At 40.2% G+C, this 136,235-nt stretch overlaps 2 protein-coding genes across 7 annotated transcripts in view; both read right to left on the bottom strand.

Annotated features, from left to right (window-relative positions):
• Positions 1-43,143: 43,143 nt before the first annotated feature.
• UBE2U (ubiquitin conjugating enzyme E2 U) lies at positions 43,144-100,320 on the bottom strand. Of its 6 annotated transcripts, XM_059376771.1 has the most exons (10): positions 99,831-100,320; positions 98,039-98,120; positions 95,746-95,838; positions 91,768-91,865; positions 86,814-86,934; positions 71,882-71,930; positions 65,430-65,518; positions 58,175-58,256; positions 49,858-49,955; positions 43,144-43,483 (listed from the first exon to the last, which is right to left on the bottom strand). In XM_059376771.1, exons 1-10 carry the CDS (start codon positions 99,894-99,896, stop codon positions 43,296-43,298), a joined length of 966 nt encoding a protein of 321 aa, XP_059232754.1. In that variant the 5' UTR covers positions 99,897-100,320; the 3' UTR covers positions 43,144-43,295. The 6 variants fall into 6 exon arrangements, with proteins under 6 accessions (XP_059232754.1, XP_059232755.1, XP_059232757.1 ...); XM_059376773.1 differs by lacking the exon at positions 49,858-49,955 and having other exon boundaries at positions 43,390-43,483; XM_059376772.1 differs by lacking the exons at positions 65,430-65,518; positions 71,882-71,930.
• Positions 100,321-113,130: 12,810 nt separating this feature from the next.
• Positions 113,131-136,235, bottom strand: part of ROR1 (receptor tyrosine kinase like orphan receptor 1) — a 411,991-nt gene continuing 388,886 nt past the window's right edge. The window contains exons 8-9 of the mRNA XM_059374983.1: positions 132,603-132,814; positions 113,131-117,230 (exon numbers count right to left, since the gene is read on the bottom strand). Coding sequence (XP_059230966.1) covers positions 115,803-117,230; positions 132,603-132,814 — 1,640 coding nt within the window. The 3' untranslated portion in view covers positions 113,131-115,802. The remainder of the gene's footprint in view (positions 117,231-132,602; positions 132,815-136,235) is intronic.

The raw sequence follows: 136,235 nt of genomic DNA, 5'->3' as shown, positions 1-136,235 counted from the left end.
TTTTTTTTTTTTTTTTTTTTTTTTTTTTTTTTTTGCCATTTCTATTAATATGTAACACATTTGGGGCACCTGTGTTTCTCAGTCAGTTAAGCATCTGACCTCTGCTCAGGTCATGATCTCAGGGTCCTGGGATTGAGTCCTGCATCGGGCTCTCTGCTCAGTGGAGTGACTGTTTCCCTCTTTCCCTCTGTCCTTCCACCAACTCATGCTCACACGCTCTCTCTCTCACACAAAATCTTTTTAAAAATATGTAACGCATTCTAACTTAAAGTATTGTTCTGCAAAGTTTGATTTAGATCAAGTTTGCAAGCACCCCTGCACAGCCACGCTGTAACCCTTCTCCTGACTGGTGACTGCGGCACTGGTGCTGTTGACGACAGGTCTGCCTCTTGTTAACTCTCCACTGGAATTAGCTTTGCCACTTCTGCCAACCCCGGTGTCTTCTGCAAAAGCAGAATAACCACCCCTATTCCTGGCATTGTTGTCAATATTATGTAAGTACCATGAAACACAGAGAGCAGTATTGAGCACATAGGGAATGCTCAGTAAATAATGATCATGGTTATTAACTAGCATTAGTCCCAAGGTCATGCTATTAAGAAAAGAAAGGCAAGAGTCTAGATTTGACCCCAGATAAGACTCAACAATCCTCTGTACTTTTCACTCTAGAATTCTGCTTCCCAGTCAAGTAGATGCTCTGGACTTGGTGGTTTCCTAATGGGCAGGTCAGGGAAAGGAGTGAAACAAAAAAGAGCAATGAAAGGAAGTATGTACTAAGTGGCCAGATCAGAAGAAAAAGGATGTACTGGGATAGCACGAAGATGAGTAGAGACTTCCATTAGGTTTGAATTGAGACTTGCTAAGCTGATAGGAGAAGGGGAGGGGGTGGCTTCTTGTTTGCATTTATCCGTTGGCTTGACCATCAGGTCTTTCTCTGGAATGAGGAGTTCAGACTCAAGGTGAAGTCCTGGTTTTATACTTCTCAGCTGTGTCAGCTTGGGGAGCTCCCTTTACCTCAATCCGGATTTTGGTCTCCAGTTCAATGAAACAAGGGAATTAGAATCCTCTCACCATCCACTTGTTCTGAAGAAGGCAGTGCTCTGTTCTTATTTTGTAGAGTTATCTTGTTTTACTTTGGATTGTAGATTTGGAGAGAAACCCCATCAACATCCACTGAGAGGAACAGAAGACTCTAGGAATGCCTCACTTTGACCCAAGAGGATGAAGGCATTCAGGCCTCATGACAGGAAAGACCAAAGGGGAATTCTCTCTCTCTCTCTGACATGCTCATTTGTCTTTTTTTCTTGCTGCATATCTGTTCCCTTCTCTTATTTCGCTTTGCAAACAAGCCTTCTGCTTGCATTTCTGCATACAAAGTCCCCAAATGGGCAGCCCCCACCCAAATGCCTCCTTTGGCTCCTGAGTTTCCAGGACCTCACAGGCATAGTCCCTACAGCCCAGGGACGCAACTGGCCTAATTCAGGAAATCTGACTGGTCCAGCTGTGGTCCGGGGATATTCCTTGGTCTTACCAGCTATGAGTAATGATCCTACAGTGGAGGCCAGTTCCTCTCCTTAGGCTGGAGCATGGACAGGGCAGATGGGAAAGCCATTCTGCTACTCATCCTTTCCTGGCATTGGGTCAAATGAGTTTCATCTCTCCCATACCAGACTGCGAGTTCCTCAGCATTCTTTGCATCCCCTTGACCACAGGAGGGTCTCCAGGATTGACAGGATTTGTGGAACTGCGATGGCACATAATAAAGCCTACATTTAGTGTCCACATAGATCTTTACAGCTTGCATCACAGTTTTCCCATTTGTGATCTCATCTGACTCTCACAACAACTTCGAAAAGTATTATTATTTCCTCCATTTTATAATTGAGGAAAATGAGGCAAGCCCAAGGTCACACGGCTATTAAGTGGTGCAGTCAGAATTTATATTTAATTACTCTGGCTTGGAATACAAGCACCCAACCAGATCGTTGCTAAGGATCCTTCTGGTCCTAATATTAACCAGTCCAAGAATATTAATATCATGGTGTTTTCAGAAACTCCCCCATCCCAGCTCTTCTCGCTAATTATTTCCATCTCCTTCCCAATTTTAGCTTTGAATTGTGATATGGCCAGTAAGATGCTGCACTTTTTAAAACCACAACCTATAGGGTCTCATCTTAGCTGTCAAAAATGCATTTCATTTGGAAGCAGGGAGAGTAGAGAGGAAGGAGGAAGTTCACAATGAAAAGAGGAAGGCTTGCGAAACACCTCCTGGCTGTGTCTTTAATGAGAAGCACCAGACTCTGTCTGGAAGCCACCTGGGAGGGGGTCTGTGGATCTGAGGATCTGGCTGCAGTTTGGGGGAGAACTTCGCTCCCTGGCTGCCTGCGGCACCTGCCGGAGTGGCCCTCTGTAGTTGAAATGGCAGGAATGCCTTTTATTCCTTTTACTGGCACAGGCCATGCTCTTGGTTCACTTGCTAATGTTCATGTTTGTACAAAACCTGAAGGGGGCTTTCATACCTAGGAGGGGGCATTCTCTGGGGAAGAGCAATGATAAACACTCTATCATTGATTGATTATCCAACAATGAGTAATGACAGGAAGTAAATACACATACTACTATTCATTTAATTCTCCCAAATCCTGTGAGATAGGTAATATAATCTTTTCTTTTTATAGACAGTACTACTGAGGCTCAGAAAAGTAATGTTCCATAGTAAATAAATGACAGAACTGGCATATAACCCAGGTTTGCTTGACCGCAACGAGCAAGCTCTTAATCCTGGGGCTTGGGGTCTCCTAAGCCTGGGTTGGATACCAAGTGGCTGAAGCTGGGTATGAACCCGATTTGGCCTTGTTCCAAAGCCTGCACTTCCAAGAGAGCATTCTGCTGTATATATTAGTTCTAGGGACCATAACATTTTATTAGAAGATTTTTATTTATTTATTTATTTGAGAGAGAGAGAGAGAGTGTGTGTGTGCACGCACAAGCTGGGAGAGCAGCAGAGGGAGAGGGAGAAGCAGGCTCTCTGCTGAGCAGGGAGCCTGATGTGGGGCTTGATCCCAGGAACCCAGGATCATGTCCTGAGCCTAAGGCAGATGCTTAATGACTGAGCCACCCAGGTGCCCTGGGAGCGTATTATTTTGAGACCAAAAAAAAAAAAAAAAAAAAACCCTCCAATACTAAAGATACCATAAGAATCACAATAACACTGAAATATGTTAACTCCATTGTCATTCAGAGCTCGCCCCAATTCTTTTTCCACCACCCCTCCCCCCGCATTTTCCCTTCCTCCTAGGCATTCAGATCACCTTTCCTAGTCCTCCTGGCCCTTCCATGCGACCAGGTGCCTGAGTTCTGACCTACACAAGGCAGCAGAAGTGAAAGGGACCCCTCTGAGCCCAGTCCTTCACTTTCTCGCCCAGCAGACTCCTGTGTGACGCAGGCCTTGCTTCCCACAGGAGACTCACACGCTGATATTCCGACGCCTGGTCCCTGACTTCAGATACCTGTACGGCAAGACTCGGGACATTTTGCTTGATGTGATCTCAGCTCTGTTGTCAGAGAAATGGTTTGTTTCCGGTGTACAGCCAGCATCTCTCCACTCCAGCTTAGAAAGGACTGTTTCACCTCGTCCTCCTGCTTCGGGTCCAGAGGCTCTACTCTCCTTTGTGTATGTCTATGTTTCCACCATCACAGAGCTGTTGAGTCAGACTGTAGCAAAGAGGACCCCATTATTGAAAACACTCCTCAGAGAACTTTCAGATTCTCTAGCCCAAGTTCCTCATTTTACCACGGATGAGGCAGAGACCCAGGTACTTAGTCACTTGCCTAGGGACACACTGTTCCTGATGAGGGAGCAGGAGGCTGGCTCAGGACAAAGCAAAAGCATCCCTCAGGCAGCCCTGACTGCCATGAACAATAAGCAAATAGTTAACTTGCAGAGCTCACAATCCTGCTAGACAGGAGTCTCCCTTGGCTTACAAATGTCCTAAATCTCACTAACAAAGACGATTGATAGCAGGATTGTGACACCCCACCAAAAAGTCTCCCAACGATCTTAATGTTAATGGCCGGTCTAAAGACAACATTGATCCAGCAGCAAGGGCAAGGCCTCCGGCAGGCCTGGAACATCCTGGCACCTTGTAGGCCCTCTTTAGCATATGAAAACTCCACTGACACCTCCCTTCCCCTCACCTTCCCCCAACAGCAGGGTACATAACCTGCCATCCCTCACAACCCGGGGCAGCAGCTCTTCCTGCCCACGGGTCCTGTCCCCGTGCTTTAATAAACCACCATTTTGCACCCAAGATGTCTCAAGAATTCTTTCTTGGTCGTCGGCTCCGGACCTCAGCCCACCGAACCTCACCTAGGTTCTAGAACTTCATCATTCCTAGTGGCAAGCAATGATTTGAGAACCCAGGGCCGGGCCTAGGGGGAGGAACAACTTAAGAAGGGCCTCACTCTCAGAGGTTGACCGTGTGTTTCCAACAGAACCCTCTGAAATGTTCTTTTCTTCAAGAAATAGCCATGTGTTCGGCTGGGTAGTTTTCTCAGCCTCCTTCCTGCTCCTAAACACTCTAGAGCAAAGAGACCCCTTTCCATTTTGATTGTCTCAGTCTCATGCTCATTCAACTCCCTTGAAGTCTTTGCACTGGATTAAAGTCCACTCCATTAGACAGAAGCTACACACCCAGCCTTCTTTTCCAAACAGGCCTTTCTTTCCTGATGTACTAGCAGCTAGTTCTTTTGTCTAGCAGGGCGGGTTTACAGGTTTTAGGAAAACCTCAGTCTTCCTCCTGCATTTCTCCTTTCCTTTCACACGACTACCACACTCTGGCACCTCTGACGCCAGACTTGGGGTGGGGGGGTTCCCACATCAAGCAATTCTGTGACACCATCTGGGTGTCCTATAATTTAAGTCAGTTTGGACATTATCAACCCAGAGACAGCATCCGATCTCACAGGTTAAGGGCTCAGTCCCACAAGACTAGCCCCCCACCCCCCAACACACATGACAAGCACAAGTCGGAGGTCCCCCAGTTTCCCACAAGTTCTCTGGTTCGCCTACAAATCAGAGGTTCACATGACCTTCTCCCCTCAGATTCAAGTATTTGCTTCACCAGCTCACAGGACTCAGGGAAACACCTCCTTATGGTTACCAGTTTATTAAAGGATGTGATAAAGGGCACAGAGGAACAGCCAGATGATACATAGGGCAAGGTCCGGAAGAGTCCCGAGCATAAGAGCTTTTATCTCTGTGTAACTGTGGTACATTGACCTCTCAGTATTTGGATGTGCTTACCCACCCAGAAGCTCTCTGAACCACATTCTTTGGGTATTTTTATGGAGACTTCATTACATAGGCCTGATGGAACATTAAGCTTGTCTCCAGCCCCTCTCCCCTTTCTGGCGAATGAGAGGTAGGACTGATACTCTTAAGCTTCTAACCCTGGCTTGGTCCTCTGGTGACCAGCCCACATTTAGGAGCCCACCCAAAGTCACCTCATTAGAACAAAAGGTCCTACTATCACCCAGGAAATTCCAAGGGATTTAGGAGCTCTGTATCAGGAATGGGGGTCAAAGACCAAATGTTAGACTAAAAGATGCTTCTAGTGCTCTTACCACTTAGGAAATCTCATGAGGGTTTTAGGAACTCTGGGCCAGGAATGCAGGGCAGACACCAATATATGTACATTTTCTATTATTTCGCATCAGTATCACCTTAAATATTTCAAAAATCTTAACAAAGGGTCTTAAGTCAGATCTTTGATTTGAGCTATTTCTTAATTTAAGACAAGAGACCAAAATGTGAAACAGTGTTATTTTCCAATCTAGAAGTCCTCGGTCCTCAACCTTTCCTCTAAACTCTGCTTGCAAACACGTGAGTTCTTTCTTCGCTCATCTCTCTGCAGCAGCTGAGAGCACCCGATGTACTTTTCCGACATGTGTTGGGAGATTTTAGCCAGGTCCAGACATTTGCTGTTTTCCATCTTTCCCTTTACTCTAGACAATGCTTGGTCAGTTGTTTTGCTACTGATAACGTGGGTCATCATTCTTCCAAGTCGCCATCGGAGTCTCCTAAGGTTGTCTTGATCACTTCCCCAGTCTTTGCTAACGTTTTCCTCTCTGCTTTTCCAGAATCTTCTTAACCAGTCCTATCACCAATGCTTAACTTCATTCTTTCTAAGTGTTGGTTACAACAACTCCACTTCTGGTACCTATTAGGCATCAGTTAACTAATGTTGCACAACAAACCACCCAGAAAACTTACTGGCTTAAAAAAAAAAAAATAAGCCTTTTTCTTGTTTTCTTTTTATTCCTAAGTTTCTGCGGTTTGGCTGAAGGGGTCTTCTGATCAGCGCTGGCTGGACTAGAGCTGGAGGAGCAGTGAGGGCCCAGGCACATATCTGAGGGTGAGCGGGAGCAGGACGGCCGGGCCGCCTATCTCCAGCAGCAAGCCTGCAAGCCCAGGCTTCCTCCCACCGAGGCTGGGTTCCACAAGCAGTTGATGGAGAGCAAGCCCTTTTCTGGTACCTGTTGGCGTTTCATTTGTTACTTGCCCCGTGTTCAAACCGAGTCCTGTGACCAAACCCAGATTCAACCGGTGGGCAAATGAAATTGATGATGGTGAGGTGGGAAACAAAGGCAAAGGGAAATGTAGATAAAAGTAAACGCCCTTGCACTCTGCCCCCCCACTGACAAATACTTGAGGCAGGCAGGGTACAATGTTCCTCCAGGGAGCTCCGGTCTTAATGTTCATGCCTTGCTAGAGGGAAGAGCAACCTTAGTTTGACAACAGCAGGGCATCCTGTACCCCGTGTGTCTTCTTTAGCGTACGAAAATCCTTCTGGAACCTCCCTTATCTTTACTTCCCCCGACCCCAAAGTTTATAATCACTTGTTCCTCAGAACCTTGGGGCAGCAGACAGCAACAGCCGCTCTTTTTGCGCTTCCTGTCCCCATGCTTTCATAAAACCACCATTTTGCACGAAAAACATCTCCAATTCTTTCATGGCCATCACCTCTGGACCCCAGAGAAACTCACATATATTCAAAAACTACCTCAGTGGGAACTGCAAAATATGTGGCCATTCTAAAAATATAGAATTTAAAGTAAGCATTGTTTTGGGGAATTCTTTCATGCATGCTTAGGGGATCGTTTGTTGTCCAGCGTGGTGGATAACGTTATGCATCAACTTGACTGGGTCACAGAACGCCCAGATATTCTGTCAAACGTGACACTGGGTGTGTCTGTGACAGCGTATCTGATGGGAGTCCCGGGTAATCTGGTAGGATCGGTATACTGAGTAAAGCTGGTTGCTTTCCATATGTGCGTGGGCTTCATCCAATCTACTGAAGACTTACAGAGAAAAAAAAAAATGGATAAGAGGGATTCTGTCTGATTGCTTGAGCTCAGACTGGTCTTCTCCTGCCCTCAGCTCTCTAGTTCTCGGTCTTACTTCAGAGCGGGACTAGAACTTCACTACCTGTTCTCCTGGCTCTCAAGCATGCCAACTCTAGACTTTGGACTTCTCAGCCTTCATTAATTGTGTGAGCCAATTCCTGACAATAAATCTCTTTATAAGCATAAATTTAAAAAGTAATTGTATCTGTATGTTCTGTTTCTCTGGAGAATCCTGACTAGATACAGCCAGTGTCCCCGGGCTTGTGGGGTGGGTATGGGGACACATCAACATACAATACACATAACACGGATCAAGTGACTGTTAGACTCCAGGTACTGTTCTAAGTGCTTTACTTTTATTAACTTATTTAATTAGCAATCTATGAGATAGCCATTTTTAATGTCTATCATTTAAATGTACTCATTTACACACACACACACATTTTAAATATCTCATTTATTTATTTGACAGAGAGAGACATAGTGAGAAAGGAAGCACAGCAGAGGAAGAGGGAGAGGGGGAAGCAGGCTCCCCCCTGAGCAGAGAGCCCGGTGCGGGGCTCAATTCCAAAACCCGGGGGTCATGACCTGAGCCGAAGGCAGACGCTTAAGGACTGAGCCACCCAGACTCCCCAATACTTCATGTTATTAATTTTGTTTTCCCTTTTATCAGACCCACCCAGGCACCTGTATAGATAATCATCTATAAAAGATAAATAAGAGATACAGAGAAGGGAAGTAATGTGCCCAAGGACACACAGCCACCAATGACAAGACTGGGTTTGGGAGCAGCACATGTGGTTGTAGAACTTGTGATCTAACCACTGCACTTTACTAACTTTCTAAGAAGAAAGGGAAGCAGTAGAGGAAGGAGTAAGAGTTGGAGAAGAGGCCACAAGAGGAAAGGAGCTAAGGGATGATGTAAGAGAGGTCAGCAGGGCCCAGATGCTAACAAATCCCGTGTGACAAAGTAGGCACTTTGAGGGGTATGCGTACAGGTCACATAACCTTTTCAAGTGCTTCTTCCCACCAGACACTGTCAGGAGCTACATCTGAATGTATTTTACCCCTTTCCTTTGACTCCAGTTGGTTGAACTGGATCCAAGCTGGGCCAATAATAGTCTTGCAGGAGTTTGGAAATGGGACTGAGAGATGCCAGATGGGTCTAGATTTGACTGTTGTAACTTGAAGAAGCAAACTCAGGAGCTTGGGGTGGGGGTAGGGGCAACTTCTGCCTACCATGTGTCCTTGAGAGACCGAGGAAAAGAAATTCTAGATGCAAGCAAGAGCAGAAGAGATGGCTGGCAGGTCCCTGAGCTGCCCTCTGTTCTCAGTCCCAGGAGCTCCCTGTGCTCCTGCTCTTTTGGATTTTGCACAACCAGGAAAAAAAAAAAAGTTTAAACTTAGTGGAAGGTGATGGAAACCCTCAGAACTACTTAAAAACAGAGAAAAGGAGGGGGGCGTAGAATTGTTTTGTCTGTACCAAAGCGTGGAGGCTCAAGGGAGACCAACTGGAGCTCAGAAGAATGGAGAACTTCCCCACATTGGCACAGTCCGAAAACAAAGCAGTGTGAGCCCCACCATGGGGCTGGCACTTGGGGGGGGGGGCACAAGCCCAGAATAATTCACCACATGACAGAGGGAATTCAAACGTCAGGAGGGGCAGGAGTTGGACAGGGCGATGAGTTCCCCGGTTCCTTCTACCCTGCAATTTGTGATTCTGTGAGTCTGGACTGGGGCCTAGATGGCTTTCTGTCAGGACTTTGTTTCTTTGTTTCCGGCTTAGAACGCACAGTTGTGCCAGCCACTTCAGGGAACAGTTGCTTCCAGGGGAGAGCCGCTGTGACGAGACAGCTGGTGTCCTAAGGCCCTGCTCTCTAAAGGCTGAGGCAGGAGCCAGCGCCTTTCTTGTCTCGATAAACAGTGTTTTGTCCCCTCACCTGCCCCAGTGGGCCAGCCAGTTCCTGGGTCACATTAATGGGCCTCTCCCTGGCCAAGGCCCCAGGCACAGGGCCCCGTGAGCAGCAATTAAAACTCAGGCAGTGCCGGAAAGCCTGACCATGGCCTTCTGCTCCTCCGCACACCCTGCCCGTGCCTCCTCCCTCCCGCCCCCACCCCGCCACAGACGTAACTGGTGTTTCAGGTTCTGAACACCACCGATAATTCCTTATTAGTGAGGGAATCCAGAAAGCCTCAAGAAAATAGGAATTAGTCAAAATCCCATCACTCAGAAGTAATCACCAGTCACTTTTTTGGTGAGCATCTAGGCAATCTGTGCCATATACACTCACTCTAATATAAAGCTCTCCTCCCCTGAGCCACTCTATGAACTGCTTCTCAGGGAATCACCCCTCCCAGACAGGTTTTCCTGTGGACAAACATGGACCAACCTTCTGAGGTCCCCTCTTCTCCCTTCCGGGAGCATTCCCTGCTCCTTTTGGATTTTGGCAGCCCTCTCAGCCCTGCCATCCTGGCTGACTTCCCTCCCCAGACATCAATAGTTGACTCAGGGCGGGGCAGCCCAGCTGCCACCCCCCACCCCAATACCAATCCCCATTCTGCTCTGCCACAACCTTCCCACTGAGGCTTTGGAAAGAGCAGCTGCTGGGACAATCACCCAAGAAAGCTACAATGGATATCTTTTGGCTCCTTGACTGGCTTGTCTCATTTCTCCTTAATGGAATTCTTGGTTTGTCTTTTTCTAGCACCCAGAGCCTCTGAGCAAGGCTGTGGCTGAGAGGACGCCATACTTCAAATAATTTGTCAACGGAGCTTAAGATCTTTGGCACAAAGGCCACTATAGAAAAGTCTAAGGTGGCTGTGGATCCATTAGACTCTTGCCAAAGGAGACTTGTGGCTTCGCAGGCAACAGGGACGGTGCCTGATTCAGAGGAATGATGTCCTATGGGTGTGCTTGCCACTGGCGTCCCCCTGGAATGTTCATCCTGATGGGAACCTGCCCCACTCCTCAGTGGCTTATCCTAAAACGACAGTCAAGGCTTACGAACCTATGCTTCACCTTTAGATTTTGTTTTTCCTCTAATTGGAGGCATTAAACAGAGGACATGGTTTCTTAACTTCTCAACTGGGCACTATTGGCATTTGGGCTGGATAATACTTGCTCTTAAAGGGTTATCATGTGCCCTATAGAGTATGTATGTATATATGTATGTTTTTGTTTTTTTTTTAAGATTTTATTTATTTGTCAGAGAGAGAGCACAAGCATAGGCAGACAGAGTGGCAGGCAAAGGCAGAGGGAGAAGCAGGCTCCCTGCCGAGCAAGGAGCCCGATGTGGGACTCCATCCCAGGACGCTGAGATCATGACCTGAGCCGAAGGCAGCTGCTTAACCAACTGAGCCACCCAGGCGTCCCTATATGTATGTATTTTGAGAGCACACACGCATGAGTGGGGGGAGAGGCAGAGGAGAGAACCTTCAAGCAGACTCCCTGCTGAGTAGGGAGGCCCACAGGATCTTTAGCATATCAAAATTCTTTTAGAACCTCCCTTATCTTTACCTCCCCCTACCCGGAAGTATATAATCACTTGCCTCTCACAGTGTCAAGGCAGCAGCTCTTTCTGCCCACAGGTCCTGTCCCTGGGCTTTAATAAAACCACCATTTTGCCCAAAGACGTCTCAAGAATTCTTTCTTGGTTGTTGGCTCCAGACCCCAACCCCAGCACCACTCCAAACCACATCACTGGCACTGACCCTACTTTACTGTGTCACCTAGGAAAGTTATTTTTAATAGTTTTGCTCCTCAGTTTTCTCATCTTTACAATGGGAAAGTAACAGTACTTACCATAAGCAGGTTAGTGAGAGGATTAAATAATCCGAGGGAAATAAACAGCAAAGGGCTCAGTGAATTATCTAATTTTGTTTTTCACAATAATTATTGGGGAACCTGGGTGACTCAGTCGGTTGTGTCTGATTCTTGATTTCAGTTCAGGTCATGATCTCAGGGTCAGGGATCAAGCCTGGCATCTGGTTCCCACTCAGTTGGGAGTCTTCCCTCTGCCTCTGCCCCACCCCCAACTCTCCTGCATGTGCACTCTCTAAAAAAAAATATGGATATATCCATTTAAAAAATGAAGTAGATAATATCAATAAACTCATTTTTCTGGACTGAAAATTTGTCCTGAGCGATGTTAGGCAACTGCCTTGATTAGGAAGTGGTTTGTGTCATTAATTCCTAGGGAAGGGAACCTTCCAACCATGCCTGGAACAGGTTATGGTAGGCTGAGGTACCAGCTCCCTCAAACCAGGCGCAGCAAGCAGGGTTTGAGGTGCCCAAACTCATGGACTTCTTGTCTTGGCTTATCCCAGTGTGGTTCATAGATGTCAATACTTTTCTCTGTGACCACATTACATGAGAGGCCTTTTTGTTACTCCAAGCTATCATGCCAATGAAAGCCATTATTACACAGAACTTATCCACTGGAGGATGTAAACGCCCCAGAGAGAGGTTTACTTTGTAAGAGCTTTTAAAAGCTCTTTAAAATCCCTTTCCTTACTTAAGATTTCTTCTTACGCACGAAGATGGTGAGAACTAGTGCTGATGGTGAGAGAAGGAAGACAGACAGAGAGGAGCTCCAGCTGGACAACTGGGTAGGGGATAGGACACCAAGATAAGCAAGTAATCAGGAAGATTACACTACAGGATGGTACCCCCAGGGGCTGCTTCTTCCCTGAGGATGCCCCTCTCTGCTCCATCCTGAACTTCCAGAGTCAAGGTTGAATCAGGGGTGAGTAGAAGGATGAACAGATAGGTAATACGTGAGTATACCAATGTGTAGAGGACAGACTCTAGGTGGCGGGTATGTGGGTGTTCACTGAAACATTGTCTCACTTTGGTGTATGTTTTGATGTCTTTCATCATATTAAATATTTAATCCCTGGAAGAATGAAAGAAAAAGTATCCTAAGGCCAGAGACCCCAGCTGCGGGTGCGCACAGACCTCAAGTCCTCTTCTCACTCTTCCCCATTGGAAGCCTCAGTGGGGCTGATGCTGCGGGGCTGTGGCCACCCCTGTGTCAGTAGTGGTTGTGCCCTGGGGAATGCAGGTGGCCTGGAGAAAAGCAGGACTCACTGGTCACACTCCTGAAGGCTGCAATTTGATTTCTGGGCTACCTCATTTCTCCTTTCCCACCCGCCTCTCATGCGTGCAGAAGTCCTCCAGAAGAAGAAGCCAGCCCTGGGCATGGTCCCCTGATTTGGGTCCCTTTACTCACCTCCTGATTCAGTGATGACCTCACGGGGCTCCAGACCCTTCGAGGCCCCACCCTGGCTTCTGATGTCGACAGTTACTGAAATACCAGAATAGTATATTACAGTTCCCGCATTTATAGTTTTACCGGGAGCCTTGGAGAATACATTTCTTTTCTCCTGAATTTCAAACTTGAAAAGATATTTTAAACATTTTTAGGGACGCTTGGGTGGCTCATTCATTAAGTGTTTGCCTTTGGCTCAGGTCATGATCGCAGGGTCCCGGGATCTAGCCTTGCATTGGGCTCCCTGCTCAGCGGGGAGCCTGCTTCTCCCTCTCCCACTCCCCCTGCTTGTGTTTCCCTCTCTCGCTGTGTCTCTCTCTCTCTCTCTCTCTCTCTCTCTTTTATTTATTTATCAAATAAATAAAATCTTAAAAAAAAAAAATTAGGGGCACCTGGGTGGCTCAGTCAAATGAATAAACATCCAACTCTTTATTTCTGCTCAGGTCATAATTTCAGGGTCATTGAGATCAAGCCTTGCATTGGGCTCAATGCTGGGTGTAGAGCCTGCTTACGTTTCTCTCTCTCTCCCTTGGCCCTTCCCCACCTAAAAACTTCAAAGTCTTTCTAAAGAGCAAAAAATGACCTATAGAACCATTATTTTAACCTGTTCTTTCCTGTCAGAAGTAGTTCTTGGTTGAGATGATAGTTTTTAGACAGGCACAGGTTTGAATCCCAGCCCTAGCACTTGCTGGCTCTATGACCACAGGCCAATTCCACAACATTTCCAAGCCTCATTTCCCTACCTAGAAAGTGACAATTCCTGCGTCATGTTGTTTGGAACTGAGAAAATATGTTTAAAGGTCTTTGTATGATGCTTGGCACAGAGTATGTTCTCAATTAGTGGTAGCTACTAATATCATTATCATTATTATATTTCTCTCTCAGCCCTTGTTTATAGATATCTAAATTTTTATATAGGTAAAGGAATAGTTGACTTACTTACAAAATTTTGGACTAAATTTTGGCCACAAGAAGACCGAGACTATCTAGCTGCCAAGTACTAGGGGGTAATTTTCAGTCTCTTAAGAATTTATTTATATTAATCAAACTCATGGAAGGCTGAAGTACAAATCCAAATCAATTTTTTGACTGAGAGATACATAACTGCCTCAATTGTTAAAAAAAAAAAAAAAAAAAAAAAAAAAGAAGAGGAGAAAATGTATCCCAAGAGTCTAAGGTCTCTTCTGATGAATGGGAGGGCTTACCTGATTTATTTAGGGATGGATTAGTTTAACACAAGACTGGATGGTTGATTTGCAATTTAAAAGAAATGTTCTCTTTCTACAATGAACTTGCTAGAGGCTAAATGAACAGTAAGATATCTATAAGCTTTTGTGGCCATCCCTTGTTTTACAGTTGGAGGTTACATTCTGAGGAGATTAAACAGGAAGTCTGAATTGAATAGTTCCAGAAGAATTTTTTAAAACTTTTAACATCAACCTGAGAGCACAGACATGTAAATGTTTTCCAGCTTCCTTTTCTTATCTCATGAGGAAAAAAAATGACTAGCCTAGTGCTCTGAATTGTCAAAGTACTTATGTCAACGAGATTATTTCCTCTCAGGCCTTCTGATTAAACACCCTTGTGCCTTATGGCCTATATTTCCATTAATTTTAATGAAAGCTGAAACAAAGATTGTAAGTTTGTGATTTGTTTCCACACACTGAAGAACAGCAATGGCATTATCAGTATGGGGTTAACCACTGGAAAGAAAACACTGGGGACAAACTGAAGGCTTTATGGGGGTGGGTGGGGGTTAGTGAACCTGGTGGTGGGTATTAAGGAGGGCACGTATTTCATGCAGCCCTGGGTGTGTTACATAAACAATGAATTCTGGAACACTGAAAAGAAATAAAATAAAATAAAATCTCAAAAAAAGGTATCAGAGGGGCGCCTGGGTGGCTCAGTGGGTTAAGCCGCTGCCTTCGGCTCGGGTCATGATCTCAGAGTCCTGGGATCGAGTCCCGCGTCGGGCTCTCTGCTCGGCGGGGGGCCTGCTTCCCTCTCTCTCTCTCCGCCTGCCTCTCTGTCTACTTGTGATTTCTCTCTGTCAAATAAATAAATAAAATCTTTAAAAAAAAAAAAGGTATCAGAAAAGGGAGGGAAAAAATTAGTTAAAGAAATTTAAGTGAAATTTATTTAATGAAAAACAAAATTAATAAAATTAGCAAAATGCAAAAGAAGAAGAAGAAGAAGATAACAACACTGGGGAGTATGGGTCAGAATGCTCCCATGGGCATGATGAGGTGTTTCTCTCTATAGAGAGACCATTTAGGAATTCAAACATAATCTAGATTTCCCCAGTAATAAACCACAAAGAAATAGTAAATAAATAGGACTGGAGAAAGACAGAAATTTCTTTAGGTAAAAAAAAACCCAAACCAACAAATGAATGCAATAAAGTGGGAAAAGGCAAACTAGGAAAAGCATTTTCAAAATATGTGACAGAAAAATGATTCAGATCCTAGCTCTAAGCAATGAATATCTGTGCTTATAATTTTGGTTGTCCATCAGTTTAGACAACTTTTTTTTACAATTGGAGAAATTCCTGTATTATGAGTTCAGCCTCCACAATATTAAGTCAAAAACCAAAATTCCCAGGTTCCCAGCTAGATATCAGGTACAACAGAAGACTGATTTTGAAAACAGCAAAGGAAAGGAATTAGGTTTTCACAGACTTCCACTTCATTGGCGCTACCAAATTCCTAGTACAGATGGGGCAGTCATGAAGATGTGCTGATTTCATGGTCTAATTCTTAGAGGGAAAGCTTATCTGCTTTTTAAGGGTATAGCTTAATTAGTTAATTCCCAGTACATCCTATATTATTTTTATTATTAACACACATTACTAATATTTTATTTAAATATATTTTAATGATGGAATGTCATAAACCTTGGTCAGTTGTTAGGGAAACCACTTGAGACAAGATGGGGGTAGCAGACTTCTGAAGATGGCCCCATCAGTATCTCCCATCCCACATCCTATTTTACTAAGTGACCTTGTCATGCCCCCCATCAAGAGGTAGAGTCTAATCTCTCTCACTTTGAATCTGAAGCTGTCCTTGGAGTGACTGATAACCAAAGAATGACGCAAAAGTGCTGCTGTGTGATTTCTGAGGCTAAGTTAGGAAAAGAGCTGTGTCTCCCACCTGGCTTTCTTGGGTCTTTCTAGGGGATGCCAGCCCCCGAGAAGAGAGCCCAATCACCTCAGGATCTCTATGTAGGGTCACCACGTGTGGATAACCAGGTGACAGTCACAGACAAACCAAATCTTTCAGCCATCTCCACTAAGATACAGATATGTTAATGAAGTAGTTCCAAACTCTCCACACTAGCCCATCTGCCCGCTGAGTACCACAGTTAAAGAACGAAACAGTCACCTGACTAAACCCTACTGAAATTCTTTGCCCACAAAATTCACAACATAGGGGATGCCTGGGTGGCTCAGTGGGTTAAAGCCTCTGCCTTTGGCTCAGGTCATGGTCCCAGGGTTCTGGGATGGAGCCCTGCATCGGTCTCTCTGCTCAGCAGGGAGCCTGCTTCCCTTCCTCTCCCTCTTCCTGTCTCTCTGCCTGCTTGTGATCTCTGTCTTTCAAATAAATAAATAAAATCTAAAAAAAAAAAAAAAAAGAGAATTCACAACATACAACAAAACCGTTAATGTTTCCGTCCTCTAGGTTTTGAAATAGGTTTTTCCACACCTATAGTAACTTGGGCAAGGAGCTTTGGGGAAACATTACAATTTACCAAAAAATTCAACTTCTATGCCTGATCCACTGTACAAGGTTCTAGGGATTAGAGCAAAGAGTCAAAGAGGTCCCTATTCTCAAAGAATTTGTTGATCACTTAATAGAAGCTGACTTGCAAATAAATATTAGTATAACCATATGTTTCTGGTGCTGTGATAAATGCATGAAATAATGTTGGGTGACATAAGGTAGGGATAGAAAATGATTAGGTCACTCATGATTCTAGAGATTTTGCTACCCATTTTTCTCTTCTAGCCTTTGCTTCTGACATGGAAATGTTGACTAGGAGTAGGAATAGCAGACACCCTTGTTTTACGCTAATCTCAGGGTAAAATGTAAATATTATAGGAGGTGGTCTTGGAGGGTTTTATTTCTTGTTGGGGGGGGTTCTTTGGTAAAAACTATGAGAGGTTAAGGAAATTTCTTTATATTTATCAATATAGATTTAATCTCGAATGCATGTAGAATTGTTAAATGCTTCTTTCTTTATGAACATATGATTTTTCTCCTTTATTCTGTTACTATAGTTAATTTTATTGATTGATATTCAATATTAAATCACCTTTACCATCCTGGAATAAATACAAATGATTTGCTAATCCAGTAGGATATTTATTTCACATTAAGTTCATGAGAGTGATTGGCTTGAACTTATTTATATAGAGATAGATAGATAGATAGATAGATAGATATGAGTTTATGCAAGACTGGGATAATTCCCTCCTTAAAATATTGGAGAAGTTCACCAGCGAAATCACCTGGGCTTGAAGATTTCCTTATGGGAAGATTATTAACTAGAAAATTAATTCCTTTAAATAATTGTTTTTCTATTATGTTGAAACACAATAGTTGTTTCCTGTTAGAAAATTTGTTGTTGTTGTTGGTAATAGGACAATGCAGATTTTTTATTTTCTCTTGTGTCAGTTTGCTAAGTTAGGTTTTTCAAAGACTGGCCATTTTATTTAAAATTTCAAAAATATGTTGGCACCAATTTACTTGTAATATGTTATTATCTTTTTAATGTCTTTTGGATCTCTAATGATCCCCTTTCCATTTCAGATTTTGGTGATTTTTCTGTTTCTTTTCTTGATTATATTGCTAAAGGTTTTCAAAGAGCCAACTCTTGATTTTCTCTATTTTGCATTTGTTTTCTAATTCATTTGTTTATTCTCTTAGGACATTATTGTCTTCTATTTTCCTTAGGATTGTGTTGTTGTCTTTTTATAATCTTGAAACTGACACTTATGATCATTGATTTCTTTTCAGCCCTTATTTCTAAATATGCATTTAAAGCTCTAATAATATCTCAACTACAGCTGCATCCAACAAGTTTTGATAGGTCACATTTTCATTATTACTCAGTTGAAAATTTATTCTGATTTTGAGTTTATTCTTTGACTCATGTCTTACTTAGAAATATATTGCCTAATTTCCCAACATTTGGATAATTCAAATGTTTTCTAGTTTAATTCTAATGTGGTTAGAATATTTTCTATGCTTAATTCTGTTGTGGTCCAAAGACATTATAATGAATAAATCACATTCTTTGGAATTCACTGAAATTTGCTTTATGGCATTGCACATGGTCAATCTTGGTAATGTTTCATGTGCATTTGAAAATAACATATATATTGTCCTTGCTGCAGTGTTTCATATACGTCAATTAGGTCAAGTTGTTTTACTGTGTTATACAGAGTTTCTATGTCTTCATTGATTTTTGTTTTCATATGCTGTTTTCTCAGTTCCTGAGAGTGGTATTTTAAAGCAATACCCCCACACATAGACATACCCACCCATCCTACAATTATAGGTTTGCCTATTTCTTGTGGACCTGCCAATTTTTGCTTCTTAATTTTTGAAAGTATGCTAATAATGCATGCAAATTTAGAATTGCTATATCATCCTGGAAGATTTTTATCCTTATGAAATATCTTCCTTTTCTGTGGTAAGTCTTCTTGACTAGAAGTCTATATGTCTCCTCATATTAGTATGATGAAAACAGCTTTCCTTCAGTTTATATCTGCATGCATTTGATTTTTTTTAATGGAACACATCTTAAAAATGAAATTATCCATATTGTCATCAGTTTCTTGGACCATAATAATCAGCGATTTAAGACTCTGTGCCTAATAACACGAATGTTTATATTGCCTGTAAGTCTGTTTTTATCCTCTGCTTTTTCTCTTTGTTTGTTGGTAAGCCTGTTAATTTTGAATGCTAGAAACTATCTAAGAAAAAAATGTGAGGCCCTGAATGATGTTATGTTTCTCCAGAGAAAATTTGTCCTATCTTCTTTCATGTGGCTAGGAGGAAGGCAAACTATCTTAACCTAATCAGGGACTGAGCTCACTTGAAATTGGGGTACATTCTTTGCAAAGCTTAGTTGCAGAATTTGCATGATTTACTCTCCCTTTGACTTGCCCCAAGCTCTAAGGTAGAGTCTCAACCAAGAGAACGGAGTACTTACCAGAGTGCCTGCCCTTGGCAGATCCTTAACTCTAATTTTAACTCCTCAGCATCACAAAACTTTCCAAATTTGTTCTTGGATTCCCAGCCATACTCTTCTCATTTTTTTAGTCTCTCATTTCATCTGTTCTATGAAACAACAAACTCCTTGAAGTAAAATGGGAGTAGAGCATTGATCTCCATTTCTTGCATCTCTCCTCTTTTTGGAGTTTGGTCCCTCGATTCACAGCAGCCATAATGTATCCAAACGCAACTTTTGCCTCCCCAGTCTCATGAGGTTGTTGAAAGCTCTTGTCTTCTAACGTCAGCTGTCTTCCATCCCTCTTCTCAGCCTCTCATCTCACTCTTTAATATTTGATAAATAGTTAGAGGAGAAAGTCATGATCCATTTGTCAGGCTCAAATCAGTAACATTTTCCTCTAAAATCTTGATCCCTCACATCCTGATTTCCTCTGTATCTTTGTGGCTTCCTGCAGATTTTTGTTGCCTGTTTTGTTGTTGTGTTTTATCTAGCTTTTCTACTCACCTCAATGTTCTGCTGCAAGTTACTCCAGCATAGGTGCTGTTAACTATTTATTTTCAAATATAAAATGATCTCATGTACAGAACTTGTACATTTTCTCATAAGGTCATATATTAGTTATGTTTTATAGTAAAATCTGTTGTACATGTAAAACTCATAGACTCTAAGCTTACTACAATGAAATTGGATGTAACCATAGAGACTCAAAGAACTTAGGCTTATAAATGGAAACCACAATGGGAAATCTATCAGTGCTATAGCTCCAAAAAAGGTTGTATGGCTTCAATATAAATCTTTTAAAAATTCCTTAAGAAATAAATTTTTACCCATGTAAACTTTCCACTTTACAGAGCAATAAGTAAAGAAAAGTAGCTCTGTGCCTGAGACATACATTACCAATGTGAGAATATTTGTAAAATAAATAAAAGAAAATGGGTTGAAGCTGACAAAGTTGAAAAGGGGATTCTTTTACTGAAAAAACATAATGCTTGAGTTCTACCAAAATAAAATAAGAAATTGATAAAGACTGTGAAGATGATGGTTCTTTTGAGTGAAGAGACAGCTACTTTGATCTTTCATGCAGTGAATAATTTTATAGAAAGATGGTCGTATTACTCTACCAAAGAGGTCATGCAACTGAAATATTTTCTCTCTACTTTCATAAGAAAAAAGAAAACCAGGAAGATAGCAACCAGATGGTAAGGAAATCGAGTTTAACAAGTTTCAGGTTAGTACTTAAATAACTTAGGATAGAGGTTCAGCTGTTCTGACAGACTTAAAATAACATGTTTTTAATTATATACATCAGGAGTCCTCAAGCTATGGCCTTTGGTCAAACCTGGCCCATTGCCCATTTTTGTAAATAAAGTTTTATTAGAACATCAACATACCCTTCATTTATGAATTGTCTGTAGCTGTTTTTGAGCTACAATGGCAGAGTTAGTAGTTGTAGCATGAATCATATGGTCTGTGAAGTCTAAAATATTTACTATCTGATCCTTTTTTTTTTAATTAAAAGAATTTTTAAAAATTTAAGTACTCTCTACACCCAACACGGAACTCAAACTCATGATTCAGAGAGGAAGAGTCACACACTCTTCCAACTGAGCCACCCAGGCATCTCTACCATTTGATCCTTTACGGAAAAAAATTCTTGCCAACCCCTGCTATCGCAATTTCTCTTTTGTGTAAATATATGAGCAGTTATGATGGCTCTGTTCTGTGAAGTCTTCAAGAGCTCAGGAGCTTTCAGTCTTATCATTTGACCTTCCCTAGATGTTCATCCGGTCTGCATACTAGAAGTTGGCTCACCATTAGAGCTGTATTACAGCCTCTGGGAAGGAATCATGTAAATTCCAGTCAATCTACATTTATAGCACAAAAAGTGAATTATTATATGATGGTCCTCTATTTCCAAGAAAGAGTTAAGCTAGATTCTGAATATCCTGTGTAGCAGGTAGCAAAACAACATATTTTAGAAATATATTTCCATTTTAAGTTCTCTACACCTGAAGTGAAAACTTAGTTATCTTGTGTATCTCTGCTCCCAAACATGACATTTCAGTGATGGATATAAAAGTTGTATGATGAAGTGGAGAAAGGATGTGCTTTAGAATCAGATCAGATTTAATCTCTACTTTCCCTCAATGACTTGGGCAGATTCTTAAACTCTACTGAGCCTCAGTTTCTTCATCTGTAAAAATGGGTTGCTGAGCAAATAGTTGTGAAGAGTAAATCAAATGTGTATGCTGTGTCGACTGCTAGTAGGTACCCATTTTTGTATCAATCATTAGTGAAGAGCCTAACTGGGAAGCCTGTCTTTGCATAGGAAGCCAATGACCATCTTTGTCTATTCTGCTTCTGAAGCCAGTAATTGATGCCTTAAACTACAGTATGTAATTTAGTGTGACAGATGTCTTTTGTGTTAATAAGAAGTTCCTCAATAATTCATTCCCTAGACCTCTCTATGTAAATCATGATAAACTAATGTGCTTTTAATGAGGCTGTAATACGCTTTTCCGAGGGAATTCTGCTGTAACAATTAGCGTACCATGATTTTAAGGCATAATTATCTCAAGAATGGACACAGTTCAACACCAAAGAAGAGGACACTTTCAGGGCCAGTAATGGGCAGGTCCCCAAAATACTTTCCACACAGTTGTTGTGGAAGATGGAAATTAAGGGATGAGCCCTTAGCACAAAACTCTGAGAGTCTGGCCTGTGAAATGAAACAGTGTTCTTCCATTCCCTGAAAACTACTGTCCACTAAGGAAGAAATAAAACAAAGAAAAGAGACATACTGAGGCTTTCAGCAGTCATTGCCTCAAACAGGGTAACTAACCCTTTCCAGGTGCTTGATAATACTCCTCTGCTCTTTGAATTCCTTTGTTCATTTTAATGGGATTAATTTTGTTTTGGTTTTCTTTGTCCTTTAAGTTTTGCTTAATCGTGGGAGATGCCTCAGGTGTTTTTTTGAAAGGAAGGAGGGAGAGAATTACTTCTAAACAGAAGGGCAAACAAACAAATGCATAAGACTTGTTTCCCCTGAAAACCTCTGAGAACTGTTGCATATACCGCTACTTAGATTTCTCCTTCCATATGCTAGGGGTTTTTCTGATGCACACATTATAACACATATACACAAGGAAGATAAATGACCACCATCAATTCAATTCAATAAACATTATTTACGTACCTACACAGGTGCTTAATATAAACAAAATGCAACACATTATGAGGACATAAAGATGAATAAATGTTCTTAGGATCTCGAAGCATAAGAGAGAACGCAAAAGCATACATGGGACATATACGGGACTGTATGAAAGCTGCTATTAGAGAGTACCATGTATTGAGGAAATATAGTAAGTTTCATTTGAATTGTAATTTTCTGGCTTACAAAAGGCTTCCATGTACATTATTATTCATTTGGATCCCACAAAAATTCCATAAACTACATGAAGATTATTATCCCAGTTTTAAAGATAAAAAAATTGTGGTTCAGAGTTGTTGACTAACCCAAGTTCATATGGCAAACAGGAAAACGAGTCAGGCTCTAAGTTCTTTGCTTCATTGGCAGTATTATTCTGCTTTTCTTACATAATATGAACAGGCAAGGCATTAGCGTGCTCTCCATAAATAACGTTAAGTCTAGTAAGTGTCAGGAAAGGCTGACCTGCCCATGCCATATCCAAATCCCTCACTGGCTTCCCAAGCCCTGGGTGAAGTCCAAGCTCCTGGACCTAGTATAGAAGGTCCCTCATCACGGGTGCTTTTGTTGGAGTCTTCAGCCTCATTGCTTGTCATTTTGGCCCTGAACTCCTGTAGTTAATTCCCCATGCACTCACCTGGTTTCTCATCTCTACCCAAGCGGTGCCCTCTACCTGTAATAGACTTTCTCCCCATTGAAACTGACAACTTCCTATCATCTTGAAGGCTTGGCTATTCTACTTCCCATTGGAAGTTTTCCAAACTCTGTCAAGGTCGGTTTGGTTTTCATTCTCTGTGTTCCTCCAATATCCTTAATAACATTTTCCTCACCTTATTATCATTATGTCCGTGAGCCTCTCTCCTCATTTGAAGTGTGAGCCCAGTGAGAGTGGGACCTAGGTCGTCGTCTTCTCTGGTGCCTGACACATAGTGAGTGCTCAATAAATGAGGGCTGTTTGAATGAGTGACTTTGTTGAATACCTAAGTGCCCCTGCAGTGAGGCTCAGCACAAACCACCAAGCATTACAGTGAAAACTACTGGAGGTGCCTTCTCTCACATTCTTTAGGATGCCACCGGTGGATGAATGGAATAGCTGGTCCCTGGTCAGCACTGGGCTGTCCACAGTGCTGCTGCTGCTTCTTTTTCTTTTTTTAAAGGTTTATTTATTTGAGGGGGAGAGAGAGATCACAAGTAGGCAGAGGGGCAGGCAGAGAAGAGAGCCTGATGCGGGGCTCGATGCCAGGACCCTGAGATCATGACCTGAGCCAAAGTCAGAGGCTTAACCCACTGAGCCACCCAGGGGCCCCCACAGTACTTCTTAGCTTAGACTAGAGGCTATACCAAAGGCAAAATACAGTAAAATTTTAGCACAGAGGAGACAACTAAGTAAAGACAGCTTAAAATGTTAAAATAAGTAAATTATACTTTTACCAAAAGAGAACAGTAATATCACGAAGTTTCACTCAAAGATCCTAGAAGCAGATCATTACAAGGAGATGAAACCCAGAGGATTGTCTGAGCCAGCCCTAATGTGTAATCATCACACACACACAAAAGGCTGAACTTCACTAGGAATGCAAGTAAGGGTAACATCTCTCACTCTAGTCACTCTACTAGATAGCCAATTAGCACTTTCTTTTCCTGTTATTGTATCCTGCTTCACAGAGAAAAGGGGTGTTGTACACACCTGGAACCCTGACCCTCCTGATGGTGGGAATGGGGAGCCACCCATCCCAACTAGCTCCTCTCCAGGCAACCCAAAGAGAACCTCTGGGGTATGCTGGCACACTGTCTTGTCTCTTCACAAACTTACCATGACCAAAATTCAATTCATGAATAATCCCCCAACCCCAAGCCTGCTCCTCCCACAATCACCCCTGTTTCAGTAAGTGACAGTTCTATTTTTTTGAGGTGTTCAGGCTGAAAAATTTGTGGGCAATCTTGACTTCCGTTGTTTTCTCACACCCTGTATCCAAACCATCAGCAAATCCTGTAAATTCTATATTCAGCATTACTGATCAGTTGGCCCCTCCTTCCCTGTCCCCTCCTGCTCTCTGCCACCCCATGCTTCCCTCGGAGCTCTATATTAGTCCCCCAAGCTCAGCTCACAATTCCCCCCTTGCCTCTTCAGTCTAGTCACCACCCAACAGCTGGGGGATCCTTTAAAACACCTCCAAGGGTTTTCATTTCATCCGGAGTTAAAACCAAAGACTTCACGAGGCTCTTACATGCCTGGCCCCACACTAACCCTGCCACCTCTGACCTCACAGGCTCTGCTCCAGCCACATGGGCCTCTCTGTTTTCAAACACCAAGCAGGCTCCCATCCTATGGTCACTAGTAGCATTTGCTCTGCTCTGAGCCAGGGAGGCTCTTGCTTTAGACAAATGTTTGGTTGGTTCCCATGTTTTTTTCAGGTTTCTGCTCAAGAGCCTCTGATGGGAGAGGCTTACCCTGTGCACAGTCTACCAAATTCTAACCCTCCCTGGATGGCAAGAGTTGGTTAAGGGTTTGCCTTTGGCTCAGGTTATGATCCCAGGGTCCTGGGATAGAGTTCTGCACCGAGCTCCTTGCTCAATGGGGGAACTGCTTCTCTCTCTCCCTGCCACTCCCCCTGCTTGTGCTCTCTTTCTCTGACAAATAAAATCTTAAAAAAAAAAAAAAATAGGAATTTAGGGGTACCTGGGTGGTTCAGTGGGTTAAGCCTCTGCCTTCGGCTCAGGTCATGACCTTGGGGTCCTGGGATCGAGCCCCACATCAGGCTCTCTGCTCAGCAGGGAGACTGCTTCTTTCTTTCTGCCTGCTTGTCATTTCTGTCAAACAAATAAAATCTTAAAAAAAAAATTAAATTCTAACTCTCTCTCCTATACTCTCTGGCAACTTTCCCAGCTGTGTTTTCCTCCACTTATTGCTACCTGGCTGTTGTATACATAGTACATGTTTGTTAGTCCATTTAATACCTCTTTCATCTCTAAAACAAAGTTGACTGTTGTGTGGAAAGAGATGACATGTCTTGCACTGAAGTATCTTCAGGAACTAGAATGATCCCTGGCACAGGGCAGGCTCTCAGAACATTATATGTTGACTGACTGACTGAATAAATGAATCACACCCATTAAAGTTGAAAAGATCGTAATATTTAGTGGTGGTGAGGATATGGGACAATAGCATCATATTCTGTTTGAGGGGCAGGGGAGAGAAATTGGGACAAACATTTTCAAATACCTATTTGAATCAAAATTAGATATTCCTTTTGCTCCAGCAATCCAATTTCTAGGAATCGCTCTCCTAACAGTACTAGTTCACAAAGATACGTGGCCAAAAAATAGCTTAAGAAGTATTTTTTTTAATTAAATGAGTCAAAACAACCCTCATGGCCATCCATAAGGAATTTGTTAAATAGGTTTTGATGCCTTGGAAAACAGCTTTGAAAGCAAGCGAGGAAGACTCAAATGGAAGGTACTGTTGAGGGGGCGGTGGGGTCGGGTGGGAGAAGGGTAGGTTACAGAATTGTGTGAATAGAATGAGCCAGCTTACATTCTGGAAGAAGGCGTGATAGAGATTTACATGTACACATGCTTCTGCACTAGCGGGTCCCTGGTAGGGGGTCATCAAACAGGAGCTATGCTTATCTCTGAGAGGGGGTGGGAAGGGGACTTTGCTTATTTACCTACTTCTGTGCTATTTTATTTAAAAAAATATTTTTAAATGCCACATTTCTCAAAAAGCCTAAAAGAGCCATGAAGATAGATAGGACGCTTTGTTTGAATATTGGCTCTGCAATTTACTAGCTAGGTGACCTTCAGCAATCAATTTAATCTTTGCAGAAATCAAATCCCTCACTTGACAGAGAAGCAGGCAGCATAGGACTCCCACCTGGCTGTATGATAGGGGACCCTCCCAGCACCGAACCACACTAAGGAGGGAGCAGCAGATAACGGAATGGATGGGATTTGGGGAAGAGGTTAGCATAACACTGTTTCATGTCATTTGATATTGACATTAATGGGCTCCATAAAGCTTTTCCCCCTTTTTACCCAGGATGTGAACCAGACGTCTTTAAGATTGCGGCAGTTAATTTTATTCATCCAGGCTTCCCAATCAATGCTTTTACTTGGAAGATATTTATGCTTAGAATGCTGAAAGGCTTTCCCCACAGTCAGGTCCGCAGGGCATTCTAATACACTTTCTGGAGTTAAGTGCTGAGACCTTGGACCCTTGATGTGAGAAACAATAAATAATCGTGACTGCAGCTCTTGGCAAATCTAACACTGTGCAAAGTCGTAGAAAGAAGGCTCAAGCATGCGGAAGGAACGCATGAAACAGAACGTAATGCTCCCAGGTTTTGATTCCAGCAATTAGAAGTGAGAACAGCAGCTATGATGTTGAATGTTGGACTGTCCCCTTCCAAGCATTTTCTCTGTCAGTTGTCACTGCTTGTTAGGGTGCATTTCTTCTCAGTTGCTGGGCCCCTGCTCCTCCTTCCCATACCCGCCTCACTGAGCTCAGGCTCTGGTTACCCACACCACACCTTAGTTACTGTTTTCTCTCTTCCTGTCCTCCCTGGCATCCCTTTTCCATCTCAATCAGAAGTCAGCTTTCCACAGCACTGTTTTTGACATGTCCCTCCTCTGCTGAAACGCTTCCTAATACGCGCAGAAACAAGCCCTTCTTAAATTGGTACTCAGGGACTCCTCAGTAATCTGATATTCTCCTTTTGCCGTAAGAGAAAGAGTAGATCACGGGGCGTTAAGAGACTTAGGTTCAAGTTCAAGCTGATTTGCTTATTTGGATTTCTTGACCTCTGTTAGCTTCAATTCTCACATTTGTAAAACAGGATAAATAATAACACATGCCTCTCAAAATGAACTCGTGCTGGTGAAAACACTCCGTAGACACCGTACCATGGAATAACAGCCCAAGCATGGAGTGAACGAGCGTGTGAAATGCCAGGTAGTAGACTTACCCGGATCCCACAGCACCTAGAAAGCCTATTACAGTTTCCACCTTGGCAAGAACATTTCGGAGGTACACGTGGGCTAAACAATGCATCTGAGCCACACACCAGCCTGTGGCAGAGTCGCATTCTCGGTATGGCCCTCGAGCTTGTGCTTTCCCCCCGACAGGATGACGGTCTGATCCTGACAAAGGGGCATCCATCTGGGCTCCCATGCCTGCTCCCCCTTCTCAGTGTTTCAGAACACGCCACGCTCATCCCTGCCTCCTGCCCACACCATCTCCCCTTTCTTCCCTTCCACAGAGCCAAATCCTTCACTGCCCAGGGCAACTCCCGCCCCTTTCAGCAAATCTCCCTTGCCTGCAGAACTCATTAAAACCTCTGTCCATTTCTCATCAGCAAATCTCACCCAGCCCTTGGTTGTGCCTACCATGTATTTGCGTCCTCCGTGGGCTTCTGCGGGGCCAGAAGGATCTAATTCCTGTGTTTTTCAGCATTCAGCATGACAGAAGTTGCTCAGTGACTACTTGGATAAATTAGTATTATCTAATTTACTATTGTTCAAACTATTCTTCAGATGCTTTTATGTGAATCACTTAGAGCGACTGTTAAAAATACATTTTTGTGCCCTAGGCTGGACCCACTAAGTCGGCAACTCTAGTGGTGGGTGGAGCCCAGAAACATATAGTTAACAAGCTCCACAGGTGATTGTTGTGGTCAGGTAAGGCTGAGGTACTGGTCTAATTCAATGGTTGATAAACAGGGTATACACCTGAGTGTCCTAGGAAGCTTCCAAAGCAAGGAAGGCCATTTTCACCTCCACCTGTTTCAGATTCATGAAATCTAGGATATTTTTAGAAAGACTTCTTAGATGATTCTTAGGTTTCCTTGCCTTTCCATCCCTGCCCGGTTAAGAACCCTATTTACTGCTTCATGTATAAGCACTATAATCTGTAATCCCCCACAACCAGCTCCGACCCAACCATGGAAGAGACTAGAATATTGGTGATGAGCATGGCGTCCTAAAACTTTGAATCCAACACGATGCCAAGGCATAATGGTCTTCAATGGGAAATTATCCAGTTGAATTAAAAATTCCCTATCCGTACCCCATCTCCCACCCAACTAGATTTTGACTCTACCATTATCCAAACCCACTTTTGGTTGAATTTAGTGAATTTCTTTTCATTTGCCCACTTAGGCATCTTCTTACACAGGAATCCATGTTAAGCTACTTCAAAATTTATCCTCATTGGAATCAGTACATTCTGACTTATTCAGACTATTGACATAAGCCCTATATCACATTTGAAGCACACGCTGGCAGCCAATGTACCTCTGCCTTTGCCCTTGGTAATGATATATGTGCATAAGACCAATTCTACCGCAGATGAATCATGGGTCTCACGGCGATGTGACTGATTGGACCAATGAGGACTGCTCTCCCAATAAAACATCTCCCCAACAGACCTGCCCAGGTACTTTGAATTTCTGATATGATAACTATACAGTTTCTGACCATCAGAACAATGCAAACATAACAAGAAGGCATACTAACACCCATAAACTCTCACTAGTTTGTCCAGTTAGCTCAGAAGAAGATGATGAGAGTAGAACGTGGGTGGAGTCGGCTTTGATAGATTGGAAAGGAGAGGGCGAAGGGACTCTACTAAGGTTCTGTGAGATCCGTGTATTTGTGACCCAAGACAGGTGTTGTCAAGGGCAAAGATGCTTGACGAAGCTGGAAACTCATCATGTAATGCTTTGTCTGAGAACACAGGAATGAAATAGGATGCTGATCACTCGATTCAGTTTCTAACCTCATATTCTCCCTCAACACAGTATCAATAGGCTGATACTTGTTACTCGTTTGGTGTTCATACCTTCTCATTTGCCCTCTCTGTCACTCTGGGTTCTCTTCCTGTCTCTAAGACCCTTTAAACATGCCACTTTCCCTCAGGCCTTAATTTTCATTCTTCCAGTTCTCCTGGAATGTGAGATGTGCTGGTGAAGAAGAGGAAAACAGGGAGCAGCGGGGTGGCTCAGTCAGCGAAGCAACCAACTCTTCGACTCAGGTCATGACCTCAGGGTCATGGGATTGGGCTCTGCCCCGGGCATGCAGTCTGCTTGAGATTTTCTCTTGCCTTCTCCGTGTGCCCCTCCCCTGCTCTCTCATGGGCATAAGCTCTCTCTCTTAAAAAACAATTGGAAAGACATAAAAAAAAAAGGGGGGGGGTGGGGAGAGACTTCAACAAAGAATGCGTTTGTCTGTTGTGTGTGTGTGTGTGTGTGTGTGTGTGTGTGTGTAAGAGAGAGAAACTGACTCATTAATTCTCTATGTTCCTTAAACAGAATTGGGACTTCCCTGCATTATGTAATTGTAGATGAGGTTTGGATTTCTTTCTTTTGTTTTCTTGTCTTTCCCTCCCTTTTCCTTAAGTTGCTTTGGGTTGCAATGAAGATCAAACAATCTGCCATTGTGTATAATTTGCACACAAGCTGCCAAGCTGGCTTCCAGATTTAGTCCTGATGTGATCGAGAATGGTTGGGTTACAAAGCCACTGAGAAAACAGGTTTTCTACAGGAAGTAGAAATTGATTAAATTCAGACCTCTGCAAATGCCCCGGCTGTTAGACTGGCAGCTTGCCAAATTGACTGGGCAGGGAGGGGAGGAGACCTGTGATGGGATCTCCCAGGCCTGACTCAGGGCAGGCTGGGGGCACTGCAGGGGCCTGAAGACGCATCTGCCGGCCACACAAAAGAGCCCCGATGATTCCACCTAGGACACTAGAATTGGGGTCTTCTCCTTGTTTTAATTCCCAGGTTGTCTAAGAGGCGCCGTCTGGGGATTCTGGAGCTCATTCTGGAGCTCTGGAGCACATTCACAGGCTCCCAAGCTACGTTTCAACTGAAATCTGATCTGCTTGCAGGTTTTCCCCAGCAGAATAAAATTTTAAGACCTTGATGGAATCTTGGATTCTAATCTCAACAGAGTTCCTTAACTTCTGAGCCCCAGTGACCTCATCCCTGCAATGAGCAAAATATCCATCCAGTGAATTGTGACCATCAGTGAAATAATGCCCAGTAACTAATAAGGACTGCCACTGTTACCTCCTCCCACCCCGGCACGGGCTGCGCGGGATGACTGGCCCTCTCTAATCACCCGCTGTATTTGGACACTGCTTCAACACAGGGCCCATGGGCCTGCGGTGGCACTGGCCTTGCTCCCCAGCTCCTCCTCTAACCCTGTAGCAATGGCTAAATTTATTGAAAGGACTACTGGGACCAGCAATTGGTCCAACCTCTCTTATTATAATTTTTTTTAAAGATTTTATTTTTTTTTGAGAGAGAGAGAAAAAACAGAAGGGGGTGAGGGAGAAGGAGAAGCAGACTCCTCGCTGAGCTGGAAGCCCGACACAGAGCTCGATCCTAGGACCCTGGGATCATGACCTGAGCCAAAGGCAGAGGCTTTAATCCACTGAGCCACCCAGGCGCCCCAAGACTCATATTTTTCTGAAAAATATGAATATTTTTCTTATTTTTAAATTGGAAGGCCAAGTGAATTTGAAAGATTGTATCTATTCAGATCTGAACTTCCCAAGCTCCTTAATGAAATTCAGATTTCCCCCCCCATTTCCAAGTCTTTTACTTTAGTACTAATTGTGTGTTTATTATTTTTGGCAAAGCGAGATAGGGTATCTTTTAGCTGCTCTGACTAAAACAAGGTAGCATGTTCTGGAGGTTTACTTCTTTGTAGGGTAAGTAAATGTTCACTTTCATGTACCTATCTTGTGAGTCTAAACATTCTTTGAAAAGGTTCTTTTAACTTTTTTGGCAAAATTAAGATAAAGGTAAAAAAGAATTCTTGAGATTTTTTGGTTCTCTCTTGGTACAAATCAGATTTCTTAATATGGGACCATGGCTCTGGACTTACTTTATCACTTAGGCAATCAACTGAGGGCCCGAGTCTGGGAGACTTAGATATGTCTCAAAATGTTCTTATTAATAGAGTGAAAGCAGTTCTACATCTCATAGCTTTTCTGACATGTTAGTCTTGAATGCTGAGTTCCCCCCATCCCTCCAACTCCAGGATACTATGCTTTACCCCACTCTTAGATAATGATCTAAGTTGCTCTTTTTTTTTTTTTTAAGATTTTATTTATTTATTTATTTACTTACTTAATAGAGATCACAAGTAGGCAGAGAGGCAGGCAGAGAGAGAGGAGAGAGAGAGGGAGAAACAGACTCCCCGCTGAGCAGAGAGCCCGATTCGGGGCTTGATCCCAGGACCCTGGGACCATGACCTGAGCCAAAGGCAGAGGCTTTAACCCACTGAGCCACCCATGGCTTTAACCCACTGAGCCACCCATGTGCCCCTAAGTTGCTCTTAATCGTGGAGTACCTTGTTCTCCCATCAAGGTCTCTTGGATCTAGACCTGCAGTTTGTGCTGGATGCTAACATTAAGCTGTCTCTTTCCGGGGCCACCCTGGGCCTGACCAGCCCTGACTGCTGCTGTGGTCTAAGCCTCCCTTTGTTTATGGTATGTCAATAGATGGCTTACATTACTGAAGTCTACAAATTCTGAAATACAGAATGGGCCTAATCATCCTGTTATTAATTATAAGCTATTTTATGATTGAAAAGAAATTCCTTTAAGGAGGGCTCTGTATCATGTCTTTTTATATCTACTCATTTCATGGGAAATGTTAAAAGCCTGTGTCCTAGGCCAGCCAGGATATTTGCTAACGCAAACAAGATGAAAATGCCTAGACTTCTTATAGTCTCAATTCCCTGTCTCCCATCCATGTCAAAATAACCTGGACATTTTGCAAGTAAAAAAATTTAAAATACAAATTGATATATATATGTATGATATATATGTAATATATGACTGATATATCTATCAATTAATTTATATATATTTATCCATTTTATCCCTTATCAATTATTAAATGCATTTTAAAATATGGCAAAAGATATTGAAAACTTCCTATTGAATCAGCAATGAATTAAAACAGTGAATGTATGGATAAATTGTTAATAGGACTGACTTTGAATTTGCTAGCAGTTTTGGTTTCTGAAGACACTGAATCTCTTTGAGGTAGGCATTTGCTCTGGAACAGAGGAATAGCATTCAGCATCACTCCCCTTTCCTGTTTTCTCCTTCTTCCACACAGAGGTAAAACACAGGGGTGAAGCCTGGAGCTTCAGCAGCTATGTTGTAATCATGAAGCAAAACATCTGAAGACAAAAGCCAATGCTCTAAAACCGTCAGAGGGGAAATACAGAAAAAGCTTGTTCTTTGATAGCATCATTGCATAAGTAGCTGGACCAGTGCCAGTAACTTCCCACCTCAGGGCTCCTTGTTTTATGAGAAAAATAAGTCTCTATTTCTTTAATCCTCTATTAGGTCTTTTGTGAGTCACAGCTGAATGTGAAAAAAAGTTTACTTCTGTGATCACATGATATGAGAACTCAAGAGTTATAACCTGAACGTTTTTAAACATTAAAGTAATATCTTATTAGTAGCCTTTATTGGTGACATGGACTGAAGTTTATTTTGGACTTATTATACATTAATTATTATATATACACTTAGCCAGAACAGCACCTTAATTATGTAGCTTGACTTCAAAATGGATAGCAGCTTGTGGACACATTTGCTATACATGACTTTTGCTCTAGAGGAAACATTTGTTTCTATCAGTAGAGCATCATTAACATGAGCTAGCTGTTGAGACACATAAAAAGCCTCAGGGGGTCAGATTGGATATCGCAACTGTATTGTTGAAACAGAATCCGACTTGCAAATATAATTATCCTTGGTTGTTAGAGTGATCACTTTTCATTTCAATTCTAGTCTAGTCTCCAGAACTTAAAAGTGAGACGAAGAGTCGGAAAGGAGGTTTGGACATTCAGGCCATGACGAAAAGCAAAAAAGGCTGGGGTTAGTTAGTAAGGATAGTGGGAGAGTATGGAACACTTAAAATTAACCTTCAGATGTATTAAGGGATACTGCTCAGAAAATGAAAGCCAGCTGTTCTCCATCTTTTATGATGAAAACCTCAAATCAAGTGGGTTTATGGTTTTGCATCTGGGAATCAGATTAGCAAAAAGAACTCCCTCTTGGAAGGTGAATATTGATTATTCCTCCTGGGATTGAATATTTGGGTAAGATTTAGATCTCACTCTCTGGAGACAGTGGCTTAAATTTAATTGTGGAACTCCAAAAACAAAACAAAACAAAAAGATAATTAAATTCTGGGCCTCTGTGTATACTTTGTTAATAAATAAACAGAGATGCCTAGGACAGGGTCACCTGTGACCCCCCCGCCACCCACCCAGCGATGCTCGGCATTTAATCTCTAGGGATAACTGTGGCCTGTAGGTGAGAAGCGGGAAGGCAAAGGGGTCTCTAGGTGTACAGGCCCTGGAGCCTTCTGGCTTTCTGCCAGCCCCTGGAGAACTTTCTCCCTCCCTCAGGTAGGAGGCCAAGCCGCTCTCAGTGGATGCACAATATCTGGAAGTCATTAAACAAAAACCTGAGCTTTACTGTTCTCTCTTTGTACTCATTCTCATCTACAAGAGGGTGGTGTCTGTGTGGTCCTGCCTGAAGGCAGTGGTGAGGACTGACAGATTTCTTCAGGAGGTTGGTTCAGTGATTTTATCAATGTGCATAATGTGTAAGCTCTGGGTTATTTTCCTCTTAGTAAACCTTTCCCAGCACTGAGTAAACATCTTCCTGGGAAGGGAAAGCAAAAATACTTCTGCCCTTATAAAATGTCAATGTGCCATGCAAGCCTTTAAAAGCATAGTAAGCTGGTGCCTGGCTTCTAGGGAAAGTCAGTGCACCTTGACTACAGTACAGAAAATAGCAGCTAACTGGTGCCATCTGGAGGGAAAGAGGAGTCAAAAACAAAAAGGCAAAATTTAAAAACCTAACTCTAAGGTTCTAAAGACAAATCCAAACATTATAGGAAATTTTCAAAAAATGGAATTTCCTGCTCCTTTTCTCCTGTCTTCTCTGAAAGCACCTGGGCTTATCACAAGGGGGCTGGGACTCATGTTCACACAGGACCTCAAATTTGGACTTTGACATCTCTCTCCAAATCAGGCTATGCTCTCAGTCATGGGGCTTTGTTATAAAGTGACACTCCCAACCCTGAATGGTACCACCTGCGCCATGTTAATCAGATTGGAAATGAATCTTGGAACGATATTATGTCACAGTGTCGACCACTGATAATTTCCACCAAAATCACCTGCGTATTTCATAAAACTGCAATTTATTAGGCTTTCTGAATATGAATTTCTTTCACACTTCATTAGAACAATTACTGGGAGGAAGTAAAATGTGTTTTTTATTTTATCAAACATATATGGCACTTATTAGGGGTTAGGCACTGTTTCTAGCACTTTACAAATATTAATGAATTGATGCATTAGATTTCCTCAACAACTATAGGAACTTAGGTGTCATTGTTATCCATCTTTGACTGATTAGGAAACCAAGATGTAGGAAGGTTAAGTAATTTGCCCAAGGTTATATGGCTAGTAAGCATATGACAGATTGAAGCTCTTTTTTTTCTTTGATTAAAGAAAAAATTTCTATTTTGGCCTTCATGTATTTTTAGTATTTTTTTTTTCTGTTTACATCCTAAAGTAGAAAATATAACTATAGCCGGGTAATGAATGCAGTCTGACATGTTAGGAAAGGTTCTCATTGCTTTGAATAAAAAGAAATAGCAAATAGTCACAGTAATTAACAGATACTAGATATTCACTATGTCCTATGCTCTGTTATAAGTAATACATCTTTTTAAATTCTTTTGAAAACTCCAGAGATAGGTAAAACTGTAACAAATAGGTTAAAAGCAAAAGAATAGGGACACCTGGGTGGTTCAGTTGGTTAAGCATCTGCCTTCAGCTCAGGTCATGATCCTGCCATCCTGGGATTGAGTCCCAGGTGAGGCTCCCTGCTCACTGGGGAGCCTACTTCTTCCTCTCCCTCTGCAGTTCCCGCTGGTTGTGCTCTCTCACTCTCTCTCTCTCTGTCAAATAAAAAATTTTTTAAAACAAAAGAATAGAAAAAGATATATCATGTTAATATTAATCAGAAGAAAACTAGATTGACTATATGATTATCAGACAAAATAGATTTCAAAGCAAAGAAAATCATTTCATAATAATAAATGGGCCCATTCATTAAGAAGACACAATAACCTTAAATGTTTTCAAACCCAACAACAAAGATTCAAAATACACAAAGCAAAAACTGATAGAACTGATGGGAGAAATAGGTTAACCTACAGGTTCAGAGAGTCGAACACATCTCTCTCAATAACTGATAGAGCAAGCAGACAGAAAATCCATGAAGATGCAGAAAACTTGAACAATACAATCAATCAGCTTGACCTAATTGACATTTTAAGAAAAGATTTCATTTATGTATTTGAAAATGAGAGAGACTGAGAGAGCAGGGGTGGGGAGGAGAAGGAGAAGCAGGTTCCCTGCTTCTGAGCAGGGAGCCCAATGTGGGGCTCTATGTGGGGCTGCATCCCAAGACCCTGGGATCATGACCTGAGCCAAAGGCAGATGCTTAACCAACTGAGCCACCCAGGTGCCTTGGCCTAATTGACATTCATAGAACTATCCATTCAACAATAGCAAAATATACATGTTTTTCAAATGTATATGGAATATTTGCTTAGCTAGATTATACTATGAACCATTAAACATTTACCAATATGTTTAAAAGAATTAAAATCATACACAGCATATTCTCTTCCCATATGGAATTATAGTAGAAATCAACAATAGAAAGATAACTACTTTTAAAGTTACATAAAACAATTTAAAAAATAAATAACATATGGGTTAAAGACGACCCAAAAAGGAAATTAGAAATATTTTGAGTAAAAATGAAAATATAACTCATTAAAAATTAGTGGCAATCTGCCAGCATGGGACTTTGAAGGAAACTCACAGTACTAAATTCTTTTATTAGAAAAGATGAAAAGAGGGCACCTGGGTGGCTCAGTTGATTAAGCATCTGCCTTCGGTTCAGGTCATTATCCCAGGATCCTGCGATCAAACCCCTCCCCGGGCTCCCTCTCCCGCTGCCCCTCCCCTGTGCTTGAGCACATGCGTGCATATCAATGTGTTCTCTCTCTGTCACTCTTGTTCACACTTCTCTCAAATAAATAAAACAAACAAACAAACAAATAAATAAATAAGAAAAGAAGAAAATTCTCAAATCCATGACCTCAGTTTTCATTTTAACAAATTAAGGGAGAATGAAGGTAAATTAAAACAAAAGTAGGCAAAAGACAGGAAATGATAAGTACTATAGTAGAAAGCAGTAAAATAGGATACAGGAAACAACAAAGAACAGAAATTAACCCGAAAGCTCATTCTTTATAATCAATAAAATTGATAAACCTCTAGCCAGACTAATCCAGAAAAGCAAGAGAAAATATAAGTGGTATAACTACAGAATTTATAGACATTAAAAGGATAACAAAGAAATATTATGAATCCCTTTATCCCAAAAATTTAGACCACTTAGACAAAATGAACAAATTCCTTGAAAGATGTAAACCACCAAATATCACTGAAGAAGAAATGCATAAGCTAAATAACTATGAGGCCATTTAAAATAATGTGTAATTTAATGCCATCCCACAAAGGAAAATCCAGGCCCAAATGGCTATACTGGTGAATTCTACCAAACATATAAGGAAGCACTAATACCAATTCGACAAAAGCTCTTCCAGAAAATTATAAAGAGGAGGATTCTGGGGCACCTGGGTGGCTCAGTGGTTTAGGCCTCTGCCTTCAGCTCGGGTCATGATCTCAGGGTCCTGGGATCCAGCCCCACATCGGGCTCTCTACTCAGCGGGGAGCCTGCTTCCCCCTCTCTCTCTGCCTGCCTCTCTGCCTACTTGTGATCTCTGTCTATCAAATAAATAAATAAAAATATTTAAAAAAAAAAAAAGAAGAGGATTCTTCCCAATTCGTTCTATAAACCTGGCACTACTCTAACACCAAATCTAGATAAAGACACTAGAAGAAAACTGTAACTTATTTCCCTCAAGAAATAATGTCAAAATTCTAAACAAAATATTAATGAATCAAATTAACAACATATGAAAGGATGATATGCCATAAGCAAACTGGGTTTGTCCCAGGAATGCAAAGTTGTTTTAATATTAAAAGTTAGTAAATCAATGTAGGTTACCATGCTAAAAAGAAGAAAAATCATGCTCATCTCAATAGACACAAAAAAGCATCTGACAAAATCTAACCTCTATTTCTGATGAAAAACTCATCGCAAATTGGGAAGGGCAGGAATGTAGTTGGATAAAGGGCATCTTTGAATAATATATGGCTAACATTATACTTACTGACAAAAGACTGATTGTTTTCCTCCTATGTTCAGGAACAAGACGAAATGGTATCCACTTATTACCACTACTTTTCAATATTGTACTGGGAGTTTGACCAGTACAGTCAGGCAAGAAAAAGAACTAAATGAATCTAGATTTAAAAGGAAGAAGCAAAACTGTTTTTATCTGACAACAGTATGATTAGACAATCAAAGAAAATCTGAGAGAATCTATAAAATAGCTCCTAGAAGTAATAAACGAGATTACCTATGTATCAAAACATAAGATCTATGTACAGAAATCAGTTGTATTTCAATATTCTAGCAAAGAACAATTGAAAATTAAGAAACAACACTATTTAAAATAGCACCCAAAATTATGAAATCCTTAAAGAAAAACCTGGCAAACAATAGCCAAACTATGGAAAGAACCTAGACGTCCATCAACAGATGAATGGATAAAGAAGATGTGGTATGTATGTATATATATATATGTACATACATATATATATATGTATGTACATATATATATATGTACATACATATATATATATATAATGAATACTATGCTGCCATCAAAAGAAATAGAATCTTGCCATCTGCGATGACGTGGATGGAACTAGAGGGTATTATGCTTAGCGAAATAAGTCAGTTGGGGAAAGACAACTATCATATGATTGCCCTGATATGGGGAAGTGGAGATGCAACGTGGTGGGTATGGGGGTTAGGAAAAGAATAAATGAAACGAGATGGGATGGGGAGGGAGACAAAGCATAAGAGACTCTTAACGTCACAAAACAAACTGAGGGTTGCTGGGGAGAGGGGGATCAGGAGAGGGTGGTGGGGTTATGGACATTGGGGAGGGTATGTGCTATGGTGAGTGCAGTGAAGTGTGTAAACCTGGAGATTCACAGACCTGTACCCCTGGGGCTAAAAATGCATTATGTGTTTATAAAAAAATAAAAAATTTAAAAGAGGAAAGAAAAACCTGGCAAAAGATATTCAACACATGGACAATGAAAATTATAAAATATTGCTGAGATATTAAATAAGACCCAAATAAATAAGGAATTCATGCCTGGGAAGACTCAGTATAGTCAACACACACATTTTGATCTATTCCTTTTACCATATACAAACATTAAGTCAAAATGACCTAAAAGATAATCCAAAATTATAAAATTTCAATAAGAAATAATAAAAGAAAATCTTTGTAATCTTGAATTAGGAAAGAATTTCTTGGATACAACTCCAAAAATACAATCTATATAAGGAAAAAAAAATCAGTAAGTTGGAGTTGATGAAAATTACCATTCTTTGAAAAAACTATTAAGACAGTGAAAAGACAAGTGGCAAACTTGCCACTGGTTTGCCAATTTTCTATTTGGAAATCATTTATCTGATAAAGGATTTGTATCCAGAGTACAGAAAGAACTCTCAAAACTTAATAGTACAAAACCAACCAACCCAATAACAAATGGACAAAAGATTTCAACAGATATCTCATCAGAAAACAGAGGATGATGACAAGTAAGTACATAATAAGGTGCTCATCATCACAGGCTTTAGGGAAATGCAAATTAAAATAAGAGGCCACTTCACATCCTTTAGCATGACCAACACTTAAAAGACTGATCATACCAGGTGTTGGCCAAAATATGAAGGAACTGAATTCTTATACATTATTGGTGGGAATGTAAAATTGTAAAATCCCTTTGAAAGACAGTTTGCCAATCTCTTAAAAAGTTATGCACCATGTGATCCAGCCATTTACACAAATGTTTGTATCATCTAGATCAATCTTCTATCATTGCGTAATAAAGCCCCACAAATTTAACAGCTTAAAAAACAACACACATTTGCAATTTTGTAGTCCAGGCTTGGCCTGGCTGGGTGCTCAGGATCTCACAAAGCTCAAGTCAAGGCATTGGCCAAGCTGCATTCCTCTTGGGAAGTCAGGTCTTTTCCAAACATCACATAGTTACAGCAAGATTCAATTTCTTCTCATTGTAGGGCCAGAGCCCCTATTTTATTTTGCTGGCTGCCATATAGAGGCTGCTCTCAGCCCCTAGAGGTTGCAGGCAGTCCCTGGCCATGCAGACTTTTTTACATCATGACAGCTTATGTCCTCAAACCTAGCAGAAGAATCTCTGTCTGCTAGGATGGAGTCTTAGCTAATGTAACATAATGACAGCGGTGACTATCCAATCACCTTTGTCATATTCCATTGGCTAGAAGTAAATCCTGGGTATTCTTCACACTCATGGGGAGGGGATCATACAAGGGCACGACTCACTGTTGGGTCATCGGCAGGTGGATCTGCCTCACCAGCTTTTATATTTGTAGTAGTCTCAAGTTGGAAACAACTCAAATTGCCCATCAACAGGCAAAAGAATAAATAAATTGTGGTATACCTATAGAGTGGAATACTACTTGCCAATAAGGATAAATGAATGACATACACGAAACATGAATCAATCTCAAAATAATGCTGAGTGGAAGAAGCTAGGCAAAAACAAGTATTTACAGTATGATTCCATTTACATAAAAATGTAGAAAATTCACAGTGATCTATAATGACAGAAAGCATATTGGTGATTGCCTGGGAATGAGAAGTGAAGGCAGGAAGTGCCTGGGCAGGGGAGTGATATTACAAAGAGGTATGAGGAAACGTTGGTGGGGAGTGACAGATGGCTTCGCAATGTTAATAGTAGTGATGGTTACGTGAGTGTCAGTTATCAAATTGTACACTTAAAGTAGTTCAATTTCTTGTACGTCAATCATATCTCACTAAAGCTGTTTTTTTAAAAAAATCTAGCATCTTTTTCCAGAATCAACTTTCAAGGTACTCCTGCTTATTAATAAAAGCTTCCCTCTTTGTCACTTTGAAATTCACCAATTTGCTAAATTTTCCAAGTTCATTTTTTAACAGCAGATTCTATGACTGTGAAACAGGAGCTTTTGTATGAGGTGAAGAAATTGTGGCAACTGTTGGTATGTGGGTCGTACACTATGAAATATCTCTGAGATGGAGTCCGATTGGATTATACTTTCCAGGTTTTGTGTAAGAGTCATATGGGCAAACAGAAAATTTCAATATAATATAGCTGCACACGCACATACACATATGCAGAGAGAGGGAAAGAGAGAGAGACTGAGACTGAGCCCAGCCTGGGTTAGGTCTGAGGCATGCCAAGAAAATTTTGTGGAAATGATGAATTGAGCTTTAGGAGATGAATAGGAGTTAGTCAAGTGAAGAAGGGAAAAGCCATTCCAGATAAAGAAAATGGCATAAGCAAAGGCAGAAAAAAGCATGTTACATTTGGAGAAGCATTCAGAGTTCGGTAACATGGGGCACGATGTGGGAAGTTGTGGATGAAGTTGGAGAGGGTGGGTGAGAGCTGACACGAAGGCCATTGTGATTTGGACATTCATAAGCAGAGATGGCCGGAAGAATTTTAGGAAAGTGAATGATGTCATTACAGAAAAGTATAATCCCACCTACTGATTAAAAGGGCTTCATAATGTAAAGTAACGGTAAGAACAGGAATGAGAAGATGGATTTGAGATATCTAAAAGATAATATTGCAAGTCTTGGTGATCATTTGGCCATAACTGAAAGAGAGAAGTCTATAGTGATCTCAGAGTTTTTATCCTGTGATTGTTCCATTAACTGAAAAAGAAACACAAGAGGCAGAAGGTGGAGGAGGAGGAGAAATGAGTTTAAACCAGGCATGTTGAGTTTCAGATGCATGGGGGACATTGAACTGAAGATGCTTTTTAAGGCAGGTAGGGAAAAGGTCAGAGAATGACAATATGTGTGGGAGGTAAAACTCTGACAGTGGCAACATTTTTTAAAAAATGTGTAAAGAAGAGCACTGGGCTGGAACCCAAAAGAACCTCTCACCAAGGGTCAGAGGTAGACGGGAAATTCCTATTGAAGACCCAGAATGAATAGCCAGAGTTATAGTGAAGGTAATTAAATAAACTGTCCTATTGTACTGATTAAAGTCTCTGTTCCCAAAATGTGTCTCTGTTCCCTATACCTCCTTCCCCCATCACCAACTCTTACCCCCAGGTCTTCTGGTTGCAGGAAAAGAAAGCAACAGATGTAACTTCTTTGTCCTGAAAGAAAGAGATTAAATGGAAAGAATAAAACATAAGACAGCAGATATCAAGGAAATGTTTTTGGTGGACTGACATTGTCCTTTTGGTTTTAATTTCTTGGTGACTGCTTTATTTCTGTTGACAATCTAAGTTTGTCCTCCTAGAAAACTAGAAAGGAGTCAGAGGCCCATCCTCCGTCAGTGTGACCATCAGCAAATGCATTTTTCGACTACATTCTATAATTTCACTGAGGTATGGGATAGGCCATTCACAATGGCACTTTTCACCGGGTATAAAAATAACTCTGATTGTTATCAAGTTGGGCAGGATCATGAAGTTGGCTTTTCATTGTACTTTGGCATTGACAAAAGGAGGGGAAGATCTGGGATAGCTGCTAGAATTTTCTGGTTCTGGTTGGGGAGGAAAATAAAAGTGTTAGGCACTACAGTCACTTGGGGCCTTATTGTCTGAACTACCACAGGCCGACTTGAAAGCAGCTAGCTAGCCCAGACATTAGAGTACATATAACAACTTTTTTCTTTTTTCACAGGAAGTAAAATCCATTTCCTCAGAAGTGAGGGAGAGACCTATTTAACAACTAGATCCAAGGTCAGGCATCTACCTAGGTCTCTATGCTGATATACATATTTATATGTATACATATTTATGGTGTTTGTGGGCCTCAAAACAAGCCTCTTCAAAGGTGAGGCAATAGAGATTAAAAAAGATAGAAGTGATCGATAATATCAAATACAGACTAGAGGTCCAATAAGATAAGGAAGCTATTGAATTCAGGCAGTATGGAAGCCTTTGGTGATCCTGGTGAATTTTAATCGAGTAATATAAGCAGAAGACTGATTTTATTGGGCAGTGGAATGCAAATGGGAAGGGAATCTAAGAAATAAAGATGGCAAATGATAGACTTATCAATCAGCGTAGCTGAGAAAATACGAATAATATAGTGTTTGTTTTATTTTTTAAAGATTTTATTTTTAATCTCTACACCCAGTGTGTGGCTTAAACTTACAACCCCGAGATCAAGAGTCCCACACTCCACTAACTGAGCTAGCCAGGTATCCCTGAATAATACAGTGCTGAGGGAAGTAGAAATATAGGGTCAAAGGTAGAGACATATTTTAAAATAGGAGAGACCCGCATGCATTTGCAGGTTGAGGCAATGCAGCAAAAAAAGAGGGAGAAAATAAATATGAGAATATGAGGGGTAAGGTCAAAGAGGAAACAGAACATGTTTTCTGGAAGAAAAGAGAAGAGCATGACATCTCATCCTTTGAATATGGAGAAAAGATGACACTAAAACAGGCAGATGCAGACATCCATAAAGATCCCTCTCTTTGGTTAATGTCCAGGCTCTGAAGGTCCTAAGAACTCCCCTCCTATACCAGCCTCTTCCTGACTCATATCTTGTCCCTTTCTGCAAAAACTTGCAACCCATAGCCTAACAACTGTGGGTGTAATACCACTGATTGAAATGCCACAATGAATACCCCTAATTCAGTTAACTTAGCTTCAAGCAATGAGGTAGAGCTCAAAAAATTCAGAGAAACATATTCACTGATTTATATTTATATTTCTAATTTGTACTTGATGTGAGAGCATGAGACCAACTTGAAAAAAAAAAAAAAAATGGAATCCAAGTTCCAAAGTTGTCTCATGAAGCCGAGCTGTGGTTGAGGCTGTTCATTTTCTAAATCCTGGAGCATCATGCTGAATCTTCTAAAATGTCTGTATCAAGAGTGTAGGTCCAAGTGACAAGGTCTTCCACTTCTTCTTCCCATGGCTCATTTGCACTAAAATCATCTGGTAAAGCTACACTCCTCCACCTTTCCTTTGTTCTACCAGTCTTCATGACAATGGCCATTTCGGTCTGTGAGTCAGCAAAATTTTGAACTGTAAGAGGAAATATAAAAAAAAAAATTACTAGACATGGTAGAGAACATGATAAAAAAAAGATGTGTTCTTGCATTTATGGGATAGTGCCTAAGATTGTGTAGTGAAGGCAAGCAACCTTTTAAAACTCTCTGAATTTTATATTTTGCGATCAGTTTTTCATAAATCATTCCTTCCATTCTGGTCAATCTTCTTTATGCTTTGTTAGTTCATTCATTTAACATGTGTTTACTGAGTCCCACCAACCACTGGTAGGCATAGAAGGGAAACAGCATCTGTGAAGGCTTCAGAACACAATGGTGGAATCATTGTGTCTAAGTGAAAATAGGCTTGGATTTGACAGAGGAAGGTCAGTTTGCTGAACAGAGAAGGACAAAGAAGGAAAGTATGAGCACACTAGACTGAGAACACAGCACATGCCAAGGCACAGAGGTGTAAAAGAGTACTTGACCGGTTTGGAGGTAACCAGAGTTGACACATTAACATTTATGCTAAGCCAACTTCTCTGCTAAGCAGTCTATATAGATAATATTATTTAACTTAGATATGACCCTTATGACAGGTAGGTATTATTATCCTTATTTTACAGATGAGGAAATTGAGACTGAGTGACCTACGGTAACTTGTCCAAGGACACTCAGCTAGTAAGAATCGATTCCAGGTCATTCAGATCCCAAATCCCTGGGTTACAGTGGAGAGTTGGGTGGGGCTGGTTAGTTAAAACTGAGGCCAGATTAGGAAAGCCTGCTATATCATGCAAAGATGATTCATCTTTTTCTACAGGTCTTGTAAACAGGGAAATAAACTAATTACATTTAAAGGAAGAATATAGATACAGTGTTTATATTGCTCAATATTTCTACCCAGCATGGGGAACCTGTTTTCTAGGAATGTTTAACCGTAGTAGTGTTATTTATGTTTTGCTGCAGTAGCTACCTAATTCGTTGCCTAATAAGGGATCCAGGACAAATTTTCTGTTGTCTCATATATTTATTTCCCTAACACTATATCAAATAAACCGTGTAATATTCATCGCCTTCTAGTTGTGCTATGGATAAAGGTTATGAGTGAATTGTTCTCTTGGTCTCTTTGTTTTATAGAAATATCTGTAGAGAGCTATCAGTTTAGAAAACTGCCACTATCCCGAGAGCATCTTGAAGTCTCCAATCATTGAGTTTTTTGTTTTGTATCTTAGTATTAATCTCTAGCTTTCATTAGTTTAAATGTAAATTTTGTCTTTCCTTTGAGAAAACCTACTTTATTTTCTGTGAACTCATCATTGATGGACTAACTCCAGTTCTTTCTAACTATGTTTGGGCTGTTCTGAATTTACATGTTTTGGGGTATGAGAGATTCAGAGCCCAACTGAAACCAGTTTAAACAAAAGGCAAATGTCTCATCTCACAGAAGAGGAGAAGTCAGAGGTAGGACAGGATTGGATAAGCCAGTGATTCAACAATATCATGAAGGACCAGTTCTTTCTGCTGCTCTGCTTTCCCATCTTTGGTGTTGTTTTCAATCTTCAGACTCACAGCAAGAGAGCTGTAGCCATTCTAGTACTCACTCAGATATGGCAATATCCAGAGAAAAAAAAAGGGGGTCTTTCTCTCTAGAGTTTCATTTTTTAAGAGTAAGAAAACCATCCCCTGAAACCCTCAGCATACTTCTTCTCAGGCAGAATTGAGTCACACACTGCTCCTAAGTGAGTTCCTGGTAAGGGAAATGAGATTACCACGGTGGGCTGACACCAGTTGTTGGCCAGGAATGAATGCTGAGAGTCAATCACTCTGACCATTTGTCCTCCAGACCTAGCTCTGTTAAAAACAAGAACAAACTAAAACCAAAAGTAAACCAAACCAAACCAAACCAAAACAAAACAAAAGCCCAAAACAAAACAAAACCAAAAAATCCAAAGCAAGACACTCTGGCTAGAATAGCTGAGCATAATGTAAAACAAATATAAAAATGTTTTTCATTTTGACACAGAAAAAATATTATTTTCAACTTCCTTCCTCCAGAAAATCTTAAGTATTACAAATCCCTCCAAGAAAACTTCGATTTACTAGTTGGAATCAATACTAAAGGTCAGAACTCTGTTACTATGTTAACAAAATAATTTATGAAAGCACAAACGCTGATTGCCATATAGTTTGTACGCCTCTCTAGGGATCGATCCTGGAAACTCATATATATTTTTAAATATGAAAATAATTTGATAAAGATATTAAAATTTGTTCTGACTGGTGAGCTCTGATTATTGCCAAATAATCAGATCCATTCACTTCTGTGTCAGCTAGAAAAACAGAAACACTATAGCTAATACACGAATGAGGAGTTTAATATAGAAAATAGGGCTTACACAGGTATGGGGAGTAATGGGGGTGGGAAGGTCTGAAAGATTGTAGTTGGAGAACTGGAAAAGCAGTCACTCCCTACTTTAGCCGGATGTGGGAAAACCAGGAGTTCATGGGGCATTACAAGGAGCTGTACACATCCAGCCCAAAGTGGGACAAAAATTGAGAGTTCGTGAAGATATTTCTGAATCCATCATATCTGTAAAGTGAGAGTTTGTGAAGCGGGCGTGAAACTGCCGTCTGAGGAAACTGCCAATTTCTTGGAAATTAATGGCCTCTTCCTCCCACCCACCTCCTAAAGCTCTGATGAATTTTTCTCAATAACAAACCATGCTAACCACCTCTACAAAAGAGGAGCACACAGTTCATTTCTTTTTCAACTGAGTCATGCTTCCTTTTCATATGCACTGTAAGTTCACTACTGCTACCTAATATGCAACCACAAAATCTCAGTGGCATACAACAACGAGCATTTGTTCAGTTCACCCATCTGTAGGTCCACTAGAGATTGGCTTATCTGGGCAGGGGATGGCTGGGAAAGCTGTCAGGGAAGCTTGGCTCTATGGCTTTCATCTTTCTCCGTGACCAGAAGGCTACTCCAGGCATGTTCTTGTGATGGTGGCAGAAGCGAAAAAGAGCAAGCCAGATAGCACAAGCTGTTTCCAAACTCTGGGCATATCATACCCACCGATATTCCATTGATCAAAACAAGTCACATGGCAAAATTCAAAGTCGATGGTCAAGGGAGTACATTTTGCCTATAGAGGTGGAACAGGATAGTGAATATTTTGCTCTTTCTTTTTCTTTTTAAAAATTTATTTCTTTATTTTGGTGGAGTGGGGGAGAGAGAGAGAGAGAGAGCGAGCATGGGGTTCGGGGCAGAATGGGAGGGAGACAGAGAAACTCAAGCAGACTCCATGTTGACTGTGAAGCCTGGTGCAGGGCTCAATATCACAACCCTGAGATCATGACCTGAGCTGAAATCAAGAGTCAGATGCTTCACTGACTGAGCCACCCGGATGCCCTATGGATAGTGACTATTTCTGAATGATAATCTAACTTACTATAAGCTCTTATGGATGGTCTCTCCTCTTAGCTATAAGATTAGACACAAAATATATTTTACCCCATTTTCAAAGATGACAGGCTCAGCATTGGAGATCTAATCAGTTTCTAGACATTCCTTAGAGTGTTCTCTCTTCCAGCTCACCTTTCTTACTATTCTCGTTCATCAAGGGCTTATTTACCTTCTAGGATCAGAGCTGATAAAAGCATAACAACTCTACTTCATTCTAGTATTCATTCACTCATTCATTCATGAGCACTCAATGGCTACTGGATGAAGTGCTATGCTGTGGCAGATTGAGAGGTAAGAGTCTCTTTCCTCGGGAGGTCATTTTCTAAGGAGACTGGCCGTAAAGAGACTTATATGACATCGTATATGTGGAGGACAAAATCTAAGGTGATCATCATGATCCCACATTCCAGTGTTCACATCTTTATGTAAATCCCTACATTTTAAATGTGGTTGGGACCTATTACTTATTTCTAATCAATAAAATATGACAGTGGTGAAGGAATCTCACTCCCATGATTATGTTGCATTTTATGACTCCATTTTGCCATCAGACACACTCTAAAGACTTTCCTTGCTGGCTAGATGAGGTAGGGGGCTATGTTGGAAAAGCCACATGGCAATAAATTGCCTGCAGCCTCTAAGAGCTAAAGGAGGTCTTTAGCACACAGCCAGAAAGAATCTAGGCTCACAGTCTTAAGGACAGAAGGAAGTGAATTCCACCAATAATAGTAGTGAGCTTGGAAGCAGCCCTTCCCTGTGCAAGCCTCCAGATGAGACTGCAACCCAGCTCATACCTTGATCACAGCTTATGGGATCCCAAGGTGGGGATCTAGCCACACCATGCCTGGACTCCGGGCACAGAGAAATGGTGGAACAATAAATATGTGTTGTTTTAAGCCATTATGTGTGGTGATTTGTTACATGGAAATAGAAAACTAATATAGAATGACATTATGACAGAAGTGCTTAATCGCCCACAGGGAAAGCTTCCTATAGAAGGTAATACCCGAGCTGAATCTCAAAGGATGGGTAGGTAATAGAAAGGAAAGGAAGAAAGGGTTTTTGGCATGAGGCTATGAAGAAACACAGCAGCATACTTGTCAAATTTTTTTGCAATGAGGGAGGAAATAGTCATAAGCCACTAGGTCAGTGTGGTGTTTAGGGTATGAGTGGGAGAGTGGGAAGAGATGTCACTGAAAAAGCAGACAGATACAAGAGCATTAAGGACTTTTCCATGTCAAAGAGTATAAATTTTATCCTGAATGAAATGGAGAACAAAGGATTTTAGACTCAGAAAAACATAAGCAGATGTGAGCTATAGAAAGAAGTCTGACAAAGCATGAACAGGAATTATTGTAATCATCAAATGAACCACAAGATCCCTTCCACTGGTGCAGATGTGGGGGTGTGGGGAGGACAAAGGTTGCAGAGAGCAGAGAGTTCATGGAGGAAGCAGAGTCTGGCTGGGAAAGGCAACATTGCTTACCAAGGCTTGCAGGTACCCTGAAATGCAGAAGAAGGCAGAGTGGAATTGAGAAAGATTGAGGCTGGCAAGTCAGATGAAGGAATCTGAGTGGTACGCCAAAACAGGAAGGAGAACGAGAAGTAGAAGCTGAGCCAAAGAAATGGAAGTCAGATGTATGGAAACTGGGCTCTTAGAAAACCACTGGATGAAGTTTGCTGCCTGTGCCTGGCATGCCTATGCTGTTGTGTTTGAAGGACAGGGGTCAGTGAAATGTGATAACTAAGACTTTTGTACTTTCCTATTCACAAAGAATGTTTGCATACATGGAGTCACTTAGTCACAAGAATACTTTGTGTTAGGCCAGAATATGAGGAACAAGTATTTACTGAACATCTTCTATGTATTCAGTACTGGCTAAAGATGTAGAAACTGAAACTCAGAGGTTAAATGCCTTTCACATAACTGCACAGACCTGTTATCTAAACACGAGTTCTCTGACCCCAAATGTTTTGCTTTCTCCTCTATACTAGTTGATTTTTATTATAAGTTACCAACTCTTTTCCTGATCAAGACCCTCCCTCAACTTATCCCAAGTATTTCTTTCTTTTTTTCTTTTAAGGTTTTATTTACTTATTTGAGAGAGAGAGAGCGAGAGCAAGGGAACACAAGAGGGGGAGTGGCAGAGGGAGAGGGAGAAACAGGCTCCCCCTGATGTGGGGCTCAATTCCAGGACCCCACAGGATCATGACCTGAGCCTAAGGCAGACATTTATGTGACTGAGCCACCCAGATGCCCCCCTCAAAAATATTTCTTTAAAAAACATTAATTTTAAAAAAATATCACCAAAAACAATTCAATCACCATTATTCCTTTCTTTTCAACCATATTGCATATATCTCTGAATCTACAGTGACCTTTAGGGATTGGTTTATTTGGCATTTCTTGTTTTGAATGCTTTTACACACCTTGAAACTTAGCCTTAGATTTCTAAATTATACATTAACCTATTAAAGGATGGTGAGCTTCAAAGTGTAAGTAATTCCATTTTTTTTCCAAGTGCCAATTCCTATGTAAGTGATTTACTGAACTTATTTTGTTAGTCAGAAAGACTTAAAGCAACCTTAAAAGGAGAACACAAGATTAGGCCTCACAGATTTACATTTACCTGAACTGAAAAAAATTTTCATTTATTATTATAACTAATATTTTATTTATTTTATTTTTTTTAAGATTTTATTTATTTATTTGACAGAAAGAGATCACAAGTAGGCAGAGAGGCAGGCAGAGAGAGAGAGAGAGAAGGAAGCAGGCTCCCTGCCGAGCAGAGAGCCCGACGCGGGACTCGATCCCAGGACCCTGAGATCATGACCTGAGCCGAAGGCAGCGGCTTAACCCACTGAGCCACCCAGGCGCCCCATTATAACTAATATTTTAGTTCTAAAAACAAAGCAAAACAAATAGGCTGAACTGCATGTACTTGGAGTTGGGCAGAGTTGAACTCTTTCAGTTAGATATTTGGCTCTGGAAGGCTTTCTTCTACTTTCTCTAGCCAGCCGAGCCACAGTAGCTGCATACCTAGAATGAGAAAAAGAAGTCATCTAAATTTCCAAATGAATTCTGGGAAGTGTACATCACTTTTGAGAAAGATAAAGCAAACATATTAAATCAGACAGACAAGCAGAACAGCGGGGTTTGACTGTTGTGCCATTCTGAGTGTTCACTAATGCAATGGTCAACAGAAATTATTCCATTATGCTTCCTAGCATAGTAGTCATTAGGAAAGGCTCCCCACTGAGCAGAGCGCCCGACGCGGGACTCAATCCCAGGACCCTGAGATCATGACCTGGGCCAAAGGCAGAGGCTTAACCCACTGAGCCACCCAGGTGCCACCAGAGGCTTATTTTTTGTTTGTTTGTTTAATTTTGTCAATTTGATAATGGGAACTGGTGTTGAAATTTTTTTCACCTATTGAGATGATCATATGATTCTTCTTTCTTAATTTTATATTGTTTGAATTTTTCAAATATTAAACTAAGGTTACATTCCTGACGTGAACCCCACATGGTCATGTATAATTATCAATTATTTATTATCTTATTATTAAATTTGTTACTTATTATAATTATATATATGGGATCCAATTAGCTAAAATCTTTACATCAATGTATATGAGGTGTATTTATCTGTAATGGGGTTTTTATTTTCTTTCTGATACTCTTTGGCTTTGTTATTGAGGTGATAACAAAATAGTCATTTTGTTTCTTTTTATTTTATCAGGTATTTATGCAGGTATAATTAATATATAGTGTTATATTAGTATCAGGTATACAACATAAGTGATTCAACAATTCTATGCATTACTCAGTGCCCCTCCTGATTAGTGTACTCTTAATCCCTTTCACCTGTTTTACCCATTCCCCCACACACCTGCCCTCTGGGAACCAAATTTATTCTCTACAGGTAGGACTCTGTTTTTTGGTTTGTCTCTTTATTTTTCCTTGTTCATTTGTTTTGTTTCTTAAATTCCACATATGACTGAAATCCTATGGTATTTGTCTTTCTTGCTCTCACACTTTTGCTTACCCCTGTACTCTCTAGAGCCATCCACATTGTTTCAAATGGCAAGGCTTTTTTCTTTTTCATGGCTGAGTAATATACTACTGTGTATGTGTGTGTGTGTGTGTGTGTATCTCACTTTTTCTTTATCCATTTGAGTCAATGGCCACTTGGGCTTCTTCCATTGTTTGGTTATTATAAATTATGCTGCAGTAAACATACTGATGCAGATATCTTTTTGAATTACTCTTTTCCTATTTTTGGGGTAAATACCCAGTAGTGGAACTACTGGATCATAGTGTAATCCTATTTTTAATTTTTTGAAGAACTTCCATACTGTTTTCCACTGTAGCCATACCACCCTACTGGTCCACCAATAGTGGACGAAGAGTTCCTTTTCTTCCTCACCCTTGTCAACACTTGCTGTTTCTTGTATTTTATTATTATATCTATTAAGTTAAAAAGTATAACTAGCAACTCAAATGCGTGTTCATCTTAAATTCTTAATAATTTTGTTGACACTTTAACTTGTTACCTATTCTTGAAAAGTAGCTTTACGTATGTAATGAGGGTCATAAAGCTTAACTGTATCCCTTCCATCTAGTGATCTGATTTTTTGTAACATGTTCTAAGGATACTTCGTGGCTTCCTGCCTGTTTCTCTCTTCAGGTGGCACACAATCTAATATGCCTCTAGGAAACCACAGCCCTTCTTAAATTCACCCCTGCTCAGAGGAAGGCCCAAGCTAAACTACCTATCATATTTCTCTGGACAGTTGGGGGTGGGGTGGGATAGGGTGCTGATAGGGAGAGGAAGGTGGGGAGAGAAAGAGAAACAGAGAGACTTTTCACAAGAGTGTTCTATGTAGGTGCAGAACCAAAGGAACAATTCTCTTAAAAAACCGAACAAACCAACCTGGTATGTGTTCTTGATTCCTATCAAAATCCCCACCCCCCCCCCCTTTTATTTGGAGAGGTAAAGAAGGAAGTAGCTTTAATTCATTGTGTTTATAATATAGAATATCCCACCAGATTCTGTGCTACAACCAGAAATCCATGATAAAGTTTTAGGGTACATTCTGAGAGAAAAGTTGATTAAATGAATTGAACTCATCAAAGGGGAACGATAAAAAAATGTGGAATTCATAAAAAAAAAAACAGTTGAAAGAACTGGATGTGTTTATTCTGAAAAAAGAGAAAACTTAAGGGGATTTAGGAACAAGACAAACTAGCTATTTTCTGAGGCTTAAAGGATAATTTCACAAAAAAGAAGAGCCTTATTTGTGTTGCTTCCTAGGACAAGTGGAGACACTTTCTTCTCTGCCACAGCATCACTGCTCGAGCCATGCCTACTACCCATATCCAAAGCCATCCTCAGTGTCTGAGCTGGCGCTGGATCTAGTAGACAAAAGCATGGGTTGTAGCATCTGCAGGCCTAGATTTGAATTTCAGCTTGGTCACCTTCAGAATGTGCAAACTTAGGGAATTAAAAAAAAAAAAAAACAACTTTTCCCTGCACATTCTCTTTATAAAATGGAGATATTTTCTCATTTTCTGGATGGTTTTGCAGACAAATGTATAAAACACATAGTAAGGACTCAATAAAAATCTTAAGTGAATGAAAGAAATCTAGAATTATCGAATTATCATAAGGTATTAGATTTGAGCTAGAAATACAGGAGATTCCAGCTATTTAAGTAATCCTTGAAGTACTGAGCTCCCTGTCTCTAAGACCACCCAAGCAGAGATGAAGTAGTTGCTTGACAGAAATTATTTTTTTAATGGGATTTTTTCCCCTCTGTCTATATATTTTCTCTGTGTCTCTATTTTAAAGGGATGTTTCCAGTGCCAACTCTAATGCTTCTCTCTTTAACCACAAGATGGCATTCAAGGCTCAATCTTTGGGGAATAAAATAAAGCCAGCATTCCTCCTTAAAAATATGCATTAAATATATAATTATGTAAATCTATAAAAATAACATTTAACTTCAAAAACCCTGAAAGGACAGCACAAACATACATTAAATTAATGTATTCAGTATAAATGCTTTCTATATAACTGGAGAAAAGGGAATCAAACATAGTAATCATATATTTTTGCGAGTTAAAACACTTTATAAAATCAGATACAGGAACTTAGAAATAATATATACTAACCCCTTAATTTAAAATATAGTACAACTATATCCATAGTATATTTTATAAATATAGGAGTGTTTTATGAAGGAGAAAAGAGCTAACATTGTTTAATAATAGAATTTGAGATTGACCAAAAAAACCTTTTCCACAAAAGGTAGATTTGGTTTGTGCTTGCAGTTGGGTAAATCATATTTTCACATAACCTAAAAATTTTAAGCTTTTAATAAGCATATATTAATAGGAAACTAGGAAATAGTTATGTTTTAGTTTTCAAATACAAAATGCATTTATCAGTAACTTTGGACAAGCTGGCTAATCTCACGTTTCTCTCATTAATACACTGTTGATACATCAATGTTTCCAGACTCTCTGTGGAGAAACGTAGGGGTGACAACCCAGATGAAGAGGGAGGCTGAGGATTTTGTCTCAAAGCTGTGTCTGTGTATAACAATGACGTGGTTTGACTTGGCCTGTGGGTTGGCTGGCTACGGCTTTGCGGGAGGCTGAGGGGTGTGACTGCGGGCTTAAACTTAGAGGTATAATCGTCAACTCCGCAGCATGGCCAGTATGCCATCAGGAAATGAAAGAATGTCTGGCACATAGGAGGTGCTTCACCATTTAGTTTCTGTCCCTTCTGTACCTCCGATGCGTAGACAAGAGCAATACTCTTCTCCAAAACAGCAAACAATGTAAAACTCCAAAACAAATAACTTCTATTTAGACAACTTGCTGTCTGACAAAGCTTAGGTTCCTGGCACAGTATTTCCATTACCACATAAGCACTCATTAGCCACAGAGTATGACATAAACAGTTTTACATGTGCATAAGGAAGAATATTTAAGGAACAGCTTGCACTACCTTCTGGTTTTTAATCTTTCACTCTTTCTCCAGAGAAAATAAATACAAACTACTGAGTCATCTCTAGATTCATATTCTTTCCCATGTCTTAGTAGAAATAAAGCATTTGCATGAATAGTCAAGAGACAGGCAAAGTAACAGGGGAGGAAAAAAGGCCTTAGAAGTGATCAAATGACCAAACCAAATGATCGATTCATGAATATTTATGAGCTGCTTATAATGACAATGGGTTCCTATTAATATCAACTAAAAACATGTGTACAACTTAAGAATTTGCATAAAATATTCATAGCAGTCATTTATATCTCCAGTTTTCAATCATTGTTCTATAACTATACCCTTAGAATTCCCCAAATAGAACCATTATCTTTCTATTAGAATTGGCCTTATTTCAAGTCAGCATCTACATTTAATTTTTCTAAAAGTTAACTGCCTTCACATCTAATTCACCTATTAAGTGAGAAAACGGGAGTAAGTATGCACCATTCAGGGGCGCCTGGGTGGCTCAGTGGGTTAAGCCGCTGCCTTCGGCTCGGGTCATGATCTCAGGGTCCTGGGATCGAGTTCTGCGTCAGGCTCTTTGCTCAGCGGGGAGCCTGCTTCCCCCTCTCTCTCTCTGCCTGCCTCTCTGTCTACTTGTGATCTCTCTCTCTGTCAAATAAATAAATAAAATCTTTAAAAAAAAAAAGTATGCACCATTCAACAAAACGACTGAGTGCCTGCTAGGTGCCAGGTGCCGTGCTAAGTGCTGAGACTAGAAAGCACACTAATGTCTTGCCCTGGTCCTTCTCCATGAACTGATCAATTTCCACACCACAGGTACTGAAAGAGACAGGGACTGAGTGTTCTGGAAGGAGAGCATGGGGGGATGTGGAAGCCTGACTCAGGGACCCTGTCACAAAGAGATGCTGGGCTGGATTGTCACGCCATCCTTGTGATGCACTTTGCCAGGCAGCAGAGAGCACAGTGGCAGAAAAGGGATAAGAACCACGTGTATGCTGGAATTAAAAGAAATGTGGTTGTGATAAGCAGCCATGCTTGTGTTCTAAGTGGAGAAACTGTGACAGTTCTAACCTGTTTCTGACAGAGACTGTATTTATTCTCTGAAAAGTTGGGGAGTGTAGGTTTTTGTCTCCTCCTCTCCTCGGAACTAATATTTATTGACTGTCTCTAAGTCAACACTCTATGACTATATATCTGTGATCTCAAGAGATCAAATGTGAAACAACTTTGTAAGGTAAGTCATGTTTATCTCTAATTAGCAGATAAGGAAACAAGCTGAGAGTGTGTATGAATTTCTCTAAGATCCATCTGACCCTAGAGCCCACCCCACCCCCCATACTATCTACAAAGAAAGTGTTCTGTCTGAAAATGGAACTAAGGGCACAGTAGAAAAAGCATGAACCTTCTGAGTACTTACTGAGATACTGTTTGAAGAATTTTACATGTATTAATGTATTAATCCTCACAATCTCCTTGAGCAGTAGGTACATTTTTCACTGCCATTTAACAGATAAGGAAACTGAGGCACAAAGTAATCTAATAACTTGACTTGCTCTGTCAAGGCGTTGGTAACTGGCAGAGCCAGGACTGAGATTCAGATAGTCTGGCTCCCGTGTCCCTGTGCTCAAGGACTCCACATTCCACCTTTTCATTCAGACCAAAGCCTAACTCTAGACCACCAGCAAAGACCCTGCTGGGAAAGATATCCCTGGCAGAAGGCACAAAGTGGTGAAGAGATCTTATGTCCCAAAATAACAGTGAGAAAAAAGAACTTGGTGTGGCTTAAGAATCAAGTCTTGATTGATGAGGAGATGGGAGAACAGTAGGAGGAGGGATAAGAAGCAGGAAAGATTGGTCTCTTTCCTTAATGCTATGCAGATGAAAGGCTGTTGATTTGAATTTTCTCGCTTTTTTTTTTTTAAATAGGAAATTTCTGTGCAAAAAAAAAAAGCATTTTCAGTACTAAAACAGAGAAATGCATAATGGAATTACATTGAATGTATACACAAATCAGACACTTGCAAAGATGCCTAAACGTTTTCTACTTGAGTCTCTAGGAGTTGATCACTTTAGTATATTGTATTTTGACATAACACAAGACATCTAATAATTATTTGAAAAAGAAGTGGATTCCCCACACTTTATATTTTTACAACATATTGTTGCATATTTATGCCACAATAAAATTCAGCTAAATGCAATATCTTTTAAAAACTTTAGTGTTTTTATATTAATCAATTCCCAAAATTTAAAAGAGTTATCATTTGATCCAAATATATTCTCATCAACCACCAGATGGCATAAGGTGTGAGAGTTTTATTCTGACAGGGTCAACCATGCACATGATAATTTGACCTGTAACTTCAAAATAATGTGTTTGGGAAAATGTTCTAGCACTCAAACAGCTCACAATTATTTCAGCCATATGTAGAAGTGGATGGATAAGTTGAAAATGACATGGCCCTACTATTTCTAAATGTGGGGTTCTGTGGGACGCTGGCATTACATAATGAATCAGTGATCAAACGAATAAAACAAAGCTGTTCTGTTAAAGGAAATAAAAAAGGAAGTCATGTCAAAGCAAAATTAACCTTATATTCTAAGTAGCTTTCTATAACTCTAAACGAAATTTGAAACACGGCTTCAAGAAAAAAAATGCTTGTACTCCTTCAAATTCTGCTTTAAAAAACTTCTCTACTGCCTATAATTTATTCTGAAAGCAGAAAAGTATCAAATGCAAAAGCTTTTTCTCCACTTAGGCTTGAAGGGAAGTTGTCACAGAAGTCAAATGAAAAAAGAATATCCAACTGAAAAACCCAATTTGAGTTATGATGTTAAAGGGTAGGAAAGTGTATTTTCTTAAGAACTTCAATTTCTACACAAATTCAAAATACAGCACATTATTTTTATTAATCCTGTATGTCTATTTGTTAGCAAAAACTAAGGTAAATGAGGCAAATGCCATAAAAAAAAAATAGGAGGGATCTTTAATTCTCCTTGCATTGTGTAGAATATTTACTGAGTACTTTGAAATAAGCATACTAGAATAAATAAGTACTATAGCCAAGCCAACATCAGAGAGCTGAGAGGCAATGTTTCCTCTACCATGACAAAAAAGAAAAACTGCCTTTAGAACTCAAGTGACCAAAGATGAGATTAAGATCCCTTCAGCGTGGTCTAATAGTCATTGATTTCTGGAGATACCCTAATAGTTTATTTTCATATTTTACTATATACTTCCTTGTTAGACGAAATAATTTGGTTCCTGAATGAAAAATCTGTGGAAGAGGGAATCACCAAGGCACCCTTTTCCTAGTTCTAAGTCATGTATTGATAAGGATAATGGGAACAGGAGTAAGAGAATTAATGCAGAGAGTAATGAGAGTGCTTCACTCATGCCCATCTCTATTTTGGGCAGTCAATAGTGAAAACTTGGGGCGCCTGGGTGGCTCAGGGGATTAAGGCCTCTGCCTTCGACTCAGGTCATGATCCCAGGGTCCTGGGATCAAGCCCCGCATCCGGCTTTCTGCTTGGCCAGGAGACTGCTTCCTCCTCTCTCTGCCTGCCTCTCTGCCTACTTGTGATCTCTGTCTGTCAAATAAATAAATCAAATCTTAAAAAAAAATAGGTGAAAACTGATGAAGGGAACCCTTACTAAAATGGAGTTGGGGGGCCAGAAGGTGGAGCTCTACTACCCACATCAATGATAAGAACTGTCCATTACAGACTCCAGCAGAAGAATCATCAACAGAAAAAAAATCCTCAAAATCCTCAATCACAGATTGAGGGAAGGATATACATTCCATCTACTGTAAGAAATTGACTACTCCAGCAACTCAGCCAATGACCAACAGGCATCATTCTGAACACTCGCTTTTCTCCAAAGGTCTTCCTTTCAAACTCCTCCCAACTTCCTCCTTCTCTACAAAGCGACATTCCTCTTCCTATATTTCTTGGACTTGCCCTGTGGTTTAGACCTAGCTTGCAAATCCCCAATTGCTATTCTCTGCTATTCCTAAATAAACCCCCTTTTGCTGGTCAAATAACTTACATTTCTAAGGTTAATAGTAGCAAAGATGTTTCCCACCTGGGTTCATAGGAAAGGAAAAAATGGCATGTCTAATTCTTGTTCTCATGTTTAGAAAAGGGCATCCATTGTTACTTCCAAAGATTTCTTCTGATGATTCTGTTAGACAGTAGAAAGTAGAATGATATATATTGCAATACAAAGTACTTACTTTAAATTCCATTCTTTAGGATGTTTTAATTCAGCTTTCTTCCATTTATAATACTCTACAATAAAATTTGGATCTTCAAGCACTGAAATTAGAGTTTTGAAAAAGGAGCATTCTTTAATAATAGCTCAAAGTTTAAAATAATTTACTTTTCATTAAGTTGATATATGGCAATGATATACCCTATATAGTCCAAGTCATACTACAATGCTCAGACACTTTACAAATTTCTTCCTTTGCCTTGAACTTTGAAACAAGTAGATTTTTCTTCCAAAGTTTTCATTATTAACAACTCTTGTTTATATACCATTTATAGTAATGAAGAAGGCATTAAAATAACTCATACAGAAACCACAGACACCATAGTTTAACAAAGTTCTAATTCAGCACTATGAGTAAAAAAATAAAATCTTGGAGTTGGAAGTGACATTACATAGGTCTTGATCTTCTACAAAGCAAGATTTGTCAACGGATAATCACTCAGTCCAGCCTCTGAATGAATCAATCCCTTGCCAATGACAGAAAACTCCCCTCCCTGTGGTTGGGAAACTGCCTATTCCATTGCCAGATAGTAGGCCATAATGTCTTTTTTAATCGGAGTGCTGAGTTTCCACTGGTCCTAGTTCTGACCTCTGGAGCAATACTAACCAGGCTTACCCTTTTCCCATGGGAGAGGGCTCTTCTAATATTGAAGATAGCTCTCAGAGAAGCCTTAGTTCCCTCAACTTTATCTTAAGATATGGCTTCTAGAGACCTAACCATCCAGGTAGTGAACTTTGTTAATGTTCCTATTAAAGTTCACATCCAGAACTGGCTCAGGATCTTGATTTCTTTTGAATAGCAAAGGTATAAGCAGGTTACTACCTCCCTTGACCTGTGTGCTACACTTCTATCAATTCATCTCAAATCTGCAGTAGTATTTTCTGGAAATAACATTACACCACTGGCACATACATTCGTTGTTAATTATAAGCCTTATGCCTTCAATCAAATTAACTTAAAATTTGTTGAAAGCCAGATCATATGGGGTGCCTGGGTGGCTCAGTCATTAGGCATCTGCCTTCAACTCGGGACATGATCCCAGGGTCCTAGGCTCCCTGCTCGGTGGGAAGCCTGCTTCTCCTTCTCCCACTCCCCCTGCTTATATTCCCTCTCTTGCTGTGTCTATCAAATAAATAATCAAATCTTAAAAAAAAAAAAGGCTAGATCACACACACACACACACACACACACACACACACACAACTTATCTAACATCTCCTTATTTCTTGTAATTGTCCTGGTTTAGTCTTGAACAATTTAACTGACCAGATGCTTTCTACTAGTCTTACCTTTATCTGGAGCTTCCTTCAAACAATGATTCATTAACCTCTGCTAGCCTGATGAAATATGTCATTGATAGAAACAATTAAACTGAATAGTTTTCCTTTTCTTCTATTAATATTACTTAATTTTCACTAGCTAGTTTCTGGCTTTGATTTTTTTTTCTTCTTTCACACACACACACAAATACACATACATTCTTTTTTTTTTTTTAATATTTTATTTGAGAGAGCACAAGTAGGGGAAGGGGCAGAGGGAAGGAGAAAAGCAGACTCCCGCTGAGCAGGGAGCACTGGGTGGGGCTCAATCCTAAGGCCCCAGAATCACGACCTGAACCGAAGGCATATGCTTAACCAACTGGATCACCCAGGTGCCCCTATTAAGAACATACATGTTCTTAATATCCTTTATTAATATTCTTTTTGTTGCTATTTAGACTTATGTTCCTCCCCTCATTAAGGAAGGCAATCTGAGCTCTGCAGGGTTCTTAGTGAGGTCTCATTATTTCCTTTAGATGATTATAATAACTCATAGTAAGAGAGTTCTTCCTACACACTGGGCACCTGTAAAGTAGGTGGTTACCATTACAATATACATTTTACAGAGGAACAAATAGAAAATTGAGTAATGTCTTCTCATTGGGGCTATTCTTACCAGTTAGACAAAATTTAAATTTTAGGTTTCTATTCAAGGATGATTAATCTATTTCCTTACTTTTTTTTTTGAAATCACCTTTCCCACATTTTCTATTTGAATATATACATTAGTATTTTCCTTATATGTTATGAAACCCCAAATGGCATGGTCATCCTTCCTGAATATTTCCATTAATCTTATATCACTGACTCATTTTCTTCCTTACTTTCTCTACTATCTGAGAGACAAAAAATGCCACAGTATTTATGCAAACTTTTATTTTAATGCTTCCTATTTTATTCCTATAATTTTTTCATTCGGCATTCTGCCATGCAACCATAAACTTTTTAAAAATCTTCTCATAGTATGTATGTTGTCTCTAACAAACAGCCCACTGTCTAGACCTGGAAGATGCTCGATGAGTGACAGTGACAGGAGGGAAATAACGCCGGCGGAAGGGGCACATGAAAGCCAGTAGGAGGAAAGGACCAGTGAAATTTAGTCAGAAGTTTTTGAAGCTGAAATTCCCCATCATGACCATATCTTGTCCTTGTGACAGTTTTGTAGTCTGTGGTAGAAAAACATCTTCTATTGGCTCCATAATATACTTATTTCTTCCCTTCCTTCTAAAGATCACGGTACATCACCTTTACTTTGTTTTTTCCAGGACACATCTCTTGTCCAACATCTGTATAGATTGATCTAAAATTTTTTTCCATGGCTGGGACTGTCACATCCAAAGAAACGTAATAGGATCAGCTTGCCTTAGCACGTTTTATCCTCCACACATACTATCTCATACTAACCACAGAACAGCTTAAAATACAGTGGAATGCTTCAGTCAGTGGAAAGAAATGAAAAACGAGGCACAAAGAGTTTAATGACTAACCTAAATTCATTTAACTGTAGGTGGCAGAACCAGGACAGAACTGTGGAATCTCTAACTTCCAACATCCCGCTCTTCCCACGGCAGACTTTCCAACCTTGGTTGCACATTGTAATCACCTGGGGAGCTTTAAAAATGGCTACTGCCAGGTCTTGCTTCCAGAGATCCTGATGTAATTAGTCTGGGGGGTGTGCCTTTTACATGGGAGTTTTTACAAGCTCCTCTGGTGGTTCTAAGGAGCAGTCAAGACTGAGAGCCCCTGCATCACAATGAGATGCTGCTGCCTCTTGCATTCTGGAGATACTTGTCCTTATTTCTGGCCCAAAGACTCAAAGAATGGAAGTCTTTTAGGGTGAAAGCAAGCATCCCCATGATGTTTCAGGGTGCCTGGTCTGTCTGATGATAGCACACAAGCACCAGGAGGCCTCCACTCAGTATTACAGAGTACACTGGTCTGAAGGATTTCTTTCCTTTAACCTAAACATTTCCTTATGGGGATCATATTCTGTCATTAGGGTGCTGTTGCCCACAGCCATATGTGTTGGTTCATTCTCTGCCAGACTTTTATTTGTCATTCTATACTGATGGACAGGAAACAGTGGATCATCAGTACATTTCCCCATATGATTGTCTATGATTATAAACTAATAATTTTTGAAAAATGTACTGCATGCATTTCAGAGTTTAGATTTAAATCTCAGGCCATATAGAGACAGCATTTTTGTACCACATTACAGAGGCAGTATAGCATGATAAAAAAAAAAAAAAAGCAATAGATGTGGAATCAGAGAATCTGGTTCAAGTCCTTAGAGCCACAGCCTACTGGTACTAATTAATTACAGCCACCTTCACTGAGCACTCACTATGTGCTAGGCACTATTTTAAGTCCTTCAATGCTATGAGGTATGTGCTCTAATTATTCTCATTTTACAGACAGGAAGGGAACTTGCACAGAGAGTTTAAGAAACCCACCTAAGGTCACACAGCTAATAAGTAGCAGAGCCAGGATTAAATCTTAGCAATCTGGCTCTAGAATTTACACTCTTTACCACTATGTAATATTTCCTCCTACCTGTATGACCTTAGGTAAATTACTTAGCTTCTTTTTTTTTTTTTTTAAAGATTTTATTTATTTATTTGACAGACAGAGATCACAAGCAGGCAGAAAGGCAGAGAGGAAGGGAAGCAGGCTCCCTGCTGAGCAAAGAGCCTAACGCAGAGCTCAATCCCAGGACCCTGGGATCATGACCTGAGCCGAAGGCAGTGGCTTTAATCCACTGAGCCACCCAGGCGCCCCACTTAGCTTCTCTTGATCTTGGTTTTCTCATCTGTAAGACAGAGTAATAATCATAATGCCTGGTTCATCGGCTTGATATATTACTATGTATGACATATATTAGGCATTCAATAAATACTGGTTGACAAATGAATAAAAGAATAAGATGGGAATGATTAAAAAAACAAACAACATTGTAAACTGCATTGTACATGAATAAACTTACCATTACTATGGTACATATGACTGTGGGTAGGTTTGTAGCATAAAGATATGGAAAAGAGTTAATACCCCAAATCGAAATATAACCACTCATCAATATGAATAAAAAAGCTTTTACAAGTATGCATAAGAGTTTCATAATCTTTGCAGTGATAAGAATGTAACTGTAGGGGTGCCAGGGTGGCTCCGTGGGTTAAAGCCTCTGCCCTCGGCTCAGGTCATGATCCCAAGGTCCTGGGATCAAGCCCACATTGGGCTCTCTGCTCAGCGGGGAGCCTGCTTCCTCCTCTCTCTCTGTCTGCTTCTCTGCCTACTTGTGATCTCCGTCTCTCAAATAAATAAATAAAATCCCCCCCCCCCCAAAAAAAAGAATGTAACTGTAGAGGGGCACCTGGGTGGCTCGGTTGGTTAAGCGTCCAACTCTTGAGCCCCATGCTGGACTGTGCTGGGAGTGGAGTCTGCTTAACATTCTCTCTCCCCTCTGCTCCTACTCCTCTCTAAGAAATTAAATTAAATTAAATTTTAAAAAAATAATGTAACTGTAGAAACAAGTTATTAGAAATTTCCCTTTTATTTCTCGTAGCTGAAGAAGCATTCTATAATTTTAAAGTTTCATCTTTATTATTGCCAGGCAATTAGGCTGCTTAAAAAATAGTATTGGATCTTATCCAGCTGAATTATCCAAAGATAAAATGGCCAGCAGCACATGTAAGGTTTAAATTCAATTTTTAAAAAGTGAGTGTTCGTTGTTATTAAAGGAAAAGTCCTGAAACATTCTTATAACAAGTCCTAGGGGAAGAACAGGCAGGGTGATTGTGAAATCTTGCACCAAGGGCTAGAATCCGTTGCAGAAATTCTTCTGGGCTGGAGATAGCCACTAGAGTTATTGCCTTCACAAAAAGGGATGAATTACATCCTAAGTAGTGATAGCCATGGAAATGAGAACCAAATTAAACATTTTTGTGTTAACTCTTTTGAGGAAGAAACTGCAGTCAGTGGTACTGCATTATTTCCATTTTTAATTATTCTTTGTTGCAAGAGAATCATTTCCAAATTCCCTGAACTTCTGGCATGTGCTTCTATTTTTTTTTTCTTAACAGTTTGAAGTTCCCAAATGCTTCTATATATTTACATGTTATTCCATAGGACACCTTTTTTTTTTTTTTAAAGATTTTATTTATCTATTTGACAGAGATCACAAGTAGGCAGAGAGGCAGGCAGAGAGAGAGAGGGGAAAGCAGGCTTCCCACTGAGCAGAGAGACCAATGCAGGGCTTGATCCTAGGACCGTGGAATCATGACCTGAGCCGAAGGCAGCGGCTTTAACCCACTGAGCCACCCAGGCGCCCCAAGATACCATTTTCTACCAGTTGTTTTGTTTTACAGTTGAAGGAGCTGGATGCTGAGTCTTTTCCTGGATTGTGCCAACTGTTTCCGGATGCCTTGTCTGTTAAGGGTTCCTGCCTCCTGGATCCCATCTGAGTTCCTCAGTGTTTCCACCTAGGAGGTACTCAAGATGTGTTTGCGAGTTGACTAGGCAGTACTCAACCACAAATCTTTGAAAAGAAGTAACTATTCATGTACTCTGGCATCAAAAATAATAAAATTCTTTATACTGATAGTGTCCCCAAAGATTGTGTTTCTTTAAGCACCTTAATTATTGTTCTTAATCCTAATCTATGATTAGTGAGGAAGGTAATGGTGATCACAAGATAAAAACCAACATCCTGAAAGAACATGTAATTTCTTAGAAGTTACTCATCTAATTTATTTTAAATATTTGTTAAGCTTGGTATTACTTTCTGCTCTAACTTGTGCCTTAAAACTACAAACTGTTTTGGTGATCTTTTGTTCTATTGAAACCAAATATCACAATAACGAGATGAAATTCAGTGAGACCACAGATTAAGGCTGTGGTCATCAGGGTGGAGTGGAGACACAAACATTCTTAATGTTGTAGGAGATCAAGTAAACAAGGCTTAATTTGGGCAGTAAAGAGCTCCAAGAAACGCCTATGATTTTGGTTTAGGCAAGGAAACTCTATAATGGTGATCCACAGCTAACCAGGGGAGGTGATAGCGATGGGAAGATAGGTTTGAGGCAAGATGATGAATTCACTTTGGCATATCTTAAGTAGGAGATGCCTGTTACCCACATGGGTAAATGTCCAAGGCACAGTTGTAAATATGCACGCAGAATTCACAAGAGGGCCTGATTAGAGATGAGGCTTTGGGAATTACTGGCAGATAGGCATAGTGAACAAGAGCACAAGTAAGAGAAAAGCTAAAAAGTAATCACTGAACCTGGAAGTTAGGAAGTCATGGGTCACTTCTGAATGCTCCATTTCAGCAGGCTAGCAAGGTAGCAGACTGGATAACCTACTTGGATCATGAACCAGCACACTAAAGATTTGATTATATGGGACCAGAAAGTTGTCCAGCTCTCCCCTTCCGTCTTTTTAGCTCCTAATATGTGATGGCAACAAGGTGATTTTTCCTTACACTGATAGAATTGAAAGCCTTAGGGTCATATGTTTTCTCACTATTTTTCTACTTAGTACTTTCTCTGGCTTTGAGGATAATTGCGTTTAAAATCAAAAAGTCTCCTCTTGCTATGAAGGCTCCACATTTTGGGGTGGAGTAAAGTTAAGTCTCATAAGATTGATAGCTTCATCTTTTATTCCTCCAATTGTCTATCTTTCTCCTGACTTTTAATAAGACTTCAGTCCAGGACTCTATACCAAAGAGGAACTAAATTAATAGTTGTTGAATGATTCTTATATAGAGGTAACAGAGAAGTTTATCACCTTCAGATTATAAATATATGTCAATTAGTCTTTGAAAGCAAGATAAGTTGAGAATAATTAAGAGATTAATATATACCAAAAGGACATAAGATAAGGCTAGATCACCTTACATGAACTTCTATAGTGTTCTGTGGCTTTTGATGTGGCTATTGTAGACCATGTCTTGTAGTAATCATTAAATGAGATTTCTTTAATTGATCTGAAAATATACATTAAAATCAGACAATGAGTATTTGCAAGTTTCCTTTTTAAAATTATTTTATCAGAGTAGACTGTTTCAGATTTGTAATTTCTAACAAATGATCTAATATATCAATTTTTCCACTAATACATACAAATCACAGAAAAGAAAAACTCTCTAAAACATATTTCAAAATAAATGTAAAAATTGTACACCCATGTTCGTATTCTAAAAAGAAAAAAAAGTTTAAGATATCTGCCTTTCAGATTAACTTTAAAAAAGGATTTTAAGAAAAGCATCATACTTGCAAATTTTTTCTTTCTACAATAAACTGTTTTCTTAAATATCTATGCTAGGGACACCTGGGTGGCTCAGTGGGTTACTCCTCTGCCTTTGGCTCCTATCATGATCTCAGGGTTCTGGGATCAAGTCCCGCATGGGGCTCTCTGCTCAGTGAGGAGCCTGCTTCCCATCACTTTCTGCCTGTCTCTCTGTCTACTTGTGATCTCTCTCTCTCTCTCTCTGTCAAATGAATAAATAAAATCTTTAAAAAAAATCTATGCTAAATTTCAGTAAGATCCCCTTTATTTCCTTTTCATTGTGAGGAGAAGTAAAACACCAGAACTGAGATCAGTTTCATTTTCACACAGAATCTGGCCATTTTCATACAGGGAAAAAAAACAAGTCTTCTAACAGTCCTCGCTGCACTTATCCTTCCCTGTGCTAATATTACTCTATCCTAATGGGAGAGCAAATATTGTTATAAAATATGGAATGGATCTGCTTAACAGGCACTTAAATAACTGCATTTCTAATTTTTTCCCTACAAACAACTTAATTGCAGAGATTCTCAACACTCTAGAAACAAAATTTTCCTTTGGGATGTTTTTCAGACATGTGAAATCACCAATCAGCTGGCTTAAATAGATGCTGAAACATCAGACATAAAAGACCTTATGTCTGTTTTCCATTTGAAGTTCTTAGCTCTTCGGAGGAATCAGCAACTTTTCAATTAGAAAAAGTACACCAGCATTAATTTTTATAGGTGAACTGTAGGTACCTTAAATATTGGACTCACTTTGGAAATGAATGGGACAACATCTAAATTCTTGAACGCATCATTTATTTAAATGATAATTACACATGTCTAATTTTAAAAGTAACATTTTTCAAATGTATTATTGCTTTTGCAGTCACACTAGTAGAAATCTGAAACAGGGTGACAATAAATTAATCAGTACTATTATTGCTTCCAGAGCTATGCACGGTGCTTTCCACCACTAAATGACATATTAAACTAACATTAATTTTGCCAATGAAATGTTTCGGCATTTGGCAGCAGAGGTAACAAAATGAAAGGCTGCATTATATCTCCTGCATGAAAAAGCTTGTGATCAATTTGCTGTCACAGATCATTTAGCAGACAACAATGACCCAAGAGGAAGGAAACTGTCAACACACTGTCTCGTGAAAAAAAATACACCATCTTTAGGCACAATCGTCTCCATTGTTTTTCTGTCTGTTTGATGATGACCCATGACCCTCTCCCTTCCCAGCGGTGTCCTGTTCAATTTCAAACTGTTAGCCTTCAGGGGTTTTCTTTTCTTCCCCAGAATAATTAAAAATATTACCCTAAAAGGTATAACTTTAGTAGAGTTTGAATATACAAAGCAGAATGTCTTAAACATTTGAGAATACTGCATTTTCAATTCTGTAAAAGAAACAGTGCCTTAAAATAAGAATAATACAAGATACAACAACAAAACAGTAACAATTTTTACGATTATTCAGATAAGCTACTAAGTTTACAGGGAAGTATAAAAAATACATGTGTTTATAATCAAAAACATTAACAGGAATTTACTGCATACTGTCATTGCCATTATGAATAAGAAAAAGTAGAAGATAATCCAAAACTGAACTTTAGAGTTTATTATCCTATTGGGAAAATAAGATATATACCCAAATTAGCAAATAGAATGGTTTTACATATTAACATGTAAAGTGTTACATCATTTAAACAGACATTTGGAGATGACGACAGATACTTCTTTGGCAGGGGCAGTAAACTAAAAAAGTTGGAAGAGAGAGATGTAACTTTGTCTTGGAGGCTTTAGGGAAGGACTAACTTGGAATATGGATCTGGAACAGATGGAGGAGGCAATCTGGGTGAGAACAGTATTAGCAATAGCTCAGATGGGAAAGAGCATGGTGCATGTGCAACAGAGCATGCTGGGGGGAGAGACGATACTAATGAGATAATTGACTAAGGTGGAGAGTTCCAATTTCAGAGGATTTGGAATTTGACAAAATAAGTGAAACTGGGCAATGCAGGTCTTCAGATTTAGGCAGAGAATGGGTTATAGTTGACTTAGAAATGATTTATTAGGTGATAGAGAGCAATCAGAAGTTCTTGAATAAGGCAAGTAAATTATGAACCGAGTATATGCGTAAGAGTTTTTTCTGGCCTCAGAATGCAGGGTGGATTATATATGAGATTAAATGCGGGGAGACAAGTTAAGAAACAGATGCAGTAATTCAGGCAAGAAAAGCAGAGCTAACAGAAGGTAGGAGCAGAGACTATGAAGGGAGGAGATGAATCTCTGACAAGCTAATGAAATACCAGGACTGGTTTTCTGATAGGGTGTGAAAGGTGAAGGAATCTGGGGTTAAATATTCTTCTAAAGCCCAGAAGACCATTTAGTTTTTCTAGTAACAGAAAGCATCTAGAGACTCTGAAGTAAAATATGAGTTTAAATTTAAACATGGGTTTTAGGTGATGAACTTTAGAAGTGTGATTGAGAAATTGAGACTGGAAATAGGAGATTTGGGTCAAATCAACATAAAGGTTGATAGATGATGCCATTAGGGGAAACAAACACAGAAAGAGTAAGTAAGTGTTTAGAAAAGAAAGATCAGAAACCAATTCATAGTGAAGAGGAGCCAGTGAAGGAAACAAAAAGGATCATTAAGGGAAGAAGAGAGTCGGGGTAGTGCTAGGTCATGGAAGCAACCTCCCAGCCATTACCCAAGCCTCCTAATTAAGCCCTTACCAATCTCTGGATCTATAGTTACATAATATCATGTTTAAGAGTAAGGAAGGCTTATGAAAAGCAGAGATAGGCCGAAAACAAGGTTTTATAAACCAGTCAAGTCGTGAAAGCAAAGGAATACCACTCAAAGGAAATTAAAAGTGCAACTCCAGTGAACACATGAATGATAGAAAGCAAAACATCCTTATTGCTGAGATGAGATAGTTTGAGTGGCCTGGATAGAAGATCAGACCAGCTACAACATTCCCTTAAGACAAAGCCCAATCCAGAGCAGGGCCCAAACTCTCTCACTCTGTGAAGGCTGAGAGAGGTAAGGAAGCTGCGGGAGGAAAGACTGAAGCTAGAAGAGGCTGGCTCATGAGGTTTAAGGAAAGAAGCTGTCTCTGTAACATGAACGTGCAAAGGGAAGGAGCAAGTGCTGATGGAGAAGCTGCACGAGTTATCCAGGAGATCTAGCTCAGATAACACATGTAATATTTCATAACCCATCCTTCACCTCCGTTTATCCTGAGTAAGTAAAAGTCTGTAGAATCATGTCCAAAAGATGCTTCTATTCTCTTGCTATCTGGCAACCAATCCACTTCTCCCCTCCTCCCTTTGGTTTTGTATCTCAGCTCCTGATACACTTTGGTTGCCACTGGCATCTGGATTCATATTTATTCTATTTTACTTTCCCTTGGGTCAGGCTGTGGAAAATGCACTCTCTCCTATCTCCATGCTTTTGAGTGTGCTATTGCCGCTGCCTAAATGTCCTTCTTCCATTGCCTGCAGGTGAATTCCTATTCTACCTTTAGAAATCACTTCAGGCAACACCTTCTCCTGGAAGCTGACCTTTATATGTCCCTTCCCTCACTCTGGGACTCCAAGCTTTAGGAAGATATTTCTCCCTCCAAGTTCCTCCAGCATCTAGATCTTGTCTGTGTAACACCACTTACTAGAAGTAATAATGTAATAAAATAATTACTAGGTATGGCTCAATGAAATGTTGGATTGCATTTGACAGCAACGGAACCAGTCACTGATGACTTAGTGAAAAAGTAAAAACCTCTACGGAGGGGAGAAAAAGCCATAGGGGAAGAAGTTTCTACCCAATATGACTCATTTTGAATATGATTTCATCTGACCTTGGCATCCCCCTCAGTCGTGATCCTAGTATTTGCTCTGTGGCCTTCCATCTACATCCTCTGGTAGAAGCTGCTCCCTATGTGGTCCTATAGGACTGACAGATGATATTTCTGCATAATTCTGCACTATCTCCCTTTCAGAGAGCAGCTTCCAATCTTAGATTATAAATCATGTGTGATCAAAGATCACATATTATTCAGATGTGTGTCCCCAGGATGGGAGCACGGTGCCTGGCAGACAGGAAATGCTCAGCAAATACATTTTAAACAAATGAGTAAGTAGGTGTTCTCTCAGAAGCTGAGAGAACTCACTATCTTGTTAAGTGGTATCCTGCAGCCCTGGTGCAAACATTCCAGAGGACAAGCACAAGCTTAAATCACTTTTAATTACTGAATATCAACTGGATTCCCCTGACTATATTCTACTCAGTTGACTAGACTTTGCCTATGTTTTGTTATAGCTTTTGGAAACAGGGTTTAACTGTCGACTAGGCCTCTGGAATCCATTCCTATAATCAGGTTAATTCTTTTAGCTCATGAAGTAGCCTAAAGTTCTAGCATATGGTGCTAGATTGACAAGGCTAATAGAATCTCTCTTGGAATAATTTCTGCAGGGCCTCATTTTACAATGAGGCCTAAAAACTAAAAGCTAGACATAACTGAGCTTTATCTCATAACAAGTGTACTAGGAGTAAACATCTGGATTCACAGATACATAATAAATTGCAACCTTCTCTACACTAGGAGGATAGAGTAGCACTGAAATCTAGATTGTATTGCTTTGACTGAATCCCAAGATTTCTAGAGATTTCAGGCTAGCACTAGGTGAACACTACAAATAAGACCTGATTCTGGCTTCATTTATCCTTGGTTTCATTCAGAGGAACTGCCAAAGCCAGAACCACAGAAGTTCTTCTGGCCTCCTCTTACTGCGTTATCAGTAAATGCTAACACTGTAACTTCATGCATTGCAAATGATTATATGACAAAGAGAAAGAACTTTGTAATATTCTAGAAAACCTTCATGCGTTATAGGGGATAAAACAGTGTTTATACATTCAACAACTATTTACCAAAGGTCTATTCTGTGTCAAGAAGAGGTCAGTTGCTTCTCTCCACATTGATGAGTTTAAGGGGCAGCAATGTCCTTTACTCAATGCCAACCAGGTGCACTACCCACTAGACTATGCTTGTCTTTCTGAAATTTTCCAATACCTTCACAAACCAAAGCCACTTGAGTTACATAATTTGTTCATCTTTTATACAGGGCCAGTCAAGGAGACTGAAGCTGAAGCAAGTTATTTCAATACTAGTTAACTGGCTGTTGTCTACATCTGACTGATTATCAAATTAAGGCTGATAGAAATGTTCAAGAAACTAAATGCTGCAGAACTATTATGAGAATACTGATCTATACCTTGTTCAGGTGTCCATAGCTAAATTGATGCCACATTTTCATGTTGTCTCCTAAAAGATACAATGGCTTCACCCTTATCTCATTGTTTTCCTCTAGAACCTTATCTTTTCCTAAACTACTTAGCTTTTTGTGATCTATAGTTGTTTGTACTGATTATGTTGCCAACCTTTTTTTCCTTTTCATTAAAAAAAAATTAAAAGAATAGGCAAGTTCATATAATTATATTACATAATAATTATGTTCAATTTTAATTCAACCATCTAAAAAGAATTCAAAAACCTCTCACATTCTTCCTGAAAACATTAAAAAAAAAGCATTTTAGGGGCACCTGGGTGGCTCAGTGGGTTAAAGCCTCTGCCTTCAGCTCAGGTAATGGTCTCAGGGTCCTGGGATTGAGCCCCACATTGGGCTCTCTGCTCAGCAGGGAGCCTGCTTCCTCCTCTCTGTCCGCCTACTTGTGGTCTCTCTCTCTTAAATAAATAAATAAAATATATTTTTTTAAAAAAGCATTTTAAAAGAGATTTACTTCCTTTTCTAAATTAAAAAATTGAGAATTCAATTATGATAAAAAATATATATAAATGGTTAAAATCAATATCAAGATTTAAATCAGCCCTATTGATTTAAGGGCTCTTGGCTGGCTCAGTTGGTAGGACCTGCGACTGTTGAGCTGCCTTGTGAGTTTGAGCCCCATTTTGGGTGTAGAGATAAAAAGCAAAGAAAGAGAGAGAGCAAGAGGGAGAAAGAAAGAAAGAATCGGACATGGAATTAATAAAGAAAAATTTACCTGATAATTTTATCTGGATCTTTAGGAAACTCAGGGCCATTATCTCTCACTGTCAAGAAAAACATAAAAGGATTCTGGTTGACTTGGAAGAATGAATATACGGTTTTATGTAAACTCTTCCCAAAACCTAAATAAAATGGTCATAAAAGAATAAAAATAAAGTATAAAACCTCAAGGAGAGGTAAAGGAAAATGGTAAGAAAAATGTTCAAGATGAGGGATGTGTGGATGGCTCAGTCAGTTAAGCATCTGGCTTGTGATTTCAGCTTAGGTCATGATCTCAGGTCGTGAGAGTGAGCCCAGTGATGAGCCCTGCATCTAGCCCTGTGTGGAGTCCTGCACTGGGCTCCATGCTCAGCAGGAAGTCTGCTTTTCTCCCTCCCGCTCTGTCCCTCCCTCTACTTGTATCTTCTCTCCCTCTCTCAAATAAATAAATAAATCTTTCTTTCTTTTTTTTTTTTTTTTTTTCCCAAGAGGAAAGATGTTAAATGGTAACTGTCTTAGCCAGGAATTTGAAACCTGATGACATGAGGAGGGGACATTAATCAAAAGCATGTGTATTTACACTTCAGAACTTAAGAAACAATTCAAGAATTGGAAATGTTAGATGCTTTTGAAAGGTAGGAGGTATAGCGCAGATATCAAATACTTATATCCTCACCCTGTCAAGCAAATGATCACCACTACTAAGGCAGGAGGAAAGATACTGAATCAGAGAGACTCAGAACTGAAAGTTATTAGGTACAAAGCAGGATAAGAGTATGGTGAGGAACTGGAAGCAGCTATTAAATCACATAAATCTTATTGGATAGAACAGACTCCTTATTCTTTCCCACTGTCCAATTCTCAGAGTTTAAGCAACTAGTGTCTCTCTCTCTAGGCACAAGACTGGAGGATTGTTTTCAGGAGAAATAGTCAGGCCTGACTATTGACATGGATAGGTCTTCACTAAATAAACTAATAAAGAAAGATATAAAACCATCAACAAGTCTAGTCTGTATTCAAATATTTCTAATATTTTTAATGATTGATTTCCATTCTTCATATGTCCATCAATGGACAAGGATCGCTATAAATTTGTGTAAAGTCAGTATCATGAAAAATAACAACCAAAACAAATAAGCAGGGAGGAAAGCAGGAAATAGAAACATATTTTGCTGGAAATTTTCCAGAGTATAGAACAAAAAACAAGAGATGGACAGCAGGGAAAAATACAAGTTTCAAAATTAGAGAGTTGGATCAGTAGATCCTACATCCAAATATGCAGATATTTAAAACGCAATAGTGAAGACAGAGGAGGGAAGTGATAAAAGAAATTACATAAGAAAAAATTTCAGAACTAAAGGATTCAAATTTGATATTTAAACATCCTAGCAAATGCCCTATATGATGAGCAAGGAAAGAAAAAAAAACAGACACACACAAAACTACAGTGGTGGGGTGGGAAGTTGGGGTACCAGGTGGTAGGTATTATAGAGGGCACAGATTGCATGGAGCACTGGGTGTGGTGAAAATATAATGAATACTGTTATGCTGAAAATAAATAAAAAATAAATTTTAAAAAAGTCCAAGAATTTCAGGGGCACCTGGGTGGCTCAGTCGCTTAAGTGTCAGCTCAGGTCATGATCCCAGGGTCCTGGGATCAAGCTCCTGCCTCAGGCTCCCTGATCAGCAAGGAGCCTGCTTCTTTTTCTCCCTCTGCCTGCTGCTTCCCCTGCTTGCTTTATCTTCATCAAATTAAAAAAAAAAAAAATTCATTTATTTATTTTTTTAAAAGATTTTTATTTTTTTAAAGATTTTATTTATTTATTTGACACACAGAGAGAGAGAGAGAGAGAGAGAGAGAGAGAGAGAAACAGAGAATAGCAGAGTGAAAGGGAGAAGCAGACTCCCTGCTGAGGAGGGAGGCTGTCATGGCGCTCAACCCCAGGACCCCAGGATCATGACCTAAGATGAAGGCAAACAGTCAACCCACTGAGTCACCCAAACACCTAAAATAAAATCTTTAAAAAATTTCAGATCCGTAGGGATAAAGAGGAAATTTTAAAAGTTTTAGAAGGGAAAAAATCACATGTGAAGAATTGGACATATGAGTGAAATCAAACTTCTTAAGAGCAAGAAACTACCAGGTAATAGGATCTCTACAATTCTGAAATAAATTTCCAAACTAAATTGTGAACATAAGACAGTGAAATAAATACATTAGTAGGCATATAAAGTAATAAAAGATTTAGCTCTCATGTACTAGCAAGCTCCTAGAAGAAGTGCTCCAATAAAATGAGGGAGTAAACCAAGCAAGACAAAAGCAAAGGATCAAGCAGAAGCTCTAATTTAAGAAACAGGCAAAGCTTCATTCCAGGATACCTACCAGAGAACTGCAACTTGGAACTGGAGGAGAATGCAGTGCCAGAGAAAAGAGGTCTCCAAGGGAGTGAAATACAACTGATGGACTACATGGGAGTTGTTTTACATATTTGTCACAAATTTTAGGGGAAGAATAGATAGTAGATATATTAAAAAACAAAAAGCAAGGTAATGAAAAATTGGGCCATTTGTACAAGGAAAGAAAAAGAATCATTTATGGTTCTTTGTGACAAATAATTATTAAGCCATAGTAAGTATTAATGTAACCAAACTATATTAGGAAGACAGGGAGAGAAATATGGATGGAAGGAGTATAAATCCAAATCTCTGAATTTCAGATGAAGCCTATAAATAATATCTAAAACTGAATACCCCAGAAATATTAGTATTTTAAAAAATGGAAATATAGTCATAAGTTCCAGGAGAAATACGTTTTGAAAGCTGTTGGTAGTTAGTGGTGGTGGGGCAGCATTCAACAATGGAAGGTGTGGAGTACCAAGGTCTGCTATGTTTCATTAAAAACCAATTTGTATGCTTCCAGAGAAGATGGTAGAGTAGGATCCTAAGCTTACCTTATTCCATGGATACAACTAGATAATACCCACATCAGTGTAAATAACCCAGAAAACAACCCAAAGATTGGCAGAACAGATTCTTCACAGCTAAAGGCAGTGAAGGGGCCATATCAAAGAGGGTAGGAGGGGCAGAGACTTGGTCAGGAGCCAAACAGACCTGTAGACTGTCTATAGGATGGAGGGAAACCACGGTTGCAGAGAGAGGAAAGAAATAGACCCTCACAACCGGCACTGCAGGGACAAGGAACCTGGATGAGAAAGATGAATCCCCATGATATTTGGCTTTGAAAACCAGAGAGGCCTAACAATCAGTGCTACTTAACACTAAAAATCAGCAAGCTCTGCTTTAGGAGAGCCAGGAAAGTGACAGGAAACTGAGTCCCTGCCCTTAAAGAGACAACACAACAAACAGCCCTGCTGAGATACTGCACAGAAGCAGCAGTTTGAAAAGTACCTGGAGTATATGGGAAGAAAGTTTATTTACCAATCTCAGAGCACGTGCTGGATGGGCAAGGAACTTTGAGAGGCTTCTCCAAGAACAAAAGAGCTATTGCATGCCATTTGCCTCCTCTGCCACCAAACCTAAACACATGGACATCTGCAGGAACCAGTACAGCACCAACAGTCCACCTAGCTGGCTAATAGCTTTCTCTGTCTCCCTGTTCTTCTGTGGAAATGCCACCCAAGCCTGGATAGTTTTCCTAGGCAGTTGCAGATTCCCTCCCACAACAGACCCACACAAACCTTGCTAAAACCCTAATCCCTGACCTTGCTTTCTCCTGCTGACCTGCCATCTCAAATACACCCTTGGTGGGAGCCCATCCAAAGTGGTACTACAAGCCTGGCCACGTGCAAGCAGCCCCAACAGGGGCCAGGACCACCCCAAAGTGACTCCTGAACTGGGGAGAGGGGAAGAGAACCACACACGCCAGTCTAACTATGGCCCTAGCAGTGAGTCACAAAAGTTTCTAAGGGAACAACACATGGAATGTGCCCAGTAATTTGATTCTACTGCATCTCTGGTAAATACCAGGTCTGACTCAAGTCCAAAGTGGCCCCAGACTGACCCACTAATATCATAATGACAAAAGCCTGCTCACAACAGGAAAAGAGAGCCACTGCAAATGACTGGATGGAAGAAAAAAGTGGCTCATCCACAACAGCAGAGCATGAAAAACACATAAAAGATATCCCTGAATCATCAAGTTCTGCTGAACAGGGGATACTGGACTGCAGGGTACTACTACTATGTGCAAAACACATAGAAGATACCCCTGAGTCATCAAGTTCTGGTGAACAGGGGATACTGGACTGCAGGGCACTATAGGACCTCTTCATGAGGTCACTACTTTGCCTTCCTAACATAAAGACACAGACACAGAGAGTTAGACAAACTGAGGAGACAGGAGAATAGGCCCCAAATAAAAGAACAGGACAAAATCACAGCAAGAGAGCTAAACAAAATGAAGATTAGGTAATATGCTTGATATATAATTTAAAGTAATTTAATTTAATTTTAATGATTTAAAGTCAAAAAGATATTCACTGGACTTCAGAAAAGACTGGAGGACCTCAAGGAGACCCTCAACAAAAAGATGAAAAACAAAAAGAACCAATCAGAAATGAAGATCTCAAAAACTAAAATTAACTAAAATTAGAAATATACTAAATGGAATAAATAGCAGACTAGAGGAAGCAGAAAAATGGATCAGTGCCCTGGAGGACAGAGTAATAGAAAGAAATCAAGCTGAATAAGAGAGAGAGAAAATAATAAACAATGAAAACAGACTAAGGGAACTCAGTAACACCACTAAGCATAACAGCATTTGCATCATAGGAATCCCAGAAGAAGAGAGAGAGGAGGGAAGAGAAAATTTATTTGAAGAAATAATAACTGAAAACTTCCTGAGTATGGGGGAGGAAGCTAAAATCCAGATCCAAGAGGCACAGAGAGCCCCCAAGAAAATAAATCCCAGGAGTCCCACAGAAGGATATACAGTAGTTAAAATGGCAAAAAATAGTGAAAAAGGGGCGCCTGGGTGGCTCAGTTGGTTAAGCGACTGCTTTCAGCTCAGGTCATGATCCTAGAGTCCTGGGATCGAGTCCCGCATCGGGCTCCCAGATCCCACGGGGAGTCTGCTTCTCTCTCTGACCTTCTCCTTGCTCATACTCTCTCTTACTCTCTCTCTCTCAAATAAATAAATAAAATATTTTTTAAAAAATAGTGAAAATGAATTTTTAAAGCAATAAGAGAAAGAAAACAGTTATATACAAGGGGAACCTCATAAGGCTATCAGCTGATTTTTCAGCAGAAACTTTGCAGGCCAGAGGGAGTAGCATGATACATTCAAAATGCTGACGGAAAGAAAGCTGCACCCAAGAATAACTCTATCCAGCAAGACTATCATTCAGAAAAGAAGAAGAGATAAAGAATTTCCTAGACATACAAAAGTTAAAGGAATTCATCACCACTAAATTAGCCCAACAAGAAGTGTTCAAGATGTATCTTTGAGTGGAATGGAAAGACCCCAAGTGGGAGTAAGGAAAGTAGGAAGCACAAGAGCAGTACAATTAAACATATCTATAGAAACCAGTCACGGGATTCACAAATTAAAAGAATATAAAGTATGACACCATAACAGACGAGAAAGGGGAAAGAATGGGTTCAAACCTAAATGACCATCAACTTAATATAAACTGTTATATGCATAAGATGTTATATATAAAGCTAATGGTAACCACAAATCAAAAACTGGTAATAGATATGCAAATAAAACAGGGAGAAAGGAACCCAAGTATATTACTAAAGAAAACCAGTGAATCATAAGAAAGGACAGCCATGAGAAGAAAGCACCAGAGAACTACACAAACAATCACAAAATAACAAAATGGCAATAAGTACATACCTATCAATAATTAATTTGAATGTAAATGGACTAAACATTCCAGTCAAAGGACATAGGATGATGGAGTGGATAAAAGAGCAAGACCCACCTATATGCTGCCTAAAAGAGACTCATTTCAGATCTAAAGACACATGCATATTGAAAGTAAAGGAATGGGAAAGCATTTATCATGCAAATGGAAGTAAGAAGAAAGTTGGAGTAGCAATACTGATATTGAACAAAATAGATTTTAAACAAAGATGGTAATAAGAGACAAAGAAGGACACTATGTAATTATAAAGGGAATAATCCAACAAGAAGATATAACAATTGTATATATTTATGCACCCAACATAGGAGAACCCAAAAATATAAAGCAGCTAATAACAAGCATAAAGGAAGAAATTGATAGAAATACAATAATAGCAGGGAACTTTATTTTTATTTTTTTTTTAAAGATTTTATTTATTTACTTGAGAGAGAAACAGTGAGAGAGAGCATGAACGAGGAGAAGGTCAGAGAGAGAAGCAGACTCCCCATGGAGCTGGGAGTCTGATGCGGGACTCAATCCCGGGACTCCAGGATCATGACCTGAGCCGAAGGCAGTCGTCCAACCAACTGAGCCACCCAGGCGTCCCAATAGCAGGGAACTTTAACACCCCACTCACATCAATGGATAGATCATCCAAACAGAAATTCAATAAGGAAACAGTGGCTTTTAAGGACACATTGGATCAGATGGATTGAACAGATATATTTACAACATTCCTTTCTAAAACAGCAGAATATACATTTTTTTCAGGTGCACATGGAACATTCTTCAGAACAGATCACATGTTCAGCCACAAAACAAGTCAACCAATTCAGAAAGACTAAATTCACACTACACATCTTTTCTAACCACAACACTATGAATCTACAAACCAACTGCAAGAAAAACTCTGGAAAGAACACAAATACATGGAGGTTAAGTACTATGTTACTAAACAATGAAAGGGTCAACCAGGAAATCAAAGAGGATATCAAAAAATATATGGAGATAAATGAAAGTGAAAACACAAGGGTCCAAAATTTGGGGGGTGCATCAAAACCTGTTCTATGAAGGAAGTTTGTAGCAATACAGGCCTACCTTAAGCGAAAAGAATCTCAAACAACCTAACCTTACACCTAAAGGAGCTAGAAAAAAGAACCACAAAACGTGAAACCAGTTGGAGGAAGGAAATCATAAAGATTAGAGCAGAAATAAACAAAATAGAAAACTTTCAAAAATAGAACAGCTCAATGAAATCAGGAGCTGTTTCTCTAAAAATATCAACAAAATCGATAAAACTTTAACCAGAGAAAGAAAGAAAGAAGAGAGAAGGAAGGAAGAAAAGAAAGGAAAGAACAGAAAGAAAGGAAGGAAAGGAAAGGATGCACTAGGAATGGAAAATAAGGAAAGAAGGAAGGGAGGAAGGGGGAATTTCAAAATCAAAAATGAAAGAGGAGAATAACAACTGATACCACAGAAATACAGAGGATTTTAATAGAATATTATGAAAAATTGCATGCCAACCAACTGGACAACCTAGAAGAAATGGATAAGCTCCTTGAAACATACAACCTCTCAAAACTGAATCAGAAAGAAATAGAAAATTTGAGCAGACTGACTGATTACCAGCAATGAAACTGAATCAATAATTTAAAAACTCCCAACAAACAAAAGTCCAGGACCAGATGGTACACAGGTGAATTCTACCAAATATTTAAAGAAGAGTTAACACCTATTCTCAAACTATTACAAAAAGTAGAAGAGGAAGGAAAGCTTTCAAATTCATTCTATTAGGCTACTGTTACCCTGATACTAAAAGCACACAGAAAGCCACTACCAAAGAGAGAGAGAGAGAATTAGAGGCCACTATCTCTGGTAAACATACAAGCAAAAATCCTCAACAAAATATTAGCAAACTGAATCTAACAATACATTAAAAAAATCATTCACCACAATCAAGGGAGATTTGTTCCTGGGATGCATAAGTGGTTCAAAATTTGAAAATCAATTAACATAACATATCACATTAACAAGAGAAAGGATACATTCAGGAAAAGCATTTGATAAAGTATAAGATCTGTTCATGATCAAAGCTCTCAACAAAGTAGGTTTAGAGGGGACAAGCCTAAACATAATATAGGCCATATATGAAAACCCAAAGCTAACATTATAGTCAATGGTGAAAAATTGAGAACTTTTCCTTCTTCTCCAAAGAAGATATCCAGATGACCAACAGACATATGAAAAGATACTTAACATGACTCATCATCAGGGAAATGCAAATCAAAATCACAATGAGGTATCGCCTTATGCCTATCAGAATGGCTAAAATAAAAAACAAAAGAAACAACAAGTGCTGGCAAGGATATGAAGAAAAATCAATTCTCACTTGACTATTAGTGGAATACAAAGTGGTACAACCTCTGTGGAAAACAGCATGCAGATTCCTCAAAAAATTAAAAACTAGAATTACCGTAAGATCCAGTAACCCCATTACTGGGTGTTTACCCAAAGAATTAGAAAACAGCAATTCAAAAAGATACATGCACACCTATGTTTATAGCAGCATTATCTACAAAAGCCAAAATATGGAAGCAATCTAAGTGTCCACTGATAGATGAATGAATAAAGAAGAGGTGAAATACACACACACACAAATATTACTCAGCCATAAAAAAAGTGAAATCTTGCCATTTATAACAACAGGGGTGGATCTAGAAGGTATTAGGCTAAATGAAATAAGTTAGTCAGAGAAAGGCAAATACAACATGATTTCACTCATATGTAGAATTTAAGAAACAAACAAAATTTAAAAAGGGATAAACCTGAAAACAGACTCCTAACTACAGAGAACAAATTTGTTCATACCAGTGGCGAGGTCGGTGGGGGTAAGTGAAATAGGTGAAGGGGATTAGAATATGCTTATCATCATGAGCACTGAATAATGTACAGAATTATTGAATCACTATGCTGTATGCCCCAAATGAATATAACACTGTATTTTAACTACCCTGGAATTTAAAAAAATATATGAATGTGGCTCAGTGGGTTAAGCTGCTGCCTTCAGCTCGGGTCATGATCTCAGGGTCCTGGGATTGAGTCCCGCGTTGGGCTCTCTGCTCAGCAGGGAGCCTGCTTCCCTCTCTCTCTCTGCCTGCCTCTCCATCTACTTGTGATTTCTCTGTCAAATAACTAAATAAAATCTTAAAAAAAAAAGAAAGAATTCATATCTTTTGTTCTTTGAAGCTATGAACATATATTTCTTTGACAGAAAATATACAATATTTTTAGTTAAAGCTACCAACTAGATACTTTGCTGAAAGTTACTGGACTATCTGGTACAACAAAATACAAACAGGAAAAAAAAAGGTTTGTAACTCCACCAAGTAGATCCACATTCCCCATCCAGTTCAACTTGGTCTCCACATCTCCTCACATCTGTGCGTAACAAGATGTCTACAAACAATACTGCAGTCATCAACAACCAAACTGAGTCTGAATGAAGGTGCTAAAGCACATGTTCTTTCACAAGCTGTGCTATTGGACTAAATTTGTTTTCCTTTGACATCCAGAATGTATATTTTCCAGGGGAAGAGGTATTTCTATACCTAACAACAAAAAGCAATCTCTCTAAAGAGAAAAGCAAAATAAAACAAAACCAGAAATCTTCTGAGTCATTACCTACTTTAAGCATAGAAAAAATTTTCTTTAAAATTGTTCTACTGTTAGGAGGATGAAACAAACAAAAAACCCAATGAACTAATTGGAAGCTTGGACTGAAAAAGGAACAAAATGCCTATCACAACATCTTCCTAACCACAAGAAGAATGGGATTTATTTGCACAATGACCAGGTTTTAAAAGCTATGTAATGTAAATTAGTATTATAATCTCCCTGATATTTCTATAATTCCTCTCCATTATTATTATCATTCTGTCATAATATCTGTCAGTTATTATATTACAGTTTATTCAGGTAAGTATCTGAAACTCATTAGCATGACTCTTTTATTTAACAAAAGCTACAGGAATATGCCTAGCTCAAAGAAAAAATACTATGTTAGGTGTAGCCACTGTTACTGAGTTTTACCATTTTTACACTCTTATTTTCTTTCAACCAAAGATTTTTTAAGATTATATAAACCTTGTGCCTTAAAAAAATGATAAACAAAATGAATTTTATTTGACTATATAACCACATAGAAACAAAAATTCACTCAGACTGGGGTAAAAAAGGACAATATAGGCTTGTATAAAATCCCTGTGACACATTAGAAAATAAGTACCAATAAGCAGAAGCTGAGATGCAAGACAGTAGTTATGCGTTATCTCCTTCCAGATCTTTTCGCCTCCTTCTTCCAAGCTTTATAAACAAGCTGAAGCCCACTTTGGGAGGTATTTGAAAAATTCCCTAGACTAGCTCCTGACACTGAACAAGAAGCTCTCTTACAACATGTGAAAAAGAGCTCTTAAACTTGACTGACTGAACACCACTTCTCAAATCAGGCTGTTAGTGATACTACCTCCCAAGGTAGCCTTCTCTTCTCTTTATTTTTTTAATTTTAAATTAGTCATTTATTTCACAGAGAGAGAGAGAGAGAGAGAGAGAGAGAGAGAGAGCGCGCGCAAGCAGGGGGAGCAGCAGGCAGAAGGAAAGGGAGAAGCAGGTTCCCTGAGTAGCAGGGAGACTGACCCGGGGCTCCATTCTAGGACCCCAAGATCATGATTTGAGCCAATGGCAGAGGCTTAACCCACTGAGCCACCGGGTGCCCCAAGCCTTCTCAATGCCTTTTTTTTTTTAATTAAAAGATTTTATTTATTTATTTGACTGACGGAGACACAGAGAGAGAGGGAACACAAGCAGGGGGAGTGGGAGAGGGAGGAAACTGGCTTCCCACCCAGCAGGGAGCCCTATGTGACGCAGGGCATGAGCCCAGGACCCTGGGATCAGGACCCGAGCCCAAGGCAGACACATAATGATAGAGTCACCCAAGCGCCCCAACCTTCTCAATTCTTAAGCAACTTGAATTTTTAGAAAATTCTTCTTCCTGTTTGGCCAGCTGGGATCTGGATGGGTGTTACCACCAGGGATGTTGTAACTACTATGGCGTTTGCTTATAGGACAGATCAATCAGGCACCCAATGGATTTTGTAATTTGTTATGCAAACTGGAGCACAGCGTCAAAGGGTGTGCTAGAAATAATTATCTCGGGGCTGTCCAGGCAGTCTGGTATATGTTAGCACCCTCACTATCAGTAAGGGAGAGGGGGTCCAGGTCCAAAAGAGGATGACAGGATTTGGGAAGGTCATCGGGACCTCCACCAGCTGGGTTTGAAAGGGTCAGTAGACAAAAGGACGAGACTGATACAAAGCGAAGGTCAAGCAAAGCTTTATTTCGCGCCAAGCATCGAGAATCAAACTGACCGGCCAGGGCCGTCTCTTGCAAAGAGGCGATCCCTCCCAGTCTCACAGACTAACTTTTATAGAGTAAAGGCCATGTGGTTGAGCCTGGCCACACACAGGTGGCCAATTGAATTACAATTCACCCCATGATAGTCATTTATTTCAGCCTATGACCTTGGCTGGAATCAGGAGCCTTTGTCTGGCACCTGATAGGCGGGGCTCACACTCCTTGGCAGGTAATACGTGCGCTTTCCCTTGATTGGACGTTTCCACCTGGCCTGGTTCATCCTTGGTGGGTAGGGAGGTAATACGTGCGCTTTTACTGATTGGACGTTTCCACCTGGCCGGACATGTCCTTGTATGTGGGCTCCATTATCAGGGGCTGGTCAGTCATATTTCACCAGTTCTGTTTCTAAGCACTTTCCTCTTGGATGGAAGGGTAAGGTTCAATCTAAGTTTATTGCATAAACAGCAAAATGGCTCGCTCTGGCTAAGTAGGCCCTTACAGGTTGAGCTCAGAGCTCGGTGTGTTCTTGTCAAAACACCAAGGTCGAGAAGACCTAGCTGCTCAAGATAGGCAAACAACACATTATGGAATGTTTGAGGAGGAGAGGCATTTGCATGTCTGCGTACCAAACACTGGACTCAGGCTTAGGGTAACAAAATTAATTCCAGACCACTGATGATGAGGGAAAAGACCCCCGTATAGTCAAGATAGGTTCTAGCACAAGGCAGGGCTAAGCCTGCAGATTCTGGACTATAGAGGCTACAACCTAGTAGGCCTGGAGAAGGTGCAGCTGATTGTAGCTATGTCAGGTTTTTTGAGACAACAGAAGAAATTTCCCTTTTCTATATGAAAGTCCTTCAAATATTTGAAAACAGCTTTTACAACTGCCTTGGGTCATTTCTTCCACTCGCTGAACATACACGGTTTCTTCAGCTCAGGAAACGTGATGCTCCACACTGAGCAAGCCGGTGTTCCAGGTGAAGGCCCAGCACATCAGAGCAGCGCAGAATTACCGTACAACACATGCTCTGTGGAATGGCACTTTCTGTGAGTGGCTAACATTAAGTTGGTGATCAAATAGCTCCGCAAGAATTTTTTCATAGAGTTCTGCTATCAAGTCAGGCCTCTCCCATTCTTTACTTGGAGATTTTAATCCTCTGATCCCAAATGAATGCTTTATGCCCATCCCATTAAATATGGAGGCACAGGGAAGGGCAGTGCCTAGGTTGACGTTCTGGTTCTACAGCTTGCTCTCTATGGCCTCGAGCCAACCACTTCCTACTGAGGAAGGAGCAGAGGATCAGATGAATAAATGTATGTGAAAGCCTGTGTAAACTAGGACATAAAATCAGGATCTAAGTTTACAAATATTTTTTCATTTGGTCATTCTATAAATAAATTCTATGAATTTTTATTCAGTGCCTACAACCAGACACTACTCTGAGGACATGGTTCTGGTCTATAATCGATGCCTACAGAGATGATAGTTCATTGCCTCTTGAGTTTCTCATTTATACAATTAACTATCTGTTCCAGTTTTGTGTTATCTAAAAAGGTAGTAATTTCCTTTATGCTTTTTCTAGATCTCTTTGTTAGCATTTTGAAATTATATGAAGGGTGATTCTTTTTTTTTTTTTTTAAAGATTTTATTTATTTATTTGACAGAGAAATCACAAGTAGATGGAGAGGGAGGCAGAGGGAGAGAGAGAAGCAGGCTCCCTGCTGAGCAGAGAGCCCGATGCGGGACTTGATCCCAGGACCCTGAGATCATGACCTGAGCCAAAGGCAGCGGCTTAAACCACCGAGCCACCCAGGCGCCCTGAAGGGTGATTCCTGCAGCATTCTAGTGAGACCTTTTTTCAAATTGTTATAAGTAATTCTCACTGGATGCAATTTTTTCACAGAAATCCACACAGTTGTAGACTACCATCTAATTTAGGGTACACGCATTTTCTGCAACTTCTCCCCTGTCCCTGAGCAGTTGCGCCTGCTGTATCATGGACACTTCTTCCCTTGGAAGCTGCAGGAAGTCACTCTCTTCATGGCACCCGAGGCTACCACTCCTAGTCGGGCTGAGATGGCAAGCAGGCTGATTACTGCTGTCTTGGATTTCCACATATTTCACCACCATAACTAAAGAATGTAGTGAAAACCTGCCAAAGTACTATTTGCTCTTGTTCATCTGTGAGATGATTTGGCAGTTGGGGCAGCTTTTCTGTCTGACTTGGTACAACTGGAGAACGGAAAGGAGTGAAGGATGGCATCCACTAGGCAGAGGGACAAAGGAAGGGCTGACTTCTCTTCAGTTTCTTTCTCATCCTTCCTTTTGGCAGGCAAAACCCAAAATCTATTGCACAGAATCATTTACTATAGACAATCCTTTAAAACCAGTTTTTAAATTTCCACTTGCCAGACTATGAATATAGCTTTGCTATAGAATAGTTCTTCATGATGATAGCACTGCAGGGCTCAGTGAAGGGTTAAGTGATATAAATTATTCATTCATTCATTCTACAAATAGCAACTGAGCACAGAGGACACAGTAGTGGATGCTACAGTATTCTGGGAGGTCAGAAATGTGGTCAGAATGAAGCAAGAGGATTCCTCTGTGCACAAACCAGCTTCACAACTGTCAGGGAATGTTTGAGGAACTCCAAGACAATCATGACATGTTTGAAGTTACCAAAAGGGATACCTGATCAACACTGCTTGATTTCCATCAGATGCAAAGCTCTGTAGAGGAGCACTTGAACTTGGCCACAACTGTACAACCCTAGATAATGGACTGGCAGGCCCTGGAAGGGGACTGGAAAAAGAAACAGGGGACATCTGAAGAAAAAGCACATGAGAGATGAGTTTGGCAGAATGAGTCTGAACAGCAGGGCTTGTATTAGGGAGGTAATGATAGCAGCTACTATGCCTGGCTGCTGTGCATGGCTGGAAGGAGGGCAGGACAGAGAGGAAAGAACTATGGGTCACTTGGGCCCCAACACTCATTTGTGATGAATGCCTCTGGGCACAGGGAACCAATAGCATTATCCTGCTAACTGCAGAAAGCACCGAGAAGCAGTAGAGACACTGGGCTAAGTCATGAAGAGGTCACTGGCAGGATAAGAGAGAGCAAAACAAGGGTATCAAAAGGAAAAAAAAAAAAAACATTGATCAGTAAAGCAGTAAGACTGAAGAGCCTCAGATGTCATTTCCACATGGACTCTTAGAAAAAATATCTTGGGGATGAACTCTTCAGAACAAAAAGCTGAACATTTCGTTAAGCAAAAGGAAAGAAGTCCCTGTTCAGTAAGATCAGGGCTCCTGCAGGGGAAATCTGGGAAATATCCATTATAGATCAAAGAGTTAAAATCAGATGTCGTATCTTTATGATGGGGAAATAAGTTTCAGTCAGCACCACCCATTCATATGACCATAACATTTAAAAATGCTAAGCTTATGATCACTGATAACCTTTAAAGAATAACCACTTTTTGATAGACTTTGTGATAACTGACTGGCTTGACAAAGAGGTACAATAGGAGAAATCTTAGTACGATTTCATTACTTGAATGGATACAGAAAATAGTCCCTTTTATAATAGTTACTTGTTAGGTCCTTTATTTTCTATAAATGCATAACAAATAATTGACAAAAAACAAATAAAAAAGCACCTCTTACATTGTGATGGTTGGTTGAAAAGTCTTAGAACTACTTGTTTATACAGAGATTCATCTTCAATCAGCATTTGGGCTGCTTCCAAATTCACTGGATTTTCTAGCTCTGGATTAGAAAGCATAACCTATAGGAAAAAAAAAATAAAACTTTAAGTTTTTAAAGTAAACTCTTTTGCTAGAGTAGAAAGACAAGCCAACACATACAAGAGTAACAAGCATTTATTGCATGGCTACTATGTATCTATTTGGAGACAGACACAAAGACAAATGATACATAGATTCTAGTCTCAAGAAACTTGGTCTGTCTTGGTGTTATTCTGCACATACATGAGACAAACACTGGGATCAAAGCAAGTTACAAGTTCCTTCCTCTAGCCTATTCCTTTCTATCATGTGAACTTAAATTCAATTTATATAGAAAGGAAACTAAACATTAGGAAACGGTGAAACATTTCCATTAAAAAACAAGTTTAGGGGTGCCTGGGTGGCTCAGTGGGTTAAGCCGCTGCCTTCGGCTCGGGTCATGGTCTCGGGGTCCTGGGATCGAGCCCCACATCGGGCTCTCTGCTCAGCAGGGAGCCTGCTTCCTCCTCTCTCTCTGCCTGCCTCTCTGCCTGTCATCTCTCTCTGTCAAATAAATAAATAAAATTAAAAAAAAAACAAGTTTAATTTTTATAATAAGATCATATTTAGGTCATGGATAAACAAATGTATGTAATAAGGCTGTGTATACTGTGTATACTTCAACATCTCTCCAGAACATTGAATGAATTTGGTATCTACAGTTTTCTATTGCTGCTGTGAGTTACACAAATTTAGCAACTTAAAATAATACAAATTCATTGTCTCACATTTCTGTAGGTAGCAAGTCTGGGGTGGTCAGTCTGGTTTCTCTTTTCCAGATTTAGTAAGACTAAAATCAAAGTGTCAGCTGACTGGGCTCTTATCAGTGATTCTGAAAGTCTGTTTCCAACCTCATTCGTGTTGTCTGTAAGCTGAATTCAGTCCCTTGCATTTGTAGGACTGAAGTCCCTGTTTCCTTGCTGGCTGTTAGCCCGGAGCTATCTTTAGCTCCAAGAGGTCTCTTGCAAATTACAACTGGACCCTTATTTTTCAGAGCAGTTAAGGTATGAAAAATCTTTCTTATGCTTGGAATCTCCCTGATGTTCCCTCCTGCCACAGCCATTCTTCTTCTACTCTTTCCACCTTCCTCTTCTATTGTTAAGGGGTCATATAACCTTCCCATAATTCCATCTGCAAAGCCCTTTTACAGCAGTATGTAGATTAGATTAAATAACCAGAGGATGAAAGTCTTGGAGAGATTATCTTTCAAATTCTGCCTGCTGTCTGGGTGATTCAGTCGGTAAAGCATCTGTCTTTGACTTGGGTCATGACCATGGGGTCCTGGGATTGAGCCCTGCATCAGGCTCCTCACTCAGCAGGGAATCTGCTTCTGCCCCTTCCCCTGTTTGTGCTCTCTCTCTCTCAAATAAATAAAATCTTAAAATAAAATAAAATAAAATTCTGCCTGCTAGAGTATATGTGCATCTGGACAAAATAGGGGACCAGTAGTAACCAAAACTTAATAGTTCTGATAAACCACAATCTTGTTTATCTAGCACCTCAAAACTATTATTTTCCCAAACTGCAAGTATTTGTTCAATAATTTCAGTATTTTGAATATTATAACACACAAACTGGATAATTAAATATACCCCAAATAATAACTACCAGAATACTTAAGTGTAAATGAAGGTCAAAGTGGATAACTGTGACTTAAGTGTCATAGAAATGATGGCAGTCATCACTAATGAAAGCAATAATCTGATATTTTATAATTCAAAGGCAATAAGAATTTACTGCTGTTAATTGAGTTTTTCTGTTTGGAAAACACATTTGAGCTATATCTCCAAGAATATTCTAAGTTGCTTAAATAAGGATTCAGTGTGGATTGCACTATACCTCTCAAAGTGGGCAGGAAGCAGATGAAACTTATCTTCAAGAGTAAGCTTTAGTCTTTGGCTGGAGTGATAATCCTACTCAGAGAGGCACATCTGGTAAAGTTTATTCAATAGTCTTTGCATTGACACTATGTCTAAGACCTTTTCATATTATGTTTATACAAGCTACTAAGTATACTTAATGATTTTTAAGAACTTAAATATATTAAAATGAATCATTAAAATGAATTAAAATGAATAAATTAAAATGAACACCCTACTAAAATGGTAAAAAGAAAAGGTACTTTTATCTTTTTAAAGACTTACTTTATTTGTCAGAGAGAAAGAGAAAGAGAGAGTGAGCGAGCATGCACAGAAGCAGGGGGAGGGACAAAAGGAGAGGCAGGCTCTATAGTGAGTGAGCAGAGAGCCTGATGTGGGACTTGATCCTAGAACCCTGGGATCATGACCTGAACCGAAGGCAGATACTTAACTGACTGAGCCACCCAGGTGTCCCAAGGTCCAACTTTAAATTAGCCATGTGATAGTGTGGAACAACATAAGCAGCTTTCCAGAGGACAAGGACAAAAAACTGGAGCATCAGTATAAAACTGCAACAGTAGGTACAATTTGTAATTTCCAATTAGTTAAAGCCCATGTATTTGGAATTCCTTTCATGGATGGTGTTACTATTTACCTTTCCACTATATACTGAAGTACAAGTGTTCTTATAATCTTTTATAAGATTATAAAAATTTTAGGAGGAGATGATTAGTATATTTAGACTAAAATATTTTAAACACTATTTCAAATGCCACTCCCTTGAATAACAATGTGATAATTATACATATGTTTCACCTATTGTTCAAAGGGAAATATTCAGAAATTATGGTCTGTGTACTGTCCATTATAGCAGGTATCAGCCATATGTGATTATTTAAATTGAAATTAAACAAAATAAATGAAAAACCCAGTTCTCCTCAGTTACACTAGCCACATTTCAAGTGCACAGTAGCTAGTGGCTAGTGCCTACTATATTGGACATTGCAGATATTAGAAATTTCTATCAGTGTAGAAAGTTCTACTGGGCAGCATGACCTTGAAAGGAGTATTAAATAATCATTAAAATAGTAACTGCAGCAATTTGAAAATTACTTGAGATAAAATGATAAGTGGAAAATAAATAGGTCAAATAATTTATACATATAAACCATATTTTGGAACAACGTAAAAAATTCAGGTTCATTCTTTTATTCATGTTACTTAACATCTACTGTCAGCATTGTTCTAGGTAGGTACTGGAGAATCAGAGATGAATTGTACCTGTTCTCTGACCTTGAGGAGCTTGCAGTCTAATAGGCGAAGGCAGGTAAGAAAACAGTATGTGCATTACAATATTACAGTCCTCTCATAGAAATTTGCCTGGAGTACCACTAAGTGGATGGGAGACAAAAGAAATCCCTCAAACGCCAAAGGCATCTATTCTACCTCTGAAAAGGGTCAGGAAAGGCATCCCAGTGGAGGACTCTTCCAATGTATGCAGCTGCTTCCCAGACTGAGCAAGAGGGAAGGAGAAAATGGATTGCCAATCAGAAACTGGACTGAGCACTTTTTAAGGTTCAAGACTTGCTTGGGTTTGTAACTTTAGAATTGAGAACTCTATTATAATTTTTTAAAAAGATTTTATTTATTCACTTGAGACACAGAGATAGAGAGCATGAGCAGGCAGAGAGGTAGAGGGAGGAGGAGAAGCAGACTCCCTGCTAAGCCGGGAGCCAGATGTGGGGCTTGATCCCAGGACCCTGAGATCATGACCTAGGTGACCCTCTATAAACATTTTATAACCTGGATTGAACCAAGCACTGTGAGTGAAGAACAGCATGAAGATATAATAGGAGTGGGGCTCCATAGTGCTGTTAGGGAGAGTATGAAGCCCAGGTGTGAGAACAAGTAGATTCTTTGTCAGGCGATAGAACTGAGGCTAACCTGCAGTGAATGTGCAACTTTTTTAAAACAAGATTTTAAACAAAAACATGGGAGAAAACATTAGAGGGAAATGATAATCACAGTAGGGTTCAGGTTTTTCTTTATGACTATCAGTGATTTTCTTTTCCTTTCCATTCCACCCCCCCCCCCCGTTTTTTAGAGAGAGAGCATGCTCTGGATAAGTTGTATTAATGGGGTTGGTAGAGGGGCAGTGGGAGGAGAGAGAGAATTCCAAGCAGACTGCCTGCTGAGCCTCAACACATTGTTTTACTATTCCTTTTTTTTGTTGTTGTTAAGATTTATTTATTTGAGAGAGCACGTACATGCTTGCGAGGGGGTTGGTAGGTCCACAGAAACATCGCTGAGCCTGATTATAGGTGGTCAAAGCAAGTGGCACTGAAATAATTTATTTTAGCACCAGTTGAGAAAGGAGGTTTTTTGGAGGGTCAGAAATAACAGAACACTGAGGCATGCTTCTAAGGACCATGAATCAAGGGGGCAAAGGGCCATTCCAGAAACAGGCATCAGTCTGCAGGGAGGAAAAAAATCTCTGCCTTAATGAGTGAATTAAAGAATAAATCACTGGATTTGATATGAAAGTTTATAAAAGAGCAAGTAGCTAGCACTGTAAGGAATAAAGAATAAAGCTGAATATTTTAAGTTGTAGTCATCTGATTCACCTTTCTGAGGAAGGCAAGGTTCATGAATGAGGAAAGTTCATATCCAGTATTATAAAGTTAGAAGCCAAAAGAAAGGTTGAGACTAAATTTCTACAATTGAAATCATAAAGCTCTTTTTAAAATAAAATAAATATTCCTTCACTGTAAAGGGCATGAACTATCAATTTCACTTTAAAACAATAATCTTTATAAGTTCCATTTTATAGCCTTGGCATAAAATGCTGTTGATTTAAATAAGTTTACTCAAATCCTTCAATCATTTAAATATTCATTGCACATCCCATTCCTTATATTTTGAATAACTGGGATAACTGAAAGTATTAAAGAGACCATTATATTAATCTGTTCTTACCTGGAGGGTTAGTAAGATGCTGCTCAAAGTATAGCTTGTATTCCACTTATTGGGGTCGTCCAAAAAATCTATACAGGCCCGACCAGTATTTTGGTCTACTGTATTAAAGTAATACATGAATATTGACACATATAATACAATTATTATTTAAAATTTATGAACATCAAAATAGCACGGCAACATCAGAAAGCAAAAGACAAAGCAGAAAAAGTATCTTCAATGAATGTGACTGACAGCTGATAGAGTGTAGCTGTTAAAAGCATGGACTTTGGTTCAGACACACATAGATCTGCATGTTGACTCCCCCACCTGTCAGCTCTGCTATGTTGAACAATTTAACTTTACCTCTCTAGGTCTCATGTTCCTAAATTGTGAAATGGGCATATCATAAAAGTACCTTCCTTCACTGATTAAAAAATAAAGTATTTAATAGAGTACCTGACGTGTAGCAAATCTTCCCAAATGACAGATTATCATTATCAATAATACTCTTACTAAGATATAAAAAAAGCTTTTGTAAATGACTAAGAGAAACATTTCTACTCTAATAGAAAAATCTCTCAATAAAAAGTTACAAACTGAAAATAAAATTTTAAAAGGTAAAAAGGGGTGTTTGATTTGACACTGTACTATAAAACTACAATAATTAGAACCGCAGGGTGGGACATGAGATTAATGTGATACGAGCCTTTAGAAACAAATCCTACTATGTATTAAAATTGTTGTATGTTGAAAGTGCAATTATGACTCAGCAACAAAAGAAGATTATCAACCAATGACATTAACAAGTGCTGTGCAAATTACTCATTATCCTTTGGTATTTAGGCTTCCTTCCTTCCATCTCTTCTGGAATAAGGAGCACTATGCCTGCCCCTGTCTCCACCCTATGTGTGGTTTTCGATAAATACATGGTTGTCCATATTTTCCCCAGCAGGATGTGGCCATGTAACTAAGTTGTAATTGTGGGATATCAGCAGAAAGCAAGCATGCAACTTCTAGGTCATACTTCCTGAAGGAAGCTGTTTTGCCCTCTTTATCTTTTTTCCCTTCCCACTGTCTGGAAATGGTCCCAGAGTAAAAGTCTTATATCTAGAAATGACACTTGCACATTGAGGATGCTGAAACCACCCTGCCAGCTTTGTTCTGTTATACACAGATTGGAAAGATATAGAGAAGCTTGGCCTATGCCCTAACAAATTAATTAAATCAGTATTTTAAAAGAGGAATGGAGTTAAATATGAAAAATAAGACTATGGAATAACTAAAAAAAATTAAAATGATGATTTGATTTTGTTTGGGGAAAGGATCATCTAAGTTTAAAGGTAACTGGAAAAATCTCAAAGGATAAGACTGCATAAAAAATTTTAAATCCCATATATAAAAAAACCAGCATAAGAAAAATTTAAAAATTAGTGACAAAGGGAAATATTTGCAATATCTAATACAATATAATAACATTGTTAAGTCTGATGGTTCACAAAATAAGAAATGTAATCAACAGACATGAAAAAAATGGTTCAACTCACAAGTATTCAAAGAAGTTTTTATTAAAATAACAGTGACATTCTTATGAAATTGGAAAAAAATGTCTCTGATTTGGAGTGCCCAGATTTGGAGTGCTAAATGAGGACTTTATACACAGTTATTGGTGGAAGTGTAAGTAACATCCCGAAAGGCAACCTGGCTTTACGTATCTAAAGACTTAGAACCATATAGAGCCATCCTTTGAAGTTTGGGGCTAATAAATAACACTCCCCTCCTCCCAAGCTCATATATAATGAAACAGACCTAATTTTTGAAAGATGGAAGTAAAACACCAACTCTACTATAGGTAAGGCTGAAATGGAGAATGCATGTGATCAATGGCTTTACTTGAGCTCCACAAAAGCACCGTGATTTGAACTTAACACCCAAACTGAAAGCTGGCCTGTCTCCTTCCTGGAGAAAGCAAGAAGGCACCCATTTTGAAGAAAAATGGGTTGAAACTGGAAAGAAAGTGTTGAGAAAGTGCTGAGCCACATGTGTTCAATTTTTATTCCCTATTTTTCCAATAGGTAAGTCACTCAAGGAGTGAGGGAGGGAAAGAAGACCAATCACAAGTTTCCTGACTTTTCCTCCTAGAGACAGAGGTTCTTTTTATTCTGGAAATGGAAGATGTGAGGAGTAGGGTATAAGAACACCAACCCCCCCTCACTACATTTAACCAGTAATTCCACTTATGTTTATGTTAAACAAATAATAGCAAATGTACACAATGAATTATGTACCATAAATTTAATTTTATCCCTTAAAATAGGTTTTAGTTACAAAGTAATAATGTACTTGGGAAAAAGTACATAGAAGTATATAAAGTAAAATATAAAAGCTTCCTTGTCTACTAATACCACTCTTTAGAGTTATTACCAGTTGGTCTAGGGGCACCTGGGTGGCTCAGTCAGTTAAGCATATGACTTTCGGTTTTGGCTCAGGTCATGATTTCAGGGTCTTGAGATCAATCCCTACATCAGGCTCTGTGCTCAGCATGGAATCTGCTTCAGAGATTCTCTTTCTCCCTCTCCCCCTGCCCCTCCCCGTCTGTGTGCACATGCATACGTGTGTTCTCTCTCTCCAAAATAAATAAGTAAAATCTTTAAAAAAAAAATCCACCAGTTGGTCTATACAAATGTACACATACACGTGTGTGTGTGTGACTGTTAATGTAGTTTTTCTAATTAAATGGAATTATATCTTATGTGTTATTCTTTGAGGGGTCTTTTTTCATTTAATAGTAAATTACCAACATATTTCTTGACACATTTATGAAAATATATTTGAGTACCAGCTATGTGCCAGGTATTGAATATTCTAGAAATAGCAGTGACCAAAAAGTCTAGCTTTATGTTTCTTCCTTGTTATGCACACAGCAGTAAGATATTTTACTTAAAAATTCCTATATTAACAGACACTGAGATTATTCCCCTTTTCCCTATTTCCAACATCATTACTGGGAACAAACACCTTTAAATAGTATACATACTCTTCCACACCTGTGCTAGTATTTCTATGGAATAATTTATAAACATGGTACTACAGAGATTTAGGGCTATTTGCCTTTTATAGCTGATTAGAAACTACCAAACTGCTTCCCAGAAATGTCACAGTGAGGTCATCATTATATCAGAAAACCCACCCACCTAGTGTTTGCCCATCCCTACTAAAATTGGATAATTTTTTAACATTTTGTAAGCATAAGCAATGAATCATAAATTCTTGTTTTAATATGCATTTATTTTCTTCTAGTGAAGCTGAACATCTTTTTATGTTTTTTTTGTTATGTTTCCTCTATCAAGTGTTTGTTTATAACCTTTGTCTGTTTTTCTATTGCTTTATATTTTTCTTAGTGATTTTTAAGTGTTCTTTATATGTTGTAGATATTCTGTTTTACACATTGCAATTATTATACCTTGGTTTGCAAAAGTCAACATATTTTGTCTCTGTTTATCACATTGTTGGCTATAGAGAAGTTTTTAAAAGTTTATGTACTTTAGGGGTGCCTGGGTGGCCTTCAGCTCAGGTCATGATCTCAGGGTCCTGGGATGGAGGCCTGTATCAGGCTCTCTGCTCAGCAGGAAGCCTGCTTCCCACTCTGTCTCTGCCTGCCTCTCTGCCTATTTGTGATCTCCCTCTCTCTGTTAAATAAATAAATAAAATCTTTAAAAAAAAAAAAGTCATTTTATAAACTTCATATGTAATACTTCAACTATGTAGAAGAAATATATACATAGTAAAAAGCAAATAAATTTATTTATATGTTGAGAGGAATAGCTCTCTGAATTACAATTCAAAGTGATAACATTTTTCCGCCTTTGTATTTTCCCCAATATGTATGCTTACTAAATATAACCATAACAAAGTTTTTAGAAACATTATCAAACACTTATAAGGAACAAGGATTATAGGGACAGAGCCCCAATGATAAAAATCTCATTTGGTTCTTACCATTTGGATGAAAAGGAATTGTTAGGAATTTCACAACTGGAGGCACACAATTGTACTGTGATGTAAAGTTTATTGTCAGTTGGAAGAATAATCCTATAATAAAGAAACAAATATTTTTGCTAAAGTGTAATGTTGTATTGATTAATTAAAATCTGATGTTTCTCTTTAGCTTAGACTCCTCGAGGTCCCTAGAGTTTTAGAAGTAAATTGGATCATATGGTACATAAAGTCCTCTACATAGTCTGTCTCCTCATAATCTTTTTTTCCCCCATTTAAAAAATTTAATTTCTTTTCAGTGTAACAGAATTCATTGCTTATGCACCACACCCAGTGCTCCATGCAATATGTGCCCTCCATAATACCCACCACCAGGCTCCCCCAACCTCCCACCCCCCCCCTTCAAAACCCTCATATTGTTTTTCAGAGTCCATAGTCACTCATGGTTCATCTCCCCCTCCAATTTCCGTCAACTTCCCTCTCCTCTCCATCTCCCACTCTCACCACTCTTGTTCAACATAGTATTAGAAGTCCTAGCAACAGCAATCAGACAACAAAGAGAAATAAAAGGTATCCAAATTGGCAATGAAGAAGTCAAACTCTCTCTTCGCAGATGGAAAACCCAAAAGACTCCACCCCCAAACTACTAGAACTCATACAGCAACTCAGTAATGTGGCAGGATACAAAGTCAATGTACAGAAATCAGTTGCTTTCTTATACACTAACAATGAAAACACAGAAAGGGGAATTAGAGAATCAATTCCATTTACTATAGCACCAAGAACCATAAGATACCTGGGAATAAACCTAACCAAAGAGGTAAAAGATCTGTACTCGAGGAACTATAGAACACTCATGAAAGAAATCGAAGAAGACACAAAAAAGATGGAAGACCATTTCCATGCTCTTGGATCGGAAGAATAAACATTGTTAAAATGTCTATACTGCCTAGAGCAATCTGTACTTTTAATGTCATTCCGATCAAAATTCCTCTGGTACTTTTCAAAAAGCTGGAGCAAATAATCCTAAAATTTGGGGTGCCTGGGTGGCTCAGTGGGTTAAGCCGCTGCCTTTGGCTCAGGTCATGATCTCAGGGTCCTGGGATCGAGTCCCGCATCAGGCTCTCTGCTCAGCAGGGAGCCTGTTTCCCTCTCTCTCTCTGCCTGCCTCTCCGTCTACTTGTGATTTCTCTCTGTCAAATAAATAAAAATCTTTAAAAAAAAAATAATAATCCTAAAATTTGTATGGAATCAGAAGAGACACGGAATTGCTAAGGAAATGTTGAAAAAGAAAAAAAAACTGGTGGCATCACGTTGCCTGATTTCAATCTTTACTACAAAGCTGTGATCACCAAGACAGCATGGCACTGGCATAAAAACAGACACACAGACCAGTGAAACAGAGTAGAGAGCCCAGATATGGAATCTCAACTCTATGGTCAAATAATCTTTGACAAAGCAGGAAAACATGTACAGTGGAAAAAAGACAGTCTGCTCATAATCTAATTCCACTGTGTTTTCAGCCTGTTTCCCCCAGTCCTTTCCATCCCCTAACACCTGCCCCTTTCACTGTTTTGCTCGTATTTACTGAACTCACTGTTCTAGAACTGTCTTCTTGTTTATAAGCTTTTACCATGCTGTTAACTCAGACTGAATTTCCTCCCCCTCCTTCCAAACCTGACAAACTTACCCATTCCTCAGGATTCAACTCAAATGTCACTTCCTTGAGAAGATAGGCATTCCTGACCTTCCAAGGCAAAATTAACTAATCACTGTCTTCTCAGCATTTCATTTAAGATCCATTAATAGCACATATTAGATTTTCTCCCCTACTTGACTCAACAACTCTATTTTGTTAATCCATAAAGAAAGAGTGTATGGTTATTAAAGGTTATAGTGGCCCAGTCTTCTTGAGAATTTGATTTATGAAAATTTTGGGAAAAATCATGGAGGAAAAAAACGAGAGATAACTGGGATTTTTATGCAAGTAGGAATTTTGAAAGCTCTTCTATGATTTCATAGAAAACTTACATGATATTCCCAAATGATGTGCTTTATTGTGTCTGCTTCTTAAAAGTGTAATAACATTAAAATTTGGCATAAAAATTCAAATCTAAAATTCCCATCTACATTAACAAATGGTAAGAAATTAAGCCACATGATGAAAAGACAACATGTGAATACCTTTAGAATTCTAGAGAATTTATATATTGTAACCTTATTATTCATGTAAAGAAGATAAGCCAATAATGGTATAAAGACTTTAAAAAAGTAAATTGGTTTCGAAAACACAAACCATGCCAAAATGTATTCTGTAGACCTTCAATATCAGCTCCCCATTCCATTAGATCTTCACGTATAGGAAAGGCAGTAATACCCTTTAATTAAAAAAAAATCAAAGCAGAAGAAAATATTTAATATACAGCTTTGAAAATCAGATGTCAAGTTACAGTGAATTCCATAAACTCTACATTTTCTTTTCCTAATTAATTTATGAATTTGTTGATTTGGGGAGATGTCATATATTATATATTGTTTAATTACATAGAAATTAAGGTAGATTCCAAAACACACACACAATGGTAAATTTAAAATAAATCATAAGCATGGAAATCACAAATGGGACTACAAAGTCAAGCTTGAGATGTGAGTTATATAAATCAATAGGCAATTTAAGATTCCAAATAGAAAACACAGAAATAGTTGGAAAGATACATTTCCTCAAAGCTTTAAAGAACAAAAGAACTATATGGATGCCATATGGAAGGCATGAAGTAGAAAATTTTCATTAAGAAAAACACAACTCCAAAATTACACTTGTATATAATAACAGAATTTTCCTATGCTTGAGGTTCTATCCCAAAGGAGGGACAAAACTGTATTTCATGGAAAAGTGTATCGTTTATGCTGAGGGATACACTTAAATAGAGTCAACAACTATCTCTAACCAACCACACAGTTATTAAGTGTGTTAAATGCTCGTCTGGATTAACATTATATCTCTATTATCTACATTATTTATAGTCATGTATCACTTCCTTCATCAAATTCTCTTTCACAAGAGAACCACAGAGTGCAGGCAGAGCAGAAACAAACAACATCAAATGTTAGGTTGGTATGTCTGCGATTTTTATTGGACTCAATCACTGTTCCTGACATCCAGAGAAGACAATGTTTCTATAGCAGGGGTGGAAACAGAACAATGCCATAGAAGCGCACTTGAAGCAACTGTTGGTAACCCTGTTCGCCCTCCCTCTAAGGCGGCTTTCTCTCTAGTCTTCCTCTGAAGGACTCCCCTCCCTCTCCCTTCCATTTTTTATTCTCTGTAGAATAAGTGATACACCAGTCTGTCGCACCTCTGGACCTCACTGTGGTGGCATTCCGGGCAAAGCCTTCCTCTGTGTCAAAGTTATAAGGGAAAGGCACTTCTGTATTATATATGATAGCATTGGGTGAAAAGTGCAGTAGACAGTAAGTAGTAGAACTTAAGACTTAAGAGCAAGGGGTCTGGAATCAGAAAAGCCTATGATGGGGCACCTAGGTGGCTCGGTGGGTTAAGCCATGATCTCAGGTGCTAGGATCAAGCCCCGCATTGGGCTCTCTGCTCAGCGGGGGACCTGCCCCCCCACCCCGCCTAGTTGTGATTTCTCTGTGAAATAAATAAATAAGATCTTAAAAAAAAAAAAAAAAAAGGAAGCTTGTGATGGAAGCTTGGGGCCAAATATTTACTGAACCTTTCTGGGGCTTAAGTGTCTGGTAGGACAAACACCACACTCCTTATTTAATAATGTTGTAATTAATGAGCCCTACCCCGCACCTACCTGTCACTACCAGATAGTCAGGGCTTAAATACACATACATTACTCAGCACAGTGTGCTCGATATTTTTAACTCTTATTACTAGGAAATCATAGTAATTCTTATTTTTATAAGATGATTGTTACGGTGCAATCAATTCATTAAATCACAAAACTGCAGTGGTGAATGAAGCTTAACTAAATTATGCCTTACAGAGTAAACACGGATTGAAATGCTTTTAAAAATTCGTACCCCAACGAGACACATCCCTCCAAGTTCCCAGCACTCACCTTAAAGTTGTTCTCCTTCAGCTCCTGGAAGTCTCTCTCCAGCAATAAGTAAGCTCTGCTGTACATAATAAGGCTGCAAAGGGTCTGGCACTTGTCCCCAAGCCTCTACTCTGGGACAGATGTCGGAGTTTATAGGTCTCTCTTCCACACCGAGTTAGGCGAGCAAACCCACCTCATCTACTTGTTTTCTGGAGCCCCAGAACGCTGTCCTCCCAAGGTTAAGTGGCTCTAAGTTGGATTTACAACAACTTTCTTTCCTCCTCTGACTCCTCCCAGCTGAGACTTCCAGAAGGAAAACGGACACTTGGAGCAGCACCTGGGACAACTCGTGTTGTTCGTGCGTGAAGCGGGCGCGAGAGGTCGAAGCGGAGGCAGCGGAGGGGGTCGTTAGTCGGTGTAGTCTACGCTTCACAGGTGTGAAGGTGTTACTGGGTGCCCGCCGTGCTGGAGGTCGCAAATCGGTTGCCAAGCAACAGGAGCCTGCGGGAAGCCGCGGAGCTGGGTCGCCCCTCATCCAATCAGCGACGGGGGGCAGGCCTCTGGAAACCTTCGCAGCCAATCGTCCAACCGTTTCACTTTGACAGGCCGTGGGATCCGTTGTCAAAGCAACATCCCCGCCCCCCCCGCCCGGGCCAAGCCGACTCAGTGCATCAACATAGACCGTAGACTGTACCTAACTAGTGTAAAGGGTAGGTGAAGTCCCAGGATCTTTCTTTCAGAAGTCCTTCTCTGGAATGCGTTCCTTGTTCTTTGAATACCAGGAACGATCGGATAATAAGTGATCATTACGTTCAAGTCTGAGCTTATTAATCATACTTACATAGCAAGGTACCATTCATAATACGTTCGCGTACATTATTATGTCATCGTACCCTACAGTTACTTTGGGAGGATGTTCCAGGAACAGAGAAGTACTTAAAATGTCTCAGGTTCCCATCTTTTGCCACAGGGTTTTGCTCCTGCTGTTCCTTCTACCTAGACATTTACCACATCCCTTCCACCATTTCTCCACCCCCCCACCCCCCACTTTTCTTCACTCATCTTTCGATTTAACTTTGCCCACGATTCCTCCGGACATGCTCTAAGACAAGATTAGGTTCCTCTCTTTTGTGATTCTAAAGGACCTTCTATTTTACTTCCTCATTAGCATTTATCACGCTGGATTACAATTGCCTATTGTCTTCTTCAGCAGGCAGGGAGCTACTGAAAGGTGTTCATTTACCAGTGCCAACTGCAGAAATGGGCAACATGGTTCAGAGTGCTTTTTGGTTGCTTATTTGTTTTACTAATTTTATGGAAACTATCAGTTCAATTAGTTCATTCATTCCACAAATATTAACGACTTATTATAATTATGTTCTGTGGAACAATTCAAATGAAGTGACTGCCTTTATGGTTCCAGTATACAGTAAACCACTCAAAAATGAAACAAGCATACAAAACAAAAACACATGACCAGTGACACGTGGACAATAAAAGAGTAATGTGACTGAGAGTGCAGCAGGTAGTTGAAGGTTAGATGTGGTGGTCAGGGAAGACCTCTGTCAGGAGTGGAGTTTGAGGGGGTACCTCGAAGATAAGATGAAAAGGAGCCAGCTTTATGAATGGAGGGCAGATTCTTCCAGGAAGATGAAAACACAATAGTTCTAGTCAGGAAAAAGCAGGGCTTAAAAAAGAAATCACGGAGGGCTTGAAAAAGGTAGTGGGATTTAATTAGAGTGGGGCCCAACACGCTGGGGGGGGGGGGGGAGGTTTCATCTGAATAGCAATGGGAACCCAGTGGATGGTTTTAAGTCAGAGAGAGAGAGAGAGAGAGAGAGAGTTCCGCTCTGATTTACATTTACAAAATTACTCTGGTTCCCTTTGTGGAGAATGGATTGTGGGGGGAAATTATTTAGAAGGCTCCATGTTCAATTCCATGTCCAGGTATGATAGCTTACAAATTCCCAACAAAAAATTAATTTTACTAACATCTTGGCACAACAAAATTATTTTAGTCTATATTTCATAAAACTGACTATAAAAGAGTTTTTCCTATGAAAACATCAACCAGGATCTAAGATTGAATTTTTTTGGCTGCCTTTTATATCCATTAGATTTTAACGTGGATTTATGTAGGTTTATGAGTGTAAGGTGAAAGTGAAAACAGGCACTTCAGTGAGAAGGGAATGCACCCAGTTTGGGGGTTTTAGCTAGATTTCTTGATGATATTAGAGTGGTCCCGCAGCTCCTTTGACTCTAATAGGGAGAAACTGTGAGAGTAAACGTAGGATCTTTTGTTATTTCTTCAAAATCTTGTTCTGGGGGTGCCTCGGTGGCTCAGTCGTTAAGCGTTGGGGTCTTGATTTCAGTTCAGGTTCTGATCTCAGCGTTGAAAGATCAAGGCCACATTGGGCTCCACGCTCAGCATGGGGTCTGCTCCAGATTTTCTCTCCTTCTGCCCCTCTCCCTCCTCCCACCCCCTCTCAAACAAACAAACAAAAATTAAAGTTTTGTCCTAGGGGAAATTATGTTAAGGTCAAAGAAAAAGGTAAAATTAAAATATTCTTTGTTCTGAATTTTTAGAAATTGGTATTTATATTGTACTTTAATGCAATGAAAATCAAGTTGGTAGGCTCTCATATGACCCCTGCTGGACCTCTTCTCGGGACTTCAGCCTAGTAAACTCAATTGCCTAGTTCTTCACCAGCTGTTTCAAAGACATTTCAAATTCAGAATGTCCCAAAATAAACTCATTGCCTTTCCTCCTCTCCATTAACCTTCTATTTCCTTTTGTTCATTCAGTTTCTCAAGCTGGAAATCTGAAGGTCTGTCTGATTCCATCCTCGAGACTCAACTTCAATGACTCATGATTTTTTAGCTTCTTCACAAGCCTTATCGCCAGTGCCTGAGCTCACAGCCCTGTTATTTCTTGCTAGAACACAGAAGAACATCTTTATACAACACTCCTTTACTCCAGAGTTGCATGTCATGATAGCTCTGTGTAATGTATGTAAACTAACATGGTCATTCTCTGCTGAAAATAGTGCAAGTGATCCCCCTCGCCACCCCAGTTTACCCTACTTTCATCTACAGGGTTTTAAATGTAGATTGACTTCTGGCGGTGTTGGGGGGCTAAAATCGTGAGCAACCTTATATGTGTATACATGTGTATATGTGTACATGTGTGCACATAGACTTTTTTTTTTTTTTTGGTAGAACAGGATCATGGAATACATTAAGTTTAGCCTAGCCTGTGATGTAAAAAGCTTAAGAAACCATGCACTATAGAGTTAAATCCAAGCTTCTTAACATGATGCTACAAAACCTCCCGTGCTATTATTCCCATCAACGTTTTCTTTACTGATGCTCACTCTGCTTCACACTTGAAAAAGCAGCATCCCTGAGCTGCATGTCTCTTCCCTGTATCTACCATCATGCCTAGGCTCTCTACCTAGATTCTCTTCCTCTTCTTCTTTATCTGGCTAACCAGCTGTCACATATGTCAAAAGACATAAATTCTTTCTCAGAGTCTTCCTGAAGTACCAGGATGGGTTGTGTTCTCATTTAACCTGGACACATCTTTGTAGATCGTTGCCACATTATTTTGAAGTGATCTGCTTCTGGGGTTTTCTTCCTTACCAGAATGTAAGTTCCTAAGGGCAAGGAGCATGGACACTTATTTTTTCATCACTGCTTTCCCAGCACTAAGCACCTGGCTCAGAGGGGCATCAGTCTATGCTGATTGAATTGAACTTAGCCGATAAAACATTGGGTGTCAGGAGAGTGACCCTTCTGTGACAGAACCAGGCATAAGCAGAGGAAAGGGTTTGCAGAGATGCAGGGCAGTAGGTGATTTAGAAGAGGTTGTCCACTCCATGGCTACATCGCAGGTTCAAGTTGGGAGGATAATGACAAAGTAGACAATAGAACAAAAGAATCACTGACAGTAGGAGCCCACAGAGCAGAGGGGCTGGAGAGCTGCAGGCAGGGCATAGATTTTAAACACAACCCCCAGGGCACCAAGAAGAAGGTGCAGGCACTTAGAAAGGTCGGCAACATTGGGCCTCAAGGGATAAAGCGGTTAGAACTCCTGGACCTGTTTTGGGAATGAAATTTCTGGGAAAGACAGCTTCCTGCTAATCTGCCTCTGGGGGCTTGGCTCTATTGTATTTGGCGGTACTAAGTAAAGGGGATCACAGTTGTACTCACTGGCGGGCCAACATCCTGTGTTTTTACAATTAGCTTAGCTCCTGTGTGGATGGGAGATGGGCTTTGGTTACAGAGGCTCCTGAGCTGATAAGTGGAACTGGGACTTTGGAGAAGGGTGGCAGTGAGATGTGTGTGCACATCTGTGTGTGCACATGTGTGCCCACATGGAGCACGGGGGTAGCAACGGGCTAGATTTGCTTCTTGCATTAACAGCAGCAGGGGCTGGAGGCTAGTAGCATCAGCTGTTTGGACATCCGGGTCACTTGAAATTGCAAAATTCTAAGTAGAGGCCTATCTAAAAATGTTTTTCTCCACATGGACTCACCTTCCATCTATGATGGCACATGTTTTAATAAAATTTCCCCATACATGATAGCATGGATGGTGTGTCCTTGCTGGCATCTCATTCCTGAGCCATGTCCTTCTCTGCCTTGTTCATCAGATGCATTGTTGTGGGGCTCTGTGTTTTAGATAAACCAGCACACTCAGGAAAATAAATCCCATCTGTAGTCCTTCCACTGTCTTAGTTCATTGGTTAGTCTGGGTAAAGAATGTGTGCTCTTGGACAGACCCAGTTGTGTCCCAAGATACCTATGTCTGCATAGGCAGCAGAGCCTTGAAGAAGTTATTTAGCCTCCCTGTGCCTGCATTTTCTCCCCTGTAGGATGTGGCCAGTAATGACACCCACTTCTCAGAATCATTGTGAAGGCTGATGGCAGTAATGGCCACCAACCCCTCGGTCACTGGTGGGCCGGACTGATAGTCAACACCTGTGCTTACCACGTGCTGGGCACACCATTCTCAGTGCGCTGGGGGAATTCATTTCATAGTCAGAAACAACTCTATAAGGTAGGTACTATTATTCTAATTTTTGCAGAAGAGGGAGGGACATTGTCACAGAACTGGAATGCCAGCAGAGTCAAGAGGCAGCCCCAGGGTATCTAGCTCCAGATCCCATGTTTTTAACCATTTGGCTACCCAGCCTCAAATGTCTCATGTTCTACCAAGTGAAGTCTCTGTCCTTCTTTAAAAAATTATCACTACTCTCAATAAATTTTTCCTTTGGCATATCTGCTATTTTGTGTGTGTGTGTGTGTGTGTGATTTTGGGTGCATCTGTTTCCAACTGTGTTCCTACTTGTTTGCTTTCTGAGTCTTCCTCTGCTAAAATGGAAACCCAAGAAAGCTAGGCCACTACTGTACAATAATATAGTGCCTGACATGTAATAAAGGCCCACTATAAATCTGTTAACTGAATGTGAATTCTGACTTGTCTTTTAGATTATATATTCATTAAGAACTCAGTCTGACTTCTGTAACTTATAGATAAATATGTGGAATCCTGCTGCTCAGAGAAAGTATACCAACTCAGAATAATTATTTTTACATTAACTTTTATTGCTTTTGTACTTTCAAGTGGAGAGTAAATTTTATTAAGTCCTTTTATATGCTTTTTGGGGCTTTCTCTCTGTGTCTTTTCCCCCTAAAAGTAAGCCTAAAGGATTGAAAAAAGAAACGTTGCATTTTATTTCTTATGGCGGGCAGAATTCTAAGATGACCTTACCTTCAAGATCTCCATCCCCTTCATAATCCTCAGGACTCTGAATATGATGTATTTTTTACTCTTTCAGTTAAGTTATATGGCATAGTTGACTTTAAGAAAAGGAGGTCATCCTGGGTGAGCCTGACCTAATCAGGCGAGTTCTTAAAAGGACTGGACTCTTCCTGAAGTCAGTAATTTAAAGTGTGAGGGGGATTCTTTGTGAGGCAGATTCTTTTCTGCTACCTTTGAAAACTGAGGGGGTCATTTGGCAAGGAATGTGGGCAGCCTCTAGAAACTGCTATGGTCTCTTGCTCACAGAAAGTCCAGCAAGAGCATCAGGGCCCCGATCTACAATCAGAAGCTACTGAATTCTGCTACAGATGCATGATCTTGGAAGAGAACCTGAGCTCCAGATCAGAACTCAGTTTGGCCAACACTTTATGAGAACCTGTACAGGGAATTCCTTCATGCCATGCCAGATCTGACCAAAACCGTGGGCTAATAAATGGGCATCGTTTTAAAACAGTAAGTCTGTGGTATTTTGTTATCCAATAATGGCTAATTAATATAACTTATACAGTTGTATTAATTAAAATGATATATTATTATTTATTATCGTTATTAATACAACTTATCCAACTTCTGACCAAGACAAGTTATGTGGCAAAATTCAGTCACTTACCGAGCCGGGTTTACCCTGATTAGTATGAAAAGAACTTGAAACCAATTCCTAGACATTACCATATGGCTTTAGACAGTGTTAAGGGGTAAAAAGAGTATGATATCTGAAAAATTAAGACTGAACTAAGGCTCATACACAAACTTTCACCATCTTAGGTGAGGGACACAATGAGCAGTGTGATTATTTAACATTTGCAAAGTTACTGAGGTTACTTCCAGCTTCAACAACCAAGCATCCCTTCCCCCTCTTTTTAAAAACAATTCTTTCCCTCAGGACTTGGACAGATGTTTTCATTTTACTTAAACTAAAAGACTGTTTTCCTCATCCACCAGGAATATGTACCAGTACAAAGTGTTAACCTCGTTTGGATTTGAACCCCCATCCTCAAGAACAAAAAAAGGCCGAGGAGCGCCAAATGTCAGCTCAGCTGTGAGAACTGTTTTAAATCATATTTTGACGTATGTTACGCTGTTAACTAGAAAATGAAGTGCAGCACACATGCTTCTAGTAACTCTGGTTTCCAATCATCTGATCCCTTCTTTGTCTTGAAGACCTTTTGATGTGCATTCCCAATATTGAGTTTCTCTGTTTTTAATAATCTTATGTTCCTTCCTCAATATAAATGTCAGGAAAAATACTGAATGCTAATCTTCAAAGATCAAAAAGAAAGAAAGAGGTGGGCAGCATAGTTGAGCAACTTGAATTCCTGAAATTTCTCATTTAAAAAAAATTTTTTTAGCTTATAAAAGCCTAGGCTCAAAGAAATGCTTCATTCCCCTTTGTAAAGTTGAGGTTGCAGGCTCCCCCCAATTTCAGAACTGTGTTAATTACAGAAAAATTCAGTCTCTCCCCCTAAGGCACCTGAGATGCAGGGGGCCACTTGAACACTATTCATATCGGAATTTGTGGCTACCTGACAGAGAGGAACTTGCAACCCATACATGCTGGCTTTCATTTCACATCATTCTTTGCTTTAGGTAAGATGACCAAGAGTCTGGGTTTGCCTAGGCATAGGGGCTCTCTCTTTCTTTTAAAGATTTTTATTTAATTAATTTTAGAGAGAGAGAGAGCATAGGAGAGAGATAGAGATACATAGAGAGAGAGAGAGAGAGAGTGTGTGTGCCCATGTGCATGATCAGGGGAAGGGCAGAGGGAAATAGGGAAGCAGACTGCCTGATGAGCAGGGACCTCCCCCCCCCCCCCCCCCCCCCCCAAGTGGGGCTCCATCCCAGGACCCAGGAATCAGGCCCTGAGCCCAAGGCAGATGCTTAACTGACTGAACCACCCAGCCCCCGCCCCATGGGGACTCTCTTGGAAAAAAGGACTTTCAGTGCTAACAGTGGGATGATCCCTGGCAAACTGACACAGTTGGTCACCCTACCTTGGGCAAGTACTCAGAATCCCATTAGGAGTGGATTTTGGTTGATGATGAAGAAATGCAGTACCTGCCGGGCACTTGACATGCCCTCAAATATTTTAGGAAGATCAGGTCTCCCTTTCATTCATTCCCCACATGGGGACACTAATTGTTGAGAGATACTGCATTTCGTATTATCTAAGTACAACTGTGACTAAGTGTGTATGTGTGTGTGTGGTGGGGGAGTAGGGAACTGCTTAAAAGATGTAATTATTCTAGGCTTCCTTCACATATATTGATTTAATATACCTCTTCACGGTGCTCTCAGTTGCCCCCAGGGATGATTCCAGAATGTCATCATGGGAGAGACTTTGAGGTGGCAATTGGCTTGGGGGTCTAAAGGATGACATATGGTCGAGGGATGTCTAGGGATGTGTCTTGAAGCTGTTTTTATTTAGCGTATGTTTATTAGGGCCGTTTTGAAGGGAAATGATGGAAATTATTGGAGAGCTAAGCCCTCCCCACCTCATTTGCACTGGTACTGGGTGTTTTATACTATGGCATGTGCATGAAGAATTAGGTACAGTACTTTGTGCTCTAAGTATTTTACCACATTAGAAAATAATGTATCCTTTTGTAAAGGTTCTTTAAAACACATTGAATAATAGCAATGTTACCATTTTTTGAGCACCTACTGCATGCCAGGTACTTCTTAACATATTTATACATGTTCTCATTAAAGGCTTATATCAACTCTGAAAGATAGATACTCTAGAAAAATCATAAAATTATATTTTTTGGTAACTTTGTGTCAGGTGCATGTCACTGCAGCTGACATAAATATTAGCTCATTTAGATTAATTAGCTTCAATTCTATGAAGTAGATGCTTTTTCAGATGAAGAAAAAAGGCAGTTCAGAAACTTGCCTACATTTACACGGTTGCCAAGGGGTAAAAGGGGGATTTAAGCCCAGGCAGCATGACATCACAACTTTTTATTTATTTATTTACTTATTTATTTTTTGACAGAGATCACAAGTAGGCAGAGAGGCAGGCAGAGAGAGAGAGAGAGGAGGAAGCAAGCTCCCCACTGAGCAGAGAGGCCATGTGGGGCTCAATCCCAGGACCCTGGGATCATGACCTGAGCTGAAGGCAGAGGCTTTAACCCACTGGGCCACCCAGGCGCCCCAATATCAGAACTTTTACGCCTCACCTCTATGCTACATTCACACCATTTTATTGATAAGGAAATAGAGATTGCCTTATGCAAGGTTAGCCAACGGCCGTGCAGGAGCAGTTAAAAAGTCATGCCCGTCTCTTCATCCAGGGCACGAGGAGGAGGGCTAGAGATAGTGTTTTCTGCTCTGAGGAATTTGTAAGAGGTTTTAAGGTAGCTTTCCCAGGACATTCTTGGATGGTCCTGAGGTTATAATTTGCAGAATCTCCCCAGAGAATCTTGAGAAACCGGTTTGACCACTATTGCTCTCCCTGCAGGGATGGCTAATTAAGTTTCACCTCCCATGTTACTTCTGACTGATTAGTAGCTTACCCAGGACAATACTTTGAAAATTTTAAGGCTGACTCTGAGTCGGCTGGAAAAGCATCAGTTGGGGAGGTCTGCCATGAATGCAGGAGGTGAGAAGGGCACAGGCGCTGTGGGTTTGCTGTACTGACTCTCTCAGGGCTTGAGCTGGGTGGGGATCATGTTCTTGTTCCCAACTGTTTGCCCCTCCCTGCCTGTGACTCTGATGGGATGGCCACAGTGCCTCTCAGCAGGTCGAGATACATCCATGTCCCACAGTCGGGTCCATCCTCAGAATTTGTGTTGGTCAAGAGAATATGCGAGAAGGACAGGACATAGAGCACATCCAGGCAGGTTTTCAGGTGCCCGTGTTTCAGCTCTGTCTTTGCTATTTTTTCTGGGCCATGAAAACAGCTGGTCCTGAGACCTGGGAGCAGCGCTGCAGCACCAGAACTATCTCTGGGGGCTGAGATGAGTGAGAAGTAAATCTAAGGCAAGCCACTGAGATTCGCGGGTAAATACTGCAGCCCAGCTGAGCAGTACAACTCATGCACTGTTTGCGGAGTGAACTTTGGAAGTATAAAAAGGCCCTACCTAAGCTGTCATTTTGCCTGAATAGTAGTTTTAGTTTTAGTTTATTTATTAGAGAAAGAATCAGACTCCATGTGGCACAGAACTGGACCCGGGGCTCAATCCTGCGACTCTGAAACCATGACCTGAGCTGCCATCAAGAGTTGGTCACTTAAGTCAGTTGAGCCACCCAGGTGCCCCACTTCCAAGTGACTTTTAAGGTGTGTGGACTCAAAAGAAACCTTTCAGAGAACTGTATTAGAATGAGCCCCACTGAGAACAGAGATGACCATTTCAATGCCTGCAGGGGTCAAGAAACACCTGCTGTAGGGCGGAGTCTGACCTCTCCCTCTTTCTGCTCAAAATCCATGTGCCTCTGAGGTCAGGGAGAGCTTTAGCACCAACCTAGGCTGTGTGCAGTCAGTTCTGTTTTGTGTGTGACCTGAATTTCCATCAAGAGCAGGTTCACAAAGACTGATATTTAGAACCACTTTCCTTCACGGTGAGTTATCTGTATTCAGCATGTCAGGATACTGGCCTTTTTCAAAGCATGAGGAACGTCCTATCTAATTTTAAAGAAAGGCCTTTTTCCTAACGTAACCATTCCCCGTTAGTATCTAATGGTACTTACTAACCTGATCATGCTGGCGAGGATGCACAGCGTGTCAGGCCTGGTCAGCAAATGGTAGAGTCCTCATTTGTGAATAAGCAATTCCTAGGTGCTTGGGATTCAGCTAGTCATAAATATGTCAGCAGACCTTCTCCCTGTATGTCTTTATTTTTTAAGCCTTCCCCCGCCTAATTTCCCAGGGGATTACATTGACCTTGAGTACTTTGATGGTTTGTAAGGCTCTCCTTCCTCCCAGTTAACAGACTCATTAATACTCTTGGCATTTATGGTAACAAGCTTCAGGTGCAGTCATATTTTGGCTGCAAACATTTTCCTCTTATGTGTGCGATCCCTTGCTCCTTCTCCTCTAATAGAGCGTTTCCTCCCTAGCATTTGAACTATTAGTTGAAAAAAAAATGCTGTATAAATTAAGAACAGTATGAGCTTCACCACCAGCACTTCCCTTGAATTCTTCTTGCTGTCTTCCCTCAGTGTTCGGTCTCTAATGGCTGTGGGGAGCATAGTCTGAGCAGAGGAATCCTCACAGCCAGCCAGCAAGGACTGATGGACTGCCTCTGGCAAAGGAACATAGGGGAACCGCCACAGGTGACTGCATCCAGCCAACTGGGTCAGCTTGTCACAGGAAGCTCGGGGCGGGGGTTGGAGGGATGATGGGGGGAGCCTCTGCAGCTGTTTCTGCTTCATGCTTACTGGGAGCTGGATCTTTCCTCCTCCCAAGAAAGACCAGCCTCACGCACATCTTGTTATCCCCTCCCCCCATCTCCCTCCTCTCTGAGACCCTCAGTTTGTTTCCCAGGGTCCATAGTCTCTCATGGTTCGACTCCCCATCTGATTTCTCTCCCTTCGGATTTCCCTCCCTTCCCCTATGGCCTTCCATGCTATTGCTTATGTTCCACACATGAGTGAAACCATATGATAATTGTTTGTCTCTGTTTGACTTACTTCACTTGGCATAATCCCCTCCAGTTCCATCCATGTCAACGCAAATAGTGAGCATTCATCCTTTCTGATGGCTCAGTAATATTCCACTGCATTTATGGACCACATCTTCTTTATCCATTCATCTGTTGAAGAACATCTCACTAATCAATCATTGAACACTACATAAAAAACTAATGATGTACTATATGGTAGCTAACTGAACATAACTAAAAAAAAAAAAAAAAAAAAAAAAAAAGAGGAAAAAAAGAAAGAACAGCCTACCCCTGACCCTAATTTTGGCAAGTTACAACACAGAGAGTTCTTTTAGTTGCGTTAATCGTCACTGCCAGGAGACCAAGTCTTTTGAGCTGGTCCACAAGAAGGGTTTACTATTTGATTACTACCCAAGAATACGGGTCTTGAGTGAACTAGACAAAGTAGTCTTGTCAAAGGCCAGGGCTGTTAGCTTACTATCCAAGAGAACAACTACAAAAACTTAACCAATTGTTAAATGGTTATATTTAAATCGTTAAATAGTTAAGGCAAATGGATAAAGCAATGGTTAAAGCAAGAAGTGTTTTAGTGCTAAATTTTTCAATATGTAAAACTTGATTTTCCTTAGGGGAACTAAAGTGGCTAAAATGTTATTAAATGCTTATATATACATTTCTAAGGGGGTAATGACCATTCCCCCACATCCACCCCGAGAGGCCTTTAACGTGATTCTCGATCTTTAGAATCCAGAAGTATTTGTTAAAACGCAAATTGCTGGGTCCCATCCCAGAATTTCTGATTCAGTGCTTCAAAGAGGGGCCTGGGAATTTGCATTTCTGACAAGTTCCAAAGTCTGCTCATCTGAGGACTGCACTCTTGTGAACCACGGGGATGGGTCATCATCTGTGAACCACTGGGAAAGGCAGATACAGAGCTCCCTTTAATCAGTAGTCAGGGGTTTGCAGTAAGCATTATCTGAGGTGCAGATGTTGGTGACTAAGGAACTCAGGGTAAGGCCCAAATCACAGAGCTAGAAGGACTGGGGATGGTGGGAGGGGAAGAGCCTGGAGAGGCAGAAGGAAACAGGAGTCAAGGGCAGATTGAAGAATTCACGTGAGAGGGAGAAACCCAACCTGACATCGATCTCGCTGCCATGTGAAGTGACTGCTTTATTGAGTTTGATTGCTGAGGTGGTGACAAGAACTGTACCTAAAACAGATGGATAAGGCCCTGAAGGTTTTATTGTATTCCCTTCTGTATTAAATAGCAGAATGGACAAGTTCTTTGAGCTTTCATAATGATACTCATTTTCCTTGACAATGTGTATTAATTGCCAGATGGGGAACTCTTTCTTTTGGGCAAAGAAGGTCATAAAGATAAGCTGTGACAATTAAATGGCCACATTTCTTTTATTTTATCAGTATGTTTGGAATCTAAGTTGAACACGATAAGATGTACACAGCTTTTTCTTCTTCAGAGTTCTAAGACATGATTTTTGATGTCTAAGTTCACATGGAAACAAGGCAGAAAAGGATGCAACTTTGAAAAACCAATTTTTATATTCCATTTGGTTGTAATTATTCAATATATTATTTTGATTTTGAAAACTAAAATCTTGCCATATAGAGTTGGTTGGTATATGGTCATGAAATCATTGGGATTTTTCCCTTCCACCTGTGTTCTCTGGCAAAAGAATGCCCAAGTCTATGTTAAAAGCCTACTTGGAAAAAAAAATCACTTCAATGAAAAAGCAGTGAATAGGAATTATGATTCCTTTTTCTATGAAATGTCAATAATTAGGAGAAATAATATTAAAATTCCCAAATACCTCCATGATAGTAATATTCAGGAAATAATATTATATGGTAAACATTTTTAATAAACAGCAGCATAAAGTAATCAGTGTTTAATATCATCTCTGGTGTGTGAAATACAAATGCACATATCCTCAATATAAAATAGCCTTTTTGTCATTACATCCATGCTTGTCTATTTGAAATGCCCATAATAACAAATCAAACATTAAGTAATACAGTGATTAAATGCATGCAGTGAAAATAAGAAAAGATATGGGAGGGAGAGATAGTTGAATATTGCCATGATATATTTGAAGAAAATCTATATCGAGTTAAAAAGAAACAAACAAAGGAAACAAAGAAACAGACCGGATATAAAAATGCAGAGATATATTTTCACTTCTGTGATACAAACCATAAACATAATTTTGTGCAAAAAAAAAAAAAAAAGGAAAGAAAAGAGCTGAAAATAAAGTCATCTTACAAAACATTGTCAACAAAGCGAAAGGTATTTTTCAGTTTGTGAAAAAAATACTATTTAATACAAAAGGGACTGTGTTATGTAGTATCACAGTGCTATTATAAAATACATTATTACAAGTGGTTTTGAAATTTGGTTTGCTCACCTTAATGTCCTCAGTAATTATAATATGTTTAAAATAAATGTTATAGTTCTTTATAAAAAACTAACTTGAATTTATTTTTTTACCATAGTAATGTTTTTCCAGAGTAGGTATTTTACTGGCTCATGGAATGCTAATTTCCCTTTAAGGGACTCCTAGAAAAACTCAGATTCACTGAAATTGTGTTTACTTAAAATAATAAATATTCTTGGAAAATAATTGATTGTCGTATGATATACAAAATTGTGGTTTGAATCTTCATCATTAAACAGTTGCATAGCAACAAAAGGATACAAATATTCTCCTCTACCTAAAGTTCAGAAATGTAACTTTTGAATCAGCTTATTTGTGTCACGAAAATATTTCTTAATTTATCTCCCAATAAAACTGGATATAGCCAATTCTTTGAGTTCACAGTAGCAATAAGTCCATGTTTATTGTTTGAAGATTCAGTGTTTGGGAAAATTATAACACATTTCATAAACATTTTTCCTTGATTTCTCATCCTAATTGCTTTTTTTTTTTTTTACAAAACTGAAACATCAATGTGCTTCTAATCCCTTTGCATTCTCCTCATTAAATATCATTTCCAGGAGGAATCATTTTCTATCCTGTTAAGTCTCTTTAAAAATCTCTTTAGCTGTAAAATCAAAAAAAGAAGTGAGACTTTGAGACACTGCTCTTAGAATAAAGGAGTTATTTTTTTAACAAGCGAAAAAAAATAAAACATAACGTTCCTTCCTATATAGAACTTGAAACCATAAGAATTCTAAACTTGGCAAAAGATGGCTGGCGGGCAAGTGGCATCATGAGATGCACATCTGAGGCCTCCCTCCTAACTAAGGCAAAAATAATTACGTTCCTTCTATTCACCAGTTTAAAAAAATTCAGTTCACGGTAATCTTTGAAATGAGAACTCAGTACCTGTTCTCTAAAAATACTGTGGTATTCTGCAAACTAGAATTCGTAGTCTTTGGATTCCAACCAATTCTATGAATACATCGTCGTAACTTCTGGTGCTGGGATAACATTTGTGAACATTTCCGGATCAGAAAAGAAAAGGTGAAAGAAAACTTGAACTAGATACTGGTGTCATAGAATTTTCCTACTTGCTCAGAGTTCTCTGAGGGTGAGCACCCCTCTGCAGGAGGTGGTAGGCACTGATGTGCTGGTCTGCAGCCACACCTCTCCTCTTCAATGTTATGGGTCCAGGGAAGCCCCTGTGAGGCTGTCCCCATGGGCCTCTTTGTTCCTCTCCCATGGGTGCTGATCTAGACCGAGGGGCCATTTTCCTGACTGTGCTTCCTTTGGTTCCTCATTTCTAATGCAATGGATTGAACTATCAACCAACATCAATTCTGGCATCCACATCTAGCCCTCTTATGGTCTGCTGCCCTGTATTATTTCAAGTGCTCGTGTAAACACACTGTGGAAAAGGTTAGTGTGGAAAAGGCCTTCCTGATCAGCAGAGGAAATTCACAAAGAGGCACACTCTGCACCTTCCCAAAGAAGCCCCACTGTGTAGAAGGCTTCGGGGGATCTAATACTTGTCTTATGGCTCGATTTCCTCTGGGATTTCAAATTTGGCCTAAAGTTTCCTCATTGATTCTGAGTATCATTTCCATACATGCATGCATAAAGTCTAAATTGAATGGACATAATTCCTGAACATTTGTCCTGGAGATAAGACAGCAGGTAGACAAATGCTACGGTCTATACATTTTGGGGAGAGACCAGTCATGGAGAATGAAGGCAAATACACAAAGCACCACTGACTTTCCTTTTTGGTTTGATATTTAATCACAGAATTCTTTTCCTCTTCACTGGCTGGCAGTTTTTAGTACTTGAAACCGGATGTCCCAATCCCAATGCCATGTCATGTACCCCTGATGGAGGGTTAATCCCACAACGTTTTTGTTTGGTTTGGTTTTTTTTCTGGCTGGTGTCTGCCCTGCTCGGTAAGACACACTTAAACTTCACAGAAGATACTTGTTGCAATGTCTGCTAAATGAGAACCTCACTGTAATTTAAAAAAACAAAAACAAAAACAAAAACAAAAACACAAAAGAAAAACCTTTGAATTTAAATCTTTCCTACAGCTTTCTAGTTTTTCCTGGATACCACATTTACAAAAGTCGTGCATCTTACAGTTCTGCGGAAATCATAGATTCGGTGTGTCCATGAATATTGGAGTCTCCTAGCAAAGATGGTTGCTTTGAGTCTATTTTGTAGGGTTTTTGGGATTTGTTGCCAAAAACGGTGATACCCATTCCACCGGGATGATTTGGAATGGACATGTGCGGTAGTAAGGGAATATTGGCTTCCTGGTTGGATCCCGAAGAGGGCAAGCTGGTCACATGACCGGTGCTCGTGGACCCACTGGCGCTGCTCGGGGACCGACTCTTGGGAGGCGGGCAATGCTGAATCACTCTAGGAGGACCTGCCGGCTGATAGTGGGGGGCTGGGAACGCCGCATATCCAGGAGGTATTGGGTATCCATTGATGGGGATGAATCGCTGGTTCTGAGGTATCGGTGGGCCAATGAAACCAGCAATCTGGCCCTGTGGCGTGATACCCTGGCTCGGGAACATGTAGTTGGGGTATCTGGCGTTACTGAGATTACTCACTGGGCTGGCGCTAAGGGAGGTGGTCTGTGTGGTGGCATTTCCCCCCGAAGGGGTCGTAGAGCTGGTGTGACTGGACAGTCCCTCCCAGGAGCGCAGCCGGACGTGAATATCTTTAAATCTGGGTCTCCTGGAGGGAATCTCGTTCCAGCACTCCGTCATGAGGCTGTACATTCTGGGCGGGCAGTCTTCGGAGCACGGCAACAGCTGTCGCTTCCTCACCATCTCGATCACCTCCTGGTTGCTGAATCCATAGTAGGGCTGCAGTCCGAAACTGAAAATCTCCCACAAGACGACCCCAAAGGACCAGATATCTGAATCAGACGAGAATTTGCCATACATGATGGCTTCCGGCGGCATCCAGCGAATGGGCAGCAGAGACTTACTCTGCACCCTGTAGTAATCGGCAGAGTAGATCTCTCTGGACAGCCCGAGGTCTGAAACCTTTACATGAAGCTGCTCCCCGATTAAAATATTGCGAGCCGCAAGGTCCTTATGGACGAAGAAGTGACTAGACAGGTACTCCATGCCGGCAGCGATCTGGATGGCGATGTGCAGAAAATCTCCGTGATCCAGGCTGGATTTGACGGTCCCGTCTTCGTCGCTGCTACAGCCGACATCGGAATGCGGGGATCGCATGATGAGGAACTCGTGGAGATCCCCCTGATTCATGTACTCGAAAAGCATACACACCGGTTGCTCCTGAGTGACGGCGCCTAGAAGGCAGACGATATTGGGGTGCTGCAGTTCGGCCATCAGGGAGGCTTCCTGCTGAAACTCTGTCCACTGCTGGGGGTTGTTGTAGTCTTTCAAGGTCTTTATGGCGACCAGCTGAGCATGGTCCATGCCCGGGAGATAGAGATGGCCCTTATAGATCTTTCCGAAGGCACATTCACCCAGTTCTTCCATAAAACGTACAGCCGAGAGGGGCAGCTCTTTAGCCTTGCTCTGTATCAAAAGAAAGGAAAAGTGTGGGTTAAAACCTTAAGGTAAGACGTCTTAGCCTCCGAAGGACGGGGTGGGGCATACAGGGAGAGGTTCTATAAACCAGACTGAAGAAAATTCCGCAGTTCTGGAAGTCTTTAAAATTGTCCGCCACGACTTGGAGGAGGTGACACACATCCTCCATCCACATCCCCTGCTCCACAGCCGGTTTGCTGCTCAGAGCCTAGAGTCTTGCTGCTCAGGCTGTGGTCCCAAGGCCAGCAGCATCGACATCACTCAGAGCTTACAACCGATGAGGGCTCTCGGCGGCCCACCTCCAACCTGCTGGATGAGGACGTGCATTTAACAAGACCCCAGTGACTTCAGTAAACATTACAGTGTGAGAGGTGCTGCTGGAGAGCATACAGCCTCAGTTCTCAGCCCGGCACACAGAGCGTGGGTGATCTGGCCCTAATCTGCCTACCCTGGCTTCTTCTCCGTATGTTAGCATCGTTTTACGGAAATAGGTCTCCTCAGTGTCCAGCCCTAAACACCATGGCCATTCTTGCCTAGCGACTGTTCCTGCAATGTTTTTCTTTTTAGGGTATTTATTGTGCAAAAAGCCAGAGAAATCCAACTGAAAGGCTGTCCTCCCGCGGTGCTCACGGGAGAGGTGGGAGGTTTGGAATGTGCTCCCCAATGCTTCTCAAATCCTGTTCCCTCTGAAACTCTCCCTGACCGCTAAGGTCTCTGCCTTCTCTGGAGTCCTTCTGCTTCACTGTCTGACTGCCACCACGCTCAAGAGGCGGTGTGAGCCATCCATTGTTTTGGGAGTGGAAGAATGAAGACTGCGGAAGTAAAATGCTGGCTAGTTCTCAGGTTTGCCACCAGAGATGCAAGATTCTAAGTACTTTGAGAAAGAGTGAGTTTTAAAAATATTATATTTCAGATTTTCAGCACTAACAGATTGCATATATACAGTTCATTTACTTTTAATAAATGGGCAATTGATATTTTATTGAATGGGGAATTAAGAATATAAACTGTATATTTTGTCTTAAATTGGCTTTTTCTTGGGCTTTATTTTAATGACTTAAGGTATGAGTTATATTTTGGGAGATACTTCCTAGACATTTGGGAAGTTGGGTGCTATATGAAGAAAAACATTTAAGGATGTATATCATACTTCAGATATAAATATCTTGTTTTCTTGAATGTAATTAATTTATTGGTTAAAAATACCTTTTCTGCTCTCAAGATGGTGCCTGTTAACCTAAACATAAACTATTCTATTACATACAAAATATTTATTAGTTACTTTTAAAGCAGTAATATTTTACCTGAATGAATGTTCATTTATACATTCTGATAATTATTTAAATTGATACTTAATCTCACTGTGGAAAAAAAAAACCTTAATATTGAAACTAAAAAAATAAACAGAAAAAGAAAAAAAAAGAGGGCTGGTCACATGCGTGGCCTCCCCAGTGAGACAATTTGAATCTGAATCCTGCTTTTGCCACTTACCAGCTGTGTAACTCTAGCTACAGTGTTCAACCACCTTGTGCCTCAATTCCCCATCTGTAAAATGAGATGATTATGATGGATAATTGTACTTATCTTGTAGGGTTCTTTGTGAACTTGCAATAAAGTAGTATTTGTAAAATACTCAGCATGATGGTTTGTACATAGTAAGTGCTGTGTAACTTTTAGTTGTTACTTTGCTGTTGCCTTTCTTTTTTTTTAAATTTTTTATTTTTTATAATAAACATATATATGTTTATATATATTATATATATATGTTTATATATATAATAAACATATATTTTTATCCCCAAGTTGCCTTTCTTTTAATGCATATTTTGTCCTCTCAATCAGATTTCAATTTCTTGAAGAGAGGCATTGCCCTCATGCCAACTGATAACCCTACAGCTTCATAAGTGGCTTGTTTACTAATTGATGTTAAGACAAACAGGAAAATGTACCTAGCTCACAATGAAAATAAGTATTAAATTGTCACATTTCATCTTGGCAATAATTTTTGAAACTCACCTCAAATCTAGCCTAAATTCTAGAAGAGGTTGTTAAGAAGCAAATCATAAAAGTAATGCATTTGTACATAAAGTAATTTTTTAAAATAATCCCTGCACTTTAAATTTTTTAAAGAAAAAGAATACTGCTCTATTCCAATTAAAGCTGACAATGTTGTAAATACATATAGAATTCAGAATTCTCCGTACAGAGTTTAAGACAAGTTTAGAAGATCTAGTAAAATATTTCTCTAATCCAAACTCTATTAGTTTAAAATTCATGATGATTGGCTCTGTTCTGGGCTGATATTTTCCAGGACAAAATGCCCCTTAAGTTAATAAGTATAAATAAACATGCAGCAAAATACTTAAAAGGATAAACTAAAATTGACAAATTTGAAACATTAATTTTCCCATGCAAATAATATTTCCTATTAGAAATAGGTCTCATTTATTCGTTAAAGCAGATCTTAAGAGGTTGGTATTTGGAAATGTCTTACAGGAAAGTTACTGCTACTGAAAGTAATGGTAACACATTGCTTTAAACATTCAGTAAATTAAAATTTATTGATTCAGTCCTATTCATCATAGTATTGTAGGAGCAAAACAGTAGAAACAACCTAAATGTGGCACCTAGGTGGTTTAGTTGGTTGAGCATCTGATTATTGATATCAGCTCAGGTCATAATCTTAGGGTTGTGAGATTGAGTCCTGTGTTGGGCTCTGTGCTGGGTGAGTAGAGCCTGCTTAAGATTCTCTCCCTCTCTTCTTCTGCACCCCTCTCCCCTCTGCTGCCTATGCTTGTGCTCTCTAAAAAATAAAATAAAATAAAATAAAACTTCCTTTAAAATAAAAAAGAAATGGGGGCGCCTGGGTGGCTCAGTGGGTTAAAGCCTCTGCCTTCGGCTCAGGTCATGATCTCAGGGTCCTGGGATTGAGCCCTGCATCGGGCTCTCTGCTCAGCAGGAAGCCTGCTTCCTCCTCTCTCTCTACCTACTTGTGATCTCTGACCATCAAATAAATAAATTAAAATCTAAAAAAAAAAAAAAAAAAAGAAAGAAACAACATAAACGTCTACCTAGAGGAGACTTGTTATGTTAATTATGGTAGAACTAAAAAAAGAGTATTAAAGAGGACATTTTCTATGTACCGACATGGAAAGATCTCCAAAATCCTACTGCTAAGTCAAAAATAAAAAGCAAAAGAACAGTTAATGCTGCATGCTGCTTTTGTGTGAACGGGGAAGTGAAAAAGAAGGAAAATATTCATGTTTATTTGTGTATATATAAAGAAACTCTGAAAGGACACTCAGGAAACAGCAGAGTTATGGGGGAGTACAGAGATGGGAACTAGGAGAAAGGAGACAGAGTTGGGAGAGTTTTCACTTCATGCCTCTTTGTACTTTATACGTTTTTGAACCAAGAAAAAAATAAAAAAGTAAAAACATATGACCAATCTTTCTACCTGACTGAATATGTAAATTTCTTTTGCAATCACAGGTACATCCACTATTTTTCCTTTTGCTTACAGGGGTTGGATTCTTTTGGAAGCTACATTGTTCCTCAGGGAGAGCTGCGTGCAGGTGATGAGAAAGGAACCAATTGAACCAAACTTACTTTTTCTCTTCTGGCACTCAGATGATTTTTATTTTGGGGAAAGACTAATCCAAGGTGAATTTCTCTGGCATGATGTTAGGGTAGGGATTTCTATCACAACATTTCCTAATGATTTATTTTATACACACACACACACACACACACACATATATTTTTTAAAGATTTTTAATTTTTTAAAAAAATTTATTTTTAAATAATTTTTAATTTTTAAAAGATTTTATTTATTTGAGAGAAAGCGAGAGATAGAGCATGAGTGGAGGAGGAGTGGCAAAGGGAGAGGGAGAGGCAGACTCCTTGCTGAGCAGGGAGCCCGAAGGGGGGCTCGATCCCAGGATCCCGGGATCGGATCGTGACCTGAGCCAAAGGCAGACACTTAACCGACTGAGCCACCCAAGCGTCCTTTTCCTAATGATTTAAAAGAATCCAATTTATGTGAGGGTCCTTTGAATGGGATAGTAGGTATTTACTTACCTTTCCACCTATGCAGGATCCCCAGGCTTTGGTGAGAGAGAAACCTATGTGACTGAGTAATACAATTTTTTTTTTAGGGAAAATCAGAATTAGTAACTACACTCAAGGAATATTAGACTGAGGTAATGGGAAGTTAGGACTTTTTCCTGCCCCTGCTGAAAATAATGCATAGCCAGCCAGTGCAGGATATTCAAACTATGTCATCTCCGGAGTCATACCAATCTGAATTTGCATCTTGGGCCTGTTACATTCTATCAGTACTAGTTAATATTTATATAACATTTACTACATGCTAGATACTGTTCTAAGCACTTAACAAATATGACTCATTTAAGACAACAACCCTGTGAGGTAGGTCCCATATCTTAGTTGGTTGACCTTGAATGAGGTTCTTCACTTCGCTGAACCTCTATTTCCAAACCCATGAAACAATATAATATGCAGCTTCCACAGTGACACCAGGGATTAAATTCAACAATGTCGGAAACCAATTTCCACCTAGTAAGTGATTCTCACATCAATCTTATTATCCTTATTATCGAAGTAATCCCGGAAGTGGAGTAAATGAGAATGATTTAGACCTTTTTACAGCCTTAAGCAGTTCTAGACAGTTTTGTATAATTCCCTTTACATGTTTTTGGAAAAAAAAAAAAAAGAAGCATTGACTTTCCTCCTACTAATCTTTCCCTGCTCTCTTGTAGTTGTTGGTTTAAAACAAAAATCTTGATATCTTAAAAATCTTCAACCTCAAAATAGAGAATTTGTTTTGGATCCTGAAGGTGGGTCCAATTGGAGTGGCTGCTCCTCTAGGATTCTGGGAGATGAAGACGGGTGGAGAGAGTGAGAACCCATGTGGAAGAGTAGATGGTGGCAGATGGGACAAGGAAGCAAGCTGGCCAAACTTCTGGGGACTGGAAGAGAAGAGGGGTGGACAGGACCTTGGCACGGACCTGACACATGGCCCCTGGGGCTTCATGGCTAATAAGACTGGCTGCATTCCCCTCCACTGAGGTAAGCAAATTAGTTCTCTTCTATTCGCCTTTGGAAAAAAGAACTCTCACTCTTACCATTTTACAGATGGAAAACAAGGCTTGAGAAGTATCAAGAATTTTTAGGAGAGCCAAAAAGAGCTGCACTTTGCTGCAAGGCCTTCTGCTTTGGGCCACACCGTTCTGTCTGAAACCAGAGAAGCGTGCTGGCCTGGCAAGGCCGGTTTGACCCAGGAGGTCTCTGGAGGCTTAGCCGGGGGGGTCTGACACCTTACGGGGCTGTGAGGCCAGCCTGCAGGCCTTCAGTGTGTGGTCACTCCGTGAAGTTATAACTGTTCTTTATCCCCTGTTCAGGCACAGGAGAAGACATTCTGACCCCAAGTGTGTCTTGTCAGATCCCAGCTGTACCAGGTGGGCCCTCCAGCAAGAAGTCGCAGCTCAGCACTGCTAGTCATACCCAAATTTGGGGATTTTGCTTTGGAAAGAAGCATGGGAGGCTACGACTACAGCAGACTTCACAAAACCTTTCCTCGGAACACCTGTGCGGCAGCCAGCATGGAAGTACCCAGAAAAACCGCTCGGACCTTGGCTTCAGGGGAACAATTTACACAGTGATTTGCATTTTTAAAACGCTCCAGTTACTCGATACAAATGTGTCTTAACTACAGACTCATTTTCAAATTTTACATAAATCCTGAACTAGTTAAAAAATCATAAAACCCCTTCAAGCAGCAGTCAGTAGACTGTCCAGTGACGGCAGGAAATGAGCTGTATTGTTGAGGAACAGATGGTTTACATTATACAAACCCTTTAGGCTAAACTTGTTTAGGTCTGGCATATTGTAAATTATATTTTAGTAATGAAAGTGAAATGACCTCGGCTTGACCTCAAGTGGGGTTTGTCTGTTTGAACCAATGTAGTGGAAAACTATGAAAGAAAATGAAGTCATAAAGTTTTGGCAGTTCAATTTTGGCTCATTTCAAGTTAAGGGGTTATAAATCTGTTTAGTTTTTGTTTGACAAGTATTTGTCATACAGGGATGTACAAAATGTAAAGAAGTGTAAAATACACATGAGGCGTGGTGCCAAAGTAAACGAAGTACAAAGGAAAACTGGAATGAATAGGGTCCTGGGCTCCTATCTCTTTATCACTCCCTCCATTAGCTGAATGACAAGATGGGCTCCGTTTAGGGTATGCTGTAAGGCAATTAAGTACCTTAAAACCGAAACAGGCTTTCAGTTTAAATGTTAACATTTTTACTTCTCAAAGTAAACACACATCTGCCTCAGTGAGGTTTTAAAAATTATATAATTTGGGGGCAGGGAGAAAAATCAGAGTTGATGTGGAAGTTGATACGTGATTCTAAACTCCAAATCTGCCTCTTCCCTTAGACAGTTTTGAAGAGCAACTGTATTAGAGTTTACGTGAACTCTTCACAGAAGGAAAATGAAGGGAGAACATTGTAGATGACGGTCACTTCACTGGGAGTCAGATGTGGCTATTGTCGTCCGCTGTCTACGCTGCTGATGGAGGCCAGGCGGATGCTGGTGGCTTCCTTCACCTGAGACACATTACTACATGGGGACATGGGATCCTTTTAGCTCTATTATCTTTAGATATGAAAGCAAGGGACCATGAGTGGAGTTGTTTTTTGTTTGTTTGTTTGTTTGTTTGTTTTAAATTGTCATGAGGTAGAGGCAGTTGGATAAGGAGGACAGACTCAATGACTTTATCTCCTTCCACCTTTGGGAAGTTATACCTTAGGTGAAAATCTATTTGAAATGATTCCTCTGGGTGACATAGCTCACAGCTAACCTGCCATTTCCTGCTCGCTTGACAGAAGGGACTGCTGTAGGAGAGGAGGTAAAGATATTGTGATGGCTCGCATTTGTGTGCAGCATGGATCCATCGATTTGTGACTTTTTGCTTCTAACCTGAGCAGGGTATGAATGCCTACGTTCGAGCCCCACTTAAAGTTGGGCACCACGAAAAAGTTGAGTGACATGAGGTGGAGGGGAACAGATCCCAGGGTGGTTCCCCCAGACAGGAAGGTGGCTCCAACAGCAGATGCTGAAAAAGAGCTAAAGTTCTATTCACACGACTAACTTAAACCATCCCCCATAGTCCCTCCCCTGTTCCTTTCCCAGACCTTAACGCTCCAAGACTGCTGCCTTTTTCCAAATCTCATTTGCTATACACTTGCCAATTCTAGCTGGACTCAGGTGTCTTCAGGAGAAAAACAGTGGCATTTTCCTCAGCCTCATTAGAATCAGAGCGGGATCTGGGGTAATAGGACATCACCAGGTTCTTTTTCTCTGGAAACACAGTTCTCCCTGAGATTTGTATTCCTTGGGGACTTGCTCGCACTCTGATTCTCAGGTAACTAGCACAGGCTAATTCAGAGCAGGCCCTGGTGCCCTCCCCCATCCCGAAGGCTTATTAAAACACAGATTGCTGGGCCCCAATCCTAGAGTTTCTGATTCTGTAGGTCTGAGATCCTGCAGTTCTGACAAGTCAAGGTGATGGGGATATTCCTGACCTGGAGGCTTTACTGTGAGAATCTCTGGAATGAATGAATATGGCTTTCTGGATCAGACAATTACGAGTGGTCCAGATCTCTGCTCCTTGAATGATGAATCACTACAATGCACCTGAAGGCCCTGGTTGAGCAATTTTGACCTATAGGAGCCAGAGAAAATAACACTTGGCTGCAGAAGATGCTTCAGAAATACCAGCTAACGTAAATATAAGAAGCACTGGCTGGTATTTACTAGGCTGCTGATGTCTTAGTGAGAGTCAAGGTTTTGAAATTAAATCACTCTATACATTGGGCTATGTCATCAGTTTAGCCAATGGTGTGGGATCTTTTTAAAAAGCCAGTTGTATCAGTCAGTCAATGGATACAGTATATACTATACACCAAAGAGCCTACATACAGAAGAGTATGTGAGGACCCACGCAAGAAACATGAGGAGTGAGGACACAGCTCCTACCCTAAATGTCTGTGCTCCTCATTTAATAATAGTTACCATGTACTGAATCCTTTCCCTGTGCCAGATACTGAGACTGTAACAATGCCAATGATTTGTTTTGGATACGGTAAGTTATAAGTACTTGTACTTGATACATAGTAACCCCTTTCATCCTTTCAGTAACCCCAGGAAATTGGTCACTATAACTACAAGTCCCATTTTACAGATGGAAACTCTGAGAAACAGTGTTTAAGTGATCTTGTAGCTGGTAGGTCGTTATGGCAGAATGCAGAGCCTGTCTTCCTAGTGACTACTCCACAGGCCCTTTGTTCTCTCAGTGCTGACTGCGTCAACTCATTTAACCCTCATCCTAATCCCATGAGAGTCACATTATGATGTTCCCATTTCATGGATCAGGAAATTGAGACACTCAAAGGTTAAGTGGCTTGCCTAAAGAAGCCTACCGATTAAGAGGTGATGCCAAGATGCAAATCCAATATGCCTGACTCCAAAGCTGGAGCATTTTTCTGGGAATAATTGGCATTTTCATTTTGATCCTCGAAGGGCTCCATAGTTTTAAAAGCATAAAACCCACAGGCATAAAAGTGGAATGTCGAGGTATAATTGCTTCCTGATCTCTGATTTAGACCTTACTCTGGTTGATTCTCTGTTGTCCTCATTAGTTGACTGGGACAAATGAACACAGCAGCCTTTGCCTGTGTGGGGGCACGAGAGCGCTGGAGAGTAGAGACTTCTTAGTATCTGGACCTCGCTGTTGACAGGAATCTACTTGACTCCAAAGGCTATTTTCCATTCTTGTGCCTTTTACTGGTTCTGAGGTAAACAGTGTTCAAATTGCGAAACAATTGGTTCCGCTCCTCAACGGAAATGATTATGTTTTAAAAACTTAAAGGCCAGAGCACTTTCATGTTGGGAGGTTATGGACATTTTCCAAAGACTACAGCCGAACTAAGTGCCTTCCAGCTTATGCCATCAAATTCTGGAGGGAGCTTCAACCAACAGTCTGCCACATTTGCCCAGAGTTCAGCGGCACTTCTCTGGAAGTGATTTCTCTTTGAAAGCAGTTCTTTTTTCTCTGTCACGTAACTTTCTGATGGTTCGTGTGAATGTTTGGTGGTGCCCAGGGTTCATTCTGTGGTGGCTGTTTGATAATGTCGATGGGAGAATTTCAGTCCTTCCTGGAAATTGGCAGAACAGAGGCCGGTACTTCCAGTGTCAGCTTGAGCCACCAAGTGCTCAGAACTTGAGCTCAGGGGTTCGGTCAGCCTCAAAGTTAGGCAGCAGGATGCAGTGCGGAAGCAATAGGGACACACGTGGGTTCTGGACTGGGCAGACCTGGGTTCAAGTTTTCTCTCTCTCAAATCAGGCTCAAATTAGCTCCTCCTTTAGAAGGTCGTAAGAGAGATCCCGTTGAGATAATGCGTGTGATGGACTTTAGCTAGTTTGTAATACCACCTATAATAGAGCCACTTCTAATACTCATTCTCCCCAGAAGTCCAGTTTCTACAGACACAGACTGGAGGCGAGGCTCTGTCCTGGACAGCCATCCAGCCCGAACTCTCAGACCCTCTCCACCCTGAAGGATTTTACCCAGGGTGTCAACAGGGTGTGGGCAGGGGCATTTATGCAAACCGAGTAGGAATGTAATACCAGAGATGTCCAAAGAGCTACCTATATTATCTTTGCTGTACTGCTTCCCTTGCTTCTGTCCTCACCCTAGGTAACGTGGCCTCCTGGATCCTAGAGTTTCTTCACAGCCCACATTTTCCTGTGCACGGCACTTGGGAGTTGATTAAAAATATTTGTGGTTGTTCATATTAGCAAATGTATCAAAAATAATAGTAACTTCTAGCTATCGAGTACCTGTGAAGTACCAAATATGCTATCTCAAGGTGCCAAAAAGATCAGATGTGGGGGTGATCTGGCTGTGACTTCTGTCACCCCCTTGATCACCAGGGTTGATTCGGCTGATCTGGCTCCCTCAGAGCTTTTCTCCCTCGCCTTCTTCCTTCCCTCAGTGCTCCATGCACACCCCCCATCCCGAAAACATCCAAATAAGAAAAAAAAAATCTCTAAGTACTATTTGTATCCTTGTTTTATAGGGGAGAAAACAAATGTCCAGAGAATTTGCTTAAGACCTCATGGCTGGTAATCAATGGAGCTGAGATCCGTTAATCATCTCTCTCTCTCTCCTTACAGTACTTGCCCTTTGGAGTGCATCAAACTACCTCCCAGAAATCGACCAAGAAAATGTGGCTGGAAAGGTAGTTAGGCCCAGAGAGTATGGATTCTTAGGAGCAGGGAGGAAGAATTTTCTAACTTGAGATTGGTCCTTCCAGATTGGGGAATTTATATCAAGTGGGAGCAAAAGCAATGCTAGAGGATGAAATAGGCATGAGAGAGAGAGTGAGAGAAAGAAAGAGAGAGAGAGAAGAGGGGGAGGTGGGAGAGAGGAAAAGAGGAACGGAAGGAACTAGTGAAGGAAACAGAGGCGATAGGAAGAAAGCCAAGAGAAAAAGTATTTCAAGATGGTGGTTCAGAATATCCAAGGCTCCAGGGAAATTAAGGAGGATAAAGACTTGGAAAAGGCCATTAGATTGAATTACATCACTGGGGATTCCCTAGAGGGCCCTGTCAATAGAATGATGAGCTCAGAAGTCTGGGGGTCAAAGGCTTTAAGGAGTGAGTAGTAAAGCTATTGAGGACATTTTAGCACTAAATGTGGTGACACTGGGTAAGGCCAGGGGTTCAAAGGGGGCAGCCAGACCACAGCAGAGCTTTTTAGATGGAAGCAGATTACTGGCAAAGAGGACAGGTCCAGAGAAGATCATCAAGTGTCAGTACATTCAGCAACTACTTTGGGTGGAAAGGATAAAGGGAGAGGAACTGCCTGGAAGTGAAGAAACAGAGAAGCTGGTAAGAGATGAGGGTACATTGAGAAATAAAATAGAGTCACCAGCTTCAGAACACGTGGCAAATCCTGCTTTCTACCAAATGTTCCTTATACCAGCCTGGAGCTGCTGAGTCTGACCCACAGCTTATTTGGGCTTTGGCCATGGCCCTCCCCAACCTCCAGCCCACTGTTCTTTGTCCCCCATCCCCAAACTCCCCCAACTCTTAACTTCTCAGTGTGCCTGCGTCCCATGTAGGTGAGTCACATAGGGAAGGACAGAAGCCCCCACCCCCTCTGCTGTGCTCAAGTGGGAGGCTCTGGCACTTTCTCACTCCCCAGGAGAGTGCTCCACAGCCTTCTCTCCCCTGCAGACACTGCCCTGTTTTTCAGACACATGACTACTGGGGAGTGGAGGGGGAGGGGCGAAAGAAAAGAATCCAGGAGAACGGAAGTTACGGTTTCCCAGGATTCTTAGAGAAGGTTCATTTTCCACAGTACTCTTAAAAAACACCCACTCAGATCATAAAATTTGTAATGCAATACAGAAAAGTCCTACTTAGTTCACACATCACTAGAATACTCATCAGGGGATTTTACAGAGGGGAAAGAGAAGGTTATCTTGTCCCACCGAATGGCTTGAAATCTCCTGCTGAACAGAATAAAAGGAAAACAAATGAACAGTACCTTACACAAACAGGGTCTACATCATTCTCTGAACAACTGAGAAATGTGAGACTCACAGAGGCCAAGTGACTTCTCAGGGCCATGGGGGGTGGAGGAGGTAGGAGCAGGAGGAACATCTCCATTTCCTGACTGTTCATGGCTCCACACTGAGGTGTCTCTCTGGTCCATGGACTTCCTTTCCCCACAAATCAGCAGGAAACTCAAATCTCATGGAGTCTAACTTTCAGCCGCCTCACCCACCTCTCCAGGGACTCAGGCTGGGTCTTTCAACCAGTCTGACTGCTCTTGTGCCCTCTGAAAGGCTTCTAATCTCCCTGAGGAGACTCCTCCTAATCCAAACACTTGGGGGGGGGGTTTAGCAGCTCAGCAAGTGGAGAGAGATAGAAAGAGTTTAAACCCTCAAGGGCATGTTCATTTGGATCAATAAAAATTCTGGAGCTTCTAACTTTTGAATTGACCAGGGGAAAATAAGAGTAAGGCTCAGGCATACCAGTTTCCATACTTTATTCTTTAACATCCCGGCCCTCCAAGTGTCCTTCTGATTTTACGCTGGTAGGGTGTTTGTTTTCAAGACTTCCCCCACCCCCCCATTCTTTCTTATGTGTGTTCCTTCCTTAGCTTTTATAGGTACATGTAATATTTATGTGTCAGTGACCTTTCAAAGCACTTTTAGAGATTGGCTGTTTACAGTTAGGAATTTTCTTTAAGGTCTACGAAGTCCTTTGTGCTTTTTCCAGGAAAGGCACTCAGTAAGAACCAAAACAAACAGAATAACTCAAATTTGATTGGAGCCAAATCTCTTAAGAGAGTAAGAGAAAAAGAGTGAGCATTTGTTTTTGTTGTTTCTTTTGCCTTCCTCAACCCCGTCAAAGATACTCGAGCTGTTCCTACTTAACAGTGTAGTTCGGAATTACTTAGAGCTGTTTAAGGCTAAATTCTAAGCCTTGGTGGAGAAATCTTGGCACTGGGAGATTTTGCAAGGAAAACCTCAGAAATGATGAAAACAATGTTTACTTCACTAAGTCTTTGGGAAAATTTGTCCCAGTATATTTTATTATTTAAAAAAATTTTTTAAAGATTTATTTGACAGAGCACCAGTAGGCAGAGCAGCAGACAGAGGGAGAGAGAGAAGCAAGTTCCCAATGAAGCAGGGAGCCCGATGCGGGGCTTGATTCCAGGACCCTGAGATCAAGACCTGAGCCAAAGGTAGACGCTTAATGACTGAGCCAGACACCCAGGTGCCCCTGTCCCAGTATATTTTACATTTTTCTCTACAGCCATATAAGGTAGGGGACTATTACTGCTCTGACTAAATTTCACATGCCTTTGGCAGAACTGGAGCTATACCATTTAGACGTGTGACGGTTACACAAGCCTCTTAAGGATTTATCACAAGGCAGGGGGATGCCTACAGTCAGCATTCAGCCCAAACTGACCAAATGGAATCATATTCAGTATTGCCTGCCCTCTTCCCACTCTCCCTTCCCAGCATGACTTGTCCTGTGAAAAAGTTTTCACAGGGTCAGGCGAGTGCAAGGACTTTCTCTAGTCACAAAAAATCCTATGTTCACATCTCTTCCACTCTCTAGCTCTTTGATTTTGGACGATTACTTAATCTGTAGGAGTCTTAGTTACTCTGGTTGTATGGTAGCCATAATCACATCTGTATTCTTGAACAGCTGCAAGGATTAAATGAGACCATGAATATTAAAGCTCTTAGTACAGTTCTTGACAATTTGTATCTCCCTCAACACACTTTAGCTTTCTCCATTTATGCCACAAAGTTCTATGAGATCTTTCTTTGAAAGACTGCATAAGTCCAAAATGTCATGCCTCTTGGACACCATACTTTGCAAAGCAAACCTCTGCTAATAATGGAATTAAGTTGCACATGGAGGCTGACCTATGCAACTGACAGTTTTCCCAAATGGAAAGAACTCTTCCCGTGGTTCCTGCTGCAGCCCAGAGGAGTCTGTTCTGAGAGGAGACGGTGGCTGCAGCAAGATGACTGCTCTAAGCCGGCTGACCTGGGTCTCTCTCCTGTCCACAGTTCTGGCGTTTCTAAAGTTTCTCAATGTTTAATAACAGAAATGACAGTTTCTCATAAGGAAACACCATCACACCAGAACTTTCAAGCCTGGGAAGTGTAAAGGGTCAGCTGGGTGTGAGCTTCTGAATGTGCAGTATTAACCCTTCTCTTTTCTTCAAGTCCTTATGAGGATTAAATGTGATGTTCTCTAACATGCTGTAATGGATGTACGCTGGCTAGCAGGCAGCTAGGATGTCACAAAAAAGGAACCTCCACCTCTACCTGTCCCTCCAGCCTACTGAGTGAACCTTGTAGTCTTCAGGGTCTCTGGATTTGTTTGTTCACTGTTGTTTTTTTTTAATGGTAAAGATTCACACTGAAGAGAACTGTGGTTTCACTTGAGACAGAATAATTAAAAAATGAATTTTTAACATTTAAGAAATCCGAAAATCTTACCAACAAATATGAGTACAACAGAAAAAAAAATATATAAGACTTTTTAAATGAAACAAACAAAAATCTAACTGCAAAGCAGACTAAAATCAAATGAGGACTATGAGTCAGTCCCAATAGGCAACTCAACTAATTATTTCGAAGGATTAGTTAATTTCAGCGTGAAGATATTTTTCTCTAAGATTTTATTAAAGAGATGCAGCTTCTTTATGAAGGTCAAATGAGTAATACAGTCACTAGTCCACAGAGAAGATAAATATTTGTAGAATGAGTGAATGAATGGCCTATGGAGTTGGAATAAGAAGAAAAGACAAGCTTTTGGGATGTCTTCTAAATTATTTAAATGAAATTTCTTTGCTGAGAGGCCTAAGGATTGAGGTTCTGGCTTTCTGGAGAGAAAGCCTCTGTTGTATTTCAGCTTCAACATGTGGTGTGTGTGCTCCATTTAAGGTAAGGACCGGTGACCCTGGGTTCATTGCCAAGACCTGGAGCAACCCACGTGTTGAGAGATAAGGAGGAAAAACGAAAAGGAAGTGGGCTGATTTAGCACAGAGATGAGAAGGCTAAGGTGGGCGATCATAAAACAGCATTCGAAGAGTATAGGAAGAACAACACTTCTCTTTAAATATGTTTAAATCAAAGAGAAATGGATTTTGGTTAGGCATTAAACCTAACTGAGCTCCTAGGTTAGGACTTAGGTTTTGTTGCTGTGGCAAAAAAGCACATCACATAAAACCTACCGTTCTTCAGTGTACCATCTATGCGTGCTGTTGTGCAATAAAAAGGAGTTTTGGGACAGTGAACTGAGTCAACTATGTTTTTTTTTTTCTCTGTTCATTTCTTTCAGTTTGACTGGAAGAGTTCAGTCTTTCCATCTTTGAAATTGTGAAAATAGCTCACACTTGGAATCTTTAGGAGAGATGATGTCTTAAAGATTCTTTCTAGTCCAGACTCCATGTTAAGGCAGTGATGGGGCTGGCCCAACGTGGACATGGACACACTGATGAAAGAATGTTCCAGCCGCCTTGGGTAAAGTTAGAGACAGACAAAATTATGCTGAAAATGAATTCTAGAGCATGTAAACTCTGAGTCTAAATCATTTGATTTCGAAGCTAGGGAGGGTGCTAAGTTCTGCTTTAACCCGAAGCTTACAGAATCTGTACAGCTCAGTTCTACTAATTTTACCTTGGATTTATATGCATTCAGCATTGACATCTTCACGTTTTGTGCTAATTTTACCTTGGTTTTATATGCATTCAGCATTGACATCTCCACGTTTTGACCTCTGACGTGCTTCGGTTGCCTCTGGACAGGTGGGGATGAGGTCTTCTGGTTATTGCGGCAGACACAAATGAAGAAGAAGAGCAGAGCAATGGCCAGAGGAATGGCAACACTTGGCACCAGTATGTACAAGATTTCCATTTTATTCTTCTCCTTGGAATCCTTTGAATCTGGGTACAGAAATAAAAAAGAGCAAAAGTCACACTAGTTTGAATAACATGTGTAACATTACATTGCGTAGTTGAAAATGACCTCCTCTTCTGTGCGTACAAACTCACCGGAGAAAAAAGGAACCATTACTTATTACAATTTGTTTCTATCAAACCTTCAACATAATTTATTGAAGTTTGAAAGTTTAAAGTTCAAGTGTTTAAAAATTGCAGAGGAACACTGTGAAACCTTCGCATGTGTGTGGGTCCCCGTCTGATGTTGCCTCTCTTCAGCAACAGACCTGCATTTCTCTGACACCTTCAAAGTTAAACGTCATGTGAATGGACTGTATACACCCAAGAGCATGCATGTGGACCACAGGGATCTTCTTCCTTTGGCTGCTAGCCCAGATCAACCACCACAACGAGCTCTTCTAGAAATCATGCCCTTGTCTTGGCAGGTTTGGATTTACAGGGCCAGTCCTGCGTCTTCCAGAATCAATGTCACCCAGGAATCCTAGTCCCAGGGTCCATAAAGCCATTGGCCTTAGAATATGGGGGACCTGACTTAGAATATGGGGAGACTGACCTTAGAATATGGGGGAACTGACTTCCTGATGAACTGGGTGACCTTGAACAGATCCTTCACCTCTCGGGGCCTCACTTCTTCTCATCTGCACAAAGGAAGTATCTACTTTGGATGGTGTCTACAGTTCCCTCCAGCACAGCATCACTGAAGAACTTGCACTTTTTGAAACCCCAGAATCCTTCTTAAATGATTTCATATGAACCCAGTAATTATGAATGCTAACACTCTGAAGTGTATTTTTGAAATCTTTTACATCTACTCTACCATTGCTTGGGAGAGAATATAATATGTATAGGACAAGAAGCATACTTTTAAAAAATTGATTTGAGTCTGACCTTCAGATACTTTGGGCATACAATAATAAACTCTTTGACTTACCAAACAAACACAAGAATGATGGGCCATAATTAAGAGGGGTTATAATAAATGCCCTGATCCCCAATAACCTCATCAACTTTCTTGCTTTAAGAAATTCCAAAGGGTGAAAATTCAGATTGACCCCAAATTTGGAGATGATTATTTACTCAACCTAGAATTAATCATGTATCCATTCACTCATCCTCTCACATGTTCAGTAAGTCAATGAACAAAAGCTACTGCTGCCAAGCACTATTCTAGATACTGGGAATGTAAAATTAAATATGGTATGTCCTTTACCTTTCAGCAGCTCATGGTTGGGGAAAAAGAACGGAGAAAAGATAATTACAGTATGTTGTTGAAAATGCCACAAGGGGCCCAGAAAGTCCCTCTAAATAGTGAGGTTCCTTAGTGCTTATAAATTAGAATATACCAGGAGAAAAACTGAGAGCTTTTCCACTAAGGTCAGGAACACAGCAGGGACGTCCATTATCACCACTGCTGTTCAACATAGTACTAGAAGTCCTAGCCTCAGCAATCAGACAATAAAAAGAAATTAAAGGCATCCAAATCGGCAAAGAAGACGTCAAACTATCACTCTTCGCAGATGATATGATACTATATGTGGAAAACCCAAAAGACTCCACTCCAAATCTGCTAGAACTTGTACAGAAATTCGGTAAAGTGTCAGGATATAAAATCAATGCACAGAAATCAGTTGCATTTCTTTACACCAACATCAAGACAGAAGAAAGAGAAATTAAGGAGTCAATCCCATTTAAATTGCACCTCAAACCATAAGATACCTAGGAATAGACCTAACCAAAGAGGCAAAGAATCTGTACTCAGAAAACTATAAAGTACTCATGAAAGAAATTGAGGAAGACACAAAGAAATGGAAAAATGTTCTATGCTCATGGATTGGAAGAACAAATATTGTGAAAATGTCTATGTTTCCTAAAGCAATCTACACATTTAATGAAATCCCTATCAAAATACTATCCATTTTTTTCCAAAGAAATGGAACAAATAATCCTAAAATTTATATGGAACCAGAAGAGACCTTGAATAGCCAAAGGAATATTGAAAAAGAAAGCCGGGGCATCTGGGAGGCTCAGTGGGTTAAAGCCTCTGCCTTCGGCTCAGGTCATGATCTCAGAATCCTGGGATCGACCCCCGCATCGGGCTCTCTGATCAGTGGGGAGCCTGCTTCCCCCTCTCTGTCTGCCTGCCTGTCCCTACTTGTGATTTCTCTCTCTGTCGAAAAAATAAATGAAATCTTTAAAAAAAAAAAAAAAAGAAAGCCAAAGTTGGTGGCATCACAATTCCAGACTTCAAGCTCTATTACAAAGCTGTTATCATCAACACAGTATGGTACTGGCACAAAAACAGATACATAGATCAATGGAACAGAATAGAGAGCCCAGAAATAGACCCTCAACTTTATGGTCAACTAATCTTCGACAAAGCAGGAAAGAATGTCCAATGGAAAAAAGACAGTCTCTTCAACAAATGGTGTTGGGAAAATTGGACAGACACATGCAGAAAAATGAAACTGGACCATTTCCTTACACCACATGTGAAAATAGACTCAAAATGGATGAAGGACCTCAATATGAGAAAGGAATCTATCAAAATCCTTGAGGAGATAACAGGCAGCAACCTCTTCGACCTCAGCCGCAACAACTTCTTCCTAGGAACATTGCTGGAGGCAAGGGAAGCAAGGGCAAAAATGAACTATTGGGACTTCATCAAGATCAAAAGCTTTTGCACAGCAAAGGAAACAGTTATAACAAAACCAAAAGACAACTGACAGAATGGGAAAAGATATTTGCAAATGACATATCAGATAAAGGGCTATTATCCAAAATCTATAAAGAGCTTAGCAAACTCAACACCCAAAGAACAAATAATCCAATCAAGAAATGGGCAGAGGACATGAACAGACATTTCTGTAAAGAAGACATCCAGATGGCCAACAGACAGATGAAAAAGTGCTCCACATCACTCAGCATCAGAGCAATACAGATCAAAACCACAATGAGACACCACCTCACACTAGTCAGAATGGCTCATATTAACAAGTCAGGAAATGACAGATGCTGGCGAGGATGCAGAGAAAGGAGAACCCTCCTACACTGTTGGTGGGAATGCAAGCTGGTGCAACCACTCTAGAAAAGAGCATGGAGATTCCTCAAAAAGTTGAAAATAGAGCTCCCCTACGATCCAGCAATTACACTACTGAGTATTTACCCTAAAGATACAAATGTAGTTATCCAAAGGGGCATGTGCACCCGAATGTTTATAGCAGCAATGTCCACAATAGCCAAACTATGGAAAGTACCTACATGTCCATCAACAGATGAATGGATAAAGAAGATATCACACACACACACACACACACACACACACACACACACACACACACACAATGGAATACTATGCAGCCATCAAAAGAAATGAAATCTTGCCATTTGCAATGACATGGATGGAACT

This window comes from Mustela nigripes, chromosome 14, assembly GCF_022355385.1.
Source record: "Mustela nigripes isolate SB6536 chromosome 14, MUSNIG.SB6536, whole genome shotgun sequence".
Classification (NCBI taxonomy): domain Eukaryota; kingdom Metazoa; phylum Chordata; class Mammalia; order Carnivora; family Mustelidae; genus Mustela; species Mustela nigripes.
The sequence above is the reverse complement of the archived record's forward strand: the minus strand, read 5'-3'. Positions and strand labels throughout refer to the sequence as shown.

What these genes read in the sequence shown, in the direction of transcription:
- UBE2U (XM_059376771.1), bottom strand. Translation starts at nt 99,896, where the DNA reads ATGTACAGCAGAGCTTACTTATTGCTGGAGAGAGACTTCCAGGAGCTG. An exon ending in GCATCTTACTAACCCTCCAG is followed by an intron (nt 86,935 to 91,767) that starts GTAAGAACAGAT and finishes TTTTTCCTATAG; the next exon opens with GTTATGCTTTCTAATCCAGA. An exon ending in TCAACTCTGCCCAACTCCAA is followed by an intron (nt 43,484 to 49,857) that starts GTACATGCAGTT and finishes TTCCTCTTACAG; the next exon opens with TTCAAAATTTTGCTGACTCA.